Source organism: Loxodonta africana, chromosome 3, assembly GCF_030014295.1.
Source record: "Loxodonta africana isolate mLoxAfr1 chromosome 3, mLoxAfr1.hap2, whole genome shotgun sequence".
NCBI classification, from domain to species: domain Eukaryota; kingdom Metazoa; phylum Chordata; class Mammalia; order Proboscidea; family Elephantidae; genus Loxodonta; species Loxodonta africana.
In genome coordinates this window covers 9,995,605-10,127,090 of record NC_087344.1, presented here as the reverse complement: position 1 = coordinate 10,127,090, position 131,486 = coordinate 9,995,605, and the positions used below count along the sequence as shown (strand labels likewise).

The 131,486-nt window shown below is 42.3% G+C and overlaps 1 protein-coding gene across 3 annotated transcripts; it reads left to right on the top strand.

The window, feature by feature from the left end:
• Positions 1-18,399: 18,399 nt before the first annotated feature.
• On the top strand, positions 18,400-104,276 carry LOC111749406 (adhesion G protein-coupled receptor E4-like). Of its 3 annotated transcripts, none has more exons than XM_064280423.1 (16): positions 18,400-18,490; positions 27,474-27,530; positions 28,712-28,744; positions 41,851-42,180; positions 54,119-54,195; positions 54,913-55,048; positions 57,407-57,514; positions 60,501-60,685; positions 62,106-62,273; positions 66,027-66,221; positions 71,452-71,687; positions 90,559-90,625; positions 92,599-92,690; positions 97,657-97,837; positions 100,336-100,431; positions 101,608-104,276. In XM_064280423.1, exons 1-16 carry the CDS (start codon positions 18,415-18,417, stop codon positions 101,725-101,727), a joined length of 2,157 nt encoding a protein of 718 aa, XP_064136493.1. In that variant the 5' UTR covers positions 18,400-18,414; the 3' UTR covers positions 101,728-104,276. The 3 variants fall into 3 exon arrangements, with proteins under 3 accessions (XP_064136493.1, XP_064136492.1, XP_064136494.1); XM_064280422.1 differs by lacking the exon at positions 18,400-18,490 and adding an exon at positions 22,105-22,234; XM_064280424.1 differs by lacking the exons at positions 18,400-18,490; positions 57,407-57,514 and adding an exon at positions 22,105-22,234.
• The last annotated feature ends 27,210 nt before the right edge of the window (positions 104,277-131,486 follow it).

Here is a 131,486-nt window from a genome sequence, read left to right as displayed (position 1 = left end):
GTAATCCCTGGCTGGACAGCTACTTGCTAGTGACAACCCTACACTCTGAAATGTGTTTTTGTGGCTGTTAGCTGCCATCCAGTTGGCCCCTGACTCATGGCAACCCCATGCACGACAGAACAAACACCACCCAGCCCTGAGCCATCCCCATGATTGGTTGCAGATGCAACCGTTGTTATCCATAGGGTTTCCATTGGCTGATTTTTGGAAGTAATTCCTAACCTTTTTGCCCGTGGCCTGGAGTGGATCATTCCTGTTTCTTAAAGGCATCCACTCATGGCATTTTGGTTTGTAGCTGCACTAGACAACTAAGACACTCAGCAAAAAATGTTTGCTTTTACCGTCACCGTGATCACAATCTCCAGTATTTCCAGGAAAATTAAAGCTAGGTGCTCTCCAAATCTCCTTTTAGTCCTAAAGGACTATGATCCCACAGCCAGAAGGTTACAAAAACACTGTTTTCCTCCCAGAGAGGCTGCATAAAAATCCAGTTGCTGCTGAGTCAGCCCCCACTTACGGCAAGCCCATGTGTATCCAAATAGAATTGTTTGCTTGACAAACACCATATGGCCTTCAAAGCTAAGGTGGAGGTAAGCTGGAGTGAGATGAAGCTAGCAGCAGGGAGAAGAGTGATGGTAAGAGTTAATGAAAATACGAACCAAGGAAGAGGAAGTGGGTCTGATTTAAGAAACATTTGTGAAGTGGAATTGGCTGGACTTGGGGCCCAAGTGAAGATGGAAGTGGTGGGCGTGGGAGAAAGCAGACATAAACGTCACTCTGAGGTTTCTAGCCTGGGAGACTGGGTAGAGGGATGGTGATGTCATTAACCAAGCTAGAGAAGGAGGAACAGATTTGGGACAGAAGAGATGGTGAACCTGGGTTTAAATCTGCTAAACTGGAGGTGCTTATCAGACACTTGAGTAGAGACAGCCAACAGACCATTGCAAATAAGAGTTTGCAGCTCAGGAGAGATCAGGGTGTGTCATGGATTGAATCATGTCCCACTAAAATATGTCTTGAAATCATAACCCCTATTCCTGTGGATGCAATCCCATTGGGGGTAGGTTTTCTTTATTATATTAACAAGGTCTTGTCGGTGTAGTTGTTGTTAGTTGCCGTCAAGTTTTCTGACTCCTGGCGACTCCATATGTGCAGAGTAGAACTGTGCTTCATAGGGTTTTCCATTTCTGAGTGATACAGAGAGCAGCATAGACTCAGGAAAAAGTAAGCACAACCGGGGGAGGATAGATGCCACCTGAAGTTCACCAAGGAACCGAGGAAGACTGGGGCTAGAGAAAGTGAGATAAGGGAAAAGATTGAGGTTGTCAAGGAATTCATTTTACTTGGATCTACAATCAACACCTATGGAAGCAGCAGTCAAGAAATCAAACGATGTATTGCGTTGGACAAATCTGCTGCAAAAGGACCTCTTTAAAGTGTTAAATATGTCGCTTTCACAACTAAGGTGTAGCTGATCCAAGCTATGGTGTTTCCAATCCCCTGATACGCATGTGAAAGCCGAACAATGAGTAAGGAAGACTGAAGAAGAATTGATGCCTTTGAAGTATGGTGTTGGGGATGAATACTGAAAATGCCTTGGACTGTGAGAAAACCAAACAGCTCTGTGTTGGAAGAAATACAGTCAGAATGCTCCTTAGAAATAGGGATGGTGAGCTTTCGTCTATTGTATTTTGGACATGTTATGAGAGGAGACCAGACCCTGGAGAAAGACATCATGCTTGATAAAGTAGAGGGTCTTCAAAAAAGAGAAAGACCCTCAGTGAGATGGATTGGCACAGCAGCTACAACAATGGGCTCAAATATAGCAATGATTGTGAGGACGGTGCAGTGTTTCCTTCTATTCTATTTAGGTTCCGTATGAGTTGGAACAGACTGGATGGCATCTAATAGCAACAACAACTACATATATATAACCTCCCCCCAAAAAAACCCACAGCCATGGAGTTGATTCCAACTCTTAGCGGCCCCATAGGACAGAGTAGAACTGCCCCCATAGAGTTCCCAAGGAGCACCTGCCACATTCGAACTGCTGACCTCTTGGTTAACAGCCATAGCTCTTAGGCACTACGCCACCAGGGTTTATATAAATATATATTTTAATATGATGTAGATGGATTCGAAAAGGGTTTCCAAAATTTTGATACTTGAGGTGTTTCTAAGTGAAAAGCAGACAGACATTTTAAAATGTAATTTCTAAGTGTGTGGCTATTGTCTTTATGGTATGTGATCCCACTGTTTTCATCCATAGAAAGTGATACAAAGTTGTCTTTAAAATACTCTTCTCCCCAATCATTCTTTTAATTGCATAAATACACATAAGAAAACATTTGACATTTCAGCAATCTTCGTGCGTTCAGTCCAGCGACATCGATTATGTTGCTCATGTTGTCCGACCACCCCCACTGCCCGTCCCCAGGTTACACCCTCACCCCTATTGGAAGCTCCGTGTCTCTTAAGCGTTGAGTCCTCCTTTCTTCTCCTGCCCTCCCACCTGCCCCTGGAAACCCCTAACGAGCTATGGTCTCTCTACCTTTGCCTAGTCTAGATATTTCGTACAAGTGAGATACTACAATATTTGTTCTTTTGTGACAGATGCTTTTCATTCAGCAGGTTTTCAAGGTTCAGCCATGTCATAGCATGTGTCGGGACTGCATTTTGGCTTAAAAAAAAAAAAAATTGGCTTTATGGCTGAGTAGTATTCCATTGTGTGGATGGACCACATTTTGTTTCTCCGCTCACCTGATGATGGACATTTTGGGATGTTTCTACTTTTTTTTTTGGATATTTTGGGATGTTTCTACTTTTGTTTGCCTATTAAAATACTTTTTGGCCTTGACTACCAGTTGTCATAGAGTTGACCCCAACTCGTGGTGACCCCATGAGTTTCAGGGTAGAACTGTGCTCCACAGGGTTTTCAATGGCTGGTTTTTCGGCAGCAGATCACCAGGACTTTCTTCCAAGGTGCCCCTGGGTGGAATTGAACAACCAGCCTTTCAGTTAGCAGCCGAGCACTTAACTGTTTGCATCACCCAAGGACTCCTTTAAATATGTTGTTTGTACTGAGACAGCTGTCCATGTACTCATTACTACTTTTTATTGTACTTTAGATGAAGGTTTACAGAGCAAACTAGTTTCTCATTAAACAATTAATACACATATTATTTTTTGTCATTGGTTGCCAAGCCCACAACATGTCAACACTGTCCCCTTTTTGACCTTGGGATCTGCATTACCAGCTTTGTGTCTCCTCCTGACTTCTCATCCTTAGCCCTGGGCTGGTGTGTCTATGTAGTCTTATTTTGTTTTATGGGCCTGTCTAATCTTTGACTGAAGAGTGAACCTTAGGAGTGACGTCATTGCAGAACTATAGGGGTGTCCAGAGGATACTCATTAATATATTTTTCTAGAGACAGACCTAGAGACAAGGATCTGAGAGCAGTTAGTTTATTTGGGACTGGTCCTGGGACACACTGACATGGGAGGAGGAACGAGATAGAGACAGGAAGACAGCTAGTAAAGGGGTGCATCTTCAAGAAACTTTCCACGGTGGACAACTGGAGCTCCATTCCACTGAGGAGCTCTGGGAGACAGCCTAAGAACATGTGTCCCAGAGTTCTCCCACCCAGACCAAGCCCAAAAAACCCAAACCGGTTGCCATCTCATGGCAACCCCATGGGTACAGAGTAGAACTGCACCATAGGGTTTTCATGGCTGTGACCTTTTAGAAGCAGATTGCTAGGCCTTTCTTCCAAGAGGCCTCAGGGTGGGTTTGAAACACCAGCCTTTCGGTTAGTAATTGAGTGCTTAACCATGGACTCATGGTTGGTAGATGTTTATCTACCAACTCCTGTCCATCACGGATTTGAGGTCTGTTCCCAGGGTATTCATTCCTTTGTACTTCTGGTCTACTCTATGCACGAGGTGAGAAGACTTCAGAGGCCATCAGAGTCCCCCAGAATTGTTGTCCCCTGGAAAAAAACATCACAGGTGTTGGCAATTGAAATTCCAGGCCCACCAGTAAAACTAGATGCCGTCAAGTCAGGTTGAGTTGACTTGACTCGTGTTGACCCCACATGCGGCAGAATAGAACTGAGCTCCATAAGGTTTTCAATGGCTACATTTTTGGAAGTAGGTCATCAGACCATTCTTCCAAGGTGTCTCTAGGTGGACTCGAACCTCCAACCTTTGGTTAGGAGCTGAGCATGCTCACCAGCAGGGGACTACCAATTCCAGGCCAGTGGCCAGGAAGGAGTGAATGCTGAGACTACCCACTGCCACTGAGTCATTTCCAACTCATAGCAATGCTATAGGACAGAGTAGAACTTCCCCATAGGGTTTCCAATGCTGTGATCTTTATGGAAGCAGAGTGCCACATCTTTCTCCTGGGTTGAATCACCGACCTTTCATTAATTACTGAGTGCTTAGTATCTGACCCACACCCTTAACTCTCCCCCCCTCCAGGTGCTGTGCTCCATCATCGCTGGGGCCCTGCACTACCTCTACCTGGCCTCCTTCACCTGGATGCTTCTGGAAGGCCTGCACCTCTTCCTCACCGTCAGGAACCTCAAGGTGGCCAACTACACCAGTGCAGGCAGATTCAAGAAGAGGTTCATGTACCCTTTTGGCTATGGGATCCCAGCTGTGATAGTGGCTGTGTCTGCAGGCATTGGACACAAAAATTATGGAACAAATACTCAGTAAGCATGATGCATGCATTCAAGGTGGGAGTGGTGTCTTTGGCAAGAAACCAAAACCAAACCCGTCACCGTCAAGTTGGTCTAACTCATAGCCACCCCATGTATTATAGAGTAGAACTGCTCCATCGGATTTTCTCAACTATAATCTTTACAGAAAAAGCCCTGGTGGCACAATGGTTAAGCACTTGGCTATGAAATGAAAGGCTGGGAGTTCGAACCCACCCAGTTGCTCTGTGGGAGGAAGATCTGCAGATCTGCTCCCATGAAGATTACAGCCTAGAAAATACTATGGACCAGTTCTATTCCTTCACATAGGTTGCTATGAGTCAGACTCTATTCCCTGGCACCCAACAACAATAGCTGTCTTTATGGAAGCCCATTACCGGGCCTTTCTTCCAAGGCACAGCTAGACAGGTCCAAACAGCCAATCTTTAGATTAGTAGCTAAATGTACATATATACAGAATTTTGAATACAACTCCCGGAAATTCGGGGACAGTTAAAACAAATCTTTGTCCCCCCATTAAGAACCTATGAACTTTATTGTCTGTATGATTCTGAAAGAGTGGATTGAAAAAATTGAGGTTGTCCTCCAAAATGTAAACAATAATAGTAATAGTAACAACTACGGAAAAACTCCAGTGTACCAGGGACAGTGCTGTATGTATGCAGTATTTCATGTCACAAGCCCGTGGTCCTAGGAAATTGGCACAGGGCTAAGTCTGTTTAAGAAACTTCCCCAAGATCACAGCTGAAAAGAGAGGAAGTAGGCATTCCCAAGTTGATGCTCTTAATAGCCATGTTTTACTGCCTCTCTAAAGAAGTTCCACCACCATCCAACTGCCAGGTTGTGGTACTGTGGTGGCTTGCATGTTGCTGTGATGCTGGAAGCTATGCCACCAGTATTTCAAATACCAGCAGGGTCACCGATGGTGGATGAGTTTAGCAGAGCTTCCAGACTAAGACAGATGAGGAAGGAAAGCCTGGTGATCTACTTCTGAAAACATTTACCAGAGAAAAACTTATAAAACAGCAGCTGAATGTTGTTCGATATAGCACCTGAAGATGAGCCCCTCAGATTTGAAGGCATTCAAAAGATGACTGGGGAAGAGCTGCCTCCTCAAAGTAGAATCAACCTTAATGACATGGATGGAGTCAAGCTTTGGGGACCTTCATTTGCTGATGTGGCATGACTCAAAATGGGAAGAAATACCTGCAAACATCTATTAATAACATGGAATGTATGAAGTATGGACCTAGGAAAATTGGAAAATGTCAAAAATGAAATGGAACACATTAACATCCATATCCTAGACATTAGTGAGCTGAAATGGACTGGTTTTGGCCATTGTGAATGGCATAATCATATGGTCTACTATGCCGGGACTGACAACTTGAAGAGGAATGGTGTTACATTCACCCTTAAAAAGAGCATCTCAAGAACTATCCTGAAGTACAACGCTGTCAATGATAGGATAAGATAGATAGGCCTACAAGGAAGACCAGTTAATACAACTATTATTCAAATTTACACACCAATCACTAAGGCCAAAGATGAAGAAATTAAAGATTTTTACCTACTTCTGCAGTCTGAAATTGGTCAAACATGCAATCAGGATGCATTGATAATTACTGGTAAATGGAATGCGAAAGTTGGAAACAAAGAAGAAGGATCGGTAGTTCGAAAATATGGCCTTGGTGGTAGAAATGATGCCAGAGATAGCATGATAGAATTTTGCAAGACCAACAACTTCTTCTTGCAAATTCTTTTTTTCACCAAAGTAAATGGTGACTATACACCTGGACCTTTCCAGATGGAATACACAGGAATCGAATCGACTACATCTGTCGGAAGAGACGATGGAAAAGCTCAATATTATCAGTCAGAACAAGGCCAGAGGCTGGCTACAAAACAGACGTTCAATTACTCATATGCAAGTTCCAGTTCAAACTGAAGAAAATTAGAACAGGTTGAAGAAGGCACAGTACGACCTTAATTTAGAGAGCATCTCAAGGATAGCTTTGACACGTTGAACACTAATGTCCAAAGACCAGACAAGTTGTGGAATGATATCAAGGACATCATACATGAAGAAAGCAAGAGGTCATTAAAAAGACAGGAAAAAAAGAAAAGACCAAAATGTGTGTCAGAAGAGACTCTAAAACTTGTTCTTCAATGCCACGTAGCTAAAGCAAAAGGAAGAAATGATGAAGTAAAAGAGTTGAACAAACAGAAGATTTCAAAGGGTGGCTCCAGAAGACAAAGCAAAGTATTATAATGACGTATTCAAAGACGTGGAGATGGAAAACCAAAAGGGAAGAACATGCTCTGCATTTCTGACCTGAAACACCTGAAGAAAAAAATCAATCCTTGAATTGCAATATTGAAGGATACTAGGAGAAAATATTAAACAACTCAGGAAGCATCAAAAGATGATGGAAAAAATACACAGAGTCACTATACCAAAAAGAATTAGTTGACATTCAAGCATTTCAGGAGGTACCATGTGAGCAGGAACTGATGGTACTAATGGAAGAAGTCCGAGCTGCACTGAATGTGTTGGCAAAAAACAAGGCTCCAGGAATTGATGGAATACCAATTGAGATGTTTCAAAAAACAGACGCAACACTGGAAGTACTCACTCATCTGTGCCAAGAAATTTGGAAGGCAACCACCTGGCCAACTGACTGCCTGTTCCAAAGAAAGGTGATTCCACCGAATGTGGAAATTATCGAACAATATCATTAATAGGAAACCCCGGTGGCATAGTGGCTAAGTGCTGTGGCTGCTAACCAAGAGTTCAGCAGTTCAAATCCACCAGGCACTCCTTGGAAACTCTATGGAGCAGTTCTACTCTGTTCTATAGGATTGCAATGAGTTGGAATCAACTCAACGGCTGTGGGTTTTGGGTTTTTTATCATTAATATCACATACAAGTAAAATTTTGCTGAAGATCATTCAAAAACGGCTGCAGGAGTATATCAACAGGGAACTGCCAGAAATTCAAGCCGGATTCAGAAGAGGACATGGAACCAGGTATATCATCACTGACGTCCGATGAATCCTGGCTGAAAGCAGAGAACACCAGAAAGATGTTTACCTGTGTTTTATTGACTATGAAAAGGCATGCGACTGTATGGATTATAAGAAATTATGGATAACATTGTGAAGAATGGGGATTCCAGGACAATTAATTGTGCTCCTGAGGACCCTTTACATAGATCAAGAGGCAGTCATTGGAAGAGAGTGAGGGGATACTGCATGGTTTAAAGTCAGGAAAGGTGTGCACCAGGGTTGTATCCTTTCACCATACCTATTCAATCTGTCAGTGAGCAAATAATCCAAGAAGATGGACTATATGAAGAAGAACAGGGCATCAGGATTGGAGGCAGACTCATTAACAACCTGCGTTATGCAGATGACACAACCTTGCTTCCTGAAAGTGAAGACGACTTGAAGCACTTACTAATGAAGACCAAAGACCACAGCCTTCAGTATGGATTACACCACAACATAAAGAAAACAAAAATCCTCACAACTGGACCAATAAGCTACATCATGATAAGTGGAGAAAAGATTGAAGTTGTCAAGGGTATCATTTTACTTGGATCCACAATCAACGCCCATGGAAGCAGCAGTCAAAAAATGAAAAGACGCATTGCATTGGGCAAATCCGCTGCAAAAACCATTTTAAAGTGTTGAAAACAACGATGTCACCTTGAAGACGAAGGTGGGCCTGACTCAGGCTACGGCGTTTTCAGTCACCTCCTATGCATGTGAAATCTGGACGATGAATGAGGAAGACCGAAGAAGAATTGACACCTTTGAATTGTGGTGTTGGAGAAGAATATTGAATACACCAGTGACTGCCAAATGAACGAATAAATCTGTCTTGGAAGTAGTACAATCAGAATAATCCTTAGAAGTAAGGATGGCAAGGCTACATCTCATGTACTTTGGACATTTTTTTAGGAGGGATTAGTCCCTGGAGAAGGACATCATGCTTGGTAAAGTTGAAGGTCAGTGAAAAAGAGGAAGACCCTCAATGACATGGAGTGACACAGTGGCTGTACCGACGAGCTTAAGCATAACAATGATTGTGAGCGTGGCCCAGGACCAGGCCGTGTTTCAATCTGTTGTGCATAATGTCTCTATGAGTCGGAACTGACTCGATGGCACCTAACAACCACAAAGAAGTTTGAAAACATTTGTGTACAACAGTTAATTGAAGAAGTTAATATTTTGGCAGTGGGATTTGTGTTATGAAGTAGGTGTACATGTGCTAACACAACACATGTGGTGCTGTCCTTGAAGCCCAAAGAGTTGCCCTGTCTTGACCTTGAACCCTGAGCACCAAAGCAATTCTGCAGGTATACTAGTAGGATAGATCAAGAATTGGCAAACTTTTTCTGAAAAGGGCCAGAGGGTAGGCCTTTTTGGCTTTGTGGGCGCTGTAGTTTCTGTTGCAAGTACTCAGCTCTGCCAGTGCAGGGTGAAAGCAGTCACAGATGACATGTAAATTACGGGTGTGGTTGTGTGCCAATAAAACTTTATTTACAAAAGCTAGCCATGGGCTGGATTTGGCCTACAGGCTGTAGTTCGCAAACTCTGCAATAGAAAATAAATGTGAGAGCTTTTCTGCCCACTGAGGGTTAAGGATTTCTTAACTGTTACTTCTACCAGATTCACATAGTCAGGTCCCTTTCCAGAATAAGTTAAACTACCTTTGCCAACGCAGCCACACCAGAATACAAACTATTTGGACAACACACCACTTGGCATATGGTATGTGCTTAATTAGTGATGGTTGTTTATATGACTTTCTTAAATTATTATTATTGCTGTTTTTCTCATTGTAACAATCATCCTTATAATAACGACATTTTTTAAAGGTGAGGAATATATTGTTGTTGTTGTTGTTGTTAGGTGCCATCGCGTCAGTTCCGACACTAGCGACCCTGTGTACAACAAGACGAAACGCTGCCCGTTCCTGTGCCATCCTCACAGTCTTTGCTGTTTGAGCCATTGTTGCAGCCACTGTGTCAATCCATCTGGTTGAGAGTCTCCTCCTTTTTCACTGACCCTGAAGAAAAAACACTCGGCGGTCTCATCTGTCATCTTCTTGTGTCCTGAAACCACCATATTTTTATATCTATATATATATATAGATATACATATGGAAACCCTGGTGGCGTAGTGGTAAAGTGCTACGGCTGCTAACCAAAAGGTCGGCAGTTCAAATCTGCCAGGCACTCCTTGGAAACTTTAGGGGGCAGTTCTACTCTGTCCTATAGGGTCGCTATGAGTCGGAATCAACTCTACAGCACTCGGTTTGGTTTTTTTGGTTTGGTACTTTACCAAGCATGATGTCCTTCTTCCAGGACTGGTCCCTCCTGTTAATGTGTTCAAAGAACTTGAGACGAATTCTTACTTCTTCTGGTTGTGCTTCTTTCAAGACAGATTTGTTCATTCTTTTGGCAGTCCGTGATATATTCATTATTCTTTGCCAACACCGTAGTTCAGAGGCATCAATTCTTCTTCAGTCTTCCTTATTCACTGTCCAGCTTTCGCATATTATGCGGTGATTGAAATGCCCTGCTTGTTCTTCCCTTTCAGTTTTCTAACTTCAGGTCTTTGCACATGTCATTATAATACTTTACTTTGTCTTCTCAAGCTGCCCTTTGAAATCTTCTGTTCAGATCTTTTACTTCATCATTCTTCCACTCACTTTAGCCACTCTAAGTTCAAGGGCAAGTTTCAGAGTCTCTTCTGACATCCACTTTGGTCTTTCTTTCTTATCTTTTTAATGACCTCTTGCTTTCTTCATGTATGATGTCCTGGATATCATCTGTCAAGGATTGAATTTTGTCCCCCAAAAATATCTGTTAACTTGACTAGGTCATGATTCCCTTGTATGATTGTATGATTGTCGACCATTTTATCTTTGGATGTGACTTCCCTATAGGTTGTAAATCCTATTACTATGATATAAGAAGATGGATTAGTGGCAGCAGTGATATTGATGAGGTCTACAAGGTTAGGTAGTGTCTTAAGCCAATCTCTTTTGAGATATAAAAGAGAGAAGTGAGCAGAGAGATGGGGGGACCTCATACCACCAAGAAAGCAATGCCGGGAGCAGAGTACATCTTTCGGACCTGAGGTTCCTGCGCTGAGATGCTCTCAGACCAAGGGAAGAGTGGTGACGAAGACCTTCCTCCAGAACTGACAGAGAGAGAAAGCCTTGCCCTGAAGCCGGTGCCCTGAATTCGGACTTCTAGCCTTCTGGACTGTGAGAGAATAAACCTCTCTTTGTCAGAGCCATCCACTTGTGGTATTTCTGTTACAGAAGCATTAGATGACTAAGACAACCCACAGCCCATCTGGTCTTCAGTCACTAGTGTCCGATGTGTCAAATCTATCCTTGGGATGGTCTCTAAATTCAGGTGGGGTGTCCTCAAGGTTGTACTGTGGCTTTTGTTAATTGTTTTAATTTTCTTTCACCTAAACTTGCACTTGCATGTGAGCAATTGTGGGTCTGTTCCTCAGTCGGCCTCTGGCCTCGTTCTGACAGATATTGAGGTTTTCCATTGTCTCTTTCAACAGATGTAGTTTATTTGATTCTTGTGTATTCTATCCAGCAAGGTTCACGTGAATAGTCACCGTTCATGTTGTTGCAAATGAGGTCTTCTAAAAATCAAACAATAGTTTAGCTTAACTGTAAAGAATGTCTACCTTGCGCACTGTGCTCTTTGGAAGAACTATCTCTATGGGATGAAATAGAGATAGTTCTTCCAAAGAGCACAGTGCGCAAGGTAGACATTCTTTACAGTTAAGCTAAACTATTGTTTGATTTTTAGAAGACCTCAGGGGATATTTTTGGTTTAAGGTTTAAAGATTATCTCAGGGCACTAGTTTCAGGGTTTCATCAAGCTTCTACGACTCCAGGAGGTCTGGATCCCATAAGAATGTTAAATTCTGTTCTGCATTTTTCGCCTTGAAGAGGATTATCCTATAGAATATTTGGTCACAACTTTCAGTAATGGTAGCTGAGCGCCATCCACTTCTTCTGGTCCCATGGCAAAGGAGGCAGTTGTTCCTGGAAACAATTAGCCACACATTCCATTTCCTCCTCCTATTCCTGACTCTCTCTCTTTCTCAGCTGCTCCAGGTGAATAAAGACCAATTGCTGTGCCTTGGATGGCTTGCAAGCCTTTAGGCCCCATGCAATATGCAGTGAGCCAGGCAGTAGAACAGAAACACTAAAAATGACATTAAGTCGATTACCTGGGATGTCTCAAGGAATATATTTTAATAATGAGGGAAATGGAATTGAGTTTCTGACTCCTTGGCTAACACCTGGATTTCATTCACAGGGACCTCTCTGGCTTCCCCCTCTCCCCATTCCTCTCACTCACTTGTGTGGTGTTGTGTTTTATGTTCCCAAAGATCTCTCATAACTCAACATTTGCTGAATTCAATAATCTCCACATGAAGAAGTACGAAAACGAGTGGTTGCATTCTTAGAACGCAAAAATACACCATCACTCAGACTTAAGAACACATTGTGGATGGGACGGGCCTTATAGCCAGGAGACCAGCATCCCCCTACCCCCCCCGCCTTTGTTTTTGCCTGACATGTTCTCAAACCTAAACGTAGAACTAGGTGTACATAATTTTGTTTTCTTAATGACATCTTGAATATTTGCCAAGACTCCAAATAACATGGCATATCGCAGTGGTGGTTTGGCCTTATTTGTTTTCTTTATCATTTTTAATTTCTTTGCCAAAGTTATTGATTTTTAGGTGTGTATCTCAGCACTGGAATTAACAAATGCATGGATGACTTGGTTATCAGATGATTTTTTTTATTATTTAAAATGATAATGACAGTAAATGTTAAAATTGGAGTCCCTGGGCGGTGCAAACTGTGAACAGGCTCGGCAGCTAACCAAAATGTTGGAGGCACAAGTCCACCCAGAGGTGCCTGGGAAGAAAAGCCTGGCCATTTGTTTCTGAAAACTCACCATATAGAGCACAGTTCTACTCTGACACACATGAGGTCTCCATGAGTCAGAATGGACTTGATGGCAGCTGACCTGGCAAACTAGTATCAAGGAATGAGCAGAGAAGACTTCCTGAAAGAAACAGAAGAGATTACCATGGAAAATCCAGAACTTGGGCTCAGGCACATTGGGCTAGTGACTTCACTTCTCTGACCTTTAGTTTCCTGATCTACTAAATAGAACGACTAACTTAATGGGTGATCGCCATTTGCCTTCAAGATCCACCCTTCCCCCTTCTCCACAACTCCTGCGTTGTGCCCCCGAAGGCTGGTCTGGGTAGACGAGAACCCCAGAAGGTGTCTGGGGTGGGTATGTCTAATGGAGTGTGCTGGCAGGAGATTGGAAGAAGGAAGGAAAGTGAGGTGGGGATATTTCTTTCCCCAGCTCGCTCCTTGTGAAGCCATGGCTTGGTTGTATCGCTCCACTGAAGGCTCCTACACCTTCCTCCAGGTCTTTGGTAACCTCTGTCTCCCTTTGCTTTTCACAGGCCTGGAGGTTGTTAACAGCTCTCCACGTTCCTACCCCTGGGCTGCTCCATCACCCCTTGTTGCTTTGTCCTCAGCCTGCTTCCACCTGTGTAATAAACACTTCAATAAACTTGCCTCATTCCTGCATTTGAGTGTGCATCTGTTTCCTGGCAGGACCATGATACAGTAACTACCCCATAGAGAAGGAGTCCTGGTGGCACACAGGTTAAGCACTTGGCTGTTAAGCAAAGCCAGCAGATTGAACCCACCTAGCGACTCCATGAGAGAAAGACCTGACGATCTACTCCTGTAAAGATCAAAGTCTAGAAAACCCTATGGGACACTTCTACTTTGTCATAGGGTCACTAGAGTCAAAATCCACTTGATGACACACAACAACAACAGAGCTAATTGTGAAGATTCCATGATATAATACATGTGAGTGCTTGGCATGGTCCCTGGCTCGTGATGAATACCCAGACCACCTGTCTGTCAGTTTGTTGTACTGTGGTGGCTTGCATGTTGCTAGGATGCTAGAAGCTATGCGAGCAAATACCAGCAGGGCCACCCACGGTGGACAAGTTTCAGTGGAGCTTCGTGACTAAGTCAGACTAGGAAAAAAGGCCTGGTGATCTCCTTCTGAAAATCAGCCAGTGGATACCCTATGAATCATAACAGGAAATTGTTCAATACAGTGCTAGAAGTTCAGCCCCGCAGGTTGGAAGGCAGCAACAATGGACTCAAACATACCAATGATCATGTGGATGGCACAGATTAGGTGACAGTTCATTCTATTGCCCTAACAACAAAAACTAACAACAACAAACATAAATATAAATATGTATATATCCCCCATGCATCTGTCAATTTGTCATACTATGGGGGCTTGCGTGCTGCTGTGATCCTGGAAGCTATGCTACTGATATTCAAACACCAGCAGGGTCACCCATGACTACGTCTCATATACTTTAGACATGTTATCAGGAGGGATAAGTCCCTGGAGAAGGATGTCATACTTGGTATACAACAATTGGCTCAAGCATAGCAATGATTCTGAGGATGGCACAGGATGGGGCAGTGTTTCATTCTGTTGTACATAGGTTGCTATGAGTCGGAACTAACTAGATGGCACCTAACAACAACAACATACGTTCTTCTGAGAGCGAGGCAAAGGAGCTGTCCTGACCAAAGTTACTTTGGTCATACTGTGGTGGCTTGTGTGTTTCTGTGATGCTGGAAGCTATGTCACCAGTATTTCAAATACCAGCAGTATCATCCATGGTGGACAGGCTTCAGCAGAGCTTTCAGACTACGACAGACTAGGAAGAAGGACCTGGCAGTCTACTTCTGGACAAATAATCTGAGAAACTGGACTATATGAAGAAGAACGCGGCATCAGCGTTGGAGGAAGACTCATTAACAACCTGTGTTATGCAGATGACACAACCTTGTTTGCTGAAAGTGAAGAGGACTTGAAGCACTTACCGATGAAGATCAAAGACCACAGACTTTACTACAGGTTACACTTTAACATAAAGAAAACAAAAATCCTCACAACCGGACTAATAAGCACCATCACGATTGCAATGGGATGGTTGCATTTATATGGCCTTTCTAGCCATGGTCTTGTAACCACCATCAAAAGATTGGGTGGGACTATGCAAATAAGGTGATTGTGGCCCACAAAGAGGATTGGATAGTGTGCTAAAAATGCAAATAAGGTGCAGGATACCTGTGTGGAGGTGGAACAATGTAAATAAGGTATGTGGAAGCCTAACAAGGAGATTGGTCAGCTTTGCCATCCCACTAGGCTTAAAATGAGCCATCCCAGAAGTGGAAATGGTGGACCTCACTACCACCAAGAAGAAGAGACAGGAGTGGAGTGCATCCTTTGGATCCAGTGTCCCTGTGCCGAGAACCTCCTAGACCCAGGAGACAGAGAGAGAGAGAACTGTAACACCATAGACAACACAAGAAGCAGCGGCCAAGTAATGTCAGCAGAAGTGGAGACTGGTGCAAGACGGTGCAGTAGGCTTCCTGGCCCAACCAGCCAGTTACAATGGGTGTGCCTACCCACAGAAAGAGAGAGTTGAGCACATTTGGGCAGGAGGCTTCCTAGCAGAATGGGGTCCCCTTGGGTACTTATTGGCTAAAGAGCTTTGCAACATTTTCTTAAGCAGAGCAGTGATGGGGAACCAAAGGCCAAGAGGCCAAGGGCAAGTGAGAGTTCTGCCTGTGAGTGTGGCTGAGAAGCTTTCCTGACTGAACAACCATATCGTGAGTCATTCCTAATCCTGAATTGTAACCTGTTACTTTGCTAAGAAACCCCATAACCGTGAGTGTGGTCTGTGAGCTCTGAGTGGCCATTGCAATGAATTATCGGAACTAGTAGAGAAGTAGAGAGTGCCCTGGGAGGGATGGCTAGTGTCAGCATTGTTAAAAAGGTTGGAGAGAGGAGGTATGTCTAACCTCTGCCTCATAGGAATCAGCCTTGGGCTGTGGAGGTTGATAAAGATTCTCCTCCGCCCTTGTGAAATTAGAGAAGAGGTCAGACAACGCTGCTGCCACACCGTTTTTACAATAATAAACGGAGAAAATATAGAAGTTGTCACAGATTTCGTTTTACTTGGATCCACAATCAACATCCATGGAAGCAGCAGTCAAGAAATCGAATGACATATTGCATTGGGCAAATCTGCTGTAAAAGACCTCTTTAAAGTGTTAAAAATCAAAGATGTCACTTTGAGGACTAAGGTGCGCCTGACCCAAGCCATGGTATTTTCAATCACCTCATACCTATGGGAAAACTGGACAATGAATAAGGAAGACGGAAGAAGAATTGATGCATCGGAATTCTGGTGTTGGTGAAGGATATCGAATATACCACGGACTGCCAGAAGAAAGAACAGATCTTTCATGGAAGTACAGCCAGAATGCTCCTTTGAGCCAGGATATCGAGACTCAGTCTCACGTACTATGGACGCGTTATCAAGAGGGACCGGTAACTGGAGAAGAACATCATGCTTGGCAAAGTAAAAGGTCAGCAAAAGAGAGGGGGACACTTAATGACATGGATTGACACAGTGGCTACAGCAATGGACTCAAACATAGCAACAATTGCGAGGATAGCACAGGACCAGGCAATGCTTTGTTCTGTTGTTAATAGGGACAATAAGGGAATGCTTCATAAATGTAATAAAATCGAGACAAAGGGGAATCACTACATGTGTATTTGGATTTGCCAAACTAAGGTGTGTTTTCTGTATTTGTGCCAGATCTTACTAAGATTCTTCTAACACAATTGAGATGAAAATTTCAGTTCAACATGCCAAGAGACCAGTCAAGATTTTTACAAGTCATATGATGTTAGGTGCCTCGAAGTTGATATTCGACTCATACTGACCCCAGGTGACAGAGTAGAACTTAGCCATGGGATTTTCTTGGCTGGAATCTTTAGGGGAGCAGATCACCAGGTCTTTCTTCCTCGGGACTGCTGGGTGGGTTCAAACGAAACGTTTATAAGCATCGCACCACCAGGGCTCCTTACGAGCCAAGTAGATCAGTGTCGTTATGTTGGGTTGCCCCATCCTAAAGACCAAGGTTATGGGTAAGTCACTTCCCAAGGGGGTAAACTGAGAAGAGACTTGGTAACAGGGAACTGGGTAAGACATAGATCTGTTGACTCCTTCCCACACTAACTCTTGTGCTAAGAAGTTCACCAACTAAAGGAACCCCTTCAAAGTCGGATCCATTTTCTTAGCCTGGCTGGGAGTTGGCACCAGTTTCCATTAGTTTATTTTCCTCTTTGGACTCCATCCTCTTGCCCAAATTCATTTCCTGAGGCACATTAGTTTGGGGGCAGGGGCGTGCCTAATGTGGTATGTAAGTGACTCAGGAAGAGAGAACTGATGGGCCTAGCATTATGCAAACTCCCCAACCTACACCCCAAGCCATCTCACCCACCCATAAACCTCCTTGAGAAACTGAAGCTCAAGATAAGAAGAGGCCAATTTCCTTTTTGTTGCCTCTGAGAAGCCACCAGGCTGCGTGAGAAGCCAGGACTTTTCATTTGCTGGGTAAGTAGGATTTGGTTTAGTGTCTTCTGACAGAAAATAGAAAATGTTTTACTGTGATCTTGGGTCTAGAAGACATTCTGCTTCTAGAGATTTCCAGGCGACCTCGTCGCATGTCCTGTTATTTCATTCCTTGAAAGCTGCTGTCTGGGCATCTATCTCTCTTTCATTTTTTCACTTCTGCTTGGGTGAGGAATGTGTGTGTTGTTTTGTGATAGAGTGGAAAATACTGAGATGCTTGAGCACACTCAAAGAAGATGGTAAATTGTGAATTAGTGGGCTTAAGATGAACTAAATTGATAAAGCTCTGAGAAGAGCTGAACAAACTCAGAGTGTAACCAATTTGTTATTAAAAATGTGGAAAACAAGGTCTAAAAGCAGCAGGGAGTTGACCAAGGTGACACAGTGAATTAACACGCCTTTCCACATGCTACACAGCTTACCTCCCCCTGCAAATAAACACATAAGCACATTAAATGCCAAGTTCACAGTGAAGGATCGTATGTTGTCTTCATGGCCAAAGTACAGAGATATACAGGTCAGTATTTTGTAACCAGTTGGTTGTGACTCCCTACAGAGTCCAGAAACCAACTTAGTAGGTGTTATGGATTGAATTTTGTCCCCCTGAAAAATGCATGTCAACTTGGCTAGTCCATGATTCCAAATATTGTATGATTGTCCACCATTTTGTTAACTATAAATCCTACCTCTATGATGTTAATGAGGCAAAATTAGTGACAGTTATGTCAACGAGGCAGAATTCACCTATAAGATTAGGTTGTGTCTGAAGATGATCTCTTTTGAGATATAAAAGAGAGAAGTGAACAGAGAGACATGGGGAGCCTCATACCACCAAGAAACGAGCTAGGAGAATAGCATGTCCTTTGGACCTAGGGTCCGTGCACTGAGAAGCTCCTGGACTCGGGAAGATTGATGACAAGGACCTTCCCCCAGAGCCACCAGAGAGAGAAAGCCTTCCCCTGGAGCTGGCACTTTGAATTCAGGCTTCTAGCCTATTAGACTGACAGAATAAAATTCTCTTTGTTAAAGCTCTTCTCTCGGGATGTTTCTGTTCCAGCAACACTTGATAACTATGACAGTGGGTAACAACCAGCATTGTAAAAGAAACAAAAAGGACTTTAATTATAAAATATCAGATACTGCATGTGGTGAGTGCAGCTTTGTGAAGCTTGGTTTAGTTCTCTCTCTCTGTATATAAATCCCTTGCTATAGAGTCAATTCCAACTCACAGTGACCACATGTGTGTTAGAGTAAAATTTTCAGGGTTTTCAATAGTTGTGACCTTACAGAAGTAGATGCTCAGGACTTTCTCCTGCTGTTCTGCTGGGTGAATTTGAACTGGCAATGTATATATATATATATGCATAGATATTTCTATACATATATGGAAGTGTCCATACATGAGTACTGTATCATCAATATAATATTTCTTATTGTGGGTCATGGCCAGAATCTCTCCAAATAAACATAGCTAGAAGCTTCTGCTGTTTTGAAAAATATTATCACCTCTTTTACATACAATACTGGCTTTAGTAAAACTGGTTTCCAGTGAGGCCGCAAAAAGTGATTGTTCTCATCTGCTTAGGATTTCTTAATAATGGGAGTTTCTATGGTATTTTTTTTTTTAATTGTGCTTTACATGAAGGTTTCTCATTAAACAATACACATATTGTTTTGTGACATTGGTTGCCAACCCCACGACATGTCAGCACTCCCCTATTCAACCTGGACTTCCCCATTACCAGTTTTTTTGTCTCCTCCTTCCTTCTTGACCTTGTCCCAGGTTTGGTGTGCCTCTTTAGTCTCGTTTTGTTTTATGGGACTGTCTAATCTTTGGCTGAAGGGTGAACCTCAAGAAGGACTTCAGTACTGACTTCTAAGGATGTCCAGAGGCTATACTCTTGGGATTTCTTCAGTCTGTCTCAGACCAGTAAGTCTGGTGTTTTTTGTGAGTTAGAATTTTGATTCACATTTTTCTCTAGCTCTGTCTGGGACCCTGTATTGTGACCCCTGCCAGAACAGTCCGCGGTGGTAGCTGGGCACCATATTGTTGTGCTGGACACTGTCTGGTAGAGGCTGTGGTACTTGTGGTCCATTAGTCCTTTGGACTAATCTTTCCCCTGTGTCTTTGGTTTTCTCCTTTCTCCCCTCTCCAGACGGGGTGGAAACAGTGTGGTATCTTAGATGACCACTCACAAGCTTTTGAGAGCCCACAGTCTATTCACCAGAGGGTTTAGAGCATTGTCTTTATAAACTATGTTATGCCCACTGAGGTAGCTGTCCCCCGAGACCATGGTCCCCAGCCCTCAGCCCAGTAATTCAGTCCCTCAGGGAATTTGGATTTTTCTGTGTAGCTTCCACAACCTTGGCTTGGGCAAGTTCTGCTGCTTTCCCCAGTATTGTCTACAGTATATTTTCGAGTAGGTTTTTTGAGAGGAAGAGCACCGTGCATCAAAAAAAGAAAGACAAGTGTTGAGAGAAGGCAAGACAACCAGGAAGTGATTGAGTGTATTTCCTCTAAGGGACACAAGAGTCCCATTTAAAGAATTTGATTTTCAATCAGGCAGTATTCTCTACTACAGAAGTTGTGAACTGCTAGTCTACAGGTTGTATATTTAAAGAAGAGGTGGATTTTAACATCTTCAGATATTTACAGCCTGTGGCCTCCGAGTCTCCACTGTCCTCAGCAGTTGCGGCGTTGTTGTTGTTGGGTGTCATCAAGTCAATTTTCAACTCATAGCAACTTCACGTGACAGAGGAGACTGTCCCATAGGGTTTCCTAGGCTGTAATCTTTATGGGAGCAGATCACCAGGTCTTTCTCCTGTGGAAACCACCAACTTCTCAGTAAATAGCCGAGTGCTTAACCGTTGCACCACCAGGGCCCCTTGCTCCTCACCAATGGCCTCATATTTATGTTCCATGTCTAGCTCCCAGGAAGTATTGGAATTTATGACCTTGGTGTGGTGGTGGACATGGGCTTTGGACTCAGGCAGATTTTGTTCAAGTCTTAGCTTTGCATTTTATTAGCAGCAGGACCTTGAGCTAGTGATATAATCTCTTTGAACTTCCATTTCTTCTTCTGAAAAGTGGGGAGATAATTATAACTTCTATATCACTGGGTGGTTGTGAGCTTTCAATGAGATGATATTTACCAAGCACCTAAGAAGGTACTTGGCCCATAGTGGAAGTTCCCTAAATGTTTTTAAGACCTGGTGAAGGAAGGGAAAAGAGAAGTCTCTGTAGTAAAATTGTATTTACATCCAATATTCCAGTGCATAATGTGCAGGTAACCTGTTCAGGGCTGTCAGGGACCAGAGATTCCCTTGGGATGGTCCCTCTCAGAGCACTACTTTGTTACTGTGGGGACCCCACAGGACCCTTTTGAATTCTCATCACACTGGGTAAGAGGTGAGTCAAAGTCATGGTTATAACCAGAGTCATGGAAGAAGCGTGAATTATCTCCATGACCACCATTGTAACCACCACCTTCATCACCGTCACCATCAGCTCCACCATCTCTACCATCTCCCATCCACCATCTACCACCACCATCACCATTTCTGTCATGTCAGTCATCATCACCACCAACACCGTCATCACTATCATCACTGTCACCACCATTACCACCACCAGCTACCACCATCATCACCACCAACACCCCACCATCACCATTACCACCATTACCACCCTCGTCACTACCACCATCACCATCTTCACCACCACCACCTGCACCTCCACCATTGCCACCATTATCATTCCTTTCACCATCACCACTATGACTACCATTGCTATTATGTCCACCATCACCACAAACACCATCATTACCACCATCACCACCTTCACCACCACTAATACCACTATTATCAGCACCACCATTACTATCATGTTCACCATCCTCACTACCAACATTCCACCATCACCATCATCACCATCTCCACCACCACCACCATCACGACCATTATTATCATGTTCACCATTACCACCATCACCATTACCACCATCAACGGTACCATCACCACCATCACTGTCATTATCATTTCCTCTCCTCATCACAGTTAACATAATTTAGCACTTGCTGTCTGTCAGGCAGGGGTCATATTCTATGGAAGGTCGTCTCATTGATTGAGCACAGTGTGTGTGAAGTATGAAGTACATGCTCTTTCTTAGCCCCATTTTGCAAATGAGAAAACTGAGACTCGGTGGTACAGTCACCACCTTAGGGCCACTCTGATAGTAATGGTGGATCTGGGATTCAAACTCAAGTGTACTGAATGCCACCTAAGTGTCTTATGGCCGGTGCATAACTACGGGTGAGGCATTGAGAAAATTACCCCACAGGCACACAGGCAGACCCTAAAGGATTTCAAACTTCGAGACCAAAATAGAATGGCTACATCAAGACAGGAGTACAGAAAAGAGATGAAGCTGCCAAGAGAAACCCTTTGTGTTTACCATTTTGTTTCCTCTTCCAGGGAAGTGTTTTATTACTATTATTATTTTCTTATTACCAAATAATGTATGAAATTCAGAATTACAGTTGACTAAGAAGAAATTGAAAAATCACTCATAATGCCGTTCTCCTGTTGTTGTTGTTGTTAGGTACCGTCGAGTCGGTTTCGACTCATAGCGACCCTATGCAGAACAGAACGAAACACTGCCTGGTCCTACGCCATCCTTGCAATCATTGTTATGCTTGAGCTCATTGTTGCAGCCACTGTGTCAATCCACCTTGTTGAGGGTCTTCCTCTTTTCCACTGACCCTGTACTCTGCCAAGCATGATGTCCTTCTCCAGGGACACATCCCTCCTGAAAACATGTCCAAAGTATGTAAGAAGCAGTCTCACCGTCCTTGCCTCTAAGGAGCATTGTGGCCGCACTTCTTCCAAGACAGGTTTGTTCATTCTTCTGGCAGTCCATGGTACATTCAATATTCTTCGCCAAAACCACAATTCAAAGGCGTCAACTCTGCTTCGATCTTCCTTATTCATTGTCCAGCTTTCACATGCATATGATGTGACTGAAAATACCATGGCTTGGGTCAGGCGCACCTTGGTCTTCAGGGTGACATCTTTGCTCTTCAACACTTTGAAGAGGTCCTTCGCAGCAGATTTGCCCAAGGCAAGGTGTCTTTTGATTTCTTGACTGCTACTTCCGTGGGTGTTATTGTGGATTCAAGTAAAATGAAATCTTTGACAACTTCAATCTCTTCTCCGTTTATCATGTTGTTGCTCATAGGTCCAGTTGTGAGGATTTTTGTTTTCTTTATGTTGAGGTGTAATCCATACTGAAGGCTGTGGTCTTTGATCTTCATTAGTAAGTGCTTCAAGTCCTCTTCACTTTCAGCAAGCAAGGTTGTGTCATCTGCATAACGCAGGTTGTTAATGAGTCTTCCTCCAATCCTAATGCCCCGTTCTTCTTCATGTAGTCCAGCTTCTTGTATTATTTGTTCTGCCTACAGATTAAACAGATATGGTGAAAGATTACAACCATGACGCACACTTTTCCTCACTTTAAACCAATCAGTATCCCCTTGTTCTGTCTGAACAACTGCCTCTTGATCCATGTAAAGTTTCCTCATGAGCACAATTAAGTGTTCTGGAATTCCCATTCTTCACAGTGTTATCCATAGTTTGTTATGATCCACACAGTTGAATGCCTTTGCATAGTCAACAAAACACAGGTAAACATCCTTCTGGTATTCTCTGCTTTCAGCCAGGATCCATCTGACATCAGCAATGATATCCCTGGTTCCACATCCTCTTCTGAAACCTGCCTGAATTTCTGGCAGTTCCCTGTAAGTATAGTGCTGCAACTGTTTTTGAATGATCTTCAGCAAAATTTTGCTTGCATGTGATATTAACAATATTGTTCTATAATTTCCACAGTCAGTTGGATCACTCTTTTTGGAATAGGCATAAATATGGATCTCTTCCAGTCAGTTGGCCAGGAAGCTGTCTTCCATATTTCTTGGCATAGATAAGTGAGCACCTCCAGCAGTGCATCTGTTTCTTGAAACATCTCAATTGATATTTCATCAATTCCTGGAGCCTTGTTTTTCGCCAATGCCTTCAGAGCAGTACTTCTTCCTTCAGTACCATCGGTTCCTGATCATATGCCACCTCTTGAAATGGTTGAATATTGACTAATTCTTTTTGGTATAATGACTCTCTGTGTTCCTTCCATCTTCTTTTGATGCTTCCTGCATCATTTAATATTTTCCCCATGGAATCCTTCACTATTGCAACTCAAGGCTTGAATTTTTTCTTCAGTTCTTTCAGCTTGAGAAACACCAAGCGTGTTCTTCCCTTTTGGTTTTCCACCTCCCGCTCTTTGCACATGTCATTATAATACTTTACTTTGCCTTCTCTAGAGGCCCTTCGAAATCTTCTGTTTAATTCTTTTCCTTCATCAATTCTTCCTTTTGCTTTGGCTGCTCGACGCTCAAGAGCAAGTTTCAGAGTCTCCTCTGACTTCCATCTTGGTCTTTTCTTTCTTTCCCATCTTTTCAGTGACCTCTTGCTTTCTTCATGGATGATGTCCTTGATGCCATTCCACAACTCATCTGGTCTTTGGTCACTAGTGTTCAGTGCATCAAATCTATTCTTCAAAAGGTCTCTAAATTCAGGTGGGATATACTCAAGGTCATATTTTGCCTCTCATAGACTTGCCCTGATTTTCTTCAGTTTTAGCTTGAACTTCCATATGAGCAATTGATGGTCTGTTCCACAGTCGGCCCCGGCCTTGTTCTGACTGATGATATTGAGCTTTTCCATTGTCTCTTTCCACAGATGTAGTCAATTTGATTTCTGTGTGTTCCATCTGGCGAGGTCCATGTGTATAGTCACCGTTTATGTTGGTGAAAGATGGTATTTGCAATGAAGAAGTCGTTGGTCTTGCAAAATTCTCTCATTCAATCTCCGGCATTGTTTCTATCACCAAGGCCATGTATTTCAACTACTGATCCTTCTTCTTTGTTTCCAACTTTTGCTTTCCAATTGCCTGTAATTATCAGTGCGTCTTGATTGCATGTTCGATCAATTTCAGACTGTAGCAGCTGATAAAAACCTTCCTTTTTCTTCCTCTTTGGCCCTAGTGGTTGGTGCGTAAATTTGAATAATAGTCATATTAACTGGTCTTCCTTGTAGGCATATGGACATCATCTTATCACTGACAGCGTTGTACTCCAGGATAGATTTTGAAAAGTTCTTTTTGACGATGAATGCAACACCATTCCTCTTCAAGTTGTCATTCCCAGCATAGTAGAGTATATGATTGTCTGATTCAAAATGGCCAATAGCAGTCCATTTCAGCTCACTAACGCCTAGGGTATCGATGTTTATGTGTTCCATTTCATTTTTGACGATTTGCAATTTTCCTAGACTCATACTTCATACATTCCAGGTTCCAATTATTAATGGACGTTTGCAGCTGTTTCTTCTCATTTTGAGTCATGCCACATCAGCAAATGAAGGTCCCAAAAGCTTTACTCCATCCACGTCATTAAGGTCGACTCTACTTTGAGGAGGCAGCTCTTCCCCAGTCATCTTTTGAGTGCCTTCCAACCTGGGGGGCTCATCTTCCAGCACTGTATCAGACAATGTTGTGCTGCTATTCATAAGGTTTTCACTGGCTAATGCTTTTCAGAAGTAGGCTACCGGTCCTTCTTCCTAGTCTGTCTTAGTCTGGAAGCTCAGCTGAAACCTGTCCTCCATGGGTGACCCTGCTGGTATCTGAATACCGGTGGCATAGCTTCCAGCATCAAAGCAACACACAAGCCCCCACAGTACAACAAACTGACAGACACTTGGGGGATTCTCCTGTTAGCATTTATAATTCCTTTAAATGTGACATTATGTATTTTGCTGTATAACTGGCATTTTATTCCAATGCTATATCACAGTTGCTTTGTATGTTATTTTTTTGTCGTAAAAATATAGAAAACACAGCATTATCAATTCAACATTTTTCACATGTTCAATTCAGGGACACCAATTCCTATGTTATTTTAATAGCCTCCCACAGCATTATTTTCATTTACGGTATCGAATTATTTTTGTCACACATATTTAAATGCTGGCTGTCTCCCCCTTGCATTTGGTGAAATGATTGTCTTCAAACCATTAGAAGCATCTTCTCCATCAGTGCCTTTATCACCGACGGTGCCACTTTGTGAGTGGCTTAGCTGACTTGCAGAGCATAGGGTCTTTGCTAATGCCCACTGAAAGTTTTATGCTAATCCCAATTACCCACTGACGTAACATTAGCACAGTTCTTCAATTTTAAAATGATACCCATAAGGCATTTATTACATTGCTTTTTAAAGTCTCCTTTGAAAAGCTCATTTATACTGATGTCATTAACTCCAACTCATGGCGCCTGCGTGTGTGTCGGAGTAGAACTGTGCTCCGTAGGGATTTCTATGGCTGATTTTTCTGAAGTAAATCACCAGGCCTTTCTTCTGAGGTGCCCGCGGGTAGACTCAAACCTCCAACCTTTCGGTTAGCAGCTGAGTGTGTTAACCATTTGCACCATCCAGGGACTTCAGTGACGTCTAACACTTCCATTATTTTCTCCTTTAGAAACTGTTTATTCTTTGAATATAAAATACAATCACTGGCACAATATTCAGAAAGTACAAAAGCGCAAACTATGAAAAGTCTCCTTCCTGCTCTGCTTCCCAGGCATCAGATCCTCTTTTCGAAGACAAGTGGTGTTAGCAGTTCCTTAGGTGTCTTCCAGGGATCTCATGCAGATACAAGATCATATACCCATATCTGCACGCATGTGAGGACTTTGTGAGTGGATACACACACACATATATATATAAGGTTGTGGATGGAATGGTAACTTTTTTTGTAAAATAGGAGAGTTGGTTTACCTATTGTGTAACCCATGACACCCAGGGCTGTCAAGTCGATTCTTAGGAGACCTGGTGGCACAGTGGTTAAAGCACCTGCTGCTAACTGAATGTTCAGCAGTTAGAACTCGCCAGCTGCTCTGCTGGAGAAAGATGTGGCCGTCTGTTTCTGTACAGATGACAGCCTTGGAAATCCTATGGGCAGTTGCCCTCTGTCCTATAGAACTGCTTTGAGTTGGAATCAACTCAACCTCAGTGGGTTTGGGTTTTTTTTTTTTTTTTTTAGGAGAGATAGTTTATAATATAAACATATTTATGTAAATACATTATACATCGGTTTTACATTATGTAATTATATATAATCTATTTCTTACATACACTTCATAAATTCTATATAGATTATATTTATATATTTATATATTTTAAAAAATCTGCTGTCTAGTTGATTTTGACTCATGATGACCCCATGTGTGTCAGAGTAGAGCTGTGCTCCACAGGGCTTCCAAGGCTGTGAGCTTTCAGAAGCAAATCATCAGGTCTGTCTTCCAAGGCTTCTCTGGGTGGGTTTGAACTGCCAGCATTTCTGTTAGCAGTTAACTATTTGACCTTTTGTGGCAACCAGGGAATCCACAGATTTGTATATTATATTTTTTATCAAATTATATATAATTACATTTATATATTTATATACTATATTATATGTAAATATAAAATATTTGTATATTTATATATTGTATTTAGATAATATTGTATATTTATATATTATATCAGATATAGTATAAAAAACCAAAACCAAACCCATTGCCGTTGAGCCAATTCCGACTCATAATAACCCTATAGACTAGAATTGCCCCCATAGAGTTTCCAAGGAGCACCTGGTAGATTCGAATTGTCACCATTTTTGGTTATCAGCCATAGCACTTAACCACTACACCACCAGAGTTTATATATATATGTATATATATATACATAAAAATACATATATATACACATACATATATATATGTATATGTCATTGTGTATAGTATACTAAACGAGCTGTGGTGGTGCAACAGTTAAGCACTCAGCTGCTAACCGAAAGGTCAGGGATTCAAACCCTCCAGCAGCTTCACTGAAGAAAAGATGTAGACATCTGCTTCTGTGAAGATTACAGCCTAGGAAACCCTATGGGGAAGTTCTGTTCTGTCCTATAGATTTGCTACGAGTCGGAATTGATTCGATGGCACACAACAACTACAACAATAGCATGCTAACATCCTCCTTATTATCTCAGGTTCTGGCCACCTGGATCTCAGCACTATGTCCAGCAGGTATCTGCTCCTCATCTCAGGTGAGTGTAACAAAGAACTCCCTCTCCCTGCATGCTAACTTTGGTTGCTCCCCCAAATTTGTCAGTCCTATTATTATCTCTCACACTGAGCCCTTAGGTTGGGCTCCCCAAAGAAGACATTGGGACAAGAACTTGGGTGTGAGAGCAGTTTGTTGGGTGGTGACCCCAGGAAGCCCAGGAGAGGCAGGAAAAGGAGAAGACAGTGAAGCGTGTGTTCATGAAGGGCTAGAGTTGTGGGATGAGACAGAGGTGGCTCAGAGGTAGAGCTCTTGCCTTCCATGTGGGAGACTCAGGTTCTATTCCCAGCCAGTGCACCTCATGTGCAGCCACCACCCAACTATCAGTGGAGGCTTGAGTGTTACTAGGACACTGAACAGGTTTCAGCAGAGCTTCCAGCAAAGCTGGTCTAGGAAGAAACACCTGGCTCTCAACTTCCTAAAAGTAGCCAGCAAAAAACTTGTGATTCTAAAGGTCTGATCCTATTGTACATGAGTTTGCCATGATTCGGGGGCTGACTCAATGGCAGCTAACAACAACAGATATTTCATGTAAGTGGGATCATCCAATATTTGTGCTTTTGTGACTGATTTCACTCAGCACAATGTTTCCAAGGTTCATGCATGTTGCGTCTGGTATCAAAACATCACGTTATATTTCTGATGGACATTGCTGGCTTAGAAGTCCAGACTAGTAAAGATACTGTTGCTATTGTTGGGTGCAGTTGAGTTGATTCTGACTCATAGCTACCCCATGTGACTGAGTAGCACTGCCCTCTAGGGTTTTCTTGGCTGTAAACTTTACAGGAGCAGATTGCCAGGTCTTTTCTCCTGTGGAACCACTGGTGGGTTTCAACCACCAACCTTTTGGTTAACAGCCAAGTCCTTAATCACTGCACAACCAGGCCTCCTTGGTAAAGCTTGACTTTTGAATATAGAAAGGAGACTGGCCTTTTGATGCCAGACTTGGAGAAAAAGATGAAGTAGCTGCCGGAATGTCAGAAATCAGGACACAAGCTGCAGCCACATGTTCCACTCCTGCTTCAGTAATACATGATGCCCTGGTGTTTGCCGTGCCAGGAGTGTGCCGTGAAGCTAGTGTGTAGAGGTAAGCAGTAGGAGAACAGGCCCCCAGCAGAGTCCTGGGCATTCCCTGTCTGAACTGTCCCCTCTTCTCTGTTTCAGGTCTCAGCATCCTGCTGGCACTATCAGGAGGAGGTAAGTCTACTCATGGCCAAAGGCCAAGGGGGAAAAAATCGGGATCTGGAGCCTTTCTCCAGGAGAGGGAAGGAGCCCTTTGCAACTGAGTCCCTGTCATGTTCTGCTTACCCCTTTGAGTCCCCAAGGACTGATTTCCTCCTCTCCATCACCAATCCATTTAATTTAGCTCTTACATTGCATCACACCCAGTGATTAGCAAATTACAAAACCTGTTGTGATTGAGTCAATTCTAAATCGTGGTGACTCCACATGTTACAGAGAAGAACTGTGCTCCATAGGGTTTCTTGGCTGACATCTTTATGGAAGGAGCCCTGGTGGCGCAACGGTTAAGTGCTCAAGGGCTAACTGAAAGGTTGGCACTTCAAACCCACCCAGCAGCTCTGCAGAAGAAAGACCTGACGATCTGCTTTGGTAAAGATTTGTTGTTGTTAGGTGCTGTCGAGTTGGTTCCCACTCATAGCGCATTATATACAACATAAGAAGCACCGCCCAGTCCTGCGCCATCCTCACAACTGCTGCTGTGTTTGAGCCCATTGTCGAAGCCACTGTGTCAGCACGTCTCGTTGAGGGTCTTCCTCCTTTTCGCTGACCCTCTACTTTACCAAGCATGATGTCCTTCTCCAGGGACTGGTCCCTCCTGATAACATGTCCAAATTAGGTGAGAGAAGTCTTGCATCCTTGCTTCTAAGCGGCATTTTTTTTAGATTAGCGTCTCCTAAGCCCATAGGCATTTTCAAGCAGTCTTTAAGGACAGCCTCAGGGTGATTCTTTAATAATATATACCATTGTATTTGTAACTCTTCTCCCACTTTCTACTTCCTGAGGTCCAAAGCAGATGCATCGTCTCACAGCTTGTGAATTTTCTAGGGCTATTTAAATAAACAAAAAAGTTTTTTGTTTTTTTTTTTTATCTAGAAGGATCCATTAAAAGGTGAATACTATTATTGAACAAGAGGAAAAAGATCTTTTCCTTGGCATAGAAAACATGAATACTCCATTAAAAAATCTCCAAATCTCCTCTTTTCTTCCTTTTCTAACCCTTACAATGCCTTCTGTTTTATAATGTGTGTTGGTATTTCTAAAAGCAAACACATAAAATAAGGGATTGTGTGGGTCTCTCATCGTACCGACACTAAGTTCTATCATTCAAGCAGTCAAAAACTTTTCCTCTGTCGTCTGTATTTTTCAAGAAAATGTTTTATTTGGGTCAGAACAAACCAGATTTCATCCTTAATTTCTCTTGTTATTTAGTGTTTACAGACAACGACTCAGTGCATTCCTTTTAAGCATTCCACAAACGCCAATTTGTTCTTTTATTTTCTCCTTTATGTTAGTGCTAGGTGTCATTCCATCGGAGAAACGAGGGAAGACAGCAAAGAACTGGAGTCAACAGGAAGAGTCACAGTTTTTGTTTTTTAATGAAAAAAGTTAAATGTTACATTAAACCACTCAGACTGATGAATATCACCATAAAACAACAAAGACCTGAGATTTTCGTGTGGAAGGGGGAGGCTGGGATCAAATCCAAGCCTGGTCAGGACATGCAGCTAGAACCCACTACTGCAGAAAAACTCAGCTTCCTAAAGGAAAAAACAAGGGGTTCTGGCAAAATTAAATTGCTTCAATTCAGCAGCAGAATAATACAATCTAGAGGAAACCCTGCTGGCGTAGTGGTTAAGTGCTACAGCTGCTAACCAAAGGGTCAGCACTTCAAATCTGCCAGGCGCTCCTTGGAAACTCTATGGGGCAGTACTATTCTGTCCTATAGGGTCGCTATGAGTGGGAATCGACTCGACGGCACTGGGTTTGGTTTTGGTTTTAGTGAGACAGAACAAGCTCTGAAATTCCTAGTCAAACAAAAGTCATAGCTTCAGGTATGGGTCTCAGAGTTTAATGATGGAAGTGTGAGGATTGTTGTCCTGTGAACTGGATTCAGGGATGACTTGAAGGGTCACTTGAAGAAAAACAGATACCTGGACATTTTCCTTTACTAAGCTTCTGTCAGTTTGTCATACTGTGGTGGCTTGCATGTTACTGTGATACTGAAAGCTATGCCACCTGTATTTGAAGTACCAGCAGGGTCACCTATGAGGAACAGGTTTCAGCTGGGCTTCCAGACCAAGAAAGACTAGGAAGAAGGACCTGGTGGTTTACTTCTGAAAAAACTGGCCAGTGAAAATCTTATGAATAGCAGACGAACACTGTCTGATATAGTGCCAGAAGATGAGCCTCTAAAGTTCGAAGGCAGTCAAAATACAACTGGTGAAGAGCTGCCTCCACAGAGTAGAGTAGACCTTAATGACACGGATGGAGTAAAGTTTTCGGGACCTTCATTTGATGATTAATGCAAACATCCATCAATAATTAGAATGTGGAATGTACAAAGTATGAATCTAGGAAAACTGGAAGTCATCAAAAATGAAATGAAATGCATTTAAGCATTTGTGAGCTGAAATGGACTGGTACTGACCATTTGGAATCAGACAATCATACGGTGTAACATGCCAGGAAGGACAAATTAAAGCAGAGAAGTGTTGCATTCATTATCAAAAAGAACATTTCAAGAGCCCTGGTGGCACAGTGGTTAAGCCTTTGGCAGTTAAACGGAAGGTCAGAAGTTGGAATCCACCAGCCACTCTTTGGAAACCCAGTGGGGCAGTTCTACTCTGTCCTTTAGGGTCACTGTGAATCGGAATCAAGTTGACAACAATGTGTTTTTTTACCCTGAAATATAATGCTGTCAATGATTGGATAATATCCATTTGCCTACAAGGAAGACCAGTTAATACAACTATTATTCAAATTTATGCACCAACCGCTAAGGCCAAAGATGAGGAAACTGGAGATTTTTACCAACTTCAGCAGTCTGAAACTGATCAAACACACAGTCAAGAGGCATTGATAATTACTGGTGATTGGAATACAAAACTTGGGAACAAAGAAGAAGGATCATTAGTTGGAAAATATTGTCCTGGTAATAGAAAAAATGCTGGAGATCACATGATAGAATTTTGCAAGACCAACAACTTCACTGCAAACAGATTTTTTCAACAACATAAATGGTGACTGTACACTTGGACCTCACCAGATGAAAAGCACAGGAATCAAATTGACTATATTTGTGGAAAGAGACAATGGAAGAACTCAATACCATCTGTCAGAAAAAGGCAAGGGTCTGACTGCAGAACAGACTATCAATTGCTTATGTGCAAGTTCAAGTTGACGCTGAACAAAGTTAAATCAAGTCCATGAAAGCCAAAATATGACCTCAGTGAGTAGCACCTGGGGTCTTAAAAGCCTGTGAGCAGCCATCTAGCACACTCCACTGGTCTCACCCCTTCGGGAGCAAGCAAAAATGAAGAAAACTAAAAACACAAGGGAAAGATTCCTCCAAAGGACTAATGGACCACATCTACCATGGCCTCCACCAGACTGAGTCCAGTACAACCAGATGGTGCCCGGTTTCCACCACTGGCTGCTCTGACAATAGAGGGTCCTGGACGGAGCTGGAGAAAAATGTAGAACAAAATTCTAACTCAAAAAGAAAGACCAGACTTGCTGGCCTGACAGACACTGCAGAAACCCTGAGAGTATGGACCCCGAACACCCTTTCAGCTCAGTAATGAGGCCATTCCTGAGGTTCACCCTTCAGCCAAAGATTGAACAGACCCGTTGAACAACACAAGACTAAAGGGATGCACCAGCCCTGAGGCGGGGACTGGAAAGTAAGAGAGAACAGGAAAGCCGTAATAGGGAACCCAGGGTTGAGAAGGGAGAGTGCTGACAGGTTCTGGGGTTGTTAACCAATGTCATATGACAATACGTGTACTGTTTGATGAGAAACTATAGTTTCTTCTGTAAACCTTCATCTAAAGTTCAATTAAAAAATATATATATATATTTACATATATATATATGCCTGGAGTATATCCCACCTGAACGTGGAGATTATCTCAAGAAAGATTTGATGCATTGAACACTAATAACCAAAGACCAGAGGAGTTGTGAGATGACATCAAGGACATCATATATGAAGAAAGCAAAAGGTCATTAAAAAGACAGGGAAGAAAGAAAAGACCAAAATAGATGTCAGAAGAGACTCTGAAACTTGCTCTTGAATGTCTAGTAGCTAAAGCGAATGGAAGAAATGATGAAATAAAAGTTGTGAACAGAAGATTCAAAAGGGCCTGTCGAGAAGACAAAGTATTTTGATGACATGTGCAGAGACCTGTAGATAGAAAACCAAAAGGGAAGAGAACAATCAGCATTTTTCAGGCTGAAAGAGCTGAAGAAAAAATTCAAGCCTGGAGCCACAATATTTTTTTATGGGCAAAATATTGAACAATGCAGGACGCATCAAAAGCAAATGAAAGGAATACACTGAGTCACTGCACCAAAAAGAATTTGTCCACAGTCAACCATTTCAAGACGTAGCATATGATCAAGAACTGACGGTATTGAAGAAGTCTGAGCTGCACTGAGGCGCTGGTGAAAAACAAGGCTCCAGGAATTGACAGAATACCTATTTAGATGTTTCAACAAATTGATACAGCCCTGAAAGCGCTCACGTGTCTATATCAAGAAATTTGGAAGACAACTACCTGGTCAACTGACTGGAAGAAATCCATATTTGTGCCCTCTCCAAAGAAACGTGTTACAACAGGATGCAGAAATTATCAAACATTATCATTAATATCACAAGCGAGTAAAATTTTGCTGAAGATCATTCCAAAGCAGTTGCAGCAGTACCTTCACAGGGAACTACCAGAAACTCAAGCCGGATTCAGAAGAGGACATGGGATGAGGGATATTATTACTGATGTCAGACGGATCTTGGCTGAAAGCGGAGAATACCAGAAAGATGTTTTCCTGGTTTTATTGACTATGCAAAGGCATTCAACTGTGTGAATTATGGATAACTTTGCTAAGAATGGGAATTCCAGAAAACTTAATTGTGCTCATGAGGAACTTCTGCGTAAACCAAGTGGTAGTCCTTCTGACAAAACAAGGGATTCAGCTCAGTTGAAAGTGAGGAAAGGTGTGGGTCAGTGTTGTACCCTTCCACCATACTTGTTCAACCTGTACGGAGAGCAAATAATCCAAAAGCCTGGACTATATGAAGAAGCAGTGGCATCAGGATTGGTGGAAGACTCATTAACAACTTGCAATATGCAGATGACACAATCTTGCTTGGTGAAAGCAAAAGTGTCTTGAAGCACTTACTGATGAAGATAGTAAGACTACAGCTTTCAGCATGGATTACAGCTCAACATAAAGAAAACAAAAATCCTCACAACTGGACCAATATACACTATCACAATAAACGGAGAAAAGTTCTACGATTGTCAAGGATTTCATTTTGCTTGGATCCACAATCACCGTCAGGATATCAATGGACATATTGCATTGGACAAATCTGCTGCAAAAGACCTCTATTAAAGTTTGAAAAGCAAAGGTGTCACTTTGAGGACTAAGGTGTTCCTGACCCAAACCGTGATATTTTCAGTAGCCTCATATGTGTGCAAAAGCTGGACAATGAACAAGGAAGACTGAAGAAGAATTGATGCCTTTGAGTTATGGTGTTGGGGAACAATAGTGGATATACTGTGGACTTCCAGAAGAACGAACAAGTCTGAGTTGGAAGGAATTCAGCCAGAGTGCTCCTTGGAAGTGAGGATGGAAAGACTGTCTCGTGTGCTTTGGATGTGTTATCAAGAGGGATCAGTCCCTGGAGAAAGGCATCATGCTTGCTGAAGTAGAGGGTCATCAAAAAAGAGAAAGACCCTGGACAAGATGGCCTGACACAGTGACTGCAACAATGGGCTCAAACATAGCAATGATTGTGGGGATGATGCAGGACAGGACAGTGTTTTGTTCTGTTGTACAGTTGGCTATGAGTCAGAACCAACTCAACAACACCTAACAACAACAACAACTGTTTCGGTATTCATGTCTACAAATTCTTTCACCTGTATCATTTCCAGGTCTGTTTCTATTTATTGATTTTTCTCCTTGTTAGGAGATGCATTTTCCTGCTTTTTTGTCTGTCTGATCGTTTTTTGTATGTTTCCTATACATCATGAATTTTAGCTTGTTGAGTGCTAGAGATTTTTGTATATATTCTTGGATTTTGTTGTTGATGTCTGGTGCATAGCAAGTTCTTGGTAAACAAGAACCGTAGTTATTTATACGACCATCTGACCTCTTTCCTTATGCTTCCTTAGCCCCTCTGCAGTCATATCCTTATTGTCCTTTCTCTTTTAATCACCTTCTGTTTTTCTAGGCTTTCCATTTCCTTGTTCCTTTCCCCTCTCCCAGAAACCAAAAGGAATGAGCCAGGAGAGTAAGAAAGAAAATGAGACCAGGAAATAAAGAAAAAGGAGAAAGGAAGTGGGAGCAGAAGAAATGATGACAAACATTTGCAAAAGGAGAATTAAGGCTTTCCCCTTCCATTCCTGACCAAAGCACATGTTATTTTATTTTAGTTAATTATTGATCTTGATGCTAGGGTTTTTGATGTTGTTAGGTGCCATCAAGTCAGTTCTGACTCATAGCGACCCTATGTACAACAGAACGAAACACTGCGCTGTCCTGCACTATCCTCACAATCATTGTTATGCTTGAGCCCATTGTTGCAGCCACTGTGTCAACCCATCTCGATGACGGTCTTCCTCTTTTTCACTGACCCTGTACTTTACCAAACAAGATGTCCTTCTCCAGGGACTGCTCCTTCCTGATAACATGTCCAAAGTATTTAAGATGAAGTCTCGGCATCCTTGCTTATAGTGAGAGTTTTGGCTGTACTTCTTTCAAGACAAATTTGTTCGTTCTTCAGGCAGTCCATGGTATATTCAGTGTTCTTCACCAACACCATAATTCAAAGCCATCGACTCCTCTTAGCTTTTCCTTATTCACTGTCCAGCTTTCACATGCATATGAGATGACTGAAAAACACCATACTAGGGAGTCAGTCTTTTATTTTTTAAGGTTAACTAACAATGTGTTTGCTCAAATTAATTAAATTAACACAAGTTGTATTCCTTATTGAGCACTTAGATGGTCACACAAGATTTCCACCTCGTCCTCTATTTAATTCAATTTTCTTTTCGAGAAATGTGAACAAAGAGAGGCAAACCTGAGTGTTAGGTTATATCGTCTCTGGTTAATTTCCTGATGTAAAGCTTTGCTGAGAAATCATTTGATTAAGTGCCCCATTTGTAAGCCGTTGTGGTGCTTAATAATCTCAGCACTCAGTCACTTCTTCAACTCAGCAGGCTCCCTGCCAAAGCACACAACATTGGATGAAGCAGGTAAAGAATGTTTGTTCTGCTCTAACATGAACGTTGCTCTGCAGAACCAAAAACCAAACCCAAACCCAGTGCCATCAAGTCGATTCCGACTCACAGCGACCCTATTGGACAGAGTAGAACTGCCCCGTAGAGTTTCCAAGGAGCGCCTGGCGGATTTGAACTGCCAGATCTTTGGTCAGCAGCCCTAGCACTTAACCACTACGCCACCAGGGTTTCCACACTGCAGAACAGACCAGAAAAAACCCCAGCCCTTCTGGCACCACGGAGGAGCACGCTTCAGATGTACAAGACACTCAGCCCCTGCCTGTGTCGTGTCTTCTCTGCGTGAGATGATGACGACTCGGCCTCAGTCTCTCCATTTCTAAAATGGAAATGATCGTATCTGCCTATCTACCCTGTTACATTGGTGAGATGATTGGTGAAAATTTATTTCAGAATCAAAGGAGGATGCCCGATAAATTTGGTACACTGACCAAGATGGATCCAAAAGCTCTAAACAGATTATTTTCAGTCTAAATAACCTCCAAACAACTAGTTAATTCAGTAGGAGAAAAAAAACGGGCAAGGGATTATTTGGAAAAATATGTGGAGCAGATGCCCTGCTCTTTCAAGGCTCAAAGGAAGAGTCCACCATAAACCAAAAAAACAAAACCCAAAACAAACCCATTGCTGTGGAGTTGATTCCACCTCATAGCAACCCTGTAGGTAGGATAGAGTAGAACTGCCCCATAGAGTTTCGATGGAGCGCTTGGTGGATTTGAACTGCCAGTCTTTTGGTTAGCAGCCAAGCTCTTAACCGCTGCATCACCAGGGCTCCATAGATTAATTATATACAATTCTTTCACCGAGATCACAGCCCAGAGAAGGCAGTCATTTTTATCTATGATGATCTTTCCTCCCTATACCAAACACGGCAGAAGCAGACATTTCTTCTCCCCCTTAACTTCTTGGTCTTAGCAACAATTTCGTATTTCTGATAGGTTCGAAATCCAGGATTCATTCTTGAATTTTCCCTGTCTATATTGTGTTTTCAAATATACCTACAAATTCTGTTGTTCACACCCATTTTCTGTTCTTCATTCTTTCTATACCAGCTCCATTCAGGCCCATGTGGTCTTTGTCTGGACAATTGCAATAGTCTTTTAAGTTTGCCCACTTCCCACATCTTTTCCATCTTTCCTGGACTGCATAGTTCTATCTAATTAAGTTCACGAAGTTGTCAAGGATGTGATTTTACTTGGATTCACAATCAACACCCATGGAAGCAGCAGTCAAGAAATCAAATGAAGTATTGCATTGGGCAAATCTGCTGCAAAAGTCCTTTTTAAAGTGTTGAAAAGCAAAGGTGTCACTTTTGGGACTCAGGTGCACCTGACCCAAGCCATGCATGTGAAAGCTGGGCAATGAATAAGGAAGTCCGAAGAAGAATTGACACCTTTGAATTGTGGTGTTGTTGAGGAATACTGAATATACCGTGGACCTCCAAAAGAACCCACAAGTCTGTCTTGGAAGAAGTACAACCAGAATGCTCCTTGGAAGCAAGGATGGCAAGACTACATCTCCTGTACTTTGGACATGTTATCAGGAAGGATCAGTCCCTGGAGAAGGACATCATGCTTGGTTAAGTGGAGGGTCAGTGATAAGAAGATCTTCAACTAGAGGGATTGACACGGTGGCTGCAACAATGGGCTCAAGCATAGCAATGATTGTGAGGATGGCGCATGACCAGGCAGTGTTTTCTTCCGTTGTACATAGGGTCTCTGCGAGTCAGAACCAAGTGAACAGCACCAAACAGGTACAGAAGAAAAGAAGCTGAACTTTGGAGTTAGGCATTCTACCGCTTACCTACAAAAAGGAAATTATCATTCATTCATTCCACAAACCCTGTTGAGTACCTATGGTACACCAGATGCTGGGTTAAGGCAAGGATTAAATTAAATAAGGGATATGAGGTCATTAACAAAGGTCCTAGTTAGGCATTCAACAATTGTAACTGCGAGCAGTAGAGGAAGCACTAGTAGTAGTTGTTGCTGCCATCTGCAAGTTTTGATCCTAACATGCATGATGCTACAACTACTATGAGTTGTTCACTTGCATTTGCCTGATATTGTTGTCGTTGTTAGGTGCCGTTGAGTCAGTTCCAACTCATAGTGACCGTACAACAGAACGAAACACTGCCCAGTCCTGCGCCATCCCCACAATCATGGTTATGCATGAGCCCATTGTTACAGCCACTGGGTCAAGCCATATCATTTTTCACCGACCCTGTACTTCACCAAGAATGAAGTCCTTCTCCAGGGACTCTCCTCATAATAACACGTCCATAGTACCTGAGACAGTCTCAGTGCCATCTTTGCTTCTAAGGAGGATTCTGGTTGTACTTCTTCCAAGACAGATTTGTTCGTTCTTTTAGCAGTCCATGGTATACTCAATATTCTTCACCAACACCACAATTCACAATTCAAAGGCATCGATTCTTCTTCAGTCTTCCTTATTCATGGTGCAGCTTTTGCATACTTATGGGAGAACTGAAAACACCATGGCTTGGGTCAGGTGTACCTTAGTCTTCAAGGTGACATCTTTGTTTTTCAACACTTTAAAGAGGTCTTTTGCAGCAGATTCACACAATGCAACACTTCATTTGATTTCTTGACTGCTGCTTCCATGGTTGTTGATTGTGGATTTAAGTAAAATGAAACCCTTGGTATCTTCAATCTTTTCAATCTTTCAATCTTTTCTCCATTTAGTATCCTCTATTCTCTGTCGCCTTGTGTAGGGACAGATTCTCTGGGTCCTGAGGCTCCTGAACACAGATTGACACTTTTTTTATTGGGGAAGAAGCAGCAGCAAAGGGCTTTACCTGCGCCTGTGGCCCCAGCCAAAGGAACTTTGTCTTTCCACCTGGAGGGAGGTAATGGAGCCTCACCTATTTCCAAACCTATTTTTCCACAGAAGACACAAAGCGGTAAGAAAGTTAGGACCCAGGAGATTCTGGAAATCTCTACAAAGGGCAGGTGCCCATTTATCTTTCCTTCAGCCAACCAGCTTCCACTCAAGCATGGATGCCCTTTTCCTGCACCTGTGCACTATGGTCGCCATCTTGGTGACAGGCACACCACAGGAAGGACCACACAATGTGCTAAGTGCCTGATCGAGGGCTAGAGGGCAAGGGAGGCTTGCACACAGACTGCCACTGGAATGAGTAGCAGTTACCCTGCAGAAGGGGAACATCGGGGCAGGGCAGAAGCTCCCAGGCCTGAGAGTGCTCTTTGGGGAGCCAGAAGTAGTCGGCCTTGGGCTAACTGAAGAACCTGAGACATTGTCTGAAACAAGTCCTCTGTGGTACACTCCCCAGGTCACACAGCTCTGGTGACAGGATGGTCTCTAGTCTGGGGTCAGTGCTTTTGTGGTTGATCTTTTTCCTCCCAGAGTAAGCAGTTCAATCGGGCACTTACCACTATGGGCTGATTAGTACTGATGGCTTAGCAATATAGTTGCTGGTACTGTTTATGGAAGGCATACTGTGCACCAGGCATTGGGCTAAGAACTTTACCTACATAATCTTATGTCACAACCTTAAGAGACAGATGCCATTTATTGTCCCTTCTCAACAAATGAGGAAACTGTGTCTAGATGATCTGCCCAAGATCATACAGCCAGTAAGCAGCAGATCTTCTAGCACCAATGGTCCTCATGTCAACAGTGCTGTCACCAGCAATCAGAGGTGTGAAGCTAAGGTATGGCACGTACCCTGGGTGCACCTTGAAGGCATGGAAGGAGAGTTTGACTGTGCGGTGTCTATTAACCATCCCAGTTTCCATCACCAGCTGTGAGAGATCATTCAGCGAGTTAAAGCTAATGCTTTCGAATTTGAGAGCCTCCGTGGGTCAAGGAAGACTGTGTGATCTTGCTCTGCTGAGGGTAGAAAGAGAAGAAACTGGGGGAACAAAATGACTTTGAGCACATCATAGACCAGTTTGCATCAGTGAAGGCCAGGAAGGTGCAGTTGTAATTTTCATACAATACCATAGCGTGTTAAGTGTAAGATTAACTAGCTTGACATAGGTCGGTATAGGGTCGGTGTCAGTCAGAAGTGACTTGATAGCAATGGGATTTTTTTTTTTTTGGAGGGGCGTTTACCATGGTAAAGTAGTGGAAAAATGAGTGCCAGAGGTGTGGACAGGGGCGCAATGTCAGTGCTAGCCATAGGTGCGTTTTCCATAGATCAGTCTGTGCTCTCCACCCATTACACTTAACGCTTCATGTCCAGTGAGGTCAAAGGTGTCCAGTAATACTCACCAACCGAAAGTGATCCCATGGCCTGTTCTCTGTGCATGTGGTAGCCAGGTTCACTGTAGTAAGCAGATGTCTGCATTAGGAAAACAGCTACCACTCTAATTTTCTCTAATTGACTTGTTGGCAGTGCTAACGCTGAGGGCAAAAGATACAGGGACATGGATCCTGGGCTCCGAATAGCACAAGAAATGTCGGATGTTGGTAAGGATGTAGGAAACTTGGAAGCCTCGTCCATTGCTAGTGAGAATGCAAAATGGTACAGCCGCTGTGGAAAATAGTTGGCAATTCCTCAAAAATTTAAACATAGAGCTACCATTTTTGTTAAGTGCTGTTGAGTGGATTCTGACTCAACACTATGTACAACAGAACCAAACACTTCCTGGGCCTGCGCCATCCTCACAATCTTTATGTTTGAGCCCATTGTTGTAGCCACTGTGTCAATCCATCTCCTAGAGGATTTTCCTTTTTGTCACTGACCCTCTACTTTACCAAGCATGATGTCCTTCTCCAGGGACTGGTCCCTCCTGATAACATGTCCAAAGTCTTGCTATCCTTGCTTCTAAGGAGCATTCTAGCTGTACATTTGCCAAGATAGATTTGTTCTTTCATCTGGCAGTCCACGGTACATTCAATATTCTTCACCATCCCCATAATTGGAAGGTGTCAATTCTTCTTTGGCCTTCCTTGCTCATTGTCCAGCTTTTGCATGCATATGAGGTGGTTGAAAAAACCATGGCTTCGGTGGGGCTCACCTTTGTCCTCAAAGTGACCTCTTTGCTTTTCAGAGGTCTTTTGTAGCAGATTTGCCCAGTGCAATGCATCGTTTGATTTCTTGACTACTGCTTCCATGGGTGTTGATGGTGGATCCAAGTAAAATGAAATCCTTGAAAGCTTCAATATTTTCTCCATGTATCATGATGTTGCTTATTGGTCCAGTTGTGAGGATTTTTGTTTTGTTTATGTTGAGGTGTAATCCACACTGAAGGCTGTCGTCTTTGACCTTCGTCAACAAGTGCTCCGCCGGGATGGTATTTGTAATTCACGGAAATGAAACATCTGGCTATTGCAGGGTTTAACATGTTTCTTCATTGGTTTTAACGAATTTGGGGTAAACTAAACCACTCATTTTCAAATTAAAGAAAAAAGAATCTATTCCAATAAAAGCCTTCTCACCGGGTGAGTTGAGTTTCTCTTTTTCTTAGAATTTGTAAATTGGCATTGCAGCTGTACTTTTATTTCAGGTCACTCTATTAGCTACTAGAGAGTTCGTTCTGGATAATTTTACATTTCAGTGGGTACTTCTTCTTTAAAGTAGAAAAATGCTTATAATTATTCATTTTTAAAATTCAAGCTATAAAGTCATATGATTACAAACCAAATAAAATATACAAAGAGATCATGGAAAGAAATAAATAACAAAGTGGAAAAAAGAAAAAAAAAACATTGTTTAAGCAGTATTGAGCCCTCATTCTCTGTTTCTCTTCCGTTTATTTGCAGACGCTCCAATTTCTTATGTACAAGTGTGTGGAGTCGTGGGTCAGCCTGTCACCCTACCCTGCACGTACTCAGGAGTGCTCACGTCCATGTGTTGGGGCCGAGGGACTTGTCCTGTTCATAGGTGCACGGAAGGAATTATCTGGACTAATGGATCCCATGTCACCTTTCAGAAGGACTACCGTTATAAGCTAAAGGGACCCCTTTCGACAAGGAATGTGTCTTTGACTATAGAGAACGCAGTCAAGCCGGATAGTGGCCTGTACTGTTGTTCTATTCAGCACGGGGGTTGGTTTAACGATCAGAAACACATCATATCATTGGAGATTAAAGGTGAGTTGAGTCTTCTTTCTTTGGTCATTTCGTGCAGGTGAACTGAGATGCAAAGCTTTCTGTTTGGTAATAATTTTCTCTTTTCCTTGAATAGAAAGAGAGGAGACCCTCCATTCCTGTTTTTGAATAACTGTTGCTCTTGGGAAGTAGGAAAGCTTTTATGTATGTACATGAAGTGCTAACTCCAAGCCCGATTCAAGGCCACAAGCTAGAAGGTCTTTGCAGTCAGCAGACTATCTCCTGAAGCAGCGCTTCAGAAATGTTAGTTGGCCCATGAAAAAGCACTCACTGTTCCATAGTGAAATCTAGTGAATGTGGGTCCTTCTTTCTATGATAAGCCTTGTAGTTGGCCTGATTTAATTCCAACACCTTCCTTTTCTATTTTGCACGCTGTGCATAGGTTAACTCTTCCTCCCAGGATCCTGTCCTGGAAGCCAATGTTCCCAGCCACTTAGGAAGAATAGCAACCCCTGAATGAGTGACTTGATAGGGAGAGAAGGAAGACCCTTCTCTTCTTTTTTATGTGAAAGGAGATGAAAGGGTTTAAATGCAAGGAGTAATAATTTCCTCTTAACACAGCAAATCCACTCATTTTTCTTTCATAAACATAAAGTGCAGACCAAAGCCTGACTTGATAAATACACCCTATTGATTTCGCGTCAAATGCCTGGCTTACAGGGACACCAATGGTGAGACCCGTGGTTACAGAAAGATATTAACTTGAAATGTGGTTAGTAGGAAGTGTGATGGTCATATCGGGTAATGATCCAGGCAAAGGTATGACAAGTATGTGGCTGAGATCCTGGGTGATGCTGAGAAAGAAGAGATAATTCACAGTGCCTGCAGTGTTTATAACTGTGAGAAGGAAATAAAGTGAATGAAATAACTCATGGGGTTTGCTTCTGATTCTGCAATAATGGAAAGACGGTATGGGCTTGCATTGCAATGTCCTTGTACTGAAATTGCTCATGATAAAGATCACAATGTCTGGCGAATTCTTGAAATGAAACATTTCATTCTGTCCATGTGATAAATTCTTCGTTTGACTCTGGTAAACTTAAGTAGCATAGAAATAACTGGAAGGACCCTGGGCAGATTAAAGAATTGAAAATTTCAAAAAATCAGGCCTTGGAAAGGGACAGGAACCAACATTGCTCCCAGAATCTGGAGATCAGGGACTATTGGAATGACCCTCTAAGGTGCTGCTCTTGCAAAAGATTGACTCCATGTGTTTTCCTTCTTTGTATCAAGATTCAATTTCCCACCAGAGCGAATCTGATTGGCATTTCTGGAGTCAGGTGGTCATACAACTTAAGAGAAGGTGGGCCAAACACCATAAAATTCCGAGTTGATGTGCCTATCCAGCCTGCAAGAACAGTCAGGAGCTTGTTCTGCAAAGGAAAAAGCTGAGTGTCTCTCTAAAAGAAGGAAGACAGGTGGGATGCTGGCCCGTCCAAGCCACAGATGTCTATTACAACATCCATGGCTGGTCATCTTCCAGATCATGAATGCTACCTTCCACTCATGCACTTAATGAAGAAATTCAAGTGCAGTAAAAATTATTTTCAAGCCAGAGAAGGCAGTAGGCAGTGCTGTGTCCAGTGGACCAAGATTCTAATTATGGATGTTCAATGACATGCAATTGTAATTGTGAGTCACTGGGATCACCACTTGGTATAAAAGGAAACAAGATGCGGGCTGTATCTTTGAAAGAATTACTATACTGTGAAGAAGAAAAACATTAAAAAAAAAAAAAGAATACCTGAAGGAACCTGAGAAGTTCAGTCCCAGGATTTTGGAGAAATTGAAATCAGAGCAAAGAGATCCAAGGACCTCATTCTGTCTGGAGAAGTAAAAGAAGGTTTCACAGAGGAAGTGACGTTTCAGCTGTGGCCTGGGTAGCTGACCAGTTACCCATTCCAGGGCCTTCCAAAGGACATGAACAGCATGTGCAAAACACACAGCAGGTGCCAGAGAGATGATGTGTCCAAGAGATGCTTAGGAATGGTTTAAAGTGTCTGCAGCATAGCCTTCATGGGAAAACAAAGGAAATGGCCCTGTGAAAGAAAGTGCCTATATCCTGGAAGGCCTGCTATTTCTTTATTATGTACCTATTTACCTTTAATCCAAAGATGATGGATGTTCATTGAAGTAGTCTAAATCAAGGTGTATCCTGATCAGATGCAAGTCTCTAACAGATCACTTCACACAGCATTCTAGAGATTGGAGAGGAGCGGGCCGGTGACATTCTGCTCCATTTACTGGGGATCATTGAAGTCCTTAAGGCCACATTTTTTTCCAAATATAATGGGAGAGTGTGTAGTTCATATGATAAAAACATTTAAGACATTAATTCCCATAAGAGTCTCTCTATTCATTAACATTCACATGGCTTAAGGCAAAAGAACTTGCAAAACACCTGAAATAGATTAGTTGTTGGGTTGGTTTTTTAATGACCAACTCTTCAATGTATTGAGAAAATATTGAAATTTCAAGGATTTCATTTTATTTGGATCTGCAGTCAATGCCCATGGAGTCAGCAAGTCAAAAAATCAAATGGCTTATTGCATTGAGCAAATGTGCTGCAAGAGGCCTCTTTAAAATCTTAAAAAGCAAAGATGTCACTTTGAGGACTGTACTGTGAGTTGGAATCACCTCAACAGCCATTGGTCTTTTTTTTTTTTTTTTTCTTTTTTTGGTCAGATGCACTCAAAAGGGGGCCACTGAACAAGGAAGGCCAGAGAAGGATTGATGAATTATCACGTTAATGAAGAATATTGAATATACCATGGACAGGCAGAAGAACAAAAATCTGTCTTGGAAGAAGTATAGCCATAATCCTTATAGAAGCGAAGATGGCAAGACTTCATCTCACAGACTTTGGAAATGTTATCAGGTGGAACTGGTCTCTGCAGAAGGACATCATGTTTGGTAAAGTAGAGGTCAGTGAAAAAGAGGAAGACCTTCATAGAGATGGATTGACACAGTGGCTTCAACGACGGGCTCAACAATTGTGAGGACGGCACAGGACCGGGCAGTGTTTTGTCCTGTTGTACATAGGGTCGCTATGAGTCAGAACCAACTCCGACAAAGTTGAAGAGCTATTTCATCTTTTTGAATACCATAAGAGATTCAGTGAAGCAGTCCAATATCTTCATTTGACTGTTTTCTAAATAAACGCCAATTTGAATTTAAGCACAATTAAGAGAAAACAGACTATTTTGACTAGTTAAAAAGGCAGATCTTTTTTTTTCTTTGATAAATACGAGCTTTTTATTATACTTCAGATGAGGGTTTACAGAATAAACTAGCTTCTCATTGAACAGTTAGTACACATATTGTTTTATGACATTGGTTAACAACCCCACGACATGTCAACGCTCTCTTCTTCTCGACGTTGGGTTACCCATTGCCAGCTTTCCTGTCCCCTCCTGCCTTCTAGTCCTTGCCCCTGGGCCGGAGTGCCCCTTTAGTCTTGTTTTGTTTTATGGGCCTGTCTAATCTTTAGGTGAAGCATGAACCTTAGGGGTGACTTCATTACTGAGCTAAAAGGACATCCAGGGACCATACTCTCTGGGTTTCTCCAATGTCTGTCAGGCCAGGACGTCTGCTCTTTTTCTGTGAGTTAAAATTTTGCTCTACATTTTTCTCCAGCTCTGTCTGGGACCCTCTATTGTGATCCCTGTCAGAGCAGTAAAGAGGCGGCTCTTTTAATTACTTCCATAATTTCAAAAGTCTTTATTATGTTTATACTCTCCGTAAATTTGTGACTGTATATTACCTCTCTGTCTGGCCTAGAAAATACCTGCAATTAACTCTTTATGAGAAGTTTGGTTATCTTGCAATATCAAATCTGCTTTTCTTGCAAGAAGGTCCCTGATCTAGGGTTTTCATCAACTTCATTAACACACAACTATGGAGTCTATACTCAGGGATCAACTACCCTTAACCATGATCATTTCCCTGCTGTTGCTTAGTCCTCTCTTCCTCCTCCTTCTTTCCCTCTCTCTTCTTCTCTGTGTTCTTTTCCCCTTCTCCTCTTTCGCCTCCTTTTCCTCCTTCTCCTTGGTTTTTTTTTTTTTTTGGAAAATTTTAGTATATAAATGTCTTATGATGATATTACAATTATTTGCCACTTTTGTTAACCTGAAATCCTAGCGGCTTTGACAAACAAGGCTTTGAAAATAAAATGATCTGATAAATGGGAATGATGGTCATCTCCTGCATTTGGTCCCACTCATAGAACTCTATTCAAAAGCGAAGCTGGAACTAGAGTGCTGACAATGCTCAGAGTCTGCACAACAGACCCAACAGAAGAACCAAAGAGAGTGGTGAGAGTAAGGATGAATTCAAAAAGAGGACTGAGCTCTGCTTACCCTGTGATACACAAGCATTCCTCCATGGAGATCAGAAAATTCTTCCAGAACCCAACCACAGAATCTACATATGTTAGGGAAGTGCCCATGTCAAACTAAGAGTAACTAAGAGAGATTGTGAATAATAGACATGGAGCATTGTGAGCTACCTAGAAGGAACACTACATGACAAACCATATTGCTGCCAGCCTCCTCTGGAAGCCAATGGCAAGATTATCAGTAAGCATCTCAGCTGAATTTCCCAGCACTACTGTGCCTTGGCCTGTGACTATTTCCCTCCTGTGCTGTGCAGGCTTCTGTGTGTCCCTTTTCTGTCTCAGCATCTCCAGTGACTCCCTGACCCTCTGATTTTCCCCATTTTGCCCCCACTGACCGTGGGATTCTTCTAATGGTGCACATGTCCTTGGAGTTGCCTCATGAAGATTATGCATTTAAATTAGTGTAGACCTTTTGTTTTTCATCCTAGGGAGCATAAGACAACCTTCTAATGGAGTGCCTCTGAGCATAAAAGACAAAAGAGAAGCCAGTTGTTTGGCGATTATGAGATATAAAAGACACCTAATGACCACGCATTTTTGTATGGCACATAAGAAGGAGCTTTGTCCAGGGATTTTTAGTTTCTCACTTAGCTTTTACCCTCTCACTGAAATCATATGGCTCAGAAAACACATAATATGGACTGATGGAAATTGAACTTACTGAGTATTTCACAGTGACAGGTTTTATTTTGGCAAACGCTGCTGATTACATCCATGCCTAATCATAGCATCCATTAGAAGCCTGTAATGTTAATTTAGTTTGAAAAATATAGTAGTGTTCTGTCAGGGATTTTGCACTTAAATGATCACATTAGGCTTTTAATAGATGTCTCCACAAAAAAAAAAAAAAAAAAAAAAAAAAAAACCATTGCCATCCAGTTAATTCCAACTGATAGTGACCGTAGAAGACAGGGTGGAACTGCCCTGTAAGGTTTCCAAGGCTGTAAATCTTTACGGAAGCAGACTGTCACATCTGTCTCCCACGGATCAACTGGTGAGTTCGAACCGCTGAACTTTTGGTTAGCAGCCAAGTGCTTTAACCACTGCACCACGAGGACTTCTGGTGTCTCCATAGCATATAATTATTATGGAAAATATTGTACAACTCAGAATGTCCACATCATAGTCTAATTAAATCGAACCATTGGGTCAGGCACATGTAAGTCTCAGTCTTTCGTCTTCTTTTTTCCATACAACAGGTGACCAGCACTGTTATGAGTTAACAGTGATTCAGTCTCTCTGTGTTTCAGAGATAAGCAGAGAGGGTGTCGTTCAGGTGGGACATTTGCTCCATGTGAGTTACTCTGAGTTGTGCAAAATGAAAAGATAATGTAAAAATTCCAAATGTGGTTTCTATTTAGGTTGAGGACTTGTTTTCTCTAGGAAATTGCTCTTAGTGCAACAGCAAACAGAATTTTTATTTCAGCTGATAAGTGTGGAAAAAAGCAGGTGGTCATAAAGTCTCCCAAATTCTTATATGCTCAGTTGTCATTGTGCCAGAGCTTCTAACGCTGAGGCTGGCTCATTCCAACTTTCTTTTTCTCTTCTTTTTCCCCTCAGTGTTATGATCTATTTTCATTGGTTCTGTTTCAGTACTTTGGTGGGTTTTGATTTGTTTATAACATGACTATTTTATTATGTTATAACCAGTCCTTTATATACATGTATATGGTAAATCAACAGATAACAAGTTTGAGAAGAAAACAGAACAGAAGTTGACTAAGTAAAAATAAAACAAAAACCAAGCGGTTAACTGATTCCAACTCATAAGTTCTGACAGGAAAAATAAAAGAAATATATATACATACATATATATGTATGTATTTTTTTGTAAGGGATAAAATGAGCCATATTCTACCCAGTTCTCCACTCTTAATTTAAATAAGTCTCTTCTGATAGTTACTTGAATCAATAAAATATGCTTTCAACTCTGAAAGGAAGCCTTATTTTGCTTTTTAAAAGAAAAAAAAGGGGGAAATCTGGCCAATATTAAGAAATGTGAATTAATCTAAGCAATCATATTCTATCAATTAAAAACACAGTGTGTGTCTAAGAAACCTGGTCCACATACTTGATTTAGAGCTGTGTGTTCACTAGGTCTCACTACTGGAAATCCATTCACTTGCTGACAGTGGAAAAGTAAAAGTATGGAAGGTGATACTTTTGACCTTTAAAATCTTGGCCCATTTTTTATAGAAACAACGATGTGGTTATCATGTTGAGATATTTTCACTCAATTCCATCGAGAATAAACTTTAAGAACCCTTAACAGAACTTCCATTCCACACTTATGTCGGTGCTTTCAGCCAAATTCCCTCAGAAAACAGGGTGATAATATAGTCAAAATACCAGACGACCAGGCAGAGGGTCCGGGTTTACTAAACTCAGCTTCTCCTGAAAGTGCAGAGAAACGTGAGTTCCCTCCCAGTGAAACAGGGCATATTCGTCCCTAGGTGGAGGGGTGTGCTCCCAGGTTCCTTCTGAGTTTCTGGTTTTCCCAGGTCCTGGCATGTGTGCGGAGCAGAGTGAGGTGGTTAAGAACCCAAGCTGCTGAGAGAGATGCCTGAGCAAGTCATCCAACCTCCCTGAACCTGCCTTTCACATCCGTAAAACGAATAGCATCATAGAATCTCAGAGAACCATCACAATAACTTGCTGAGGAAAGTTCCTGATGCCCAGTGGGCAGGTGAACAAACTAGCTGTTATTATTCCAATTAGAAATCCATTTTAGGATGAGCCTTTGCTAACGTGTCTTGCATAGAAGCCAGAACATCAGTTTGTAATTGTGTACTTCCTAAAGGTTACACAAAAGGAGGAAGAAGAAGGAGATCCAGATGATTCCAGGACCTGAATTTCCTGATCATAAACACAGTTCGGGAATTTAGAGTAACATTTTCAGAAGAAACTGGTTCAAAATGGATTCAGCATTTATTATACACTAGGCATTCCACAAAGTACATCAGTATCTTCGGTGATCACATATTGCTATTGTTTCATTTTGAAATGAAGAGAAGAGAGATTTCTAGGATTAAAACCTTGTTATTGTTTTTCTTAGGCGCCATCGAGTAGGCTCTGACTCACAGCGACCCTCTGTACGGTAGAACAAAACACTGCCTGGTCCTGCGCCATCCTCACAATTGTTGCTGTGCTTGAGCCCATTGTCGCAGCCGTTGTGTCGATCCATCTCTTTGAGGGTGTTCATCATTTTGTTGACCCCCTACCAAGCGTGATGTCCTTCTCCAGGGACTGGTCCCTGATAATATATCCAAAATGTGTGAGACGAAGTCCTCACTTCCAAGGAGCACTCTGGCTGTACTTCTTCCAAGACATATTTGTTCAATCTTCTGGCAGTCCATGGTTTATTCAATATTCTTCACAACACCACAATTCCAGGCATCAATCCTTCCTCAACCTTCCTCATTGTCCACCTTTTGCATGCATATGGGGGGATTGAAATTATCATGGCTTGGGACAGATGCACCTTAGTCCTCAAAGTCACATCGTTGCTTTTCCACACTTTAAAGAGGTCTTTTGCAGTAGATTTGCCCAGTACAATATGCCTTTTGATATCTTTGGATATCATGGCAGCTGCTGCTGCCATGGCATTGATTGTGGATCTGAGTAAAACCAAATCCTTGACAAATTCAGTCCTTTCTCCAATTACCATGATGTTGCTTATTGGTCCAGTTGTGAGGGTTTAGGTTTTCTTTATGTTGAGGTGAAATCTGTACTAAAACCTGTAGTCTTTGATCTTCATCAGTAAGTGCTTCAAGTCTTCTTGTATTTCAGCAAGCAAGGTTGTGTCATCTTCATAACCCAGGTTATTAATGAGTCTTCCTCCAATCCCGATGCCTCATTCTTCTTCATATAGTCCAGCACCTTGGATTATTTGCTCAGCATGCAGATTGAATAGGTATGGTGAAAGGATACAACCCTCACGCACACCTTCCCTGACTTTAAACCAATCAGTATCCCCTTGTTCTGTCTGAACAACTCCCTCTTGATCTATGTACAGGCTCCTCATGAGCACATTAAGTGTTCTGGAATTCCCATTCTTCTCAATCTTATCCGTAATTTGTTATGATCCACACAGTCAAATGCCTTTGCATAGTCAATAAAACACAGGTAAACATCCTTCTGGTATCCTCTGCTTTCAGCCAGGATCCATCTGACATCAACAATGATATCCCTGGTTCCATATCCTCTTCTGAAACCGGCCTGAATTTCTGGCAGTTCCCCGTCAATATACTGCTGCAGCCGTTTTTGAATGATCTTCGGCAAAATTTTGCTTGCGTGTGATATTAATATTTTTCTAAAGTTTCCAGATTCAGTTGGATCAACTTTTTTCAGAATAGGCATAAATAAGGATCTCTCCCAGTCAGTTGGCCAGGAAGCTGTCTTCCATATTTCTTGGCATAGACAAGTGAGCACCTCCAGCGCTGCTTCTGTTTGTTGAAATATCTCAATTGATATTCCATCAATTCCTGGAGCCTTGTCTTTTTGCCAATACATTCAGTGCGCCTTGGACTTCTTCCTTCAGTACCATCGGTTCCTGATCGTATGCTACCTCTTGAAATGGTTGACTATCGACAAATCCTTTTTGGTATAATGACTCTGTGCATTTCTTCCATCTTCTTTTGATGTTTCCTGCATCATTTAATATTTTCCTCATAGAATCCTTCACTATTGCAACTCGAGGCTTGAATTTTCTCTTCAGTTCTCTCAGCTTGAGAAACGCCAAGCATGTTATTCCCTTTTGGTTTTCTATCTCCTGCTCTCTGCACATGTCATTATAATACTTTACTTTGTCTTCTCGAGCAGTCCTTTGAAACCTTCTGTTCAGTTCTTTGACTTCATCATTTCTTCCTTTTGCCTTCACTGCTCAACATTCGTGAGCAAGTTTCAGAGTCTCCTCTGACATCCATCTTGGTCTTTTTTTCTTTCCTGTCTTTTCAATGACCTCTTGCTTTCTTCATGTATGATGTCCTTGATGTCATTCTGCAACTCTTCTGGTCTTCAGTCACTAGTGCTCAGTGTGTCAAATCTATTCTTCAGATGGTGTCAAAATCAGTGGGATATACTCAGGGTCATATTTTGGCTCTCGTGGACTTACTCTGATTTTCTTCAGTTTCCGCTTGAACTTGCATGTGAGCAATTGATGGTCTGTTCCACAGTCGGCCCTTGGCCTTGTTCTAACTGATGATATTGAGCTTTTCCATGGCCTCTTTCCACAGATGTAGGCAATTTGCTTCCTGTGTGTTCTATCTGGTGAGGTCCATGTTTATAGTCACCAAGTATGTTGGTTAAAGAAGGTGTTTGCATTGAAGAAGTCTTGGTCTTGCAAAATTCTCTCATTCGATCTCTGGCATTGTTTCTATCACCAAGGCCATATTTTCCAACTACCGATCCTTCTTCTTTGTTTCCAACTTTCACATTTTAATCACCAGTAATTATCAATGCATCCTGATTGCATGTTTGATCAATTTCAGACTGCAGCGGCTGATAAAAATCTTCTATTTCTTCATCTTTGGCCTTAGTGGTTGGTGCAGAAATCTGAAGAATAGTTGTCTTTCTTGTAGATGTATAGATATTATCCTATCACTGACAGGGTTATTCTTCAGGATAGATCTTGAAACGTTCTTTTTGACTATGAATGCAACACCATTCCTCTCCAAGTTGTGTGAAATATGAATCTAGGAAAATTGAAAATCATCAAAAGTGAAATAAAAACCATAAACATCGATATCCTAGGCGTTAGTGAGCTGAAATGGACTGATAGTGGCCATTTCATATCAGACAATCATATAGTCTGCTATGCTGGGAATGGCAACTTGAAGAGGAATGGTCCTCTGCTAGTTACTCCCAAATCACTCCGCCGTATATTTTAAAAGCATGTTGTCGTGGATTGAATCGTGTTCCCCCAAAATATGATGCCCATATTTCATATTGTGTGATTGTCCTTTATTTTATGATCTGATGTGATTTTCCTATGTGTTATAAATCCCAATATCTGCCTGTAGTTAATGAGACAAGATTAGGTTATGTTAAAAAAAGATTAGGGTGGGATTCAACACTTTTACTCAGGTCACAGCCTTGATCCAATGTAAGGGGAGTTTCCCTGTGATGTGGCCTGTGTCACCTTTTATCTTACAAGAGATAAAAGGAAAGAGAAGGTAGCGGAGAGAGACGGACCTCATACCACCAAGAAAGAAGTGTGTCTTTTGGACCTGGGGTCCCTGCACTGAGAAGTTCCTAGACCCAGGGTAAGATTGATAAGGAGCTTCCCCAAGACCCAACAGAGAGAGAAAGCCTTCCCCTGGAGCTGGTGCCCTGAATTCATACCTGTAGCCTCCTAGGCTATGAGAAAATAAATTTTTCTTTGTTAAAGCTGAACGCTTGTGGGATTTCTGTTTGGCAGCACTAGATATGACACGTGTTGTACCACTGCAATCATTTAATAACTGTATTTTTATGCAAATAATATTCCAGTTCTACTTTTTTTTTTTTTGCCATCTGCACCTTCCCCCCTTCACCTGGAGGTATTTCATAAGCGCACTATGCTAATTTTTATTAAAGAAACATGCAATGACAAATTAATTTAATTGTAGACCCCCACCTCCACAAGGTTTGTCCCTCTTACTAACACATGTCCACAAGGCCTAGCATCATGCCTGGCTTTTAGCAGGCACTCAATAAATATTGTTGACCAAGTTCTTAAATGGAAGGCCTCATGCTAAATCCCTTTGCAAGTTTCTACTTTAGGAGATATTTTGGACTCCTTAGGAGAAAATCAAGATCCTTGGATGGAGCAAGTGGTTTTCACTTAACTACTAACCTAAAGGCTGGAGGTTCGAACCCTCCCAGCGGCGCCATGGGAGAAAGGCCTAGTGATCTACTTTTGTTAAGATTAGAGCCAAGAAAACCCTGTGGAGCAGTTCTGCTCCGTCACACAGGGCCACCAAAAGTTGTAATTGACTTGATGGCAATTGGTTTCTTGCTTTTTTTATTTTCAGAGGGGAATTAGAATGGGCCGTGGGTGCATTCGGAAACCCTGATGGTGTAGTGGTTAAATGCTATGGCTAGCCAAGAGTTCAGCAGTTCAAATCTGCCAGGCGCTACTTGGTAAGTCTATGGGGCAGTTCTACTCTGTCCTATAGGGTTGCTATGAGTCCAAATCAACTCAATGGCAGTGGGTTTGGTTTTGGTTTGGGTGGATGCATTAGAGCCCTTGACTGGTACAAACACTTAATGCATTTGGCTGCTCACCAGAAGGTTGGAGATTCAAATCCACCAAGAGGTGTCTCAGAAGACAGTCCTGGTGATCTGCTTCCAAAAACGTGGCCATTAAAAACCCCATAGAGCCCATGGGGTCACCACGAGTCAGGGCCAACTCGATGGCAACTGCTAGTGGTGCTGGTGGAAGCATCAAGGAAAGACCTCACTCAAGGGTGATTGGAAGAAGGGATGTGACCAGTGACATGTTCTCTCCCATATTCCATTCTAATGGCTATTTTTCTTTTCCAGAGCACAAAGGTATGACGACCCAGCCACCGGTGGATGTTTGTATGAGTGAGGATGCAGCCCAGACTTGGATACAGTTGGTCAGTCTTACCATGTCATTCTCCTGCACAAGCACCACCATGGGTCCCTGTGACTTCCAGGATAGAGCAGTTCTCAACTGGAGCTGAATTTGTCCCCACCCCAGGGGGCATTTGGCAATGTCTGCAGACGTTTTTTGGTTGTCATTACTGGGGTGTGTTCGTGTATGTGTACACTCTTTATAGGTAGCAGGTAGAGACCAGGGATGCTGCCCAACATCTTACAATGTACAGAGCAGCACCCCCTGCAACTAAGAATTATCCAGTTTCAAATGTTAATAGTGTCGAGATTGAGAAACCCTGGAATAGAGTTAAAATGCTCCAGCTGTCATTCAAAGCCCTGCATCATATATCTAGAACCTCAACCCCCACGCCCTCCTGTCCCCTGTCTTTCTCCATAATGCACTCCTTGTAGGTTCCAGAGATCTCAGCCTCTAAACTGGTCTCATAAATAAGATGTAGGAATGATATACCCCTCACAGGGCTGTGAGGGGTAAATGAGAAACCAAATAGCAAGTTGACAGCACAGAATTTGTTGTTGTTGTTGTTGTTAGCTGCCATCTAGTCAACCACCGTCTCATGGTGGACCCATGCACAATAAGATGGAATCCTTGTGATCCATAGCAATACCTGATGGGATCACCCAACCACACTTACCCATGTTCTCACTTTCTTAAGTTTCAGTAAGGTTCTATCTAATTAGCTTTATTTCTTTTAAAGAAAAATACATGGAAAAATGGGACCAAAAAGGACATTGCAAAAGTGGCTACCCAACTAATTCAGGAGGTGGAATTAAGTATATGGAATCGGACTTCCATTTCTCCAGGAAAGTATGAGGATCCTGTGCTTGATATAGGTAAGAAACTCCTTAAATGGTCCCCATAAAGGGATCTAGCTCCTGGCATGGTCGAGTTCTAGGACTGAAGAAATCTTTTACATCCAAGCATTAAAGATTTTCCACATGGAGGCTCTACACAAGTGGGGCTCTGCTTTCAAATACAAACCCAAGGGGATAAACCAGCTATCTTCCTCTTTCCAAATCCCCTTGGTATGGTGCAAAGTACTTAGGAATATACCCACCATGCTTCTATGGCTGGATCAAAAAGATCCCATAGACTCTGTTACATATGGTACTAGGACAATCTAAACCTGGTGCAGATAACTGGTCCCTCCTCTTTCCTCCACTGGGGTCCCATGGGACCCTTCATTCCAGTAAACCTGAGTGAGGACCATCCTCATCCACACAAGTGGTTCTAACAATTTTAAACCTCAAAAGGGAATGGGGGGATAACTCTAGTTCCCTTCCTTTTCAGAACTCTCCTTAGCCCTGGTATCTGTCAAGCATTTCAGAGAACCATCTTCTGGCTTTGTTGGGTTTTTTTTCTATCCTTAGCTTTCTTTTTACATCGATGTCTGCTCTTGTCTTCATTATTTCCTTTCTTCTACTTTCTTCAGGTTTAATTTGCTTTGTGTTTTCTAGCTTCTTGACTTAGTATAGTAGATCCTTGATTTCAAAACATTTCTTCTTTTATAGCATGTGTATTCAAGTTATAAATTTAGCTATAAATTGCAGCTATAAATTTCCCTCTAAGGACTGCTTTGGCTGCATTCTGCATATTTTCTTCTGTTGGGATTTCATTATCATTCAGTTGAAATATTTAAAAATTTTATTTGTCATTTTTCCTTTGTTTCATGGGTTATTCGTTGTTGCCGGATGGCACTGAGTCAGTTCTGACTTATAGTGACCCCATGTAACAGAGAAGAACTGGACCATAGGATTTCTTGGCTGTAATATTTATAGGGGCAAATCCCCAGGTCTTTCTCCCACAGAGCTGCTATGTGGGTTTCAACTGCCAATCTTCAGTTTGCAGCCGAGCACTTAATCTTCGTGCTTCCAGGAATCTTTATGGGTTATTTAGAAGTGTTTTATTTAATTTCCAAATATTTGGAGCTTTTCTAGTTACCTTTTTTGTTGTTGTTGTTAATGATTTCTTATTTAATTCTGCTGTGGTCTAAAAGCATATTCTAAAATTTCAACGCTTTTGAATTTATTGAGGCTTGATTTATGTTCTGTGTTGATAAATGTTCCACATAAACCTAGTTTCTGTATTAAGATACAGGATCTGGTGGTATATCAAAGACCAAAATAACTATAGCTTAAATAGAGAGAGATTTGTTTTTTTACAATTTGAACATAAAGAGCCAATGACTGATGTGACAGTTCCATGGTCCTTCCAAGACATGCCATCCTCAATGTCCAACTTGCATCCGTATTTCAAGATGGTGGCTGTAGTTTCACATCCTCTTACCAGCCAGTGGGAAGGGGAAAGAGGAGAAGCCGAAGGCCTGCCCATACTCTTTAGCACACACCACTTCTGATCACCCCTCTATTAATTACATGGCTCCACCTAGATGCAAAGAAGGCTGGGAAATGACTAGAGCTTAGCTTAAATTTGGAGCCCTGGTGGTGAACTGGTTAAGAGCTCAGGCTGCTAACCAAAAGATCTGCAGTTTCAGTCTACCAGCCACTCCCTGGAAACCCTATGGGGCAGTTGTACACTGTCCTATAGGTTCAGTATAAGTCGAAATCGACTTGACGGTGCACAAAAGTTCCAAAAGAAAAAAGAGGTGAATGCATATGGGGCCAATGAATAGTCTCTCTTATAGCCCCTAGACAAATTTTCTCACCTCTCCAGAGACAAACTCTGTGTACCAAAACTTTTATGAGGGTGATCTTTTGTCAGATCTTGTCCTTATATGGCTGAGAGAGTTTACTCAAGAGATCCCTCCCAAGTACAATCTATTCCCAGTTGACTATTTCCTGGAAAACCTTTAAATGGTTGCTTAAAAAAAATTAAGTCCTCTCCTTAAGTGGGCACTCCAATATACATTCTTAAATGTTTTCTTCCCTTTTAGTTTCCTGTGGTAAAGATTTACCTTGCCCACTTTCGTGCCAGCTCTGGGAAGCATGACCATCTCCTCTCTTCTTGGTTTGTGTCACAGTGTGTGTTGCTTAGATCATTTTGACCACTTTATACTCAGCAGTATCAAGTATATACGTGTTGGGGGAGGAGAGCGCCATTTGGTCTACCTTGACTTTGGAGCATGCATGAGATGAAATTACAAATAGTGGGTCTTCCAAAGAAGAGAGTTCTTCAGCGAGCCTTAGGCGTGAGAAGCAAGCAAAGCAGGATCACTTTCTTTATGTTTACAGTCTATGAAACGAAGAGGTGCAATAAGCCAAGCAAGGAAACAATTTTGGAAGCTGGAAATAACACAATGGATATTGACTGTGCCCATGCTTTCACAGAAACCACAACAGGTACTACGTTCAAGATGGATTCTCTTGAGCTAAAATTCTAGGCACCGTGTCTCATTTCCAGGTGACTTTATAGGGTCTCTATGAGTCGGAATCGACTCAATGGCACTGGGTTTGGTTTTGGTTTTGGTTTTGGTTTTGGTTTTGGACAAGGGGTGGGAATTGTCTTAGTTATCTAGTGATTCCATAACAGAAATACCACAAGTGGGTGGCTTTTAGAAACAGAAATTTATTTTCTCACAGTTTAGGAAGCTAGAAGTCTGAATTCCAGGAACCAGTTCTAGGGGAAGACTTTCTCTCTCTGATGACTCTGGGAGAAGGTGCTTATCTCTTTCAAGCTTTTGTTTCTTGGTTCCTTTGTGATCTTATGTGGTGTGGCATCTCTCTTCCCCATCTCTGCTTCCTCACTTACTTGTTTCATCTCTTCTATATCTCAAAAGATATTGACTAAAACACACCCTACACTAATATTGTCTCATTCGTATAACAAAGAAAATCCATTCCCAAATGGGATTAAAACCACACGTATAGGGGTTAGCATTTACTACACATGTATTAAACCAAATCCATTGCCTTGAATGGATGCTGACTCATAGCAACCGTATAGGACAGGATAGAACTGCCCCATAGGGTTTCCAAGGAGAAGCTGTTGAATTCGAACTACCCATCTTTTAGTTAGCAGCTGAATGTTTAACCACTGTGCTACCAGGGCTCCGCACATATATTGGGAGGACACCATTCAATCCATAACAGATAGTCTAAAAGTTTCCAAAGTAGGGAGATTGTACATGGTAGAATTGAAAGCTCTGCCTTGGCCTCTGAGCAGGCAAGGAGTGTATACTTTGGGACTCACACCAGGGTCAAACAGGGATCCCTTGACACACTTTTTTAAAAGGGAGAGGTTGATACATTTCCTGTTTCCATGGGATGGTTTAAGAAGGCAACTACTCGACTCAACACCCAACAGGGGTAGATGATCATTGCTGTGAAGAATTTCTCCCTTGAGAAGGTTCTCTTTGTTGTTGTTGTTGAAATAATAATTCTGGTTTTTATTCCAGAAATACAAATAATTTTTAACTGCTCTTCTATAGCATTAGAGGCTTTTCAGGCGGTTATGATTTTTACATGATAATAAGGGTTGCTATCACTTATTAATATCTTTTTTAAAAATTTCCTCCAGATTCAAAAGATTTTTCCTTATGATATTTGAAAGGAACTCTTATCCATACAGCAGATAACAACTTATCCAAACATTGTTATCTTTTTATCTTGAGTGCTTATTTTAAAACTTTTTCTACATGTTCTGTATCTTTAAAAAAAAATTTTTTTTTGTTGTTGTCAAAATCTACATAACAAATCATATGCCATCTCAACAATTTCTACATGTACAATTCAGTGACATTAGTTACATACTTCATGTTGTGCACCCATTCTCTCTATATCCTTTTCCAAATCATTCCACCAACATGAACAGCAGCTTAGTGCCCCCTAAGTAAAAACTCCCCCTGTTCCCCTCCCTTTCAGCCCTGGTAACAGCTAATAATCTCTGGTTTCTATATATTTCCTTATGCCATATAAGTGGTATTTCATAGTACTTGTCTTTCTGTGGGGGACTTCGCTAAGGATGTTTTCAAGGTTCATCCATGTTGCGGCATGCATCAGGACTTCATTTCTCTTTACAACTGAGTCTTTTGAGAATTGTTTTGTCGTCATTTGGTTTTCCTCTATCCTATGCTTTTTCTATAAAGAGACGGACAGTAAAATATTTTTGGATTTTCAAGCTGTACAGTCTTGCGAGAGAGACAGGAACTAAGGGCCATAGACACAGAAGGATAGAGGGTCAGAGCACCAAAGGGCTGGAGATGAGAGACAGGAAGTGGGGGTCATAGAGACAAAGAGTAATAGGAAGTCAGAGAGATAAAGGGAGAGAGGGTCAGCAAGTCAAAGGGAGTGCTGAAAGGGGGAGGGAGAGAAATTGAGAGAGAGAGAAAGAACAAATTAAATGGAATGGGCTACCCTGCATACCTTTCCACTCAATTAGATCCCCAGCATGAACTAAAGATGAAAGATGGGAATGTGTGGTTTCCTCTTACCATGGGAGTTTCACCTACCCCTCTGAGGGCAAGCTTCTTGCCTCCTGACTCTGATATTTAAGGATTCATAGATATTTTCACAGCACATTGATTTACATGTTTTCCATAGAAACCTCTTATCCTGTGTAGTGCATCACATTTGTATTACATAATGCAAACACTGTACCCAAAACAACATGCAGCGTATTACATGGGCAATTTAAGGGGTTTCCAAAGGCAATTTGAACGCTACGTTAGGTTTGCCTCATTGTTACCCGAAGCTGGACTGGCCTGGTGCGGTTTCTCATCAATTAAAACACACCGAGGTGAGGAGGGAGGAAGAGCTTTTACTGCAAGCACGCAGGCAAGGAGCAAGGAGGTGTATACCTCAAATCAAGCTTTCTGAACAAAGAGAGGCAGAAACCTTTATACTGTCCTTCACAAGGAACTACATACAAACATCATGGACTACATAAGTTATCATGGCACATAAGTGTGCTAAGAAAATGTCATTTTTTCCCCCTTAGTATGTACAGAAGATGGCAGATAAGTCCTGCCCTTGGTGGAGATCTTAACATTCAGTTAGGCCTTAATGAGGCTTGGATTACTTTGGGACACTTTTGAGGCTAGTAAAGGGGGTATGACAATCTTAAGGCAGGAACTAGCAACATGCAGCACTCAGGGTCTTGAGGACAATGGAGAGGAAGGGGCAGGTTCAGTGTGATAATGGCTGGGCAGCTGCTAATTGAGCCACGCTCAGTGTTGTCTATCACCCAAGGTCTTGATGATAATGAACAGGAGAAGCAGGTTTGCTCCATGATGGCTGAGTAGTTGCTGGCTTTGCTCACTGTCCGGATCCCCAGGTAAGACACACCCCAAACCGGAAACCCTAAAAAATTTCTCTTCTATGGTCACAGATCAGAGTGCTGTTGCATTGATCACCTATCGCGCTCTTGGGGATATTCTCAATGAAAACTATTTTAGTGACAGAAAAGGACTGCAAGAAGTGAAACTGAACTCTCTTGTCGTGAGTGGCACCATTGGCTCGAAGGAAAAAATTGCCCTGTCCAAACCTGTCCTCCTGACCTTTAAACATACTCAGGTGAGCAAAACCAAGGACTGGTTCTACCCAAGAAGACCAGCACAAGTTGCCATTGAGCCAATTCTGAGTCATGGCCACCCCATGGGTGTCAGTGTAGAACTGTGCTCCGTAGGGAGCTGTCAGTGAATGATTTAGGGGAAGTAGATCATCAGACTTTTCTTCCCAGTTGCCTATGGGTGAACTTGAACCTCCAACCTTTCAGTTAGCGTTTGAGCACTTTAACTGTTTGCATCACCCAAGGACTCCATCCAGGGCGCCTTTAAAGGGATGTTGGTGTGTTCTCAGGGTTCTGGTAGGTAACTGAATCTAGCTCTGATGGTTCAGAGTCAAGAGAACTGACAAAAGATGTTGAGGCGCTCAAAGATTGCCACAGTGGGGCGTCATGATTACATTAAGCCTAAACGGGTAACAGAGGGACTAGAATTACTGAGTCCAGTGAAAACTGGAGGAATGGAGGAGGGATTGTCCAACTGCAGATAGAAATGTTGTTAGTTGCTGTCGAGTCAGCTCCTACTCTTGGTGACCTTATGTATAACAGAACAAAATGTTGCCCAGTCTTGCTCCACCATCATGATCATTAGTATGTTTGAGTCCATTGTTGTGGCCACTGTGTTCATCCATCTCACCTTTGCTGGCCCTCCACTTTACCAAACACGATGTCCTTTTTTAGTGAATGGTCTTTTCTGATGATGTGTCCAAAGTAATTGAGTCAAAGTCTCCAAAAATATTTTCTGATCCACAGAGTTTTCATTGTCTAAGGGAAATCCTCAATGTGATGGATTGACACAATGCCCACAGAAATGAGCTGAAACGTTGCAAAAATCATTAAGATGGCACACCACCAAGCAATATTTTCTGCTGTTATTCGTGGGGTCACTTCAGTGGCAACTAACTAACAACAATAATTTTCAGAAGTAGAGTTCCAGACCTTTCTTCTTAGTTTGTCTTAGTCTGGAAGCTCTGCTGAAACCTGTCTACCATGGGTATTTGAAATGCAGGTAGAATAGCTTCCAGTATCATAGCAATGCACAAGCCACCACTGTATGACAAACAGACAGATGGGGGGGTGGGGAGATGGAAATAGCCTGGAAGAAACACCTGCCTCTCTCTTCTCTTGCCCAGTGATCTCCTATCAGGTCTCTCTTTGCTAGAACCCACGGGAATCCATCCAGCCAACAAAGAGCCTGGGTGAAGCAGTTCATAGGTCAATCCCCAGGGCACTGACATGAGCAGAGAAGGGCATAATTAAGGAAAACTAAACTCCATAGCACAGGTGGTGGTGTGAAACTCTTCCCCACAAGTACTCAAGATAGTGGGATTTTCCTAATCCAGGGTCCAACCCAGTACACATGTGATTAACCTATAAAATGCAAGTAAGAAAACCAGAGAGAGAATCACTTCTATGCTATTGTTTTTCCAGCCGGTTGGTGAAAGAACAAAACAATTCTGTGTCTACTGGGAAGGATCGAAGGAGGGGGGCAGCTGGTCAAGGGAAGGCTGCTCTCGTATCGGAAGCAACGACTCTCACACCATATGCCAGTGCTTCCATCTGTCCAGCTTTGCTGTCCTCATGGCTCTTATGCCCAAGGTACCAGGATTCATGGTCCTCTCCTTTGAATGTGACTGTGTGCAGTGAGCTAAGTCATCCTCTCCACGTCTTAGAAAAAGATTCTAAGATAAGGACTCAGATACAAGTAGCTTCCTTGGAAGATGATTCCAGGAAACAGCAGTAGGGGGCTGAGCAGGTGAAACAGGAGAAGGATAGAGAACAATACAGAGAACATTATCAAATCAGTCATCTCTGTGGGCAACTGGAGCTTAATTGCCTCTGGGAAGCTCTGGGAGACAGTGTAGGCCACACACCTCAGAGTTATCCTAACTGAGGAGTGAGGGAACTGGGGCACTGATACACCATCTCTTTCCAGTCATTTGTTGAGAACTGCATCTAGGGGGCACTAATTCTCTGCCATTTTCATGGACATGGGCAGAGTGAGCTCAAAGTAACAGAGAATGCACCTCCTGTAGTGGGAAGTTGAGTTGGCAAGCCCTTCAATGGTCAGGTTCAAGGGGTTCTGGAATAGAAAATATCTGCTATTCTGCAAGAGGGAATCACAGGTAAACCTCCCTGATCAGACCAAAAGGAAGGTAACGGGCTGTCACCAATGACAAAGAATATCCCCTGAACTTCCCAAGTCCCAATCAGGTCTAAGGCAACTCAGGTTTCAAGAAATTTACTTAACTTCTTCCACTATTTCTTTTTAGCTCCTATTTACTGGGTATTTGCTATATGACAACCATCGTGTTGAATGCTTTATATGCGTGGCCTCATTTTATTCATTTAACAAATATTTATGGAGTGCCTACTATATGCCAGGTGCTGTTCTAGGCATTGGGAATACGGCAGGGACTAAGATAAAAATACCAGCCTACATGGAGATGACGTTTGAGTTCTGTTCATTTCAATAGGACCACCACCCTCACGTGGCTATTGAGCATTTGAAATGTGCCAAGTGGCACTGAAGAATTGAATTCCTAATTTTATTTAATTTCAATGGATTTAAATTAAAAGACTGAAGCAGCGTAAAATACTTACGTGTTAAACACAACTTTATTGATTTGGTAGGACCACATTTCATATTCTCCATTGAAAATATAGCACCTGAATTGAGATATGCTATAAGTTTCAAATATGTATCAGGATTCAAAGACTCAAAATGAAAAAAGAGAATATAAATTATCTCATTAATAATTGCTTTACACTGATTACACATTGAATTGATAATATTTTTATTGTAGTGAAAACATACACACCAAAACATTCGCCAGGTCAACAATTTCTACATGTAAAATTCAGTGACATTGATTACTTTCTTCATGTTGTGAAGCCATTATCAGTATTCTTTTCCAAATTATTCCACCACCATTAATGGAAACACAGTGCCCCATAAGCCAAACCTACCTTTTCCCCCTTGTTTCCACCCATGGTAACCTCCAATGATCTTTTGTTTCTATATATTAGCCCATTTCATATAAGTGAGGTCATACAGTATTTGTCCTTTTCAACTGACTTATCTCACTCCACATAATGCTTTCGAGGTGCACTCATGTTGTGGCATGCATCAGGACTTCATTTCTCTTTGGGCCTCAGTGATATTCCATTGTATGGATGGACCACATTGTGTTTATCCATTCACCTGTTAACAGACATTTCAGTTGTTTCCACCTTTTGCCTATTGTGAACAGTGCTGCAGTGAACATTGGTGTACAGCTCTTGAACTGGTGATTTTTTTTTCAAATAATTTTTATTGTGCTTTAAGTGAAAGTTTACAAATCGAGTCAGTCTGTCACATATAAGTTTATATACACCTTACTACATACTCCCATTTACTCTCCCCCTAATGAGTCAGCCCGCTCCCTCCTTCCAGTCTCTCCTTTCGTGACCGTTTTGCCAGTTTCTAATCCCCTCTACCCTTCCATCTCCCCTCCAGACAGGAGATGCCAACACAGTCTCAAGTGTCCACCTGATACAAGTAGCTCAGTCCTCATCAGCATCTCTCTCCAACCCATTGTCCAGTCCATTCCACGTCTGATGAGTTGCCTTTGGGAATGGTTCCTATTCTGGGCCAACAGAAGGTTTGGGGACCATGACCCGGGATTCTTCTAGTCTCAGTCAGACCATTAAGTCTGGTCTTTTTATGAGAATTTGGGGTCTGCATCCCACTGTTCTCCTGCTCCCTCAGGGGTTCTCTGTTGTGCTCCCTGTCAGGGCAGTCATCGGTTGTGGCCGGGCACCATCTCGTTCTTTTGATCTCAGGATGATGTAAGTCTCTAGTCACGTGGCTCTTTCTGTCTCCTGGGCTCATAATTATTTTGTGTCCTTGGTGTTCTTCATTCTCTTTTGATCCAGGTGGGTTGAGACCAATTGATGCATCTTAGATGGCCGCTTGTTAGCTTTTAAGACCTCAGACGCCACACTTCAAGGTGGGATGCAGAATGGTTTCTTAATAGAATTTATTTTGCCAATTGACTTAGATGTCCCCTGAAGCCATAGTCCCCAACCCCCCGCCCTTGCTCACTTGACCTTCGAAGCATTCAGTTTATCCAGGAAACTTCTTTGCTTTTGGTCCAGTCCAGTTGAGCTGACCTTCCCTGTATTGAGTATTGTCCTTCCCTTCACCTAAAGTAGTTCTTATCTACTATCTAATTAGTAAATAACCCTCTCCCACCCTCCCTCCCTCCCCCTCTCCTAACCACAAAAGAATGTGTTCTCAGTTTAAATTATTTCTCAAGATCTTATAATAGTGGTCTTATACAACATTTGTCCTTTTGCATCTCATTTCACTCAGCATAATGCCATCTAGGTTCCTCCATGTTATGAAATGTTTCACAGACTCATCATTGTTCCTTATTGATGCTTAGTATTCCACTGTGTGAATACACCATAGTTTATTTATCCATTCATCCATTGATGGACACCTTGGTTGCTTCCAGCTTTTTGCTATTGTAAACAGTGCTGCAATAAACATGAGTGTGCATATATCTGTTCATTTAAAGGCTCTTATTTCTGTAGGATATATTCCAAGGAGTGAGATTTCTGGTTTGTATGGTAGTTCTATTTCTAAGTTTTTAAGGAAAGGCCAGATAGATTTCCAAAGTGGTTGTACCATTTTACATTCCCACCAGCAGTGGATAAGAGTTCCATTCTCTCCACAGCCTCTCCAACATTTATTATTTTGTGTTTTTTGGCTTAATGCCAGCCTTGCTGGAGTGAGATGGAATCTCAAGGTAGTTTTAATTTGCATTTCTCCAATGGAACTGGTGATATTTTGAACGCATTAGGTTAAACAAAATATATTATGACATTAATTTCACCTGTTGTTTTTTTACATTATTTGTTAACGTGGCTATTTGAAATTTTAATTTACATCCGTGGCCCACATGATATTTCTATTGTGCATTCTGGTCTAGTGGTTTCAGTTTTTCAACAGCCTTATGTGGTTGCTGTCGTTAGGTGCCGTCAAGACAATTTTGACTCATGAGACTGAATGTGACAGAGTAGACCTGCCTCATAGGGTTTTCTAGGCTGTAATCTTTACAGGAGGAGATGGCCAGGTCTTTGTCCCACTGAGCCACTAGGTGGGTCAAACCACCATCCTATATGGTTAGTACCGAATGCTTAACCATTGTGCCGCCATTATTGCCTTCATTTTGAAGATGGGAAGACCAAGGCTAAGTGACTTGCATGAGAGACCCTTGAGCTGGGAACCCCATCTGACTTGCCATCAGAGCCATAACTACTGGGATAGGAAATGTAATGTATTCCTCCTTTTGTGGTTCACAGGCAGATCCGGCGCTGACTCTGATTACCTATGTGGGGCTGAGCCTCTCTCTGCTGTGCCTCTTCCTGGCAGCCCTCACCTTCCTCCTGTGCCGTCCCATCCAGAACACCAGCACCTCACTCCACCTGCAGCTCTCGCTCTGCCTCTTCTTGGCCCACCTACTCTTCCTCGTGGGGATTGATAAAACTGAGTCTGAGGTAGGTTTTTGAACCAAATTGCCTCATTGTCATAATAAAATCTCAGCATGTTGTCCTGAGAAAAGATGGGGGAGAGAGGCGAGAATCAGCAGTAAGGCTGTGGGAGGAAGAGGAAGGGTCCCCATTTCAGCTCTGCTCCTGTTCAACTTTGAACAAGCCCCACACGTTCTAAAGCCTCTTAGCAAAGTGACTGGGAGTCAGACTGATGGCATTAGAAAGGGTGACATTAGCTGCTATAACATATAAACCCCAAAATGTCAGTGGCTTAGCGCAATAAACCAAACCAGTTGCCGTGGAGTTGATTGCGACAAACGGCGACTCAATGTGTTTCAGAGCACAAATGTGTTCCATAGGGTTTTCCATGACTGTGACCTGACAGAAGTAGATTACCAGGGCTTTCTTCTGAGGCACTCTGGGGGGATTTGAACCACTAACTTTTTGGTTAGTAGCTGAGTGCTCAATCATTGTGCCACTCAGGAACTCCCCTTAACGCAATAGTAGTTAATTTTTCACTTAGGTATCAGTGGGTGGGCAAGAGGTTTGCAGGGTGTCTATCCTCCACCATGAGGCTAATGGAGGCTCTGCCATATTCCATATAAAGCTTCCAAGGTCACCCTGCTGTCCTTTCCATTTGGGCCTAATTGAAGGGAAAAAGAGCATGGTGGAGTCCCATGAGGGAGGGGTTTATATGGGTTTCCATCTCACGTTCCACTGGCTAGAACTCAGACATGTCGTCACACCTAACTGCAATGGAGACTGGGAAATGAAGTCCCTAGCTGGACAGCTACTTGCTAATGACAACCCTGCACTCTGAAATGTGGGATTGTTGTTTTTGTGGCCATTAGCTTCTGTCCAGTCGGCCCCCGACTCATGACAACCTCATGCACGACAGAACAAACACCACCCAGCCCTGAGCCATCCCCATGATTGGTTGAAGATGTGACCGTTGTTATCCATAGGGTTTTCATTGGCTGATTTTTGGAAGTAATTCCTAACCTCTTTGCCCGTGGCTTGGAATGGATTATTCCTGTTTGTTAAAGCCCTCCACTCATGGCATTTTGGTTTATAGCTGCACTAGACAACTGAGACACTCAGCAAAAAATGTTTGCTTTTATCTTCATCGCGATCACGATCTCCAGTATTTCCAGGAAAATTAAAACCAGGGGCTCTCCAAATCTCCTTTTAGTCCTAAAGGACTATGATCCCACAGCCAGAAGGTTATGAAAACACTATTTTCCTCCCTGAGAGGCAGCATAAAAATCCAGTTGCTGCTGAGTCAGCTCCCACTCATGGAAAACCCATGTGTATCCTAAAAGAATTGTTTGACAAACACCATATGGCCTTCAAAGGTAAAGTGGAGGTAAGCTGGAGTGAGATGAAGCTAGCAGCAGGGAGAAGAGTGATGGTAAGAGTTAGTGAAAATATGAACCAAGGAAGAGGAAGCGGGTCTGATTTAAGAAACATTTGTGAAGTGGAATTGGCTGGACTTGGGGCCCAAGTGGAGATGGAAGTGGTGGGCGTGGGAGAAAGCAGACATAAACGTGACTCTGAGGTTTCTAGTCTGGGAGACTGGGTAGAGGGATGGTGATGTCATTAACCAAGCTAGAGAAGGAGGAACAGATTTGGGACAGAAGAGATGGTGAACCTGGGTTTAAATCTGCTAAACTGGAGGTGCTTATCAGACACTTGAGTAGAGACAGCCAACAGACCATTGGAAATAAGAGTTTGGAGCTCAGGAGAGATCAGGGTGTGTTATGGATTGAATCATGTCCCACTAAAATATGTCTTGAAATCATAACCCCTATTCCTGTGGATGCAATCCCATTGGGGGTAGGTTTTCTTTGTTATATTAATGAGGTCACGTCGGTGTAGTTGTTGTTAGTTGCCGTCAAGTTTTCTGACTTATGGCGACCCCATGTGTGCAGAGTAGAACTGTGCTTCATAGGGTTTTCCATTTCTGAGTGATACAGAGAGCAGCATAGACTCAGGAAAAAGTAAGCACAACCGGGGGAGGATAGATTCCACCTGAAGTTCACCAAGGAACCGAGGAAGACTGGGGCTAGAGAAAGTGAGATAAGGGAAAAGATTGAAGTTGTCAAGGAATTCATTTTACTTGGATCTACAATCAACACCTATGGAAGCAGCAGTCAAGAAATCAAACGATGTATTGCATTGGACAAATCTGCTGCAAAAGGACCTCTTTAAAGTGTTAAATATGTCACTTTCACAACTAAGGTGTAGCTGATCCAAACTATGGTGTTTCCAATCCCCTGATACGCATGTGAAAGCCGGACAATGAGTAAGGAAGACTGAAGAAGAATTGATGCCTTTGAAGTACGGTGTTGGGGAAGAATACTGAAAATGCCCTGGACTGCGAGAAAACCAAACAGCTCTGTGTTGGAAGAAATAGAGTCAGAATGCTCCTTAGAAATAGGGATGGTGAGCTTTCGTCTATTGTATTTTGGACATGTTATGAGAGGAGACCAGACCCTGGAGAAAGACATCATGCTTGATAAAGTAGAGGGTCTTCAAAAAAGAGAAAGACCCTCAGTGAGATGGATTGGCACAGCAGCTACAACAATGGGCTCAAATATAGCAATGATTGTGAGGACGGTGCAGTGTTTCCTTCTATTCTATTTAGGTTCTGTATGAGTTGGAACAGACTGGGATGGCATCTAATAGCAACAACAACTATATATATATAACCCCCCCCCAAAAAAACCCACAGCCATGGAGTCGATTCCAACTCTTAGCGGCCCCATAGGACAGAGTAGAACCGCTCCCATAGAGTTCCCAAGGAGCGCCTGCCGCATTTGAACTGCTGACCTCTTGGTTAGCAGCCATAGCTCTTAGGCACTACGCCACCAGGGTTTATATAAATATATATTTTAATATGATCTAGATGGATTCGAAAAGGGTTTCCAAAATTTTGATACTTGAGGTGTTTCTAAGTGAAAAGCAGACATACATTTTAAAATGTAATTTCTAAGTATTTATTTGTATGGCTATTGTCTTTATGGTATGTGATCCCACTGTTTTCATCCATAGAAAGTGATACAAAGTTGTCTTTAAAATACTCTTCTCCCCAATCATTCTTTCAATTGTGTAAATATACATAAGAAAACATTTGACATTTCAGCAATCTTCGTGCATTCAGTCCATCGACATCGATTATGTTGCTCATGTTGTCCGACCACCCCCACTGCCCGTCCCCAGGTTACACCCTCACCCTTATTGGAAGCCCCGTGTCTCTTAAGCGTTGAGTCCTCCTTTCCTCTCCCGCCCTCCCACCTGCCCCTGGAAACCCCTAACGAGCTATGGTCTCTCTACCTTTGCCTAGTCTAGATATTTCACGTAAGTGAGATCATACAATATTTGTTCTTTTGTGATGGATGCTTTTCATTCAGCAGGTTTTCAAGGTTCAGCCATGTCATACATAGCATGTGTCAGGACTGCATTTTGGCTTTATGGCTGAGTAGTATTCCATTGTGTGGATGGACCACATTTTGTTTCTCCGCTCACCTGATGATGGACATTTTGGGATGTTTCTCCTTTTTTTTGGCTATTAAAATGCTTTTTGGCCTTGACTACCAGTTGCCATAGAGTTGACCCCAACTCATGGTGACCCCACGTGTTTCAGGGTAGAACTGTGCTCCACAGGGTTTTCAATGGCTGCTTTTTTGGAGTAGATCACCAGGATTTTCTTCCAAGGTGCCCCTAGGTGGAACGGAACAGCCAACCTTTCAGTTAGCAGCTGAGCACTTAACAGTCTGCATCACCCAAGGACTCCGTTAAATATTTTGTTCGTACTGAGGCAGCTCCAGTGAATGGTGGACATTGCTGTCCATGTACACATGAATATTTTTTATTGTACTTTAGATGAAGGTTTACATAGCCAACAGTTTCTCATTAAACAATTAATACACATATTATTTTATGACATTGGTTGCCAAGTCCACAACATGTCAACACTGTCCCCTTTTTGACCTTGGGATCTGCACTACCAGCTTTCCTGTCTCCTCCTGACTTCTCATCCTTGCCCCTAGGCTGGTGTGTCCATGTAGTCTTGTTTTGTTTGATGGGCCTATCTACTCTTTGGCTGAAGAGTGAACCTCAGGAGCAACTTCATTGCTGAACTATAGGGGTGTCCAGAGGATACTCATTAATATTTATTTCTAGAGATAGACCCAGAGACAAGGATCTGAGTGTAGTTAGTTTATTTGGGACTTGTCCTGGGACACACTGACATGGGAGGGGGGAACGAGACAGAGACGGGAAGACAGTCAGTAAGGGGTGCATCTTCAAGAGACTTTCCACAGTGGACAACTGGAGCTCCATTCCACTGAGGAGCTCTGGGAGACAGCGTAAGAACGTGTGTCTCAGAGTTCTCCCACCCAGACCAAACCCAAAAAGCCCAAGCCAGTTGCCGTCTCATGGCAACCCCATGGGTACAGAGTAGAACTGCACCATAGGGTTTTCATGGCTGTGACCTTTTAGAAGCAGATTGCTAGGCTTTTCTTCCAGAATGCCTCAGGGTGGGTTTGAAACACCAGCCTTTCAGTTAGTATTTGAGTGCTTAACCATGGACTCATGGTTGGTAAATATTTACCTACCAACTCCTTTCCATCATGGATTTGAGGTCTGCTCCCAGGATATTCATTCCTTGGTACTTCTGGTCTACCCTATGCACGAGGTGAGAACACTTCAGAGGCCATCAGAGTCCCCCAGAATTGTTGTCCCCTGGAAAAACGTCACAGGTGTTGGCAATTGAAATTCCAAGCCCACTAGTAAAACCAGATGCCATCAAGTCAGGTTGAATTGATTTGACTCATGTTGACCCCACATGTGTCAGAATAGAACTGAGCTCCATAGGGTTTTCAATGGCTACATTTTTGGAAGTAGATCTTCAGAGCATTCTTCCGAGGTGCCTCTAGGTGGACTCAAACCTCCAACTTTGGTTAGCAGCTGAGCGTGCTCACCAGCAAGGGACTACCAATTCCAGGCCAGGGGCCAGGAAGGGATGAATGCTGAGACTACCCACTGCCATTGAGTCATTTCCAACTCATAGCAATGCTATAGGACAGAGTAGAACTTCCCCATAGGGTTTCCAATGCTGTGATCTTTATGGAAGCAGAGTGCCACATCTTTCTCCCGGGTTGAATCGCCGACCTTTCATTAACAACTGAGCGCTTAGTATCTGACCCACACCCTTAACTCTCCCCCACTCCAGGTGCTGTGCTCCATTATCGCTGGGGTCCTGCACTACCTCTACCTTGCCGCCTTCACCTGGATGTTCCTGGAAGGCCTGTACCTCTTCCTCACCGTCAGTAACCTCAAGGTGGCCAACTACTCCAGCGCAGACAGATTCAAGAAGAAGTTTACGTACCCTTTTGGCTATGGGATCCCAGCTGTGATCGTGGCTGTGTCTGCAGGTGTTGGACACAAAAATTATGGAACAAATACTCAGTAAGCCTGATGCATGCATTCATGGTGGGAGTGGTGTCTTTGGCAAGAAATCAAAACCAAATCCATTGCCGTCAAGTTGTTCTAGCTCATAGCAACCCCATGTACCACAGAGTAGAACGGCTCCATCACATCTTCTCAGCTGTAGTCTTTACAGAAAGAAGTCCCGGTGGTGCAATGGTTAAGCACTTGGCTATGAAATGAAAGGCTGGCAGTTGGAATCCACCTAGTTTCTCTGTTGGAGGAAGATCTGGAAATCTACTCCCATAAAGATTACAGCCTAGAAAATACTGTGGAGCAGTCCTACTTCTTCACATGCTATGAGTCAGACTCTATTCCCTGGCACCTAACAACAACAGCTGTCTTTATGGAAGCCAATCACCAGGCCTTTCTTCCAAGGCACAGCTTTAAAAACTCAGTGCCGTCGAGTCGATTCCGAGTATAGCGACCGTATAGGACAGAGTAGAACTGCCCCATATAGTTTCCAAGGAGCGCCTGGTGCATTTGAAGTGCTGACCCTTTGTCTAGCAGCTATAGCACTCTAAAAAAAAAAAAAAAATAGGCAGGTCCAAACAGCCAATCTTTAGATTAGTAGCTAAATATACATATAGACAGAATTTTTAATATAACTCCTGGAAATTCGGGGATAGATAAAGCAAATCTATGTCCCCCCATTAAGAACCTGTGAACTATATTGTGTGTATGATTCTGAAACAGTGGGTTGAATAAATTGAAGTTGTCCTCCAAAATGAAAACAATAATAGTAATAGTAACAACTCCGGAAAAACTCCAGTGTACCAGGGACAGTGCCGCACGTATGCAATATCTCATGTCATGATCTCATGGTCCTAGGAAGTTGGCACAGGGCTAAGTCTGTTTAATAAACTTCCCGAAGATCACAGCTGAAAAGAGTGGAAGTAAGCATTCCCAAGGTGGTGCTCTTAACAGCCGTGTTTTACTGCCTCTCTAAAGAAGTTCCGCTACCACCCAACTGCCAGGTTGTGGTACCGTGGTGGCTTGCATGTTGCTGTGATGCTGGAAACTATGCCACCAGTATTTCAAATACCAGCAGGATCACCGATGGTGGATGGGTTTAGCAGACCTTCCAGACTAAGACAGATGAGGAAGGAAGGCCTGGTGATCTACTTCTGAGAAGATTTAGCAGAGAAAAACTTATAAACAGCAGCTGAATGTTGTTCGATATAGCACCTGAAGATGAGCCCCTCAGATTGGAAGACATTCAAAAGACGACTGGGGAAGAGCTGCCTCCTCAAAGTAGAATCAACCTTAATGACATGGATGGAGTCAAGCTTCGGGGACCTTCATTTGCTGATGTGGCATGACTCAAAATGGGAAGAAATACCTGCAAACATCTATTAATAACATGGAATGTACGAAGTATGAACCTAGGAAAATTGGAAAATGTCAAAAATGAAATGGAACACATTAACATCCATATCCTAGACATTAGTGAGCTGAAATGGACTGGTTTTGGCCATTGTGAATGGCATAATCATATGGTCTACTATGCCGGGACTGACAACTTGAAGAGGAATGGTGTTACATTCACCCTTAAAAAGAGCATCTCAAGAACTATCCTGAAGTACAACGCTGTCAATGATAGGATAAGATAGATAGGCCTACAAGGAAGACCAGTTAATACAACTATTATTCAAATTTACACACCAACCACTAAGGCCAAAGATGGAGAAATTAAAGATTTTTACCTACTTCTGCAGTCTGAAATTGGTCAAACGTGCAATCAGGATGCATTGATAATTACTGGTAATCGGAATGTGCAAGTTGGAAACGAAGAAGGATCGGTAGTTGGAAAATATAGCCTTGGCGGTAGTAATGATGCCAGAGATAGCATGATAGACTTTTGCAAGACCAATAACTTCATGCAAATACTTTTTTTCACCAACGTAAATGGTGACTATACACCTGGACCTTGCCAGATGGAATACACAAGAATCGAATTGACTACATCTGTGGAAGTGACGATGGAAAAGCTCAATATTATCAGTCAGAATAAGGCCAGAGGCTGGCTACAAAACAGATGTTCAATTACTCATATGCAAGTTCAAGTTCAAACTGAAGAAAATTAGAACAGATTGAAGAAAGCACAGTACAACCTTAATTTAGAGAGCACCTCAAGAATAGCTTTGACACGTTGAACACTAATGTCCAAAGACTAGACAAGTTGTGGAATGACATCAAGAACATCATACATAAAGAAAGCAAGAGGTCATTAAAAAGACAGGAAGAAACGAAAAGACCAAAATGTGTATCAGAAGAGATTCTAACACTTGCTCTTCAATGCCACGTAGCTAAAGCAAAAGGAAGAAATGATGAAGTAAAAGAGTTGAACAAACAGAAGATTTCAAAGGGTGGCTCCAGAAGACAAAGCAGAGTATTATAATGACGTATTCAAAGATGTGGAGATGGAAAACCAAAAGGGAAGAACATGCTCTGCATTTCTAACCTGAAACACCTGAAGAAAAAAATCAAGCCTTGAGTTGCAATATTGAAGGATTCTAGGGGAAAATATTAAATAACTCAGGAAGCATCAAAAGATGATGGAAAAAATACACAGAGTCACTGTACCAAAAAGAATTAGTCGACATTCAAGCATTTCAGGAGGTACCATGTGAGCAGGAACTGATGGTACTAATGGAAGAAGTCCAAGCTGCACTGAAGGCGTTGGCAAAAAACAAGGCTCCAGGAATTGATGGAATGCCAGTTGAGATGTTTCAATAAACAGATGCAACACTGGAAGTACTCACTCATCTGTGCCAAGAAATTTGGAAGACAACCACCTGGCCAACTGACTGAAAGAGATCTATATTTATGCCTGTTCCAAAGAAAGGTGATTCCACCGAATGTGGAAATTATCAAACAGTATCATTAATATCACATACAAGTAAAATTTTGCTGAAGATATTCAAAAGCGGCTGCAGGAGTATATCAACAGGGAACTGCCAGAAATTCAAGCCAGATTCAGAAGAGGACATGGAACCAGGGATATCATCACTGATGTCCGATGGATCGTGGCTGAAAGCAGAGAATACCAGAAGGATGTTTACCCGTGTTTTATTGACTATGCAAAGGCATTCGACTGTGTGGATCATAACAAATTACGGATAACCTTGTGAAGAGTGGGGATTCCAGGACACTTAATTGTGCTCATGAGGATATTTTACATAGATCAAAAGGCAGTCTTTGGAAGAAGATGAGGGAATACTACACGGTTTAAGGTCAGAAAAGCTGTGCATCAGGGTTGTATCCTTTCACCATACCTATACAATACCTATTCAATCTCTATGCTGAACAAATAATACGAGAACCTGGACTACATGAAGAAGAATGGGGCATCAGGATTGGAGGAAGACTCATTAACAACCTGCATTATGCAGTTGACACAACCTTGCTTCCTGAAAGTGAAAAGGACTTGAAGCACTTAGTAATGAAGATCAAAGACCACAGTATGGATTACATCTCAACATAAAGAAAACAAAAATCCTCACAACTGGACCTATGAGCAGCATCATGATAAACGGAGAAAAGATGGAAGTTGTCAAGGATTTCATTTTACTTGGATCCACAATCAACAGCCATGGAAGCAGCAGTCAAGAAATCAAAAGACACATTGCACTGGGCAAATCAGCTGCAAAGGACCTCTTCAAGGTGTTGAAGAGCAAAGATGTCACCTTGAAGACTAAGGTGCACCTGACCCATGCCATGGTATTTTCAATTGCATCATATGGATGTGAAAGCTGGACAATGAATAAGGAAGACAGGAGAATAGTTGACACCTTTGAATTGTGGTGTTGGCGAAGAACATTGAATGTACCATGGACTGCCAAAACAACAAACAAATCTGTCTTGGAAGAAGTGCGGCCAGAATGCTCCTTAGATGCAAGGATGGTGAGACTGTATCTTACATACTTTGGGCATGTTGTCAGGAGGGATCAGCCCCTGGAGAAGGAAATCATGCTTAGCAGAGTACAGGGTCAGCGGGAAAGAGGAAGACCCTCAACGAGGTGGATTGACACAGTGGCTACAACAATGAGCTCAAGCGTAACAACGATTGTAAGGAAAACGCAGGACCGGGCAGTGTTTCGTTCTGTTGTGCATAGGGTCGCTATGAGTTGGAAACGACTCGATGGCACCTAACAACAAACAACAACATTCAATCTGCCTGAGAGCAAATAATCCAAGAAGATGGACTATATGAAGAGGAACAGGGCATCACGATTGGAGGAAGACTCATGAGCAACCTGCATTATGCAGATGACTCAACCTTGCTTGCTGAAAGTGAAGAGGTCTTGGAGCACTTACTAATGACGATCAAAGACCACAGCCTTCAGTATGGATTACGCCTCAACATAAAAAAAAAAAAAAAATTTTTTTTTTTTTTTCATCATAGGGAAAACAAAAATCCTCAGAACTGGACCAATAAGCAACATCATGATAAGTGGAGAAAAGATTGAAGTTGTCAAGGATTTCATTTTACTTGGATCCACAATCAACGTCCATGGAAGCAGCTGTCAAAAAATCAAAAGACATAGCATTGGGCAAATCTGCTACAACAGACATCTTTAAAGTGTCGTAAAGCAAAGATGTCACCTTGAAGACTAAGGTGGGCCTGACTCAAGCTATGGTATTTTCAGTCGCCTCTTATGCATGTGAAAGCTGGGTAATGAATAAGGAAGACCGGAGAAGAACTGACACCTTTGAATTGTGGTGTTGGAGAAGAATATTGAATACACAAGTGACTGCCAAAAGAATGAATAAATCTGTCTTGGAAGTAGTACAATCAGAATATTCCTTAGAAGCAAGTATGGCAAGGCTACAACTCACGTACTTTGGACATTTTTTAGGAGGGATTAGTCCCTGGAGAAGGACATCATGCTTGGTAAAGTGGAAGGTCAGTGAAAAAGAGGAAGACCCTCAATGAGATGGAGTGACACAGTGGCTGTACCGACGAGCTTAAGCATAACAATGATTGTGAGCATGGTGCAGGACCAGGCCGTGTTTCAATCTGTTGTACACAGCGTCACTATGAGTCAGAACTGACTCGCTGGTACCTAACAACGACAAAGAAGTTTGAAAACACTTGTGTACAACAGTTAGTTGAAGAAGTTAATATTTTGGCAGTGGGGTTTGTGTTAGGGAGTAGGCGTACATGTGCTAAAACAACACATGTGGTGCTGTCCTTGAAGCCCAAAGAGTTGCCCTGTCTTGACCTTTAGCCCCGAGCACCAAAACAATTCTGCAGGTATACTAGTAGGATAGATCAAGAATTGGCAAACTTTTTCTGAAAAGGGCCAGAGGGTAGGCCTTTTTGGCTTTGTGGGTGCTGTAGTTTCTGTTGCAAGTACTCAGCTCTGCCAGTGCAGGGTGAAAGCAGTCACAGTTGACAAGTAAATTACGGGTGTGGTTGTGTGCCAATAAAACTTTATTTACAAAAGCTAGCCATGGGCTGGATTTGGCCCACAGGCTGTAGTTCGCAAACTCTGCAATAGAAAATAAATGTGAGAGCTTTTCTGCCCACTGAGGGTTAAGGATTTCTTAACTGTTACTTCTACCAGATTCATATTGTCAGGTCCCTTTCCAGAATAAGTTAAACTACCTTTGCCAACGCAGCCACACCAGAATACAAACTATTTGGGCAACACACCACTTGGCATATAGTATATGCTTAATTAGTGATGGTTGTTTATATGACTTTCTTAAATTATTATTATTGCTGTTTTTCTCATTGTAACAATCATCCTTATAATAACGACATTTTTTAAAGGTGACGAATATATTGTTGTTGTTGTTAGGTGCCATTGAGTCAGTTCCAACACTAGCGACCCTGTGTACAACAGGACGAAACGCTGCCCATTCCTGTGCCATCCTCACAGTCTTTGCTGTTTGAGCCGTTGTTGCAGCCACTGTGTCAATCCATCTGGTTGAGAGTCTCCTCCTTTTTCACTGACCCTGAAAAAAAAACACTCAGCGGTCTCATCTGTCGTCTTCTTGTGTCCTGAAACCACTATATCTTTATACATATGTATATACATATGGAAACCCTGGTGGCGTAGTGGTAAAGTGCTACGGCTGCTAACCAAAAGGTCGGCAGTTCAAATCCGCCAGGCACTCCTTGGAAGCTCTAGGGGCCAGTTCTACTCTGTCCTACAGGGTCACTATTAGTCGGAATCGACTCTACGGCACTGGGTTTGGTTTTTTGGGTTTGGTACTTTACCAAGCATGATGTCCTTCTTCCAGGACTGGTCCCTCCTGTTAATGTGTTCAAAGAACTTGAGACGAAATCTTACATCTTCTGGTTGTGCTTCTTTCAAGACAGATTTGTTCGTTCTTTTGATAGTCCATGGTGTATTCAATATTCTTCACCAACACCACAATTCAAAGGCGTCAGTTCTTCTTTGGTCTTCCTTATTCATTGTACAGCTTTCGCATATTATGCGGTGATTGAAATGCCCTGCTTGTTCTTCCCTTTCAGTTTTCTAACTCCAGGTCTTTGCACATGTCATTATAATACTTTACTTTGTCTTCTCAAGCTGCCCTTTGAAATCTTCTGTTCAGATCTTTTACTTCATCATTCTTCCACTCACTTTAGCCACTCTAAGTTCAAGGGCAAGTTTCAGAGTCTCTTCTGACATCCACTTTGGTCTTTCTTTCTTGTGTTTGTAATGACCTCTTGCTTTCTTCATGTATGATGTCCTGGATATCATCTGTCATGAATTGAATTGTGTCCCCCAAAATATCTGTCAACTTGACTAGGTCATGATTCCCTTGTATGATTGTATGATTGTCTACCATTTTATCTTTGGATGTGATTTCCCTATAGCTTGTAAATCCTATCACTATGATGTAATAGGATGGATTAGAGGCAGCAGTGATGTTGATGAGGTCTACAAGACAAGATTAGGTAGTGTCTTAAGCCAATCTCTTTTGAGATATAAAAGAGAGAAGTGAGCAGAGAGATGGGGCGACCTCATACCACCAAGAAAGCAATGCCGGGAGCAGAGTACATCCTTTGGACCTGAGGTTCCTGCGCTGAGATGCTCTCAGACCAAGGGAAGAGTGGTGACGAAGACCTTCCTCCAGATCTGACAGAGAGAGAAAGCCTTGCCCTGAAGCCGGTGCCCTGAATTCGGACTTCTAGCCTTCTGGACTGTGAGAGAATAGACCTCTCTTTGTCAGAGCCATCCACTTGTGGTATTTCTGTTACAGAAGCATTAGATGACTAAGACGACCCACAGCCCATCTGGTCTTCAGTCACTAGTGTCCGATGTGTCAAATCTATCCTTGGGATGGTCTCTAAATTCAGGTGGGGTGTCCTCAAGGTTGTACTGTGGCTTTTGTTAATTGTTTTAATTTTCTTTCACCTAAACTTGCACTTGCATGTGAGCAATTGTGGGTCTGTTCCTCAGTCGGCCCCTGGCCTCATTCTGACAGATGATATTGAGCTTTTCCATTGTCTCTTTCAACAGATGTAGTTTATTTGATTCTTGTGTATTCTATCCAGCAAGGTTCACGTGAATAGTCACCGTTCATGTTGTTGGAAAAAGCTATTTGCATGAAGAAGCCGTCAGTCTTGCAAAATTCTATCGTGCATTATTTCTATCATCAATGCCATGTTTTCCAACTACCGATCCTTCTTCTTGTTTCCAACATTCCAATCACCAGTAATTATCAGTGCATCTTGATTGCATATTCGATCAATTTTGGACTGCAGAAGTTGGTAAAAATCTTCAATATTCTCGTCTTGAGCCTTAGTGGTTGGTGCATAAGTTTGAATAATAGTCGTATTAACTGGTCTTCCTTGTAGGCTTATGGGTATTGTCCTATCACCGACAGTGTCGTACTTCAGGATGAATCTTGAAATGTTCTTTTTAATGATGAATGCAACACCATTCCTCTTCAATTTGTCATTCCTGGCATAGTAGACCATATGGTTTTCTGACTCAAAATGGCCAATACTGTGTCATAGACCTGTCTAATCTTTGCTGAAAGGTGAACTCTGGGAGTGGCTTTAGTTCTGAATTAGCAGGGTGTCCGGGGGCTGTAGCTTCGGAGATTACTCCAGTGTCTGTCATACCAGTAAGTCTGTGTGTGTGTGTGTGTGTGTGTGTGTGTGTGTGTGTGTATGAATTTGAACTTTGTTCTACATTTTTCTTCAGCTCTGTCCAGGACGCTCTACCGTGATCCCTGTCAGAGTAGTCGGTGGTGGTGCCCAGGTACCATCTTGTTCTTCTGGGCTCAGGGCTCAGGCTGCTAGAGGATGTTATCATTATTCCTTTGGACTAATGTTTTCCTTGTGTCTTAGATGGCTCCTCCCAAGCTTTCAAGATGCCAGACACAACTCACCAAAATAGGATGTAGAACATTCTTTACGAACTATGTTATGCCAGTTGACCTAGTTGTCCTCCGAGACCTAGGTCCCTAGCCCTCAGCCTCATTAAGTCGTTCCCTCAAGGTGTTTGGACGTGTCTACAAAGGTTCTATTACTTTGTCTTGGTCAGGTTGTGCTGACCTTCCCTATATTGTCTTTTGATGAGCATAAGTGCTTAATTTTTAGGAGCTCCCAGTTATCAAGCTTATCTTCTAGGGTTTGTGCATTGTTAGTTATGGCTTGTATTCTCCTTATGATGTGTGTTAGGGCCCCTAGTATTGTTCCTGTTGTTTCTCCCATAATCTTTATCATTTTTTTTAGGCAGTATTATAAATTATATTGTTTTCCTGCTTTCCTTTTAAATGTTCTTTTTTTTTTTTTTGGTGTATGAGTCCAACTGATTTTTGTATGTTGCTCTTGTATCCTGCTACTGAGATGAATCTTTCTACTAGTTTCAGTAGTTTTTTTGTGGAAACATCTGGGTATTTTATGTATAGGATCACATCATCTGTGAACAGGGGTAGTTTCACTTCTTCCTTTCCAATTTGGATAACCTTTGTTTCTTTATCTTGCCTTATTGCCCTAGCTGGTGCTTCCAGTACAATGTTAAAAAAGACTGGTGATAAAGTGCACCCTTGTCTTGTTCCTGTTGCCAGGGGGAATGCTTTCAGCCTCCCTCTGTAGAGTGTCATGTTGGCCGTTCATATTGCATAGGTGCCTTTTATTGTGTTGAGGAATTTCCCTTCTATTCCTACTTTATTGAAAGTTTTTATATGAAATGTGCATTGGACTCTATCAAATGCCATTTCTGGTCAATTGACATGATCATGTGATTCTTGTCTTGGGAGTTTTTTTTTTTATTACCTCTTCAATCTCTTCTCTTGTTATGTGTGTGTTCAGATTTTCTGTCCGTTTGTTATTAGTTTAAGTAGGTGATGTGTTTTTAGAAATGTGTTCATATCCTCTAGGTTCTCAAATTTGTTGAAATAGAATTTTCATAGTATTCTGTTATGATTCTTTTTATTTCAGTTGGGTCTGTTGTAATGTCACCCATTTCATTTCTTATTTGAGTTATGTGCTTCCTTCTCTGTTTTTCTTTTGTCATTTTGGCCAATGATTTGTGGATCTTTTCAAAGAACCAACTTTTGGTCATGTCGATTCTTTCAAATGGTTTTTCTGTTCTCTGTTCATTTATTTCTTCTGTAATGTTTATCATTTCCTTTCTTCTGGTGGCTGTGGGCCTCCTTTGCTGTTCTGTTTGTTCCAGTTATAGGGCAAATGTTTTGATTTTGGCCCATTCTTCCTTTTTGATGTGTGCATTTATTGCCATAAATTGACATTCAAGCACTGCCTTTTCTGTGTCCCAAAGGTTTTGATATGATATGTTTTCATTCTCATTTGATTCTAGGAAGTTTTTAATTCTCTCTTTGATTTCTTCTGCTATCCAGTTGTTTTTAAGGAAGGTGTTGTTCAGTTTCCATGTACTTAACCTTTTTCCTTGCTTTTCTTGTTATTGATTTCTACTTTTATGGCGTTGTGATCAGAGAAAATGCTTTGTGTTATTTCAAAGTTTTGGATTTTATTGAGGGCTGCTTTGTGGCCTGAGATGTGGTCTATTCTGGAGAATGTTTCATGTGCTTTTGAGAGGAATGTATGCTTTGCTGCCATTGGGTGGAGTGTTCTATATATGTCTATGAGATTAAGTTGGTTGATTGTGGCCTTTAGATCTACTGTGTCTTTGTTAAGTTACTTTCTAGATGTTCTGTCCTTTACCAAAAGGGGTGTGTTGAAATCTCCTACTATTTTTGTGGAACTATTTCTTTTCTCAGTGGTGTTAGAGTTTGTTTTATGTATTTTGGAGCCCTGTCATTTGTGTACAGATGTTTATAATGCCCTCCCTTGTCCTTATGGTGGACTTTGCCTTAAAGTCTATTCTATCTGAGATTAGTATTAGCCATTTCTTTTTTTTTTTTTTTGGTTACTGTTTGCTTGATATGTTTTTTTCTATCCTTTAATTTTTAGTATATTTATACCTTCGTTGTAAGGTTTGTCTCGTGTAGACAGTGTATTGATGGGTTGTTCCTCCCCACATCCATTCCACCACTTTCTGCCTCTTTATGGGTGCATTTAAGCCATTTACAATCAGTGTGATTATAGGTAGGTATGAGCTTTTTGGTGTCATATTGTTATGCTGTTTTGGGGTGCAAATGTTTTCTGTATTTCTCCTACTTTCCTGTCTGCGTTCCTTTTATTGTTATTTTATTGTGGCCTTGACTTCCTCTTCATTGGAAAGATCTATACCCACACCATTTATTCCCCCCTTTTATTATTTCGATGCTGTCATCATTTACAGATTGATGTCTCTGTTTCCCTGTATTAAGTCTTTTAGCTTTGTTTTGTTATTGAGACTTCTTTACCTAGGTTGGTATCTGTCTGATGCTGTCCTGTGTCCTAGACTCAGGTTGTGGTCTGATGTTGGTTCTCTAACTCAAGGACACCCTTCACTATTTCCTGAAAGTTTGGTTTGGTTCTTATGAGTTCTCTTAATTTCTCTTTATCTGGAAATGCTGTAATTTTGCCATTGTATTTGGGAGTTTTGCAGGGTATATTCTTCTTTGTTGGAAGTTTTTTCTTTCAAGGTTTTATATATGTCATTCCATTGCCTTCTTGCCTGCGTAGTTTCTGCCAAGTAATCAGATTGTTGTCTTATTGTTTCCCGCCTGTAAATGATTATTCATTTTTCCCAAGCAGCTCTCAGGATTCTGTCTTTGTCTTTGTCTTTGGCAACTGTGATTATGGTATATCTTGGTAACTTTCTTTTGGGATCTAGCCTACAAGGGTTTTGTTGAGCTTCTTGGATGGCCAACTTTTCATCTTTCAAGATGTCTGGGAAGTTTTCTGCCAGCAAACAGCAAATCTTCAACAGTCTTTTCTGTGTTTTCCATTTTCTTCCCCTGTTCTGAAACTTCGATCACACACAAATTTTTACTCTTGTGTCCCACGTAAGCCTTAGGTTTTTTTTTTAATTTTTCTTCATTCTTTTATCTGATGTTTCCTCAAACAAAGTGGCTTCCGTGAATTTCTCTTCAATCTCACTGATTCTGTCTTCCATCGTTTTGAATTTTTTCCTAAAATCTTCTTTTGAGCAGAGTTCTACCAAACTTTCAGAGAAGAGTGAACACCACTACTACTAAAGGTATTTCAAAGCATAGAAAATGATGGAATGCTACCTAACTCATTCTATGAAGCCACCATCTCCCTGATACCAAAACCAGGTAAAGACATCACAAAAAAAAGAAAATTACAGACCTATATCCCTCATGAACGTAGATGCAAAAATGCTCAACAAAATTCTAGCCAATAGAATTCAACAACATATCAAAAAAATAATCCACCACGACCAAGTGGGATTTATACCAGGTATGCAAGGCTGGTTTAATATTACAAAAACCATTAATGTAATCCACCATATAAATAAAACAAAAGACAAAAACCACATGATCTTATCAATTGATGCAGAAAAGGCATTTGACAAACTCCAACACCCATTCATGATAAAAACTCTCAGCAAAATGGGAATTGAAGGAAAATTCCTCAGCATAATAAAGAGCATCTATACAAAGCCAACAGCGAGCATCATTCTAAATGGAGAGAGCCTGAAAGCATTTCCCTAGAGAAGGGGAACCAGACAAGGATGCCCTTTATCACTGCTCTTATTCAACATTGTGCTAGAGGTCCTAACCAGAGCAGTTAGGATTAGACAAAGAAATAAAGGGTATCCGGGTTGACAAGGAAGAAGTAAAATTATCTCTGTTTGCAGATGACATGATCTTATACCCAGAAAACCCTAAGGAATCCTCCAGAAAACTACTGAAACTAATAGAAGAGTTCAGCAGAGTTTCAGGTTACAAGGTAAACATACAAAAATCACTTGGATTCCTCTACACCAACAAAAAGAACATCGAAGAGGAAATCACCAAATCGATACCATTCACAGTAGCCCCCAAGAAGATAAACTACTTAGGAATAAATCTTACCAAAGATGTAAAAGACCTATACAAAGAAAACTACAAAGTACTAGTGCAAGAAACTAAAGGGGACCTACATAAGTGGAAAAAATATACCTTGCTCATGGATAGGAAGACTTAACATAGTAAAAATATCTATTCTACCAAAAGCCATCTGTATAAACAATGCACTTCTGATCCAAATTCCAATGACATTTTTTAATGTGATGGAGAAACAAATCACCAACTTCGTCTGGAAGGGAACGAAGCCCCGGATAAGTAAAGCATTACTGAAAAAGAAGAAGAAAATGGGAGGCCTCACTCTACCTGATTTTAGAACATATTATCCAGCCACAGTAGTCAAAAGGGCCTGGTACTGGTACAACAACAGGCACATAGACCAATGGAACAGAATGGAGAACCCAGATATAAATCCATCCGCATATAAGCAGCTGATATTTGACAAAGGCCCATTGTCAGTTAATTGGGGGAAAGATAGTCTTTTCAACAAATGGTGCTGGCATAACTGGATATCTATTTGTAAAGAAATGAAACAGGACCCATACTTCACACCATGCACAAAAACTAATTCCAAATGAATCAAAGACCTAAACATAAAGACTAAAACAATAAAGATCATGGAAGAAAAAAATAGGGACAACGTTAGAAGTCCTAATACAAGGCATAAACAGAATACAAATCATTACTAAAAATGACAAAGAGAAACCAGATAACTGGGAGCTCCTAAAAATCAAACACTATGCTCATCTAAAGACTTCACCAAAAAAGTAAAAGACTGCCTACAGTTTGGGAAAAAATTTTCAGCTATGACATCTCCGACCAGTGCCTGATCTCTAAAATCCATGTGATTCTGTTAAAACTCAACCACAAAAAAACAAACAACCCCATTAAAAATTGGGCAAAGGATATGAACATGCACTTCACTAAAGAAGATATTCAGGTGGCTAACGATACATGAGAAAATGCTCTCGATCATTAGCCATTAGAGAAATGCCAATTAAAACTACGATGAGATTCCACCTCACTCCAACAGGCTGGCATTAATCCAAAAAACACAAAATAATAAATGTTGGAGAGGCTGCGGAGAGAATGGAACTCTTATACACTGCTGGTGGAAATGTAAAATGGTACAACCACTTTGGAAATCTATCTGGCATTTCCTTAAAAAGTTAGAAATAGAACTACCATACAACCCAGAAATGCCACTCCTCAGAATATATCCTAGAGAAATAAGAGCCTTTACATGAACAGATATATGCACACCCATGTTTATTGCAGCACTGTTTACAATAGCAAAAAGCTGGAAGCAACCAAGGTGTCCATCAACGGATGAATGGATAAATAAATTATGGTATATTCACACAATGGAATGCTACGCATCGATAAAGAGCAGTGATGAATCTGTGAAACATTTCATAACATGGAGGAACCTGGAAGGCATTATGCTGAGTGAAATTAGTTAGGTGCAAAAGGACAAATATTGCATAAGACCACTATTATAAGTTCTTGAGAAATAGTTTAAACGGAGAAAAACACATTCTTTTGTGGTTACGAGAGGGGGGAGGGAGGGAGAGGGTTATTTACCAATTAGATAGTAGATAAGAACTACTTTAGGTGAAGGGGAGGACAACACTCAATACAGGGAAGGTCAGCTCAAGTGGACTGGACCAAAAGCAAAGAAGTTTCCTGAATAACCTGAATTCTTTGAAGATCGGCGGAGCAAGGGCGGGGGTTTGGGGACTATGGCTTCAGGGGACATCTAAGTCAATTGGCAAAATAAATTCTATTAAGAAAACATTCTGCATTCCACCTTGAAGTGTGGCGTCTGGGGTCTTAAATGCTAACAAGCGGCCTTTTAAGATGCATCAATTGGTCTCAAGCCACCTGGATCAAAGGAGAATGAAGAACACCAAGGTCACAAGATAACTGTGAGCCCAAGAGGCAGAAAGGGCCACATGAACTAGAGACTTACATCATCCTGAGACCAAAGAACTAGATGGTGCCTGGCCACAACCGATGACTGCCCTGACAGGGAGCACAACAGAGAACCCCTGAGGGAGCAGGAGAACAGTGGGATGCAGACCCCAAATTCTCATAAAAAGACCAGACTTAATAGTCTGACTGAGACTAGAAGAATCCCGGGTCATGGTCCCCAAACCTTCTCTTGGCCCAGGACAGGAACCATTCCAGAAGACAACTTATCAGACGTGGAATGGACTGGACAATGTGTTGGAGAGAGATGCTGATGAGGAGTGAGCTACTTGTATCAGGTGGACACTTGAGACTGTGTTGGCATCTCCTGTATAGAGGGGAGATGGGAGGGTAGAGGGGGTCAGAAACTGGCAAAACGGTCACGAAAGGAGAGACTGGAAGGAGAGAGCGGGCTGACTCATTAGGGGGACAGTAAATGGGAGTATGGAGTAAGGTGTATATAAGTTTATATATGAGAGACTGACTTGATTTGTAAACTTTCACTGAAAGTACAATAAAAATTATTTAAAAAAAATCTTTTGAGTATCTGTTTCTGAATCTTTGTTGTTTTTCTTTTCAGTTTCTAGTTGCTGCTTTTGTATTATTTCTAGTTGTTTATTTATTTTGACATTTTTAGTATTATTTTTCCTTAATTCTTCTGTTGCTTTGTGTTTTCCTTGATTTGGGGTATGTTTTCATTGGTTTTTGTCCGTGTTTTCCATGATTTTTTCCTTGGTTTTGTCTGCATTTTTCTTGACCTCTTTTCTTATTTCTTGGAGATCCCTAAATATTAGTCTTTTGAATTCCATATTAGGGAGTTCCAATGCCTTTCCTTCAACCAAAAGTTATCTAATTATTTTGGTCAGTTGCTGGAGCCATCTTGTTTGGATTTTTCATATGTTTTGTTATTGTCTGCTGTTTCTGAGACATTAAGGTACTATTTTCTTTATTTATTGGTTGTATGTTCATTTGTTTTGTCCTCCTTTTTTATTGTGTTTTGATATTTCAGAGCAGGTGGGATGGGTGTGCTTTGCTGCTTGCTTGTGTATGGGCATGATAGCTCTCACCACACTGTCCGGGTGGGCAGAGCAGCAGCAGGCAGGGTAAGCCTGCTTCATTGTGCAGTGATTAGGGAAGGAGGCTGAGGGTAAACTGGGCAGGTGCTGTCTGCCTCCTGATGTTGGTCCAGCAGTTTGGGAAAATTCAAACAGCCCCTCACCAAATGGGCAGGGGTGTCAGAAGGGGCATGGTATGGGCTTACTGCCCACCATTCAGCTGCTGGTTGAGCGGCGGGAGTGAAGGAGTGGTACAGGCCAAGCGCAGCAGTGGGCCTGAGTGCCAAGGGCAATATAACCATAGTAGCATGTTGGGGGCAATCAGGAAGGGTGACAGGTGGCATATGAACTTAGATGGGAGGGATAGAGAAAAGAAAAGAGAGAGAAAGGAAAAAAGGGTGGCACAGCGGGAGATGGTGGGTGGGGTGGGGGTGGGGTGGACCAGGAGGCCATTGGGAAGGGGGAAGAAGTTGCATATGGGGCTAGGGGAGAGGAAGAAAGAAGGAGAAGAAAAAGGAAAGATGTTGGCATAGTGGAGACAGGTGAGTAGGGGTGGGGCAGAGCCGGGGGCCAGTGGGAAGAGAGGTGAGGTGCTGTATGGGTCTAGGTGGGAGGGAGAAAGAAAAGGAAGAAAGCAAAAAAGCATGCGATGGGAGGGAATGAGGTGGGTCCAAGAGGGGGTTGTATTGTGGACCCTGGCAGTAGGGGCTGCTGGGATGGGGAGGTTTTTGCTTCTACTCACCAGAAGGTTGAGGGGTGGGAAACCATGTTCCTCTGGTACCAGTTGCTCTGTCTCCTGTTGGGAGACATACAAGATGCTTTGTTGAATGGAAGAAGAAACTGATGGAAAAGAGAAAGTGAGGAGACATATGTAGTGGAAGTCCTCTGCTAACTAACATGGCCCAGCGTGGCCATCTTGAAACACAGACAGCAATGACTCTGGACAAGGAATATGGGAAGGCACAATCACAGAGCTCCCAACAGGAGTCAGAGTAACTGGTAACCAGAGAAACACGCCTTCCCACCCGTCACCCATAGAAAGCCTGGCGGTGTAGCGGTTAAGTGCTACGGCTGCTAACCAAGAGGTCGGCAATTCAAATCCGCCAGGTGCTCCTTGGAAACTCTATGGTGCAGTTCCAGTCTGTCCTATAGGGTCACTATGAGTCAGAATTGACTTCAGGGCAGTGAGTTTTTGGTTCTATACATACATATATATATACACACGTATGTATAGATATACATATATACATAAAATAAACCATTTGCCCTTTCAACCTTTTCTACACGTACAATTCAGTGGCATTAATGATGTTCATCACATTCCATTTCCCAAAATTTCCATCATCCATAAGAGAACCTCAGTGTCCTCTAAGCAATGATTCCCTTTCCCTCCTACTCTCTCACCCCTGGTAACCACTAATAAATTTTGGTCTCTATACGCTTCCCTTACCTATTCTAGATATTTCATGTAAGCGGGGTCATACAATATTTGTCCTTCTGTGACTGGCTTATTTCACTCACCATAATGTTTTCTTTCATCCATGTCATAACACGTATCAGAACTTCATTTCTTTTTATGCTTGAATAATATTACATTGTATGGAGAGACCACATTTTGTTAATCCATTCTTCTGTTGATGTGTACTTGGGTTGTTTTCACCTTTTAGTTGTTATGAATCATGCCTCAATGAATATCAGTGTACAAGTATCTGTTTTTAACTACATTTATTGAGCTTTATCTCTTGCCAGGCACTTTAGATGAACACTTGGTACCCATATCATTTAATAGGTCCAACAATTCTGTTGGTCCTCTTTTACACTGGAGGAAGCCGAGGCTCAGACCATACAGTCTGTAGGTGGCAGACTAGGACCCACATCTGACTCCATCTGAAAATCCAGATCCTGAACTAATAACCCCTGGTGTTGCTCACATTCTGCTAGAAGACCCTGAATCCAAGCCCTCTACCTTCTCACAAAGGTTTGAGTCCATTCAGAGATGCTTCGGATGAAAGGCCTAGTGATCTACTTCTGAAAACTTAGCATCAAAAACCCTGTGGAGCACAGTTCTCCTCAGACACACATGGGGACACCCGGAGTCAGGATCAACTCGATGGCAATGGGTAGAGGTGATGGTGATGGTGGTGGTAGGGCTGCTTGTAATATAAATAAATATGCCATCTTCAGCTGAGAGGTGAGAAATAGGAAGTTGGTGTCTGAATATTGCTTAGTGTTGACTTAGGTAGGGAATAAAATGCACTCCCACTGCCATCCAGTCGATCCAGACTCATAATGACCCTATAGGGCAGAAAAGAACTCCCCCGTGTGGTTTCCAAGGCTCTAAATCTTTACAGAAGCAAACTGCCACAACTTTCTTCCATGGAACAGCTGGTAGGTTTGAACTGTCAACCTTTCAGTTAGCAGCTGAGCACTTTAAGCACTGCACCACCAGCGAAAAAGAAGCATTAAAAAAAACACTCATTGGTCTCATCTGTCTTCTTCTTGTTTCCTGAAACCACCATATCTTTATATATGTATATATATGTATACATACACATACGCATATATACAAATCTGTGGTGGTCTATAGGGTCACTATGAGTCAGAATCAACTCGATGGCAATGGGTTTGGTTTGGTTTTGATATTGGTCAAGTCCAGAGAGTAACGATATCTAATAGTTGTAAGTGCTTACTATCTGTTAAGAACTATTTTGAGGGCTTTATGTTTATTAGCTTTCACATGCATAGGAGGAAATTGAAAAGACCATGGCTTGGATCAGGTGCACCTTAGTCATCAAAGTGACATCTTTGCTTTTGAATTGTGGTATTGGGGAGGAATATTGGATATACCATGGACTGCCAGAAGAAAGAAAAAATCTGTCTTGGAAGAAGTACAGCCAGAATGCTCTTTGTAAACGAGAATGGCAAGAGTTCCTCTCACACACTTTGGACGTGTTATCAGGAAGTACCAGTCCCTGGAGAAGGATATCATTCATGCTTTGTAAAGTAGAAGGTCAGCAAAAGAGAGGAACACCCTCAACAAGATGGATTGACACAGTGGCTACAACAGTGGACTCATACATGACAATGACTGTGAGTCTGGAGCAGGATTGGGCCACATTTCTTTCTGTTGTACACGTGGTCACTATGACTCGGAGCAAACTTGATGGCTCCTAACAACAATGGCCGCTGGCTCATTTAACTCTCACATCAACAAGACACGTTAGTATTATCAGCAACAGAGCTCGACTTATTTGGCTGTAACACCAAAGTTTGGGTGCCTTGCGTAATTAGTGGATGGGAGGGAAGCTGGGATTTGAACCCAGACTATTTGGCACATGAGGCTATATGGAATCAACTTGACTACAACTGGTAACTGGTTACATTCTCCAGCTTTTCATTCTCTCTCTCAACAGTTGCTGGCTGAAGCTTGATAAAGGCTTTATCTGGAGCTTCTTGGGACCAGTGGCCATCATTATCTTGGTAGGTACCCAGAGGCAGGTATTCACTGGTGTGCTAGCGCTGGGTTAAGGAGTCCTGGTGGCACAAACGGTTAAGCACTCTGGCTGCTAGCTGAAAGGTTGGCAGTTTGAGCTGACCCAATGGCTCCAGTGGAGAAAGACTTGGAAATCTGCTCCCATAAAGATCACAGGCCAGGAAACCCTATAGGACAATTCTACTGTCATATGGGGTGCCTATGAGTCAGAATCGAATTGATGGCCTGCAACAACAACAGCAGAGCTGTGTTGCTCAGACATAGAGAATGTTGTTTCTCATCTGATGAAGTCGAAATGAGATGAAAATAACATTTAGGCTAATGTGATCCATCCCTCATCTTTGAATTACTGTCTTTGCTAGGCTTTGCCTAGCAAGACTTCAGTTTTGAATACGCTACCTTTAAGATGCCTATGAAGTACTCAGGTTTAGATGTCAGGTGGTTGCTGTCCTGTGTCATTAAACCAACTCTAACTCATGGCGACCCCATGTTGTACAGAAAGTTTCCTTGGCTGTAATCTTTACAGGAAGCAGATCACCAGGCCTTCCACAGTGTCACTGGGTGGCTTCAAAGCTTCCAACCTTTCGGTTACCAGCTGAGCATAAACCATGTGTAGCACCCAGGGCTTTAGATGTCAGGTGGCCAAGTCAATATGTAAGCATATTGTAAGTCAATATGAAAGCAGGCATAGACAACGTGTAATTGAATGGCTGTGATTGTGTTCCGATAAAACCTTATTTACAAAAACAAATTACAGACTGGGTACTGGATCAGGCCCATGGGCCCTAGATTGTTGACTGCTCCTGCTCAGCCACCTTTCTGGGTTCCTCCTGTCAATACTGGAGCTCTCAGGGCTGGTCCATATACTTTCTCTCTTCTCTACCTACACTCACTCCCTGGTGATCTCCTCCAGTCATGGCTTTCAATAATTACCTATACCCTGACAACTCCCAAGTGTATATACTCACCCCGGACCTCTTTTCTCAACTCCAGACGTACAAATTCAACCTGGCTACCTGACGTCTAAAGGGGGCAGTGGTGGCTCAGTGACAAAATTTTCACCTTCCACACAGGAGATCCAGGTTCCATTCCCACCCAGTACGCCTCTTGTACAGCCACCACTTGTCTGTCAGCGGAGGCTTGCGTGTTGCTACGATGCTGAGCAGGTTTCAGCAGAGCTTCCAAACTAAGACAGAATAGGAAGAAAGGCCTGGTGATCAGCTTCCAAATATCAACCAATGAAATCTCTATGGATCATAACAATCTGATCCATAGCCAATCATGGTGATGGCGCAGGACCAGGCAGCATTTCATCTGTTGTGCTTGCGGTTGACATGAGTTGGGAGTCAGCAGCCAATAACAACAGCCTGACATCTAAACTTGAGTATTTTATAGGCATCTTAGCATGTTCAAAACCAAACTCTTGATTTGAACTAGTCTTCCAAGTTGCTCCTGCCCCAACTCAGTCAACGGAACCTTTTTCCTCCTGAGTCCTTAGTTTATTAACCTTGGAATCACGTCACTCCGCTCCTTCTCTCACATGCCACATGCAATTCATTGGCAAATTGTGTGCTATTTTAACAGTTGTTGGTATGCTCGAGTCCATTGTTGTAGCCACTGTGCATTTTCAGTGTCTTCCAACCTAGGGGGCTCATCTTCCAGCATTGTATCAGACATTATTCCGTTGTGACCCATAACCTTTTCATTGTCTAATTTCCAGAAGTAGATCGCCAGGTCTTTCTTCTAGGCCTATTTTAGTCTTGAAGTTTCACTAAAACCTGTCCATCACAGGTGATTTGAAATACCAGTGGCATAGCTTCCAGCATCACAAAAACTCACAGGCGACCACAGTCTGACCACCTGCAGACGGGTGGTGATCATATCAAGTTAGGTGGTGATCATGGCAAGTAATGGACTAAAAAAACAAATTCTAAGTCGATTTTTCATGCTGTTTTCACAGATAAACTTGGTGTTCTACTTCCTAATTCTGTGGATTTTGAAAAGCAAACTTTCTTCCCTCAATAAGGAGGTTTCCACCATTCAGGATACCAGGTGAGAAAGCAACAGACCCAGTAGTAACCACAGAGTTGTCCTTATGGCACATTTCTGCAGGACCATTCTCTCTGGGAAGGAAGACACCTGTAGAAAATATGATGTAGATTTTCCTGGTACTATAGAAGGAGTATGTGAGGAGAACTTGGAGAAGAAGTAAAAACTATGATTTTCAAGTGGCTTATTGCACTGCCTCATTTGTGTACACAGCAGACATCCATCGAGTGTCTCCTTTGTGTGACATAGTCTTCATATGAATTTAGTGCCAAGATTGTCAATATTATCCACTTTGCACCTGAGAGTCCACCCACTTCTGGACTCCATTCTCCTTGATTGTAGCTACTCCGTTCTCATTGCTGCCGACTTGTCTTGTTCGTCTAGAGCTGCTGTAACAGAAATACCACAAGTGGATGGCTTTAACAAAGAGAAATTTATTCTCTCACAGTCTAGTAGGATTCAAGTCCAAATTCAGGGCATCAGCTCCAGGGGAAGGCTCTCTCTCTCTGTCGGCTCTGGAGGAAGGTCCTTGTTATCAATCTTCCCCTTATCCAGGAGTTCCTCATGTCCAGAGACCCTGGGTCCAAAGGACACCCTCTGGTCCCGGTGGTGCTTTCTTGGTGGTATGAGTTCCCCATGTCTCTGCTCTCTTCTCTCTTTTATATCTCAAAAGACATTGGCTTAATATACTATCTAATCTTGCAGATCTCATCAATGTGACTGCCACTAATCCATCTTACTATGTCATAGTGACGGGATTTACAACACAGGGAAATAACAATAGATGGTAAAATGGTAGATAATCGTGCAATACTGGGAATCATGACCTAGCCAAATTGACATTTTGGGGACGCAATTCAATCCATGACATGATCCAAACCATTGAGAATAATGGTTTTTTAATAAAATGACTAGGAATCGACTCAATGGCAATGGATTATATATAAAAATTCCCCAGGGATTAAGCCTTTGCTAACCAAAACGTAGCCATATTTCCCAAGTACCAATCCTTCTTTGTTTCCAACTTTCAAATTCCAATCACTGGTAATTATCAATGCAATCTGATTGCATGTTCAATCAATTTCAGACTGGAGCAGCTGATAAAAACCTTCCGCTTTTTTCATCTTTGGCCTTCGTGGTTGGTGCGCAAATCTAAATAATAGTCGTATTAACTGGTCTTCTGTGTAGCTGTATGGATATTATCCTATCACTGACAGCGTTGTACTTCAGGATAGATCTTGAAATGTTCTTTTTAACCGTGAATGCAACACCATTCCTCTTCAAGTTTTCATTCCCAGCATAGTAGACCATATGATTGTCTGATTCAGAATGAGCAATACCAGTCCATTTCAGCTCACTAGTGCCTAGGATATTGATGTTTATGCATTCCATTTCATTTTTGACAATTTCCAATTTTTCTAGATTTATACTTCGTGCATTCCATGTTCTGATTATTAATGGATGTTTGCAGCTGTTTCTTCTCATTTTGAGTCATGCCACATCAGCAAATGAAGGTCCCGAAAGCTTGACTCCATCCACGTCATTAAGGTCGACTCTACTTTGAGGAGGCAGCTCTTCCCCAGTCATCCTTTGAGTGCCTTCCAACCTGGGGGGCTCATCTTCCAGCAATGCTATCAGAGACTGTTCTGCGGCTATTCATAATGTTTTCACTGGCTAATTCTTTTCAGCAGTAGACTGCCATGTCCTTCTTCCTAGCCTGTCTTAATTTGGAAGCTCAGCTGAAACCTGTCCTCCAAGGGTGACCCTGCTGGTATCTGAATACCAGTGGCATAGCTTCCTGCATCACAGCAACACACAAGCCCCCACAGTACGACAAACTGACAGACAGGTGGGACTGACTGGAAACAAAGAAAAAGGATCAGTAGATGGAAAATATGGCCTTGGTGATAAAAACAGTGCTGGAGATTGAATGATAGAATTTTGCGAGACCAGCGGCTTCTTCATAGGAAATACCTTTTTTCACCAACATAAACGACATCTATACACCTGGACCTCACCAGACGGAATACACAGGAATCAAATTGACTGCATGTGTGGAAACAGATGATGGAAAAGCTCAATATCATCAGTCAGAACAAAACCGCGGGCCGACTGTGGAACAGACCATCAATTGCTCATATGCAAGTTCTAGTTGAAACTGAAGAAAATCTGAGCAAGTCCACAGGAACCAAAATAAGACCTCGAGTATATCCCACCTGAATTTAGAGACCATCTCAAGAATAGATTTGATGCACTGAGCAGTAATGATGGAAGACCAGATGAGTTGAGGAATGACATCAAAGAAGAAAGCTGGAGGTCATTGAAAGACAGGAAAGAAAGAGAAGACCAAGATGGATGTCAGAGGAAACTCTGAAACTTGCTGTCGAGCATCAAGCAGCTAAAGCAAAAGGAAGAAATGATGAAGCAACAGAACTGAATAGAAGATCTCAAAGGATGGCTCGAGAAGACAAAGTATTATAAAAACACATGCAAAGAGCTAGAGACAGAAAACCAAAAGAGAAGAACATGCTCCGCGTATCTCAAGCTGAAAAAAGTGAAGAAAAAATTCAAGCCTTGAGTTGCAATGGTGAAGGATACTATGGGGAAAATACGTAACGACACAGGAAGCATCAAAAGCAGATAGAAGGAACACACAGAGTCATTATACCAAAAAGAGTTAGTCTACTTTCAACCACTTCAAGGGGTAGCATGTGCTCACGAACTGATGGTACTGAAGGAAGAAGTCCAAGCTGCACTGAAGGCAATGGCGAAAAACAAGACTCCAGGAATTGAAGGAATATCAATTGAGATGTTTCAGTAAAAGTATGCAGTGCTGGAAGTGCTCACTCCTCTATGCCAAGGAATTTGGAAGATAGCTACCTGGCCAACTGACTGGAAGAGATCCATATTTATGCCTATTCCAAAGAAAAGTGATCCAACCGAATGCAGGAATTATCGAACAACATCATTAATATCACACACAAGTGAAATTTTGCTGAAGATCATGGAAAAGCGGCTACAGCAGTATATCAACATAGAACGGCCAGAAATTCAGGCCAGATTCAGAAGAGGACATGGAACCAAGGATATCATTGCTGATGTCAGATGGATCCTGGCTGAAAGCAGAAAATACCAGAAGCATGTCTACTTGTGTTTTGTTGACTATGCAAAGGCATTCGACTGTGTGGATCATAACAAATTATAGATACTGTTGGGAAGTATGGGAATTCCAGAACACTTAACTGTGCTCATGAGAAACCTGTACATAGATCAAGAGGCAGTCGTTAGGACACAACAAGGGGATTCTGAGCGGTTTAAAGTCAGGAAAGGTGTGCATCAGGGTTGTTTCCTTTCACCGTACCTATTCAATCCGTATGCTGAGGAGATAATAAGAGAAGCTGGACTACATGAAGAAGAACAGGGCATCAGGATTGGAGAAAGACTCATTAACAACCAGCATTATGCAGATGACACAACCTTGCTTGCTGAAAGTGAAGAGGACTTGAAGCACTTACTAATGAAGATCAAAGACCACAGCCTTCGGTATGGATTACACCTCAACATACAGAAAACGAAAATCCTTGCAACTGGACTAATAAGCAACATCATGACAAATGGAGAAAAGATTGAAGTTGTCAAGGATTTCATGGAAGCAGCAGTCAAAAAATCAAAAGACACATTGCATTGGGCAAATCTGCTGCAAAGGATCTCTTTAAAGTGTTGAAAAGCAAAGCTGTCACCTTGAAGATTAAGGTGTGCCTGATCCAAGCCCCGGTATTTGCAATCGCATCATATGCATGTGAAAGCTGGACAATGAATAAGGAAGACCAAAGAAGAAGAGACGTTTTGAATTGTGGTGCTGGCGAAGAATATTGAATATATATATCACGAACTTCCAAAGGAACCAACAAATCTGTCTTGGAAGAGGTAAAACCTGAATGCTTCTTAGAAGTAAGGATGGCAAAACTGCGACTTACATAATTTGGACATGTTGTCAGGAGGGATCAGTCCCTGGAGAAGGACGTCATGCTTGGGAAAGTACAGGGTCAACAGAAAGGAGGAAGACCCTCAACGAGATGGATTGACACAGTGGCTGCAACAATGAGCTCGAGCATAACAATGATTGTAAGGATGGCACAGGGCCATGCAGTGTTTTGTTCTGTGGTACATAGGGTCATTGTGAGTTGGAACTAATTGGACGGCACCTGACAACAACAACCAAGAGGACTGTAGTTCCAATCCACTAGCCGCTCCTTGGAAACCCTATGGGGCAGTTCTACTCTATGCTATAGGGCTGCTATGAGTCACTTGATGGCAACGGGTTTGGTTTTTTGATTTTTTTGAGTAGTGCAAATAGTTAAGTGCCCAGCTATGAACCAAAAGGCTGGCAGTTCCAACCCACCAAGAGGCACTTTGGAAGACAGGCCTGCTTCTGAAAGGTCACAGCCTTCAAAACCCTACGGGTATTCTTACTCTGCTCAAGTGGAGCGGCCACGCGTCAGAGGTGAATTGGCAGCAACTAACATATGTAATATACTGATATTCTATTTAAAATATTTATGTTATATTTCAATCTTGTTATAATAATATGTTATTTTATTTACGTATAAGTATTTCTATTACATACTTTAAAATATAAAATAGTATTGATTTTGTAAGTATAGGAAATAGAATAATATATATATTCTAAATAAATAAGAAATATAATAACATGTTTAAAAAAAGTCGCTATCTAGTTGAGTCAGACTCATGGTGATTCCATGTACATCAGAGTAGAACTATGCTCATAGGGTTTTCAATGGCCATGACCTTTCAGAAGGAGATTGCCAGGCCCTTCTTCTGAGGGACTTCTGAGTAGGTTCAAACCACCAAGCCTTTGGTTAAGCGCTTAACTATTTGCACCACCTAAGACTCCTTAAGTGCCTGAAAAATGTGGTTATTATTAATCTTTTCTCTTTTTTTTCCCCAGAGTCATGACATTTAAAGCCATTGCTCAGCTATTTATCCTGGGCTGTTCTTGGGGCCTTGGTTTTTTTATGGTTGAAGCAGTAGGGAAGACGGCTGGATTAGTCATTGCCTACATATTCACCATCATCAATGTCCTGCAGGGAGTTTTGCTCTTCACGGTGTACTGTGTCCTTAGTCGCCAGGTAAGGCTAATTATTTCCTCACTTGCTAGATAGCCCCAAAATCTCATTGAATCACTACTCACATTCTTGCCCTTCCCTCACCCTTTATTTTTGTATTTTTGTGTTTCTCAGTTCTGGGAAGATAGATTGGCCTCTGTTTGGGTCTGCCATGTGCTCTGGGTCTCATCTTCTCAGCATCCTAACATATTTCTTAAGAGCGCTGTAATAGTCAGAATAACACAGATTATGCTGTCGTAACAAATAGCCCTCTTCTAGTGATCAAATGGTAGAATGTGGAACAGAATTTTGAATTCTCACACAATCCAAACTTACTGGAGTCACAGAGGCTGAATGACTCCTTGAAACTATTGCCCTGAGGTAATCTTTAAACCTTAAACTGAAACTATTCCCCTGAAATCATCTTTCAACCAAACAATAGTTTAGCTTAATTAGTGAAGAATGTTTTGCCTTGAGCGTTCTGCTGTTTTAGAGAATTATCTATCCGTAAGTGATGAAATTGACAAAACCAACTCGAAAGGTTAGATGAGCTTAGAGGGCAGTGAGTACAATAATGGTGGTGAGAAAACGTGGAAAGGATAACAAGAATTGTTGTACAACTTGAAGAATGTAACCAGTGTCACGGAATTGTACACATAGGAATTCTTGAATTCCTTTATATTTTGATGTGTATCTTTTCAACAAAAACAAAACAACAGAAAACAATTAGCCCTCCCCCAATCTCAGTGGGTTACAACAGTAAAGGTTTATTTCTTGCTTGTGCCACATACCTGTGGGTCGAAACTCATTGCGTTCACTCGGGGATCTAGGCTGAGGGGGCAGCCCCGGTGTAGAACATTGGTGATCTCACAGCCAAGGAAAAAGTGATCAAGGGAAATCACACTTACACTCTCTTGAAGCTTCTACTCAGGACTGACACATATCAATTCCACCCTCATTCCATTGGCCGAAGCAAGTCATAAACCATACCTGAATTCACCTTGGAGGGGAAGAATAATCCTACTGTAGTGAGGTGCACTATTGGGAGGGACATTGGACTTTTGGCACAACCTCCCACAAGCTCAGAGAGACTTCTGCTCTAATCCAAGTTCTTCCAATGAGTATGTTGTTGTGCGACATTGGATGGACAGCTTAGCCTCTCTGAGCCTTGTTTTTTTTATCTGCAAATGTGGCAATACCTACTTTATAGTGTTGAGGATTAAATGAGATAATGCAATATAAATTTCCCAGCACAGTCCTCAGCAGACATTAAGTTCTCACAGAGAGTCATTACTATAATTATCCTCTTCACATAGATTAGAAATAGCTTTCTTGGCTTTGTCCTTTGCAATTGAGTAGAACTAAAATCAGTTAAAATGCTCGTTACAAACACAACAGCTTAACACTTCATTAATTCTCTTCCAGTCTTTTAGTGCCTTCTGAACGCTTGGTACTCCTCACACAGAAGAAGTAAAATGCAACTTGCATGTCTTAGCATTAAGTATTTAACAGTCATTTGACATGTTAAGGAGGTTCAAGGAAGGCAATTCATGGGATCATGAGGGTGGTTTAGTGCCATGGTTAGTGCTAGGGTTCTGAAGTAAGAATGACAAGATTTCGAAAGCTGGGTCTGTGACCATAGAGAAGTCAGTTTACCTCCAAGAGCCTCAACTTCTTCATCATTAATTGAGGGTAAGGGGAACACCTTCCTCATCAGATTAAATGACAGAGTGCATGTCAAGAGCCTGGAACATAGCTTGTTGATGGGTGCTGTCAAGTTCATTCCAACTCATATTGACCCCATGTGGCAGAGTAGAACTGCCCCGTAGGATTTCCTAGACTGTAATCTTTACATGGGAGGAACAGATCACCAGGTCTTTCTCCTGTGGGCCCACTGGGTGGGTTTGCAGCAGTGGGTGTGTTTGCGTCACCAGCCTTTCGGTTAGCACCTGAGTGCTTAACCATTGCACCACCAGGGCTCCTTGGAAGATAGCTAGTGTTCAATAAGTGGTGGCCTTCATCATCATCGTCATCACCACCACCACTATCATCAGCATCTTCATCAACATATTTCACCATAATCACTTTCATTATCATTGTCTTCACCACCATAATCACCTTCATTACCTCCATCATCATCACCATCATCATCTTCATCAACATCATATCATCACCTTCATCATCACCATAATCACTTTCATTATCATCATCATCACCATAATCACCTTCGTTATCTCCATCTTCATCACCACCTACATCATTATCATCATAATCCATCATCATCACCATATATTGAGCCCTTATGATGCCTGGCACTTAGCAAGCACCCTTTCCATAGCTGAGAAAGTTTAATTTGAATAAAATGAACTAGGATGAGCGTGGCCAAGACTGTACACAAAACCCCTGAAAGAATAGCAGAAGGTAGGGCTCGGCATCTGTACCTCTAGCCTCCCGTTTTAGGGCCCTTTCTTTTGCACCAAGCTCTGGATGTAATGCAGTCTCCATATCCTTCAATCTTCCAGGTTCGAAGGGAATACAAGAAATGGTTTACTGCAAAGTGGAAAGGAGTTGAAGTGGAAAGCACTGAGATGTCTCGGTCTACTACCCACACCAAAATGGTAAGATCCTCCTCTCTGCAATGCCATGGACTTGTCTGAACCCAACATCTTGTGCTACCAGGAGTTTCCTGGTTCCTTGATCTGAAAGAAAAGAGAGATTGCATTAGCTTCCTGCCATTGTGCAGCTGAAGTTTCTGTTTTTTGAGACCACAGCCAGAAAAACTCTTCCTTCGTTCCTTCCCTCCTTCCTTCTTTCCTTTCCCACTTCCTGCTTTCCTTCCTCCTTCCCTTCTGCCCCTTTTCTTTCTCTTTCTTGCTTTTCTATTTCTTGCTTTTTTCCCTTCCTTCCTTCCTTCCTTCCTTCCTGCCTGCCTGCCTGCCTGCCTGCCTTCCTCCCTTCTCTTTCTTTCTTTCTTTCTACTTCTTCCTTCCTTCCTTCCTTTTTACAGTCTTTCCACAAATATCCAAAGGATATTTGTCCAGACATCATCATTTATTTAACAAATATTTATTCAGTGTCTAGTATATGCCAGGCACTGTTTTCGGTACTGAGGAAACAACCTTACAATCGTGATTGATCCTCACAGGTGCCATCACTGTAGTATTTAAGTGCAGCCTAGGTTCAAATCCCAGATCCACCACTTTTACATTGCCTAACCTTGAGCAAGTGACTTAACTTCTCATGCCTCAGCTTCCTCATCTATAAAATGGGGGTAGTACGGGTTACCACTATCTATCTCTTCCTGAGGATTGAATGTGGTCATATAAAGGCTTACAATGCTCCTGGCATGCAGGAAATACGTCGCGTTTGTAAAAAGATAAAATTATAACAGAAACTAAAAAAGAACCATTATCCTGGTGTTCTTTGGGAAAGGGCTGCAGAGTCAAATATTGGGGCATCTTTCATGAGCATTGGACCATTCCGAAATTCTAGCTGTCATCTCTAGGCATACTAGAAGTTTTAGTTAACTTTGGAGGCATTAATTTCTCTTGGGAGCCCCCAGGTGGTGCAAACAGTTAATGGGCTCAACCGCTAACCGAAAAGTTAGAGGTTGAAGTCATCCAGAGAAGCTTCAGAAGAAAACCCTTCTGAAAAATCAGCCATTGACAACTCTGTGGGGCACAGTTCTACTCTGACACACATGGGGTCACCAGGAGTTGTAGGTGACTTGACAGCATCTGTTTTGGTGTGGTACTTTCTTTTCAGCTTTTCTCCATATTATCTCCCCCAATTAGGAGACTCCGGAGAAGCCATCAGAGTTTGTACAGAAAAAAGACACCAAAGACACTGTGTCCACCCAACCAGAGCCGCCAGCTGACCTTGCTGCTGTTTCCTGGCTAAAGACAAAGGAATGATCTGCTGATCGATGGAGCCCCTTGTGGTCACATGTGGACTGGACACGTGCCACCGTGTATATCTCTTCCCTGTGATGTGTTGACTCCTTCCCTTATTTTGGTCTCTATTGGTCTCTAGCTCCCTAGAAAGAATGGGACACATGGAGAATTCTTAAAACCAGCATCCTGTAGCAGATCATGAGCCATTACCTGCTCAAGGGATGGTTTTGTTTTTGTTGATGTTTTGTTTCTGGTATCTCATTTTTTTATTCTTGTTCAAAATATAAACAGTAAAACAAAACATGCCAATTCAACAATTTCTACAAGCACAATTCAGTGATATTGGTTACATTCTTCAACTGTAAAACCGTTGTCACCCCCCTCTACCAAATTGTTCCTCCTCAATTAACATAAACTCACTGCCACCTCAGCTTCCTACCTGACCTTCCAGTTGCTGTGGCCAATTTGATCCCATAGACATAATTCTTTCAAAGAGCACAATGTTCGAGGCAGACATTATTTACTAAATAAGCTAAGTTAGTTGTTGTTTGGTTTACAGACTACTTCAGGAGATATTTTTGGTTTAGTGTTTAAAGAATTATTTCAGGGAAACGATTTCAGGGGTTTGTCCAGCCTCAATGGCTCCAGAATGTCTGGATTCCATAAGAATTTGAAATTGTTCTGCATTTTACCACTTTGATCAGGATTCTTCTATAAAATCTTTGATCAAAATGTTCGATTACAGTAGCCGAGCACCATCCACTTTCTTCTGGTCTCATGGCAAAGGAGGTAGTTGTTGATGGAGGCAATTAGTCACACATGCCATTTCTTCCATCTCTTCCTGACTCTTCTTTCTCAGCTGCTTCAGGTGAATAGAGACCAATAGTTGTGCCTTGGATGGCTTGCAAGCTTTTAAGACCCCAGGCACTATGCAAGGAGCCAGGAGGTAGAACAGAAGCACTAAAAACGACGTTAGGTCAATTACCCAGGATGTCTCAAGGGGTGCTTTTTAATAATGTGGGAAATGGGGTTGAGTTTCTGACCCCTTGGCTAACACCTGGATTTAGTTCACAGCACCCTCTCTTGCCTCCCCCTCTCCCCATTCCTCTCCCTGACTTGTATGGTGTTGCATTTTATGCCCCCAAAGACCTTTCATAACTCAACGTTTGCCTAACTCAGTATTCTCCATATGGACAAATATTAAAAGGGACGGTTGTATTCTCGGAACACGAAAATACACCATCACTCACGCTTAGGGACACATCGTGGATGGGAGGGTGCTTGTAGCCAGGCGACCAGCACTGTTCCCTTTTTTTTTGCCTGATGACATGTTCAAACCTAAATGTAAGCCTAGGTTAAAGATAGTTTTCTTTTCTTGAGTATTTCCAGCAAAAATGCTCCAAACAACGTGGCGTATCACAGTGGTGGTTTGGCCTTATTTGTTTTATCACTTTCAATTTCTTGTCCAAAGTTACTGATTTTTCGGTGTGTTTCTCAGCACTGCAGTTAACAAATGCATGATGACTTGGTTATCAAAAGGTTTTTTAAAAATATTTAAAATTCTAATAATAGTAAATGTTAAAACTGAAGTCGCTGGATGGTGCAAATGGTGAAGAGGCTCAGTTACTAACCAAAAGGTTGGAGGCTCCAGTCCACCCAGAGGAGCCTTGGAAGAAAGGCCTGGCAATCTTCTTCTGAAAATTCAGCCTATAGAGGACAGTTCTGCTCTGACACACATGGGGTCGCCATGAGTCAGAATCGACGCAGTAGCAACTGGACTGGGAATCTAATATCAGGGAATAAGCAGAGAAGACTTCCTCAAAGAAACAGAATAGGATACCATAGAAGATACAGATCTTGGGGTCAGCATATTGGAATATCCAGTCCCACAGCTACAGAACTTATGCTGTGTGACTTTGAGCTAGTGGCTTCACATCTCTGAGCTTCAGTTTCCTGATCTACTAAATAAAGCTAATAACTCAATGGGCGATCTCCATTTGCCTTCAGGAGCCACACTTCCCCCTTCTCCACCCTGAACTGTGCCCCAGAAAGCTGGTCTGGATGCACCAGAACCCCAGAAGGGGTTTGAATGGGCATGGTCAATGGAGTGCACTGGCAAGAGATTGAAAGGAGGAAGGAAAGTGAAGTGGGGATATTTCTTTCCCCAGCTCCCTCCTCATGAGCCCGTGGGTTGGTTGTTTTTCTCCACCCAAAGTCTCCTACAGTTTTCTCCAGGTCTTTGGTAACCTCGGAAACCCTGGTGGCATAGTGGTTAAGTGCTATAGCTGTGAACCAAAGGGTCGGCAGTTTGAATCTGCCAGGCGCTCCTTGGGAACGCTATGGGGCGGTTCTACTCTGTCCTATAGGGTGGCTATGAGTCAGAATCAAATCGACGGCACTGGGTTTGTTTTCTTTGGTTTTGGTAACCTCCGTCTCCCTTTACCTCTCACAGGCCTGGAGGTTGTTATCAGCTCTCCACATTACTACCCCTCGGGTGCTCCATTATCCCTTGTTATTTTGCCCTAAACTTGCCTTCACCTTTGTAATAAATCCTTCAAGAAACTCACCTCATTCCCCCATTGGAGTATGCCTCTGTTTCCTGGCAGGACTCTGATAAAATAACTGTAACTACCCCATAGAGACATAGCTCTGGTGGCACGACAGTTAAGCACTCAGCTGGAAACTGAAAGGTCACTGATTGGAACACCCCCTCCGCCAATGATTCCAGGGGAGAAAGACCTGACAATCTGCTCCTGTGAAGATCAAAGTCTGGAAAATCCTAGGGGGCACTTCTACTGTGTCACACAGGGTCACTATGAGTTGGAACCCACTCGACGGCACACAACAACAACACCGCACAGAGTTAATTATGCAGATTCAGTGATAGGATGCATGTGAGAGATTGGCCTGGTTCCTGGCACATAATAAACACTCAGAACTCTCATCTGTTGGTTTGTTTCTGTGATGGCTGACATGTTGCTGTGACGCTGGAAGCTATGCCACTGGTATTTCCAATACCAGCAGGGTCACCTTAGATGGACAGGTTTCAGCAGAGCTTCCAGACTAAGGCAGACTAGGAAAAAATGCCTGGCGACCTCCTTCCAAAAATCAGCCAGTGAAAACTCTATGAATCACAACAGAATGTTGTCCAGTATGGATCACAACAGAACGATGTCCAATATAGTGCCAGAAAACAAGGCCCCCAGGTTGGAAGGTCGCAACAATAGACTCAAACAAACCAATGATCATGGAGATGGCTCAGGATCAGGCAATGTTGTGTTCTGTTTTACTGGCAACAACAAATATAAATATAAAACCATTCCCATCGACTCAGCCCGGCTCCTGATGACCCCATGTCTTACAGAGTAGAGCTGTTCCATAAAGTTTTCTTGACTGTAAACTCCACAGAAACAGATCGTTAGGGTTTCTTCTGTGATGTCACTGAGTGTGTTCCAACTCTTCCAAACTTTAGGTTGGCAGCTGAGCACAGACTGAGAAATAAGAAAGCCCAATATTAGTATGTTTGTTTGCTACGGGCAGGGTTAGGGTCAGGGTGGTCAGGGTCAGGGTAAGTGTTAGTGTGAGGGTTACGGTTGGGGTTAGTGTTAAGGTTATGGTTAAAAAACTGGTTCCTTGGTAATCTCTCAACGGCAGAGAGTCGATGAAAAGGGGAAGGAAAACAACGTCCCCCTGAACAGACCAAGTCATAAAAGTCAGAAATCTGGAACTGAAATAGCCATATTTCCCTTTTATTGGTTACCCTTCCCCCATCGGCTTTCCCAGGGAGCTGCACGTGTTAAGATTCATTATTTCACTCTCCAGGTTTGATGTGGTTTACCCTTTAAATTTTTTTTCCCAAAGAAGTACTGACTTCACGGTTGCACGCTCGGCTCCTCAACGTAAGCAACGTTCTACCTACCTGGTCCTAACCTGGCTCCATGTGACATTAAGTGACAGAACATTCCATGAGGGGGTGATGAACTGCTGCTGGTGACCACAGCTTTTTGTGTTCTTGCCACTGTGTTTTATTAGATCTTGTGCTGAACTATGGAACTTACACCCACAAATAGTGGCTCTTTTGAAACCCCCGAGACTCCTTGAGAAATAGGAAATGTGAGGCTCTGTAGTTCCTCCTCTGTTATCAGTGAGAATTTGGGGGAGCTACGGCTAAGACCACGGCTGCTTTCCTATGTAGTGAGCATTAAACATCTTCCTTTCTTTGGTTACAGAAAAATCAGAGTCTAACTTGATTCAACTGGAGGTGGTGCTGGGCTGGCATGAGGGTCATCTCCCCAAAGTGGCCCATATGAGTTTCTAAGGGGACGTTCAAATGGGCATAGACAATATTTTTATTGTTTGGATTTGCTTTTAGAGACAAGGTTTAATTTCTTTAGAAATAAACACATTTAAAGCAGTGGTTCTCAGCTTTATGTTCTGTGTTGATGAATGTTCCACCTGATTTTAGTTTCTGTATTAGGATACAGGATCTGGTGGCGTATCAAAGACCAAAATAACTACGGCTTAAAAAGAAAGAAATTTATTTTTTTACCAATTTGAACATAAGGAGTCAATGACTGATGTGACAGTTCCATGGCTCCTCCAAGACATGCCATCCTCAATGTCCAACTTGCGTCTGTATTTCAAGATGGTGACTCTAGTTTCACATCCCCTAACCAGCCATTGGGAAGGAGAAAGAGGAGGAGCAGAAGGCCTGCCCATTCTCTTTAGCACACACCACTTCTGATCACCCCTCTGTTAGCCTGCAAATAATTACATGGCTCCATCTAGGTGCAAAGAAGACTGGGAAATGACTTGAGGTTAGCTTAAATTTGCAGCCCTGGTGGTGAACTTGTTAAGAGCTCAGGCTGCTAACCAAAAGGTCAGCAGTTTCAATCTACCATCCACTCCTTTGAAACCCTATGGGGCAGTTGTGCATTGCCCCATAGGTTCGCTGTGAGCCAGTCGACTTGGTGGCACAAACAATTCCAAAAGAAAGAAGAGGTGAATGCATATGGGGCCAATGAATAGTCTCTGTTATAGCCCCTGGACAAATTTTCTCACTTCTCCAGAGACAAAATCTGTGTACCGAAAACTTTTATGAGGGTGATCTTTTGTCAGGTCTTGTGCTTATATGGCTGAGAATTTACTCACGAGATCCCTCCGAGATACTGATGATCTATTCCCAGTTGACTATTCCTTGGAAAACCTTTAAATGGTTGCTTCAGAAAAATTAAGTTCTCTCCTTACTGGGCACTCCAAAGTACATTCTTAATTTTTTTCTTCCCTTTATGTTTCCTGTGGTATAGATTTACCTTGTCTGCTCTAGTGCCAGCTCTGGGAAGCATGACCGTCACCTCCCTTCTTAGGTTGTGTCACCAGTGTGTGTTGCTAGGTCATTTTGACCACTTCATACTCAGCAGCCAAAGATGTGTGTTGGGGGAGGAGAGTGCCATTCGGCCTACCTTAACTTTGGAGCACACACGAGATGAAATTACAAAAACTGGGTCTTCCAAAAAAGAGAGTTCTTCAACGAGTCTTAGGCGTGAGAAGCAAGCAAAGCAGGATCACTTTCTTTATGTTTACAGTCTATGAAACTAAGATGTGTGATGAGACAAGCAAGAAAACAATTTTGGAAGCTGGAAATAACACAGTGGATATTGACTGTGCCCATGCGTTCACAGAAACCACAAGAGGTACTGTGTTTAAGGTGGATTCTCTTGACCTCAAACTCTAGGCACTGTGTCTCATTTCCAGGTGACTGGGACAAGGGGTGGGAATTGTCTTAGTTATCTAGTGATTCTACAACAGAAATACCATGAGTGGGTGGCTTTAAGAAAGGGAAATTAATTTTCTCACAGTTTAGGAGGCTAGAAGTCTGAATTCAGGATCTCTCTCTCTGATGACTCTGGGGGAAGGTCCTTGTTTCTTTTGAGTTTTGTTTCTTGGTTCCTATGTGATCTCATGTGGTGTGGCATCTCTCTTCCCCATCTCTGCTTCCTCACTTACTTGTTTAATCTCTTCTATATCTCAAAGGATATTGACTAAAACACACCCTACACTACTGTCTCATTAATATAACAAAATAAATCTATTCCCAAATGGGATTAAAACCGCAAGTATAGGGTTAGTATTTACTACACAAATATTAAACCAAACCCATTGCCTTGAATGGATTCTGATTCAAGCAACCCTATAGGACAGGATAGAACTGGCCCATAGGACTTCCAAGGAGCAGCTGTTGAATTTGAAACACCGATCTTTAAGTTAGCAGCTGAATGCTTAACCACCGTGCTACCAGGACTCCACACATGCATTGGGAGGACACCATTCAATCCATAACAGATACTCTAAAAGTTTCCAAAGTAGGGAGGTTCTATATGATGGAAATGAAAGCTCTGCCTTGGACACTGATGAGGCAATGTTAGAGATGAAGTTGGACTCTCATAAGGAGTGTGTACTTTGGGACTCATACCAAGGTCAAACAGGGATCCCTTGACACACTTTTTTAAAAGGGAGAGGTTGATACATTTCCTGTTTCCCCCGATTGTTTAAAAAGGCAACCACTCAACACTCACCGGGGGTAGATGATCATTGCTTTGAATGCTTTTTTCCTTGAGAAGGTTCTTTTTGTTGTTGAAATAATAATTCTGGTTTTTATTCCAGAAATACAAATAATTTTTACCTGCTCCTCTATAGCATTAGAGGCTTTTCAGGCTATTACGGCTTTTACGTAATAATAAGGGCTGCTATCACTTATTAATCTTTTTTTTTAATTTTCTCCAGATTCAGAAGATATCTGAACATTGTTATCTTTTTTATCCTGAGTGCTTATTTTAAAACTTTTTCTATATGTTCTGTATCTTTAAAAAATATATATATTTTTTATTCTGGCGAAAATCTATATAACAAACATATGCCATCTCAACAATTTCTACATGTACAATTCAGTGACATTAGTTACATACTTCAAGTTGTGCACCCATTCTCTCTATATCCTTTTCCAAATCATTCCACCAACAATAACAGCAGCTTAGTGCCAGCTAAGTAAGAACTCCCCCTGTTCCCCTCCCTTTCAGCCCTGGTAACAGCTAATAATCTCTGGTTTCTATGTATTTGCTTATGTCATATAAGTGGTATTTTCCAGAACTTGTCTTTCTATGAGGGACTTACTTCTCTCAGGATGATGTTTTCAAGGTTCCTCCATGTTGCGGCATGCATCAGGACTTCATTTCTCTTTACAATTGAGTCTTCTGAGAATTGTTTTGTCGTCCTTTGGTTTTCTTCTATCCTACTGGCTTATATACTTTTTCTGTAAAGAGCCAGATAGTAAAATATTTTTCGATTTTCAAGCTGTACAGTCTTGAGAGAGGAAGAGACAGGAAGTAAGGGCCATAGAGAAAGAAGGAAAGAAGGTTAGAGCACCAAAGGGCTGGAGATGAGAGAAAGGAAGTGGGGGTTATAGAGACAGGGATAGAGTTATAGGAAGTCCGAGAGAAAAAGGGAGAGAGGATTAGCAAGCCAAAGGGAGGGCTGAAAGGGAGAGGGAGAGAAACTGAGAGAGAGAGAAAAAACAAATTAAGCGGAATGGGCTACCCTGCATATCTTTCCACTCAGTTAGATCCCCAGCATGAACTAAAGATGAAAGATGGGAATGTGCGGTTTCCTCATCCCATCTGAGCTTCACGTGCCCCTCTTTGCCTCATGACTCTGATATTTAAGCATTCACAGATATTCTCACAGCACCTTGATTTACATGTTTTGCATAGAAACGTCTTATAATGTGTAGTGCATCATATATGTATTGTGGTGGTTGTTGCTGGGTGCCGTCGAGTCGGTTCCGACTCATAGCGACCCTATGCACAACAGAACGAAACACTGCCCGGTCCTGAGCCATCCTTACAATCGTTATGCTTGAGTTCATTGTTGCAGCCACTGTGTCAATCCACCTCGTTGAGGGTCTTCCTCTTTTCCGCTGACCCGTACTCTGCCAAGCATGATGTCCTTCTCCAGGGATTGATCCCTCCTGACAACATGTCCAAAGTATATAAGACACAGTTTCGCCATCCATGCCTCTAAGGAGGGTTGTGGCCTCACTTCTTCCAAGACAGATTGGTTCATTCTTTTCACAGTCCATGATATACTCAATATTGTTCCCCAACACCACAATTCAAAGGCGTCAACTCTTCTTCTGTCTTCCTTATTCATTGTCCAGCTCCCACATGCATATGATGTAATTGAAAATACCATGGCTTGGGTCAGGCGCATCTTAGTCTTCAGGATGACGTCTTTGCTCCTCAACACTTTGAAGAGGTCCTTTGCAGCACATTTGCCCAATGCAATGAGTCTTTTGATTTCTTGACTGCTGCTTCCATGGCTGTTGATTGTGGATCCAAGTAAAACGAAAGCCTTGACAACGTCAATCTTTTCTCCGTTTATCATGATGTTGCTCATTGGTCCAGTTGTGAGGATTTTCATTTTCTTTATGTTGAGGTGTAATCCATACTGAAGGCTGTGGTCTTTGAACTTCATTAGTAAGTGCTTCAAGTCCTCTTCATTTTCAGGAAGCAAGGTTGTGGCATCTGCATAACGCAGGTTGTTAATGAGTCTTCCTCCAATCCTAATGCCCCATTCTTCTTCATATAGTCCAGCTTCTCGAATTATTTGTTCAGCATACAGATTAAATAGGTATGGTGAAAGAATACAACTCTGACGAACACCTTTCGTGACTTTAAACCAATCAGTATCCCCTTGTTCTGTCTGAACAACTGCCTTTTGATCTCTGTAAAGGTTCCTCATGAGCACAATTAAGTGTTCTGGAATTCCCATTCTTCACAGTGTTATCCATAATTTGTTATGATCCACACAGTCAAATGTCTTTGCATAGTCAATAAAACACAGGTAAACATCCTTCTGGTATTCTCTGCTTTCAGCCAGGATCCATCTGACATCAACAATGATATCCCTGGTTCCACGTCCTCTTCTGAAACCGGCCTGAATTTCTGGAAGTTCCCTGTCGATATACTGCTGCAGCCGTTTTTGAATGATCTTCAGCTAAATTTTGCTTGCATGTGATATTAATGATATTCTTCTATAATTTCCACATTCAGTTGGATCACCTTTTTAGGGAATAGGCATAAATATGGATCTCTTCCAGTCAGTTGGCCAGGAAGCTGTCTTCCGTATTTCTTGGCATAGACAAGTGAGCACCTCCAGTGCTGCATGTGTTTGTTGAAACATCTCAACTGATATTCCATCAATTTCTGGACCCTTGTTTTTCACCAGTGCCTTCAGAGCACCTTGGACTTCTTCCTTCAGTACCATCGGTTCCTGATCATATGCCACCTCTTGAAATGGATGAACATCGACTAATTCTTTTTGGTATAATGACTCTGTGTATTCCTTTGATCTTCTTTTGATGCTTCCTGTGTTGTTTAATATTTTCCCCATGGAATCCTTCACTATTGCAACTCGAGGCTTGAATTTTTTCTTCAGTTCTTTCAGCTTGAGAAACGCATAGAGTGTTCTTCCCTTTTGGTTTTCCATCTCCAGCTCTTTGCACATGTCATTATAATACTTTACTTTGTCTTCTCGAGCAGTCCTTTGAAATCTTCTGTTCAGTTCTTTTACTTCATCAATTCTTCCTTTTGCTTTAGCTGCTTGACACTCAAGAGCAAGTTTCAGAGTCTCCTCTGACATCCATCTTGATCTTTTCTTTCTTTCATGTCTTTTCAGTGACCTCTTGCTTTCTTCATGGATGATGTCTTTGATGTCATTCCACAACTCATCTGGTCTTCAGTCACTAGTGTTCAGTGCATCAAATCTACTCTTCAGATGGTCTCTAAATTCAGGTGGGATATACTCAAGGTCATATTTTGGCTCTCGTGGACTTGCTCTGATTTTCTTCAGTTTCAGTTTGAACTTGCATATGAGCGATTGATGGTCTGTTCCACAGTCAACCCCTGGCCTTGTCCTGACTGATGATATTGAGCTTTTCCCTCATCTCTTTCCACCCCAAACCCAGTGCTGTCGAGTCGATTCCAACTCATAGTGACCCTATAGGACAGATGTAGTCAACTTGATTTCTGTGTGTTCCGTCTGGGGAGGTCCAAGTGTATAGTTGCCGTTTATGTTGGTGAAAGAAGGTATTTGCAATGAGGAAGTCGTTGGTCTTGCAAAATTCTATCATTCCATCTCTGGCATTGTTTCTATCACCAAGGCCATATTTTCCAACTACTGGTCCTTCTTCTTTGTTTCCAACTTTCATATTCCAATCGCCAGTAATTATCAATGCATCTAGATTGCATGTTCAATTAATTTCAGACTGCAGCAGCTGATAAAAATCTTCTATTTCTTCACCTTTGGCCCTAGAGGTAGGTGCGTAAATTTGAATAATAGTCGTATTAACTGGTCTTCCTTGTAGGCATATGGATTTTATCCTGTCGCTGACAGCGTTGTACTTCAGGATAGATCTTGAAACGTGTTTTTTGACGATGAATGCAACACCATTCCTCTTTGAGTTGTCATTCCCAGCACAGTAGAGTATACGATTGTCTGATTGAAAATGACCAATACCAGTCCATTTCAGCTCACTAATGCCTAGGATATTGATGTTTATGCGTTCCATTTCATTTTTGACAATTTCCAGTTTTCCTAGATTCATACTTTGTACATTCCAGGTTCTGATTATTAAGGGATATTTGCAGCTGTTTCTTCTCATTTTGAGTCATGCCACATCAGCAAATGAAGGTCCTGAAAGCTTTACTCCATCCACATCATGAAGGTCGACTCTACTTTGAGGAGGCAGCTCTTCCCCAGTCATCTTTTGAGTGCCTTCCAACCTGGGGGGCTCATCTTCCAGCACTATGTCAGACAATGTTCTGCTGCTATTCATAAGGTTTTCACTGGCTAATGCTTTTCAGAAGTAGACTGCCAGATCCTTCTTCCTAGTCTGTGTTAGTCTGGAAGCTCAGCTGAAACCTGTCCTCCATGGGTGACCCTGCTGGTATCTGAATACCGGTGGCATAGCTTCCAGCATCACAGCAACACACAAGCCCCCACAGTATGACAAACTGACAGACACATGGGGGATATATGTATCACATAATGGAAACACTGCACCCAAAACCACATGCAGGATATTACATGGGCCATTTAAGAGATTTTGAAAGGCAATTTGAACTCTACGTTAGGTTTGCCTCATTGTTACTGGAACTTGGACTGGCCTGGTGCAGCTTCTCATTAATAAAAACACACCAAGGTGAGGAGGGAGGAAGAGCTTTTACTGCAAGCACGCAGGCAAGGAGTAAGGAGGTGTATATCTCAAATCAAGCTTTCCGAACAAAGACAGGCAGATCCTCTTATACCATCCTTCATAAGGAACTACATGCAAACATCATGGACTACATAAGTTATCATAGCACATAAGTGCACTAAGAAAATGGCATTTTTCCCCCCTTAGTATGTACATAAAATGGCAGATAAGTCGTGCCCTGGGTGGAGATCTTAACATTCAGTTAGGCCTTAATGAGGCTTAGATTACTTTGGATAATTTTTAGGCTAATAAAGTGGTTTTGACTATCTTAAGGCAGGAACTGAGCAACATGCAGCACTCAGGGTCTTGAGGACAATGGAGAGGAAGGGGCAGGTTCAGTTTGATAATGGCTGGGCAGCTGCTAATTGAGCCACACTCAGTGCTGTCTATCACCCAAGGTCTTGACAATAATAAACAGAAGGAGCAGGTTTTGCTCCATGATGGCTGAGTAGTTGCTGGCTTTGCTCACTGTCAGGACCCTCAGGTAAGACACTCCCCAAACCGGAAACCCTAAAAAATTTCTCTTCTATGGTCACAGATCACAGTGCTGTTGCATTGATCACCTATCGTGCTCTTGGGGATATTCTCAATGAATCCTTTTTTAGTGACAGAAAAGGACTACAGGAAGTAAAACTAAACTCTCGTGTCATGAGTGGCACCATTGGCTCGAAGGAAAAAATTGCCCTGTCCAAACCTGTCCTCCTGACCTTTAAACATACTCAGGTGAGCAAAACCAGGGACTGGTTCTACCCAAGAAGACCAGCACAAGTTGCCATTGAGCCAATTCTGAGTCATGGCCACCCCATGGGTGTCAGTGTAGAACTGTGCTCCGTAGAGAGCTGTCAGTGAATGATTTTGGGGAAGTAGATCATCAGACTTTTCTTCCCAGTTGCCTATGGGTGAACTTGAACCTCCAACCTTTCAGTTAGCGTTTGAGCACTTTAACTGTTTGCACCACCCAAGAACTCCATCCAGGGCGCCTTTAAAGGGATGTTGGTGTGTTCTCAGGGTTCTGGTAGGTAACTGAATCTAACTCTGATGGTTCAGAGTCAAGAGAACTGACAAGGGATGTTGAGGCGCTCAGAGATTGCCACAGTGGGGCATCATGATTACATTAAGCCTAAAAGGGTAACAGAGGGACTAGAATTATTGAGTCCAGTGAAAACTGGAGGAGTGGAGGAGGGATTGTCCAACTGCAGATGGAAATGTTGTTAGTTGCTGTCGAGTCAGCTCCTACTCTCGGTGACCTTATGCATAACAGAACAAAATGTTGCCCGGTCTTGTTCCACCTTCATGATTATTAGTATGTTTTAGTCCATTGTTGTGGCCACTGTGTTCATCCATCTCACTGAGGGATTCCCTCACCTTTGCTGGCCCTCCACTTTACCAAACACTATGTCCTTTTTTGGTGAATGGTCTTTCCTGATGATGTGTCCAAAGTAATTGAGCCAAAGTCTCCAAAAATATTTTCTGATCCACAGAGTTTTCATTGTCTAAGGGAAATCCTCAATGCGATGGATTGACAGAATGCCCACAGAAAAGAGCTCAAACAGTGCAAAAATCGTTAAGATGGCACACCATCAAGCAATGTTTTCTGCTGTTATTCGTGGGGTCACCTCAATGGCAACTAACTAACAACAATAATTTTCAAAAGTGGATTTCCAGACCGTTCTTCTTAGTTTGTCTTAGTCTGGAAACTCTGCTGAAACCTGTCTACCATGGGTATTTGAAATGCAGGTAGAATACCTTCTAGCATCATAGCAACGCACAAGCCACCAGTGTATGCCAAAAAGAGAGATGGGGGGTGGGGACATGGAAATAGCCTGGAAGAAATAAATTCCATCTCTCTTCTCTTGCCCAGAGATCTCCTACCAGGGTCTCTCATTGCTAGAACCCACTGGAATCCATTCAGCCAACAAAGAGCCTGGGTGAAGCAGTTCATAGTTCAATCCCCAGGGCACTGAGATGAGCAGAGAAGGGCACAATTAAGGAAGACTAAACTCCATAGCACAGGTGGTGGTGTGAAACTCTTTCCCACAAGTACTCAAGATAGTGGGATTTTCCTAATCCAGGGTCCAACCCAGTACACATGTGATTAACCTATAAAATGCAAGTAAGAAAACCAGAGAGAATCACTTCTATGTTATTGTTTTTCCAGCCTGTTCGTGTGAGAACAAAACATTTCTGTGTCTACTGGGAAGGATCGAAGGAGGGGGGCAGCTGGTCGACAGAGGGCTACTCTCATATTGGAAGCAACGACTCTCACACCCCATGCCAGTGCTTCCATCTGTCCAGCTTTGCTGTCCTCATGGCTCTTATGCCCAAGGTACCAGGATTCATGGTCCTCTCCTTTGAATGTGACTGTGTGCAGTGAGCTAAGTCATCCTCGCCACATCTTAGAAAAAGATGCTAAGATAAGGACTCAGAAAAGTAGCTTCCTTGGAAGGTGATTCCAGGAAACAGCAGTAGGGGGCTGAGCAAGTGAAACAGGAGAAGGATAGAGAACAATACAGAGAACATTATCAAATCAGTCATCTCTGTGGGCAACTGGAGCTTAATTCCCTCTGGGAAGCTCTGGGAGACAGTGTAGGTCACACACCTCAGAGTTATCCTAACTGAGGAGTGAGGGAACTGGGGTATTGATACACCGTCTCTTTTCAGTCATTTGTTGAGAACTGCACCTAAAAAAAAAAAAAAATTTTTTTTTTTTTTTTTTTTAGGGGGCACTAATTCTCTGCCATTTTCATGGACATGGGCAGAGTGAGCTCAAAGTAACAGAGAATGCACCTCCTGTAGTGGGAAGTTGAGTTGGCAAGCCCTTCAATGGTCAGGTTCAAGGGGTTCTGGAATAGAAAATATCTGCTATTCTGCAAGAGAGAATCACAGCTAAACCTCTCTGGTCAGACCAAAAGGAAGGTAACTGGCTGTCACCAATGACAAAGAATAGCCCCTGAACTTCCCAAGTCCCAATCAGGTATAAGGCAACTCAGGTTTCAAGAAATTTACTTAAATTCTTCCTCTATTTGTTTTTAGCTCCTATTTACTGGGTATTTGCTATATGACAACCATCGTGTTGAATGCTTTATATGCGAGGCCTCATTTTGTTCATTTAACAAATATTTATGGAGTGCCTACTACATGCCAGGCACTCTTCTAGGCATTGGGAATACAGCAGAGACTAAGACAGATAAAAATACCAGCCTACAGGGAGATTACATTTGAGTGCCGTTCAGTTCAATAGGATCACCACCCTCACGTGGCTATTGAGCATTTGAAATGTGCCAAGTGGCACTGAAGAATTGAATTCCTAATTTTATTTAATTTCAATGGATTTAAACTAAAAGACTGAAGCAGCGTAAAACACGCGTTAAACACAACTTTATTGATTTGGTAGGACCACATTTCATACTCTCCATTGAAAATCTAGCACCTGAATTGAGATATGCTATAAGTTTCAAATATGTATCAGGATTCAAAGACTTAAAATGAAAAAAGAGAATATAAAGTATATCATTAATAATTGCTTTACACTGATTACACATTGAATTGATAATATTTTTATTGTAGTGAAAACATACACGCCAAAACATTTCACCAGTTCAACAATTTCTACATGTAAAATTCAGTGACATTGATTACTTTCTTCATGTTGTGAAGCCATTATCAGTATTCTTTTCCAAATTATTCCACCACCATTAATGGAAACACAGTGCCCCATAAGCCAAACCTACCTTTTCCCCCTTGTTTCCACCCATGGTAACCTCCAATGATCTTTTGTTTCTATATATTAGCCCATTTCATATAAGTGAGGTCATACAGTATTTGTCCTTTTCAACTGACTTATCTCACTCCACATAATGCTTTCGAGGTGCACTCATGTTGTGGCATGCATCAGGACTTCATTTCTCTTTGGGCCTCAGTGATGTTCCATTGTATGGTTGGACCACATTGTGTTTATCCATTCACCTGTTAACAGACATTTCAGTTGTTTCCACCTTTTGCCTATTGTGAACAGTGCTGCAGGGAACATTGGTGTACAGCTCTTGAACTGGTGATTTTCTGAACACGTTAGGTTAAATAAAATATATTATGACCTTAATTTCACCTGTTGTTTTTTTTGCATTATTTGTTAACGTGGCTATTTGAAATTTTAATTTACATCCGTGGCTCACATGTTTCTATTGGGCGTTCTGGTCTGGTGGTTTCAGTTTTTCAACAGCCTTATGTGGTTGCTGTTGTTAGGTGCAGCAAGTCAATTTTGACTGATAGAGACCTAATGTGACAGAGTAGAGCTGCCTCGTAGGGTTTTCTAGGCTGTAATCTTTACCGGAGGAGATGGCCAGGTCTTTGTCTCATAGAGCCACTAGGTGGGTCAAACCACCAACCTATATATATGGTTAGTAACAGAACACTTAACCATTGTGCCGCCATTACTGCCTTCATTTTGAAGATGGGAAAACCAAGGCTAAGTGACTTGCATGAGAGACCCTTGAGCTGGGAACCCCATCTGACTTGCCATCAGAGCCATAACTACTGGGATAAGAAATGGATCGTATTCCTCCTGTTGTGGTTCACAGGCAGATCCGGCGCTGACTCTGATTACCTATGTGGGGCTGAGCCTCTCTCTGCTGTGCCTCTTCCTGGCAGCCCTCACCTTCCTCCTGTGCCGTCCCATCCAGAACACCAGCACCTCACTCCACCTGCAGCTCTCGCTCTGCCTCTCCCTAGCCCACCTGCTCTTCCTCGTGGGGCTTGATAAAACTGAGTCTGAGGTAGGTTTTTCAACCAAATTGCCTCATTGTCGCAATAAAATCTCACCATGTTGTCCCGAGAAAAGATGGGGGAGAGAGGCGAGAATCAGCAGTAAGGCTGTAGGAGGAAGAGCAAGGGTCCCCATTTCAGCTCTGCTCCTGTTCAACTTTGAAGAAGCCCCACACGTTCTAAAGCCTCTTAGCAAAGTGACTGGGAGTCAGACTGATGGCATTAGAAAGGGTGACGTTAGCTGCTATAACATATAAACCCCAAAATGTCAGTGGCTTAGCGCAGTAAACCAAACCAGTTGCTGTGGAGTTGATTGCGACAAACGGCGACCCAATGTGTTTCAGGACACAAACGTGTTCCATAGGGTTGTCCATGACTGTGACCTGACAGAAATAGATTACCAGGGCTTTCTTCTGAGGCACTCTGGGTGGATTTGAACCACTAACTTTTTGGTTAGTAGCTGAGTGCTCAATCATTGTGCCACTCAGGAACTCCCCTTAGCGCAATAGTAGTTAATTTTTCACTTAGGTATCAGTGGGTGGGCAAGAGGTTTGCAGGGTGTCTATCCTCCACCATGAGGCTAATGGAGGCTCTGCCGTATTCCATATAGAGCTTCCAAGGTCACCCTGCTGTCCTTTCCATTTGGGCCTAATTGAAGGGAAAAAGAGCATGGTGGAGTCCCATGAGGGAGGGGTTTATATGGGTTTCCGTCTCACGTTCCACTGGCTAGAACTCAGACATGTCTTCACACCTCAGTGCAATGGAGACTGGGAAATGTAGTCCCTAGCTGGACAGCTACTTGCTAATGACAACCCTACACTCTGAAATGTGGGATTGTTGTTTTTGTGGCCGTTAGCTGCTGTCCAGTCGGCCCCCGACTCATGACAACCCCATGCACAACAGAACAAACACCACTCAGCCCTGAGCCATCCCCATGATTGGTTGCAGATGCGACCGTTGTTATCCATAGGGTTTCCATTGGCTGATTTTTGGAAGTAATTTCTAACCTCTTTGCGTGTGGCCTGGAAGGGATTATTCCTGTTTGTTAAAGCCGTCCACTTACGGCATTTTGGTTTATAGCTGCACTAGACAACTAAGACACTCAGCAAAAAGTGTTTGCTTTTACCTTCATCGTGATCTCCAGTATTTCCAGGAAAATTAAAACTAGGTGCTCTCCAAATCTCCTTTTAGTCCTAAAGGACTATGATCCCACAGCCAGAAGGTTATGAAAACACTATTTTCCTCCCAGAGAGGCAGCATAAAAATCCAGTTGCTGCTGAGTCAGCCCCCACTCATGGCAAGCCCATGTGTATCCAAATAGAATTGTTTGACAAACACCATATGGCCTTCAGAGGTAAGGTGGAGGTAAGCTGGAGTGAGATGAAGCTAGCAGCAGGGAGAAGAGTGATGGTAAGAGTTAATGAAAATATGAACCAAGGAAGGGGAAGTGGGTCTGATTTAAGAAACATTTGTGAAGTGGAATTGGCTGGACTTGGGGCCCAAGTGGAGATGGAAGTGGTGGGCGTGGGAGAAAGCAGACATAAACGTGACTCTGAGGTTTCTAGCCTGGGAGACTGGGTAGAGGGATGGTGATGTCATTAACCAAGCTAGAGAAGGAGGAACAGGTTCGGGACAGAAGAGGTGGTGAACCTGGGTTTAAATCTGCTAAACTGGAGGTGCTTATCAGACACTTGAGTAGAGACAGCCAACAGACCATTGGAAATAAGAGTTTGGAGCTCAGGAGAGATCAGGGTGTGTTATGGATTGAATCATGTCCCACTAAAATATGTCTTGAAATCATAACCCCTATTCCTGTGGATGCAATCCCATTGGGGGTAGGTTTTCTTTGTTATATTAGTGAGGTCATGTCAGTGTAGTTGTTGTTAGTTGCCATCAAGTTTTCTGACTCATGGCGACCACCCCATGTGTGCAGAGTAGAACTGTGCTTCATAGGGTTTTCCATTTCTGAGTGATACAGAGAGCAGCATAGACTCAGGAAAAAGTAAGCACAACCGGGGGAGGATAGATGCCACCTGAAGTTCACCAAGGAACCGAGGAAGACTGGGGCTAGAGAAAGTGAGATAAGGGAAAAGATTGAGGTTGTCAAGGAATTCATTTTACTTGGATCTACAATCAACACCTATGGAAGCAGCAGTCAAGAAATCAAACGATGTATTGCATTGGACAAATCTGCTGCAAAAGGACCTCTTTAAAGTGTTAAATATGTCGCTTTCACAACTAAGGTGTAGCTGATCCAAGCTATGGTGTTTCCAATCCCCTGATACGCATGTGAAAGCCGAACAATGAGTAAGGAAGACTGAAGAAGAATTGATGCCTTTGAAGTACGGTGTTGGGGAAGAATACTGAAAATGCCTTGGACTGCGAGAAAACCAAACAGCTGTGTGTTGAAAGAAATACAGTCAGAATGCTCCTTAGAAATAGGGATGGTGAGCTTTCGTCTATTGTATTTTGGACATGTTATGAGAGGAGACCAGACCTGGAGAAAGACATCATGCTTGATAAAGTAGAGGGTCTTCAAAAAGAGGAAGACCCTCAGTGAGGTGGATTGGCACAGCAGCTACAACAATGGGCTCAAATATAGCAATGATTGTGAGGATGGTGCAGTGTTTCCTTCTGTTCTATTTAGGTTCCGTATGATTTGGAACAGACTGGATGGCATCTAATAGCAACAACAACTACATATATATACCCCCCCCAAAAAAACCCACCGCCATCGAGTTGATTCCGACGCTTAGCGACCCTATAGGACAGAGTAGGAAACCCCATAGAGTTCCCAAGGAGCGCCTGCCGCATTCGAACTGCTGACCTCTTGGTTAGCAGCCATAGCTCTTAGGCACTACGCCACCAGGGTTTATATAAATATATATTTTAATATGATGTAGATGCATTAGAAAAGTGTTTCCAAAATTTTGATACTTGAGGTGTTTCTAAGTGAAAAGCAGACAGACATTTTAAAATGTAATTTCCAAGTATTTATTTGTATGGCTATTGTCTTTATGGTATGTGATCCCACTGTTTTCATCCATAGAAAGTGATACAAAGTTGTCTTTAAAATACTCTTCTCCCCAATCATTCTTTTAATTGCATAAATATACATAAGAAAACATTTGACATTTCAGCAATCTTCGTGCATTCAGTCCATCGACATCGATTATGTTGCTCATGTTGTCCGACCATCCCCACTGCCCGTCCCCAGGTTACACCCTCACCCTTATTGGAAGCTCCGTGTCTCTTAAGCGTTGAGTCCTCCTTTCCTCTCCCACCTTCCCACCTGCCCCTGGAAACCCCTAACGAGCTATGGTCTCTCTACCTTTGCCTAGTCTAGATATTTCATATAAGTGAGATCCTACAATATTTGCTCTTTTGTGACAGATGCTTTTCATTCAGCAGGATTTCAAGGTTCAGCCATGTCATAGCATGTGTCGGGACTGCATTTTGGCTTTATGGCTGAGTAGTATTCCATTGTGTGGATGGACCACATTTTGTTTCTCCACTCACCTGATGATGGACATTTTGGGATGTTCCTACTTTTTTTTGGACATTTTGGGATGTTTCTACTTTTGTTTGCCTATTAAAATACTTTTTGGCCTTGACTACCAGTTGTCATAGAGTTGACCCAAACTCATGGTGACCCCATGAGTTTCAGGGTAGAACTGTGCTCCACAGGGTTTTCAATGGCTGGTTTTTCGGCAGTAGATCACCAGGATTTTCTTCCAAGGTGCCCCTGGGTGGAACTGAACAGCCAACCTTTCAGTTAGCAGCTGAGCACTTAACAGTCTGCATCACCCAAGGACTCCGTTAAATATGTTGTTTGTACTGAGACAGCTGTCCATGTACTCATTACTACTTTTTATTGTACTTTAGATGAAGGTTTACAGAGCAAACTAGTTTCTCATTAAACAATTAATACACATATTATTTTTTGTCATTGGTTGCCAAATCCACAACATGTCAACACTGTCCCCTTTTTGACCTTGGGATCTGCATTACCAGCTTTGTGTCTTCTCCTGACTTCTCATCCTTAGCCCTGGGCTGGTGTGTCTATGTAGTCTTATTTTGTTTTATGGGCCTGTCTAATCTTTGACTGAAGAGTGAACCTTAGGAGTGACTTCATTGCTGAACTATAGGGGTGTCCAGAGGATACTCATTAATATATTTTTCTAGAGACAGACCTAGAGACAAGGATCTGAGAACAGTTAGTTTATTTGGGACTGGTCCTGGGACACACTGACATGGGAGGGGGAACGTGATAGAGACAGGAAGACAGCCAGTAAAGGGGTGCATCTTCAAGAAACTTTCCACGGTGGACAACCGGAGCTCCATTCCACTGAGGAGCTCTGGGAGACAGCCTAAGAACATGTGGCCCAGAGTTCTCCCACGCAGACCAAGCCCAAAAACCCAAACCGGTTGCCATCTCATGGCAACCCCATGGGTACAGAGTAGAACTGCACCATAGGGTTTTCATGGCTGTGACCTTTTGGAAGCAGATTGCTAGGCCTTTCTTCCAAAAGGCCTCAGGGTGGGTTTGAAACACCAGCCTTTCGGTTAGTAATTGAGTGCTTAACCATGGACTCATGGTTGGTAGGTGTTTATCTACCAACTCCTGTCCATCATGGATTTGAGGTCTGCTCCCAGGATATTCATTCCTTGGTACTTCTGGTCTACTCTATGCACGAGGTGAGAACACTTCAGAGGCCATCAGAGTCCCCCAGAATTGTTGTCCCCTGGAAAAAACATCACAGGTGTTGGCGATTGAAATTCCAGGCCCACCAGTAAAACCAGATGCAGTCAAGTCAGGTTGAGTTGACTTGACTCGTGTTGACCCCACATGTGTCAGAATAGAACTGAGCTCCATAGGGTTTTCAATGGCTACATTTTTGGAAGTAGATCATCAGACCATTCTTCCAAGGTGCCTCTAGGTGGACTCGAACCTCCAACCTTTGGTTAGGAGCTGAGCATACTCACCAGCAGGGGACTACCAATTCCAGGTCAGTGGCCAGGAAGAGATGAATGCTGAGACTACCCACTGCCATTGAGTCATTTCCAACTCATAGCAATGCTATAGGACAGAGTAGAACTTCCCCATAGGGTTTCCAATGCTGTGATCTTTATGGAAGCAGAGTGCCACATCTTTCTCTTGGGTTGAATCGCCGACCTTTCATTAACAACTGAGTGCTTAGTATCTGACCCACACCCTTAACTCTCCCCCCCTCCAGGTGCTGTGCTCTATCATCGCTGGGGCCCTGCACTATCTCTACCTGGCCTCCTTCACCTGGATGCTTCTGGAAGGCCTGCACTTTTTCCTCACCGTCAGGAACCTCAAGGTGGCCAACTACGCCAGTGCAGGCAGATTCAAGAAGAGGTTCATGTACCCTTTTGGCTATGGGATCCCAGCTGTGATCGTGGCTGTGTCTGCAGGCACTGGACACAAAAATTATCGAACAAATACTCAGTAAGCATGATGCATGCATTCATGGTGGGAGTGGTGTCTTTGGCAAGAAACCAAAACCAAACCCATCACCGTCAAGTTGGTCTAACTCATAGCGACCCCATGTATTATAGAGTAGAACTGCTCCATCGGATTTTCTCAACTATAATCTTTACAGAAAAAGCCCTGGTGGCACAATGGTTAAGCACTTGGCTATGAAATGAAAGGCTGGGAGTTCGAACCCACCCAGTTGCTCTGTGGGAGGAAGATCTGCAGATCTGCTCCCATGAAGATTACAGCCTAGAAAATACTATGGACCAGTTCTATTCCTTCACATAGGTTGCTATGAGTCAGACTCTATTCCCTGGCACCCAACAACAATAGCTATCTTTATGGAAACCCATCACCAGGCCTTTCTTCCAAGGCACAGCTAGACAGGTCCAAACAGCCAATCTTTAGATTAGTAGCTAAATATACATATATACAGAATTTTGAATACAACTTCTGGAAATTCGGTGACAGTTAAAGCAAATCTTTGTCCCCCCATTAAGAACCTATGAACTATATTATCTGTATGATTCCGAAAGAGTGGATTGAAAAAATTGAGGTTGTCCTCCAAAATATAAACAATAATAGTAATAGTAACAACTACGGAAAAACTCCAGTGTACCAGGGACAGTGCTGTACGTATGCAGTATTTCATGTCACAATCCCGTGGTCCTAGGAAATTGGCACAGGGCTAAGTCTGTTTTATAAACTTCCCCAAGATCACAGCTGAAAAGAGAGGAAGTAGGCATTCCCAAGTTGATGCTCTTAATAGCCATGTTTTACTGCCTCTCTAAAGAAGTTCTACCACCACCCAACTGCCAGGTTATGGTATTGTGGTGGCTTGCATGTTGCTGTGATCCTGGAAGCTATGCCACCAGTATTTCAAATACCAGCAGGGTCATCGATGGTGGATGGGTTTAGCAGAGCTTCCAGACTAAGACAGATGAAGAAGGAAAGCCTGGTGATCTACTTCTGAAAAGATTTAGCAGAGAAAAACTTATAAAACAGCAGCTGAATGTTGTTCGATATAGCACCTGAATATGAGCCCCTCAGATTGGAAGGCATTCAAAAGATGACTGGGGAAGAGCTGCCTCCTCAAAGTAGAATCAACCTTAATGACATGGATGGAGTCAAGCTTTGCGGACCTTCATCTGCTGATGTGGCATGACTCAAAATGGGAAGAAATACCTGCAAACATCTATTAATAACGTGGAATGTACGAAGCATGAACCTAGGAAAATTGGAAATTGTCAAAAATGAAATGGAACACATTAACATCCATATCCTAGGCATTAGCGAGCTGAAATGGACTGGTTTTGGCCATTTTGAATGGCATAATCATATGGTCTACTGTGCTGGGACAGACAACTTGAAGGGAATGGTGTTACATTCATCCTTAAAAAGAGCATCTCAAGATCCATCCTGAAGTACAACGCTGTCAATGATAGGATAAGATAGATAGGCCTACAAGGAAGACCAGTTAATACAACTATTATTCAAATTTACACACCAACCACTAAGGCCAAAGATGAAGAAATTAAAGATTTTTACCTACTTCTGCAGTCTGAAATTGGTCAAACATGCAATCAGGATGCATTGATAATTACTGGTAATTGGAGTGTGCAAGTTGGAAATGAAGAAGGATCGGTAGTTGGAAAATATAGCGTTGGTGGTAGTAATGATGCCAGAGATAGCATGATAGAATTTTGCAAGACCAACAACTTCTTCACGCAAATACTTTTTTTCACCAACGTAAATGGTGACTATACGCCCGGACCTTGCCAGATGGAATACACAGGAATCGAATCGACTATGCCTGTGGGAAGAGACGATGGAAAAGCTCAGTATTATCAGTCAGAATAAGGCCAGAGGCTGGCTACAAAACAGACGTTCAATTACTCATATGCAAGTTCAAGTTCAAACTGAAGAAAATTAGAACAGGTTGAAGAAAGTACAGTACGACCTTAATTCAGAGAGCATCTCAAGGATAGCTTTGACACGTTGAACACTAATGTCCAAAGACCAGACAAGTTGTGGAATGACATGAAGGACATCATACATGAAGAAAGCAAGAGGTCATTAAAAAGACAGGAAAAAAAGAAAAGACCAAAATGTGTGTCAGAAGAGACTCTAAAACTTGCTCTTCAATGCCACGTAGCTAAAGCAAAAGGAAGAAATGATGAAGTAAAAGAGTTGAACAAACAGAAGATTTCAAAGGGTGGCTCCAGAAGACAAAGCAAAGTACTGTAATGACGTATTCAAAGACGTGGAGATGGAAAACCAAAAGGGAAGAACATGCTCTGCATTTCTAACCTGAAACACCTGAAGAAAAAAATCAAGCCTTGAGTTGCAATGTTGAAGGATTCTAGGGGAAAATATTAAACACCTCAGGAAGCATCAAAAGATGATGAAAAAAATACACAGAGTCACTGTACCAAAAGGAATTAGTCGACATTCAAGCATTTCAGGAGGTACCATGTGAGCAGGAACTGATGGTACCAATGGAAGAAGTCCAAGCTGCACTGAAGGTGTTGGCAAAAAACAAGGCTCCAGGAATTGATGGAATACCAATTGAGATGTTTCAACAAACAGATGCAACACTGGAAGTACTCACTCATCTGTGCCAAGCAATTTGGAAGACAACCACCTGGCCAACTGACTGAAAGAGGTCTATATTTATGCCTGTTCCAAAGAAAGGTGATTCCATCGAATGTGGAAATTATCAAACAGTACCATTAATATCACATACAAGTAAAATTTTGCTGAAGATCATTCAAAAGCGGCTGTAGGCGTATATCAACAGGGAACTGCCAGAAATTCAAGCCAGATTCAGAAGAGGACATGGAACCAGGGATATCATCACTGATGTCCGATGGATCGTGGCTGAAAGCAGAGAATACCAGAGGGATGTTTACCCGTGTTTTATTGACTATGCAAAGGCATTCGACTGTGCGGATCATAACAAATTACGGATAACCTTGTGAAGAATGGGGATTCCAGGACAGTTAATTGTGCTCATGAGGATATTTTACATAGATCAAAAGGCAGTCTTTGGAAGAGGATGAGGGAATACTACATGGTTTAAAGTCAGAAAAGCTGTGCATCAGGGTTGTATCCTTTCACCATACCTATTCAATACCTATTCAATCTGTATGCTGAACAAATAATACGAGAAGCTGGAGTATATGAAGAAGAACGGGGCATGAGGATTGGAGGAAGACTCATTAACAACCTGCGTTATGCAGATGACAGAACCTTGCTTGCTGAAAGTGAAAAGGACTTGAAGCACTTAGTAATGAAGATCAAAGACCACAGTATGGATTACACCTCAACATAAAGAAAACAAAAATCCTCACAACGGGACCTATGAGGAGCATCATGATAAAGGGAGAAAAGGTTGAAGTTGTCAAGGATTTCATTTTACTTGGATCCACAATCAGCACCCATGGAAGCAGCAGTCAAGAAATCAAAAGATGCATTGCACTGGGCAAATTAGCTGCAAAGGACCTCTTCAAAGTGTTGAAGAGCAAAGATGTCACCCTGAAGACTAAGGTGCACCTGACCCAAGCCATGGTATTTTCAATCACATCATATGCATGTGAAAGCTGGACAATGAATAAGGAAGAGGGAAGAATATTTGAAACCTTTGAACTGTGGTGTTGGCGAAGAACACCGAATGTACCATGGACTGCCAAAACGACAAACAAATCTGTCTTGGAAGAAGCGCAGCCAGAATGCTCCTTAGAGGCAAGGATGGCGAGTGTATCTTACATACTTTGGGCATGTTGTAAGGAGGGATCAGTCCCTGGAGAAGGAAATCATGCTTAGCAGAGTACAGGGTCAGCGGGAAAGAGGAGCCCTTAACGAGGTGGATTGACACAGTGGCTGCAACAATGAGCTCAAGCATAACAACGATTGTAAGGAAAACACAGGACTGGGCAGTGTTTCGTTCTGTTGTGCATAGAGTCGCTATGAGTTGGAAACAACTCGATGGCACCTAACAACAAACAACAACATTCAATCTGCCTGAAAGCAAATATTCCAAGAAGATGGACTATATGAAGAGGAACAGGGCATCACGATTGGAGGAAGACTCATGAGCAACCTGCATTATGCAGATGACTCAACCTTGCTTGCTGAAAGTGAAGAGGTCTTGGAGCACTTACTAACGAAGATCAAAGACCACAGCCTTCAGTACAGATTACGCCTCAATGTAGGGAAAACAAAAATCCTCAGAACTGGACCAATAAGCAACATCATGATAAGTGGAGAAAAGATTGAAGTTGTCAAGGATATCATTTTGCTTGGATCCACAATCAACGTCCATGGAAGCAGCTGTCAAAAAATCAAAAGACATAGCATTGGGCAAATCTGCTACAAAAGACATCTTTAAAGTGTTGAAAAGCAAAGATGTCACCTTGAAGACTAAGGTGGGCCTGACTCAAGCTATGGTATTTTCAGTCGCCTCTTATGCATGTGAAAGCTGGGTAATGAATAAGGAAGACCGGAGAAGAACTGACGCCTTTGAATTGTGGTGTTGGAGAAGAATATTGAATACACCAATGACTGCCAAAAGAACGAATAAATCTGTCTTGGACGTGGTACAATCAGAATACTCCTTAGAAGCAAGTATGGCAAGGCTACAACTCACGTACTTTGGACATTTTTTAGGAAGGATTAGTCCCTGGAGAAGGACATCATGCTTGTTAAAGTCGAAGGTCAGTGAAAAAGAGGAAGACCCTCAATGAGATGGAGTGACATAGTGGCTGTACCGACGAGCTTAAGCATAACAACGATTGTGAGCATGGTGCAGGACCAGGCCGTGTTTCAATCTGTTGTACATAGTGTCACTATGAGTCAGAACTGACTCGATGGCACCTAACAACAAAGAAGTTTGAAAACATTTGTGTACAACAGTTAGTTGAAGAAGTTAATATTTTGGCAGTGGGGTTTGTGTTAGGGAGTAGGCGTACATGTGCTAAAACAACACATGTGGTGCTGTCCTTGAAGCCCAAAGAGTTGCGCTGTCTTGACCTTCAACCCTGTGCACCAAAACAACTCTGCAGGTATACTAGTAGGATAGATCAAGAATTGGCAAACTTTTTCTGAAAAGGGCCAGAGGGTAGGCCTTTTTGGCTTTGTGGGCGCTGTAGTTTCTGTTGCAAGTACTCAGCTCTGCCAGTGCAGGGTGAAAGCAGTCACAGATGACATGTAAATTACGGGTGTGGTTGTGTGCCAATAAAACTTTATTTACAAAAGCTAGCCATGGGCTGGATTTGGCCTGCAGGCTGCAGTTCGCAAACTCTGCAATAGAAAATAAATGTGAGAGCTTTTCTGCCCACTGAGGGTTAAGGATTTCTTAACTGTTACTTCTACCAGATTCATATCTTCAGGTCCCTTTCCAGAATAAATTAAACTACCTTTGCCAACGCAGCCACGCCAGAATACAAACTATTTGGGCAACACACCACTTGGCTTATAGTATATGCTTAATTAGTGATGGTTGTTTATATGACTTTCTTAAAGTATTATTATTGCTGTTTTTCTCATTGTAACAATCATCCTTATAATAACGACATTTTTAAAGGTGAAGAATATATTGTTGTTGTTGTTAGGTGCCATCGCGTCAGTTCCGACACTAGCGACCCTGTGTACAACAGGACGAAACGCTGCCCACTCCTGTGCCATCCTCACAGTCTTTGCTGTTTGAGCCATTGTTGCAGCCACTGTGTCAATCCATCTGGTTGAGAGTCTCCTCCTTTTTCACTGACCCTGAAGAAAAAACACTCAGCGGTCTCATCTGTCGTCTTTTTGTGTCCTGAAACCACCATATCTTTATATATATGTATATACATATGGAAACCCTGGTGGCGTAGTGGTAAAGTGCTACGGCTGCTAACCAAAAGGTCGGCAGTTCAAATCTGCCAGGCACTCCTTGGAAACTCTAGGGGGCAGTTCTACTCTGTCCTATAGGGTCGCTATGAGTGGGAATCGACTCTACGGCACTGGGTTTGGTTTTTTTGGTTTGGTACTTTACCAAGCATGATGTCCTTCTTCCAGGACTGGTCCCTCCTGTTAATGTGTTCAAAGAACTTGAGACGAATTCTTACTTCTTCTGGTTGTGCTTCTTTCAAGACAGATTTTTTCCTTCTTTTGGCAGTCCGTGATATATTCAATATTCTTTGCCAACACCATAATTCAGAGGCATCAATTCTTCTTCAGTCTTCCTTATTCACTGTCCAGCTTTCACATATTATGCGGTGATTGAAATGCCCTGCTTGTTCTTCCCTTTCAGTTTTCTAACTCCAGGTCTTTGCACATGTCATTATAATACTTTACTTTGTCTTCTCAAGCTGCCCTTTGAAATCTTCTGTTCAGATCTTTTACTTCATCATTCTTCCACTCACTTTAGCCACTCTAAGTTCAAGGGCAAGTTTCAGAGTCTCTTCTGACATCCACTTTGGTCTTTCTTTCTTATCTTTTTAATGACCTCTTGCTTTCTTCATGTATGATGGCCTGGATATCATCTGTCATGGATTGAATTGTGTCCCCCAGAAATATCTGTCAACTTGACTAGGTCTTGATTCCCTTGTATGATTGTATGATTGTCGACCATTTTATCTTTGGATGTGATTTCCCTATAGCTTGTAAATCCTATCACTATGATGTAATAGGATGGATTAGTGGCAGCAGTGATGTTGAGGAGGTCTACAAGGTTAGGTAGTGTCTTAAGCCAATCTCTTTTGAGATATAAAAGAGAGAAGTGAGCAGAGAGATGGGGGGACCTCATACCACCAAGAAAGCAATGCCGGGAGCAGAGTACATCCTTTGGACCTGAGGTTCCTGCGCTGAGATGCTCTCAGACCAAGGGAAGAGTGGTGACGAAGACCTTCCTCCAGATCTGACAGAGAGAGAAAGCCTTGCCCTGAAGCCGGTGCCCTGAATTCGGACTTCTAGCCTTCTGGACTGTGAGAGAATAAACCTCTCTTTGTCAGAGCCATCCACTTGTGGTATTTCTGTTACAGAAGCATTAGATGACTAAGACGGCCCACAGCCCATCTGGTCTTCAGTCATTAGTGTCCAATGTGTCAAATCTATCCTTGGGATGGTCTCTAAATTCAGGTGGGGTGTCCTCAAGGTTCTACTGTGGCTTTTGTTAATTGTTTTAATTTTCTTTCACCTAAACTTGCACTTGCATGTGAGCAATTGTGGGTCTGTTCCTCAGCCGGCCCCTGGCCTCGTTCTGACAGATGATATTGAGCTTTTCCATTGTCTCTTTCAACAGATGTAGTTTGATTCTTGTGTATTCTATCCAGCAAGGTTCACGTGAATAGTCACCGTTCATGTTGTTGAAAAAAGCTATTTGCATGAAGAAGCCGTCAGTGTTGCAAAATTCTATCATGCAGTCTCCAGCATTATTTCTATCATCAATGCCATGTTTCCCAACTACCGATCCTTCTTCTTGTTTCCAACATTTCCATCACCAGTAATTATCAGTGCATCTCGATTGCATGTTCGATCAATTTTGGACTGCAGAAGTTGGTAAAAATCTTCAATATTCTCATCTTGGGCCTTAGTGGTTGGTGCATAAATTTGAATGATAGTCGTATTAACTGGTCTTCCTTGTTGGCTTATGGATATTGTCCTATCACTGACAATGTCGTACTTCAGGATAAATCTTGAAATGTTCTTTTCGATGATGAATGCAACACCATTCCTCTTCAATTTGTCATTCCTGGCATAGTAGACCATATGGTTTTCTGACTCAAAATGGCCAATACTGTTTCGTAGACCTGTCTAATGTTTGCCGAAAGATGAACTCTGGGAGTGGCTTTAGTTCTGAGTTAGCAGGGTGTCCGGGGGCTGTAGCTTCGGAGATTACTCCAGTGTCTGTCATACCAGTAAGTCTGTGTGTGTGTGTGTGTGTGTATGAATTTGAATTTTGTTCTACGTTTTTCTTCAGCTCTGTCCAGGACGCCCTACCGTGACCCCTGTCAGAGTAGTCGGTGGTGGTGCCCAGGTACCATCTTGTTCTTCTGGGCTCAGGGTTCAGGCTGCTAGAGGATGTTATCATTATTCCTTTGGACTAATGTTTTCCTTGTGTCTTAGATGGCTCCTCCCAAACTTGCAAGATGTCAGACGCAACTCACCAAAATAGGATGTAGAACATTCTTTATGAACTATGTTATACCAGTTGACCTAGTTGTCCTC

Coding starts and splice junctions, on each gene's coding strand:
- LOC111749406 (XM_064280422.1), top strand. CDS start 22,120: ATGATGTCCTTCTCCAGGGACACATCCCTCCTGAAAACATGTCCAAAG. Junction 62,274..66,026: donor TCATGGCTCTTATGCCCAAG/GTACCAGGATTC, acceptor TGTGGTTCACAG/GCAGATCCGGCGCTGACTCT. Junction 92,691..97,656: donor TCCACCATTCAGGATACCAG/GTGAGAAAGCAA, acceptor TTTTTTCCCCAG/AGTCATGACATTTAAAGCCA.